Source organism: Xiphias gladius, chromosome 20 (assembly GCF_016859285.1).
Source record: "Xiphias gladius isolate SHS-SW01 ecotype Sanya breed wild chromosome 20, ASM1685928v1, whole genome shotgun sequence".
Lineage (NCBI taxonomy): Eukaryota > Metazoa > Chordata > Actinopteri > Istiophoriformes > Xiphiidae > Xiphias > Xiphias gladius.
In genome coordinates this window covers 10,024,492-10,168,670 of record NC_053419.1, presented here as the reverse complement: position 1 = coordinate 10,168,670, position 144,179 = coordinate 10,024,492, and the positions used below count along the sequence as shown (strand labels likewise).

General features: G+C 39.5%; 5 protein-coding genes across 11 annotated transcripts in view; 3 read left to right on the top strand and 2 right to left on the bottom strand.

Annotated features, from left to right (window-relative positions):
* ulk1b (unc-51 like autophagy activating kinase 1) overlaps positions 1-18,235 on the top strand; it is a 25,068-nt gene extending 6,833 nt beyond the window's left edge. For 2 of the 5 annotated variants that reach the window (XM_040157107.1, XM_040157110.1), the window contains exons 5-27: positions 145-181; positions 1,879-2,052; positions 3,924-3,997; positions 4,489-4,590; positions 5,302-5,360; positions 6,149-6,231; positions 6,632-6,682; positions 7,190-7,281; positions 7,491-7,653; positions 7,988-8,042; positions 8,242-8,328; positions 8,756-8,899; positions 9,035-9,183; positions 9,917-10,176; positions 10,314-10,516; positions 11,080-11,201; positions 11,316-11,441; positions 11,996-12,180; positions 12,592-12,776; positions 13,459-13,577; positions 13,738-13,895; positions 14,355-14,490; positions 14,752-18,235. In XM_040157107.1, the coding sequence (XP_040013041.1) occupies positions 145-181; positions 1,879-2,052; positions 3,924-3,997; positions 4,489-4,590; positions 5,302-5,360; positions 6,149-6,231; positions 6,632-6,682; positions 7,190-7,281; positions 7,491-7,653; positions 7,988-8,042; positions 8,242-8,328; positions 8,756-8,899; positions 9,035-9,183; positions 9,917-10,176; positions 10,314-10,516; positions 11,080-11,201; positions 11,316-11,441; positions 11,996-12,180; positions 12,592-12,776; positions 13,459-13,577; positions 13,738-13,895; positions 14,355-14,490; positions 14,752-14,807 (2,820 nt within the window). In that variant the 3' untranslated portion in view covers positions 14,808-18,235. Of the gene's footprint in view, positions 1-144; positions 182-1,570; positions 1,625-1,878; positions 2,053-3,923; positions 3,998-4,488; positions 4,591-5,301; positions 5,361-6,148; positions 6,232-6,631; positions 6,683-7,189; positions 7,282-7,490; positions 7,654-7,987; positions 8,043-8,241; positions 8,329-8,755; positions 8,900-9,034; positions 9,184-9,916; positions 10,177-10,313; positions 10,517-11,079; positions 11,202-11,315; positions 11,442-11,995; positions 12,181-12,591; positions 12,777-13,458; positions 13,578-13,737; positions 13,896-14,354; positions 14,491-14,751 lie in introns of those variants that run through there. The other 3 variants (XM_040157108.1, XM_040157109.1, XM_040157111.1) reach the window with 3 other exon arrangements.
* Positions 18,236-18,902: 667 nt separating this feature from the next.
* Positions 18,903-22,911, top strand: si:ch211-222n4.2 (uncharacterized protein LOC101885505 homolog). Of its 2 annotated transcripts, none has more exons than XM_040157327.1 (7): positions 18,903-19,522; positions 20,505-20,552; positions 20,916-21,033; positions 22,083-22,176; positions 22,282-22,382; positions 22,491-22,550; positions 22,704-22,911. In XM_040157327.1, exons 1-7 carry the CDS (start codon positions 19,231-19,233, stop codon positions 22,828-22,830), a joined length of 840 nt encoding a protein of 279 aa, XP_040013261.1. In that variant the 5' UTR covers positions 18,903-19,230; the 3' UTR covers positions 22,831-22,911. The 2 variants fall into 2 exon arrangements, with proteins under 2 accessions (XP_040013261.1, XP_040013260.1); XM_040157326.1 differs by having other exon boundaries at positions 21,981-22,176.
* A 5,772-nt stretch (positions 22,912-28,683) lies between these two features.
* crkl (v-crk avian sarcoma virus CT10 oncogene homolog-like) lies at positions 28,684-40,732 on the top strand. The gene is made up of 4 exons (XM_040157328.1): positions 28,684-29,260; positions 29,654-29,966; positions 30,680-31,154; positions 38,306-40,732. Exons 2-4 carry the CDS (start codon positions 29,656-29,658, stop codon positions 38,438-38,440), a joined length of 921 nt encoding a protein of 306 aa, XP_040013262.1. The 5' UTR covers positions 28,684-29,260; positions 29,654-29,655; the 3' UTR covers positions 38,441-40,732.
* Positions 40,733-45,899: 5,167 nt separating this feature from the next.
* Positions 45,900-49,364, bottom strand: LOC120806763 (T-box-containing protein TBX6L-like). Its single transcript, XM_040158179.1, has 9 exons — positions 49,349-49,364; positions 48,761-48,908; positions 48,406-48,508; positions 47,561-47,725; positions 47,309-47,455; positions 47,029-47,105; positions 46,696-46,769; positions 46,314-46,537; positions 45,900-46,100 (listed from the first exon to the last, which is right to left on the bottom strand). Exons 1-9 carry the CDS (start codon positions 49,362-49,364, stop codon positions 45,900-45,902), a joined length of 1,155 nt encoding a protein of 384 aa, XP_040014113.1.
* A 10,826-nt stretch (positions 49,365-60,190) lies between these two features.
* mmp17a (matrix metallopeptidase 17a) lies at positions 60,191-120,552 on the bottom strand. Of its 2 annotated transcripts, XM_040156653.1 has the most exons (11): positions 120,471-120,552; positions 120,133-120,366; positions 97,425-97,557; positions 97,078-97,213; positions 84,644-84,930; positions 72,565-72,741; positions 71,236-71,338; positions 69,531-69,613; positions 68,839-68,991; positions 67,947-68,204; positions 60,191-61,418 (listed from the first exon to the last, which is right to left on the bottom strand). In XM_040156653.1, the coding sequence occupies exons 2-11, from the start codon at positions 120,250-120,252 to the stop codon at positions 61,093-61,095; spliced, it is 1,776 nt and encodes a 591-aa protein (XP_040012587.1). In that variant the 5' UTR covers positions 120,253-120,366; positions 120,471-120,552; the 3' UTR covers positions 60,191-61,092. The 2 variants fall into 2 exon arrangements, with proteins under 2 accessions (XP_040012587.1, XP_040012586.1); XM_040156652.1 differs by having other exon boundaries at positions 120,133-120,552.
* Positions 120,553-144,179: the final 23,627 nt, after the last annotated feature.

Below are 144,179 nucleotides of genomic sequence, written 5' to 3'. Positions count from 1 at the left end.
TTCAGAGACTGGGTGATGTCAAACACTTATTCACCATGGTTACACATCAGCTCTTGTTGTTACCTGTGTCTCCTAATGTTATTCCTTTTCATCTCCCTATTTCTCTGTTTCTTTTGCTCTCTCTTTTCTCTTTTCTAATCTCAGTACTGCAATGGGGGTGACCTTGCTGACTACTTACACTGTAAGTGCAACAATTCATCTACTAAAAGCTCCAGGGGCTTCTCAGTAGAAAAGTCAGTGGAATTGATGGAGAAATGTAATCTTTATTGCTTGATGACAAGGGTGTGAGAGTCCATTCTCTATAAAAATAATGCATGAATTCCTCTCTCTGTTGTCTAAAAACCAAGATTAATTACATGTTTTCATGCAAACCAGGTGAACGTGAGACTTTTGAAATACTGTTCTTTCAAGTATGAGTGTTTGTTTAGGAAGGGAACCATTTAGGCTACAAGATCCAAATTTGGCATGGCAGTACTGTTTATTATGATTTTTAGACCAGAGAAGAGTCAGTCTCAATAAGGTGACAGTTCTCACTATGTGCACTTTGCTATTGGCTTTCAAAGTCAGAAATGCAACATAGTATCTAACATCTCTACGCTGAGGTTCTTGTACTTTAAAAGGCAAGTTTGAGAGCAATTTACAATGAATTCCCGATGTCCAGCAATATAATACCTCTAATTAGATACTTAAAATGCTAAAAACAACTAGTAACGACATCTAAGTCACAAAAGCAACGCGCAAAAATGTTATCAAATCTTATTGAGTCCTAGAATAATGATCTTTGGTAGGGAACAGCTAGTTAAAACATCAAGTAGTAGAAAAGGAAGAATCGTTTTTCAGTTCTCTTCCACGGCCACGAAGATTTAAAGAGTATACACAGTAAAGTGTACGTCCCAAGGCAGCCATTGAGGTCACAGCTCTGATTTTTTTTAGGCTTTCTGTGCCCTGAAGACAGAAACAGATTTGGTGTTTCAGTAACAGCTTCAGGAACTTTGGAGTACCTGAGGCTTAAAATAGACTTTGGAACCCAGTGTAATAAAACCACAGAGAACACAGTGGACACCACCTCCTTCAAATTTGCTTTTGAGTCAACACTAAGTTAACAAACTGGGAAAATCATATAATCCACAACTTTGCCCAGGTTTGCCACTATCTCCTAAATTACAGGGCTCTGAATAGCCAGTACACTCCACTAGTCTGACGTGGGCCTTTGTGTGTCTGTGTGGACAGGGTGGGAAATGAGACATTAGTCACTAGCCGTTCGCTGACAAATTATGGCTAAATTTGTCTGCCAGGTACCCAGACTCTAAATAGAAGTCCTGTTCCAATAATAGTCATTGCTGTCCTAGTTTAAAAAAAAAAAAAAGTTTCACAAGTGGTTTTGGATTCACTACTACTGTCGTCAATGAACTTGAGTTTTTCCTGGCTTACGTCAACCCTGGACATGGCTTTAAAAATCTGTTGGAAGGGAGGTGGTGTCAGAGAGAAATTCAAGACAAGGGAGGGGCTCTCACATAGAACCATACTGCACCACTGTGAGATGAGGCAGACGATTGGAGGGAAAAAGAGACAAGAAGCAGGAGGTGACAGTGGCGTGATGTCAGAGGACACAGATATTTTAGAGGTAAAATGAGGTGGTCCGCTTTGTGAAACATGAGCAGGCTTCAAGATTTGTTAGGAAAACTAGTGTGATTTGCATGGATTTGAGAATCTAAGAAAAAGGGTCATTCAGTCCATGTCTGCTGTTCCTCCAACTTGTGTCCTACCTAATTTCACATGCATTGTAGTGTATGAGAACCTCACTGTATACCTAGTATACCAAAGTTGTTTTTATTTGTGTTATTTGCGTAAATTTCTTTACCTCTTGTTTTTCTGCAGCCAAAGGCACACTGAGTGAGGATACTATTCGGGTTTTCCTGCAGCAGATTGCAGGGGCCATGAGGGTCCTACAGACCAAAGGCATAATCCACAGGGACCTCAAACCCCAGAACATTCTGCTGTCCTACCCACCAGGACGCAAGTCGCACTCCAACAACACCTGCATCAAGATAGGTAGGTTTGATGGTGTGAGAAGGTGCAAGCCTGTACACGTGTGTGACAGCATGTGAACGTTTGTAAACCTGGTATATGTAGATGTGCATCGCATGTGTAATACCAGTTTTCTGATGTTATCTTTTAACAAAATGGGGTTGTCACAAAGTGCTACTGCGTGAAAAGGATTGGCAACAATTGTATTCTGTAATGACTTTGTAGGAGGTAATGCATATGGTTGAACAACATCAGTAAAAGCAAAACTACTTCGATGAAAATAAATATTCAATGATCTTTTTGAGTTAGCCAACAAGAGACATATACCATAAATAAACAGGTAAACAAATGCAGTTATTTTAACTCCTAGAGGTTTTTTAACATTAAACAGATTTTAAAACCTAGCCCTGCTCGCTCTAAACCTGTAGTGTCAGCTGATTAATATGGGTGAAATGTATATATTCAGAAATAAAAAGAGCAAAAAGATTTTAACATTTCAGATATGAGACCACAGCTTGTGGGTGTATATTAGGATTTAATAGGAAAGCATTACAAGAGCAAAAACTAATTGAATCTCATGAAGCTCCATATAGAAATCCCTACAGCATAATATAGCTCTTTACAGACGTTTTATTGCAACAGGACCTAATAATGATTTCCCCAATGTAACTGATTCCACTAAGATTGTAAGACTCAACTTGTTAGAGGAAATTAATTAGATTATATAAAGAATTTTTCCAATTTTCCTCAGCAGTGTTTGTAGTCTTCCCCTGATAAAGCACAACATTGAGAAAAATACCAAGAAAGGGAAAACATTCACAGATACAGGATGTATGTGTCTCATCAATTTTGAGTTGGACTGATTTGACCCAAAAAATATGGTGTCGGTGTAACAACAATGAATCACCATAATGAAAAGTGTCATGACCAAGCACAGGGAGCGAGTGTGTGTTGTTCAGCTGTTTGGAAACTCGGCTAATCCTTAAGCCTATTAATTCTTTTTCCTCTGGAGAGAATCGGTTACCCAGTGGGAGTGAAGTCTGCGGCTTGTGTCAGTCCCAGTCACAGCAGAATTTTGTAATCCTCCTGACTCTGGGAAAACCAGCTCAGTCACACACACACACTGTTCACACACACATACACACATTGTATCTACATAGATGCAGGTACAGACACACAAACTAATGCACATCAATGGTGATGCAGGAATTACTGAAAATGATTTGTTGACTTGTTTAATAGGCAGTGTACTGGTGCTTAAGGACATTAGGTAACCTTTAGAGTTTGCCTTTGAATTTAATATAATGAGTAATATAATTGGTTTTATTCAGCCAAATATTTTGTCTGAGCAATACATTTTCTGATTGTGCTTATAATTCCCATTTAAAAAAAAACTGAGCTACAAATCCATTGTTTTGATTACTTTTTTTCTTATAACTGATGAGGTTCTACTGCTGAGAAAAGTTGTCCAGAAGTACTTGTGGGCTGGCTAGTATGTTACTAAGTCATAACACCCAAGTGGGTGAGCTCAAGTGTGATAATGCTGCATTATCATTATACCAGTAATCACAGTAAAGATCTCCATCTCAGCCATTACTGCTAGAGTATTATTGTGAATGGTTTTCATTGGTTTCCATTTAGCTTGGAACCTTTAGCAGAAAGGAATTACTTTTTTTGGAGCACTATTGATTTTTTTTCTTTTATTATTTGCAGCCATCTGCAGTTTTTCTTTGGAAAGTTATTTTCTATTTGTCTCGAATTTAATCGGTTTGGAATTGTCCTCAGGATCTGCACATTGTCTGTATGAAGGTAAAGCTGCATTCACTTTCTTTTACCTTTTTATCGTTCTTTATCCCCCACTTCCTTCCACCCCCCCTCACTTTCTCTCTCTTCAGCGGACTTTGGCTTTGCCAGGTACCTTCAGAACAACATGATGGCGGCAACACTCTGTGGGTCCCCTATGTACATGGTAAGCACATTTTGTAGGTCTTTTATATACTGTTATTGTTAGGGAAAATAATTGTCAGCATACTAAGTGTTGCAGCTGGTTGATAAACCCAAGCAAATTCAGATTTAATGACTTCTGTGTACTCACTCATACCAAAGCTTAACATGGTCCATTATGGACAGGGGAGGTTTCTTAATTTCTAGTTTAAAAATGAATGTGTTATTTAATTTCTGAGAAGGAGTTGTTTAGAAAACACTTTTTTTTTTGATCATCAGCATTAGTCCACCCCTGCTTGATGATGGTTCAACAGCTTCTGTCATTATTCCTCATGTGAAACAGCAGAGCTCTAGTTCTTTACATTTTAGAATGGTGGTTGAACCCAATCTCTGAAACAATACAGCACAATACAGCAATACAGCTCCTACAGCAGTAATATGAGAACATTTAAGTTCATTGAGGAGTTGCAAAGAAGTATCACTCTGAAAATGATCCCTGTCTTTTTTCCTCGCCAGGCTCCTGAGGTCATTATGTCGCAAAACTATGATGCCAAGGCTGACCTTTGGAGTATAGGAACCATAGTGTTTCAGTGCCTGACTGGAAAGGCTCCTTTTCAGGTAAACACATTGCTTTCATCATTTGTATGCTGGTTTTTTTCTCTAGACGTCATTGCAGATTATGCAGGTTTTTCAAAATATGACACTGTCAAGCAGGGATGCACCAGTATCATAAACTTCACAGTAAGATCAACATTAGTATCAACATTTGTTCTTAATAGGTATTAGTTGTTATCATTGGCTTTAAAGAAGTCAGTTATAAGCTACATGTAAGTAATGTGTGCAATAATTTAAAAATAATAACAAAATGAAGTGCATTAACACAAGACCTTCCTAAATGTTCCTCTAACATGTTGTCATCCTTGTCGAGAAACGGCAGCTCAGCCCGTTGGTTGAAAGTAATCAAACAGGCTGTCTCCTCTGTCCAGATCATGTGAGAGATGAACAGGAACCTGAAAACCAGGCAGTTTTTGTCCCAGCTGACTGACTGAAAAAGATGAAAAAGGGAACAAATAACTTCTTACAGAGCCATCTTATCTAAACCGACCCAGCAGCATTTCTGAAACTTCCTGAGTAGCTTCATTCTTTGCTTCACTGACAGGCATTTTAAAACATGTTTACTGGCATCTGTGTGATGGCAACATACTGTACCATAGAATATATGCAACTATAGTATGAAATGATGCTATTGCTATGTGTGTACATGCACACACCTACATTGCAGACAATTACAAGGTTTCAGCTATCTCTCTTACTTTTTGTCATATTTAGGCTAGCAGTCCCCAGGACCTCCGGCTCTTCTATGAAAAAAACAAGAATCTAAGCCCCAAGTAAGGAGTTACAGTGAGATGACAGCATGTATTTTTTATGTGATCGAATGTGACAAATGTTATGGTAAGAGACTGAAATACAGCGAAGTTCATAATTTCTCTCTATAGTTGTTTTATAGATTTTGCTTATAAGAAATGAAAATTAGTAACTTTGCTGTGATACATCTTCAGAGTAGAATAATCAATGAAAAGTGAAGATCTGGCCAAACGTCTTCAGAAAAAGACACAATTGTCTGTGAGAATGTGTTTGTGTCACTACAGGACTATGAAAATCTGATATTTAGATCAGTCACCAATAGGGCAGTTTGTAAATCTCCCCTCTAGAGAGATGCTACCAACCATAGCCATGCCAGCTGGGCTGTTTTAACAGCCGAACAGTTAGAAAACAACATTATCAGAGATGACAAGCCCCAAATAATCCAGGAACAAGCCACTCTTTTACAGCGCAATGTCTGTAAAAGTTTTTACGTTTCCATTAATCACAGCTACCAAATGAAAGCCTGTCTGAGAGTCTTGTTTTCAGAAATGTTGACAGCCACACTAATGGGGAGAGAGATAGTATATTTAAAAATCATTATGACTGTCATTAATTAAGTTTCTGTAGGTAAAAACAGATGACCTCGGAAATGGTTCTGGTAAAAACGAGGAGTAAATTAAGTGCAGCTAAAAGTGTAGCTTTATCTGTAGTAACAGGTCTCTATTGTGTTATGTGACCTTCAGAAATTCCCTCGAGATGGTTTTTTTTCTGCACAGCAGCAAACATTGATTGTGTTATTATTTGTTTGCAGCATCCCAAGAGAGACTTCAAGTCATTTGAGGCACCTGCTGCTGGGTCTGCTGCAGCGCAGCCACAAGGACCGCATGGACTTTGGTTAGTGAACATTACATTAAGATGTTGTTACAGTAAAATCATATATATATAATATATAATATATGGTGTTGATACAGGTTTACACTGATAACTTTTATAGTGGATTCTGCCATAAATGCTCTGATATAGTATTTGTACATAGTTATCTAGTTACATTACCATGGCAACAGATGTGAAAAATATTCCTTTGAATGTGGTATTTCCATTGAATAATGAAGTGTTAGATTATGAAATAACCTCCATGAAGAAAAAGACTTTGCATGTGTGTGTTTATGTACTGCAACAGCACAAAAGTTCACTGTATTTGTATCTTGTGCTGTTGCATACATTCTGCATGTGGGAAATGACACTCCTTTCCACTACCTACCACTGTTTACATTTCTTCTTTTGTCGTTGGTAGATGAGTTTTTTTGTCATCCTTTCCTGGAGGCTAGCTCATCAATGAAAAAGAGTAAGTAAGGATAAGTAATACACTTCCCAACAGAACTTGTTTGGATAATTGTCACTACTACATGAGTTCAGGACTTTCTATATAGTACACTTTTTGAGCACTTCTTGATGCATGAATCTATATTGTCTTGCACACTCATCTGGAGTGGACACCATAAGTACGTAATACTTAAGTAAATAAACAGTAAGTACAAAACTTCAAAGTTCTTCCAAAACACAATGCAACCCTCAAAATAGTGCAAGATTTATTTAATGTCAAGATTGAATTTTTCATCCAAATGATACACTTATTCCATTTCAGGACTGGATGTAGTTGTGAGGAAGACATATAGTGATGAAGCTGATTAAAAGCTAGTATGTTTTTGTTAGCAAAAAAACATGGATTTATGGCATGGTGGGTGCCCTGGACCTACTATGTTTACATTTAGTTTTTCTCACCAAAATGTATTGTGTGTATCCTTGAATTTGCTAAAAAAAGAAAATATTTTGCGTGCATTTTTTGTTACAGCAACTCCTACTGTGACCATGACCTGCTTCCCAAGCTCTGCATCAGCCAGCTCTTGTAGCAGCTCTTCCACCTCTCATCTCGCCTCACCACCGGTCTGTGTTTATTATTTCTGTATTATTTCCCTGTTTCTCTTTGTTTCTTCGTCTGTACCTGTTCAATGAGGCTGTGTTTTTATGTGAGCTCAAGGAAGCCAACCAAGTCAATACCTGTTTGGCCTTCCCTCAATGTTTCCCCTTTTATTCTTTCTTTTGTGCTTCCTTTCTTTGTTTATCTGCTACTTTCTGTCTTTGTGTCCCTGCAGCAGTCTCTCGGTGAGGTTCAGCATTTGCGTGCCAAAGCTCTGGCCTCCCCAACCCAAGAAGCCACTGGTTTTCTCCTCAAGGACTCGTCTGGAGGGGGCAGCAGCAGCAAGAACTCCTCCTGTGACACAGATGACTTTGTCATGGTCCCTGCTCACTTTACCAGTAAGAAAACTTTTTTTTTTTTTTTTTTTTTTGTTTCCACAGGATCCCTACCTAAATGTAAAATACAGCTTTGGATAGTCCTAGCTTTGGCTCCAGCTCTGTAGAATGACTGTTGAAGTATTTGGAGTTATCTTTCATCTTTTGGCTTTTATGTGACATTTACATTTCATAAGCTTGAGTTCTTGAGTTCTATCTAGACATCCACTCTCTGTTATTCATCTCAGACTTTGTTCTAAATGTTTCTTATTAATATAACAGAATGTACAATACCTGGGTAATTCCCTTTTCACTCTTCTTTGATTTTGCTGTTGTTTTGATTTTTCTGCTTTTCCAGCAGTTGAGCTGACATGTGAGAGTAAAGTGCTGCAGGACAGCCTAATGAACAGTGGGTAAGAAGCAAAGATTGTCCATCACCTGTATAGTGATACTCTGTATACAGTGTTACAGAATACAGCGGATAAAAACACTTGCAGTAACTAAATTTACATAAAAAGTGAGAACGTATTCTGTATTCCTTAGGAAAAAAAATGGCCCCTTAATAAAGTCATGATGATGTGTTTCCTGTTTCTTTTTTCCCACTTTAATTAGCTCTCTTCTGGCTTCTGCTGGTCTGTGTAGCCAAACCAAAACACCACCACACTCACCTTCCTACAGTGGTTCTCCAAGTCCTGTCAGGTAACAGCACAAACCTGAATGTTAGGTTGTGGTCTTTCATGTGGTGCTGTGTAGCTCAGAGGTCAGAATAGATATGGAAATGGTTAATCGTAGAATGGAGTAGATTAAATTCCCTGATATTTAGTAAATTTTTTAATTTCATGAAGTCAAGTCGACTAAAGCAGTGTAACTAAAGGCAAAATATTACATTGAAATATAAATGATCCAAAATGACTTATATAAATGGGCTATGTTTGTGTGAATTGTGTTACTCTTTGTAGTTTTTTGAGTGGAAGTGTATGTTGAGAATAGCCCCAGTGTTCAAGTAAGATTAGATCTCAGTGTTTCATCTGGATAAACATATTATGTATTACATATACTGACAGCTGAAATTTTTGCAGAAACTGTTTCCCTCTGCACACTCTGTTTTTCTCACTGTTGTTGGCAGGCCCACTGAGTTCTTGGGAAGTAACTATGGTGGTAACTATGGAAACCACGGTCACTCATTGCCTATCCCAGTCCCCACTCAGGTCCAGAACTACCAGCGCATGGAGCAGAACCTCCACTCTACCAAACAGGATGGCTCACCACGGTCTGTATCCACAAACACACACGCACACCACAGGGAAAAATACACTTACACAAGTCCCACTCTTGCAAAAATATGAAATTAGTGTTAGCATTTACATGTTTTAAACAGACTGCAATGTTTCATGAACATTATTAGGCTGTCGACGCCGGTGCGTCGTTGCAGCAGTGGAAGCTCATTGGGCTTTGCTCGGACCGGGCCTTCGCCACCCTACGTGCAGGGAGCAGTTACCACCACCCGCAGGCTCTCCCTGGGAGGTGGCAGAACTTTCCAGCTCTCGCCTCAAGGTAGCTCAGAGGCTTGTCTTCACTTTGTAAACCACTTTCAAAGATGCAGATCACAGCTTTGCCCACACGTTTTCTAAATATTTAATTAAAATTGGGACTATTCACTAATTTGGAGCTAACTGGTTAGTTGGCTTTATTGAAGTGGAGCGGTGGGAAAGGTGTAGAATTGAAACAAGTAGTCAACTAATTGATTGGATCAGCAGTTTCCAACTTTTTTGGCTTGTGACCCCTTAAAATGAAAAAGAGTCTGACATGAGTTGTCTGCTCTTCAGCCAGGGAGGGATTTTTCTGTCAGATATTTCATTTGAAGGATTTTAGAGGCCCGAAAAGTTGAAATTATTTAGTATTTTACAAGGAAAAGGAAAAAAAACCCATCAAAATCAGGAAAAAAAACTTAAAATTCTATTCTAAATTGGGCGTCCGGACTAGTCAGTAGTTTTGAAAGTTATTGGTTGAGAAAATTAACCAACCATCCAAATACACAGGCTCTCTACTTCTCACCACCAGCTGCTCTCATCTCCTCAGTACCTCATGCTGGCACCACAGTTCCTTGGCTGTCTGGACATGCATGCTAGCACAGCTGTGGGGGGAATTAGGCAGGACTTGTCTATCTCTGCTTTCTCTTGGTAGATTTGTCTTTGTTTTGTCCTGTCTGACATTGAATTTTGTAATTCCACCTGCTTTCTAAAAGCAGAAAGCTTCTGACCTCCTTCTGTCCCACTTTCCTCTGCAGCTCCTCAGCACACTGATCCCCGGCCGACTTCTCAGCAACACCCACAGACGACTGGACTGGGTACACGGCTCCACAGTGCCCCCTGTCTGTTGGAGGGTGTCAGTGGTGGAGGCAGGCAGAAGATCAGGAAGCAGCACTCGGACCCGGTGGTTGCCCCCTCGTCAGGCCTGATGACTGTCCGCCCCTTACATTCCTCCCCGAGACTGAGTGAGCTCATGCAGCGCAGCCCCCTTCCCACCATCTTGGGCTCCCCTTCCAGGGTTAGTGAGCTGTGTGAGAGAGAGAGAAGAATCTGTGTGCGTTTAATTCTCTTGAGACTCACAGCACACGAAACGACTACCGGTCAGTTTAAACTAACCTCTGGCCCCTCTCTGCTCTCTCTCGCCTGTCCCCTCAGACCATCCCTCCGTTTGAATTCCCTAAGCCTCCCAGCTCTCCGAACCTTGTGACCTTCCTTACGCAGCAGGGTCTGGTCATCGGCTCTCCTTGCAGCAGGACTGCCACAGCAGAGCCCCGAGAGCCAGGACAACAAGCACCAACACAGGTTGCCCAGCCTGCGCACTGCATCCACAGACTGAATGACACCAAGAGCTTTGGAAGGTTAGATTTTTTTTATTTCTGTTTTTTTTCTATTTCTCATGCTTACCCTGTTTATACTGTATAACCAGTAGTAATTGTTTATCGACGGATACAGGGTACACAGGTGGGCTTATGCAATTACAAACATTAACGGTTGTAAACAAACTGTTTTTGAGTTGGAAATGTATCATCTTCTTTGTTAAACCATACGTTGCTGGGTTTAAATTTGTGTTTTATTTTTTAATTCCTTGAACATTTATCACATATCATATTCCATTTTGTTAAATGTGAAGCCTTTTTACCATAAATGAATCATAAGACTTTATAGAAGCTGGAGATCTGTAGCATTGTTATTGCCCCTTTCATTCATTCTTTTCATGTATGGAGAGAAAAAATCAAGTCAGGGATATGGAACCTAAGGCTGTTTTAAATATATCTAGCAGAAAAAAAGGAAATAAACACATGAATGAAAGAGGAAGTAGTAAAAAATAGACTCAACAGTTATGTTTGTCTAATTGTTATCACTTTCTTTCTCTTTCCTTCTCTGTCTTTCTGCCTCTTTTTTCCCGGTCTCTTTGTTGCAGGTCTCAGAGTGCCGGTCTTCTGTCTGACATGCTGCTGATGGCTGCGTTTGGACCAGGTGGACCTGTGGGTGAACGAGGCAGCACAGAGAACCTGACCTCTGAAAAAGCCATAGAAATAACTGGTAGGCATGTCTACCATATCTTCAGAAAATCTATAACTATGAGATAATGGTCAATAACACATTAGCTTCAGCCGCTCCACCACCTTTTAATCACCGCTCTTCTCTGTCCTTTAGTGCCCCCCAGTGGTGGGGTAGGCCTCGCACCTGGATCCAGCAGCCCAGCACAGGTGGTTTTCACTGTGGGCTCGCCTCCCAGTGGCAGCACCCCACCTCATACCTCCAGACAGAGGAAATACTCAGGTAGCACATGCACATTCAAATCCCCTCTGAAGCAGGTGGGAATCAGATTCCTTTTGAGCAGCAGCATTAGTATTATGCTCTGCACAGCGTACAACATAAGGCACTGGGAAGCTGCTATTTTCCTTTTTCCATGACATGGAAACTTAATTAAATGTGATAGAGGAAAGCATAAAAGGTAGATTTTCAACTGGCCAAGATTTAAATTAAGCCAAACTGTGGAGAGATTGAATCGCATTTAGTGAGCAATAACCCAAATGACTGCTTTTCCTACACACAATTTTCCAATTGGTAATTTTCTCTTAGATTATTTAGGAAAATAAAAATTCATGTAGCCGCTTGATCATTAATTGGAACGAATCTCTACTTAGGAGCATGAATGCTAGAAACAACAAGCAGCATAGTTGTAGTCCACACACTGTTTGTAGGAGTCTATTTATCAATAGTTGTTAATGTTGATTTTGTTGTTTATTGTAAATCAATGAAAATTCATGGCATTTGATGAAAAAATATTGTCTGTGTCATACTTTGTCCTTCTCTTTTTCTAACTCCCGCAGGCTCATTCACTTCAGTCAGCCCTGCAAGCTCCTTCACCAGCCGGTACCCCCAGACAGGCACCTATCTGGATGGCTTTGAGGCTCCTTCTAGTCCTCGTTACAGTTTCGCCGATCCTATCACAGCCAACATGGGAGGTGCTGTAACCTTCGAGGCTCCTGAGCTGCCCGAGGAGACACTGATGGAGGTGAGAGGCTGGTTTCCCGCACAGCTCTGGAAAGTAGTGACGAAGGAGTCATCACTTTGATTGTGTATATTCTATGTGTACATCAGTAAGAGGTTCATCCCCTTGAAATGAAGATTATTTAGCATTCCTTTAGTGAGTGTGAACTTGGAGAAAATAGAAAACGAGAACATAGTGTAGTTGAAGTGTCTTTAGCTAAGTCATTGTGGCAAAATAGCCTAAGGTGTAATCCAAATACGGAACAATGAAATGCACCAAATGACCTGGCTCCTGTTAAAGCTTTTGTTCTTCCCACCAATGTAGACTGAATGCAAAATCAAATTGTGGTGTCCTCTGATTCAAATTCCACCATGAAACCTTCTCCCTCTCCTTCTTTCTCGGTCTGTCTTTCTTCCCGCCTCTGTCGGAGTGCAGCAGGAGCATACAGACACTGTGCAAAGCCTGCGTTTCACATTGGATTTTGCCCGTTGTCTGATGGAGGTGGCTGGAGCCCGTGGTGCTGCGGTGGTGGAGGATCAGGGCGACATTTCTCATCCCTCTCTCCTTCAGCAGCAGAGCCTGGTAGCAGATCAGATAAGCTCACTGAGCCGAGAGTGGAGGTAAGGCCATATCAAGTATGACTGTGAGTCTTCGTTGATGGCAATGATACTGTTTATCCACTTTGGATAGAAAATCATTTCAAGTTGGATCTCCAGTCTTTGCACCATGTAAAACAGCTTTGGGGACAAAACTGTTTTGTATTTGGGCAAATCAGCAAAAAGACCTGTCAGGTGATATTTTCAGCAAGCAGTAAGCAGATTTGTAGAGTCTACTAAGGAGTATTGATTGAAGTATGTCAAAGTTTATTTTGCTTCAAGGTGTGTTTGAATGCAGTTTTGCACTAGAACAAACAAACACACCAACCGAAATGCAATCAATTAAGGCTTTTCTGTACTGAGGAGTGGATTGTAGGGTTAGAATGTAAAAATAGAAAGATAAGGATGAGATTCCTTTTGAATATTAGATCAGTGGTCTCAAATCTGGTCTTCAGGACAGCTGGTCAGAGATTGTGTCTGCACCTTACATTCTAAAACCCAGGAGCCGCTAGCCTGTGTTTTCATTCATGTTTGTTTGGGACTGTTTTTCAAATATATCTATATATATATATATATATATATATATATGTCTTTGATGATTGAACTCCAGCATTGTATTGTTTGTATTTCATGTGACATTTCTCAGTTCGTAATCGAGTAATGCGTGTGTGTGCGTGTGTGTGTGTGTGTATACTTGTGATCTCAGTCATGCAGAACAACTGGTTCTCTACCTTAAGACTTCAGAACTCTTGTCCACTGCCTTACACACAGCCATGGAGCGAGTTAAACAGGGCAAACTCTACCCTTCCGCAACAGTCAAACAAGGTATGACCCATTTCATCTAGTAAGAGAAAGTGGGTGTTGTGACAGTGTTTAAAATTTATATTAAACAAAATTATAAACAAATTTGAATTAAAACAGAGTGCACAGCCCATGTTTTCGCAGCATATTAAATGAAATTTTCAAATGTTCTGTCCATATACAGTGGTGAAGAGGCTGAATGAGCTATACAAATCCAGTGTGGCATCCTGTCGCTCACTCAGCACTCGTCTGGAGCGCTTTTTTTCCAGGAAGCACCGTCTAATGGACCAAATCACCTCCATCACAGCAGAGCGGCTGCTGTTCAGCCACACTGTGCAGATGGTAAGCCTGAGGAAAAATTAGACAGTTTGAATCATTCATATACTGTCTCTGTGGACATCCAGTTAATATTTAGCCCCAGCAGTTGTTACAACTGAAGTGCATGAACAATGAACATATCCCTCCTATCTCTTTTCATTTCTCTTTTTAAACTAAGGCTCCAAGAATTTGCTCTCAAATTATTCCTCTATGATAATAGGAATATTATAAAGCCTCTAAAGTAATTGGATGCTAATTAGCCTGCTTATTTAAATGGCTAAGAGGTAACGTTATATATATGTTTGTATTTGTTAATTCGCTCAGGAAATAGTAACACACAAAGCAAGGAAAATAAAAGTTGTTAAATTACAGTATTACTCACAGAGTTGAGGCCCATTGCATATCCCAGGAGCACTATACTGATATTTTAATCAAGACTAAAATAAAACGGATATTAACTCGAACATCCCGCTGTCATGTCAGGTTCAGGCTGCTGCGCTGGACGAGATGTTCCACCAGGGGGAAGCATCTGTCATGCGCTACCATAAAGCTCTGCTGCTGATGGAGGGCTTGTCTCTGCTGCTCACTGAACAGGATGACATCCTCAGTGTTAGCAAATGTAAGTGTGTCTGTCAACTCATCTCAGACAAAGTGGGGATGTCTCCACTCAGCACCAGTACCTACCATGCAATATTCCTGCAGCTAAAAATCATTTTGTATGATTATATTTTAAAAACAATTTACTATTTTAACTTTCAAAATGTTCCATCAATACAGTGATGTTCAATTTCAGGCTGCCAGGTTGCCAGTTTATCACAGCTAACCTGCATGTCACTGACTTTTTTTCTGGTTTTGTTTCCCTTTCTCTTTGCGTCTGCAGGTAAGGAGTGCATTGAACGGCGCCTCACAGCTTTGCAGTCAGGACTCTGTGTTTGAGAGTCCTACACTGCTTCTTGGAGTGTGGATATGATGTCAGTCATTTGCACTCTGCGCATTACCAACGAACCAAATTTCCACCCACATTACATGGTTTTCAGTTAGAGATGCTTTAGTTTTAGAAAATTACAAGATTTCACTTTTCACTGAACCTCCAGTTTGTGCTGTTTGAATGATATGCCATTCATGCTGGGTTTTGGACAGTGGCAGTGACTTCTACAACACTAAACTTGGACCAATGTTGGACATGAAGAACTTGCATCGTAAAAGAATGTCTGCACTCTTGTCTATGTGAGAGGACTTTGCTCCTGGCACCGAAAAAGTTAGTTTTTGCTAAGCAGAGAGTTCCCCCTCACTAGGTGTAACACATGCAGGAGCAATTATTGCCAAGTAGTCACATACCCACATACAGTACTTACCTAAAAATAAGTGCATAGCATTGTAAGATGGACAAATATACATGCTCCAAATTTGCAATAGGCAAATCTATAGACATGACGTCATCTTTTACCGAGATCAGTAGCTGGAGGGAAAGTACAGTATCTTCTGTACACCTACAGAAGAACATTTGCTGATGAAGACCGGGAATGGCCAAGTATCATTCTCATCAAATGTATGTTTGTCTTATACCCTTTGTTTGCTATGCTGGGTTTATTTTTCTGGTTTTCATCTAATTGTTAGTTGCTTGCTGAAGGGAAGTATAGTATTGATACAGTTGGTGGCCGGAAGCACATTCAAGCACTAGTACAAAACTGCTGCCAAAATGACCTTAAAAAAAATGTAATTTTGTTTTTGTGTTATGTTTGATCTTAGATTCATTGTGTGTAACTATGTTGGTTTTGAGATAAATCCCTTTACTGATTCTATACTTGCTCAATGTCAAAGACCAAGTCCCCTCAATGAAACAATAGTCCCTTCTATACAGCCAACCTTTATTCCACCTCGCTGTTTTGTATAAATGGTACGAACGGGGGAAGGGTGGGGGGGGGGGGGGGTTGTTGTTCCGGCATTAAGCTAGCAGTAGGGGTAGTCACAGAGCCAGATCAATGTCTGTGTGAAAGGGAGAGCCGGGTGGTGGGACAGACACCGACCACGTTGTGTAACACGTCACGTGTCAGGAACACCGACACGCTATCTAAAATCGCAGACTGGGGTGGCATTATGCTGGCTATGTTTGGTTCAGTGTTTATTCCTAACGTTAATATATAAGCTAATGATATAGTAATGATTTTATTTTTTAAATAATGGCAGGTATTAAAGCGACAGATAGACAATAGGTCCAGAAGACACTCATTACCCCACTGCTACATGCAAAATCTAGCTTTTAATTCAAGAGGGGCTGAACTGGTCTGTTAGCATCCCTAATCACAATCACGTTATAGATGCTGAAAAAAACTGGGATATATTCTTCTGGTATACAGAAGCTTAGGTGCTGCTGTTACTAGTCATCTCTTCACAAGATTCCACATCCTGTCTTTTTATGTTTTACCTGTCAATAATGGTGGAGTTTAGCAAGTATAATCAAAGTTGAATGTAGGGCTGACAGGAGAGAGACACCATAAATATTAGCCAAATGTTAGATAACTAACATTTAGACAGATCATGGGGCAAAAGTCTGAAAGTTTTTGCACTGTTGAAGTACTGTATAGAAGGATCTTGGGTGGAACATGCTAAACATGTCCAGTTTTTGTAGATACCTAGACTTGTTTAGAGATTTCTACTTCCATACTTTTAGTGCAGTTTTAGTTTACTATTATAGTTACTGTCAAAAGGTAATGTATCTTAGATGTGTGAATGTTGACAAAGAGATGGTATAAGCTATGAAACCTTAGAAAGATTTCTGTAGGAAAAAAAGGAAAAGAAAAATTGCTTTACACTGGACAAAAAAAAATTCAGAGTAGTCAGCGGGTGCCGATGTGTTGATTTGGAGTGCTATTTGAAAATGTGTATTTTACCTGAAATATTTGTGCATTGTTGATATTGACCTCAGCCATACATCCCAACGGGATCCCCTTAACTCACCTAAGCTGTGGGCCAACAGAAAAGGTCAACTTCTACTTAGGTTGCTTTCAAAGAGAAGTTTATGTGCATGCATGCATGTGTGAAGTGGTGTTATTTGAGGTATTAATGGAAAGTGGGATTTGTTCAGTACAGAACCAGTGACATTGCTCTATAACAAGATGTGAATGATTTGATTTAGACTCCAGCTGACTGCATGGATGTGGTTGACTCTGGGTTGGATCCCACTTTTACATATGAAACAAAATCCACTGAAAATCAAGTTGTCCCATTGTGTAACCCATCGGTAGGCCCAGAACTACTTTCTTTTCCCTGAGTTGCATTTTCCTTTGTCTTTTTAAGTTAATTGAGATTGTGAAAACGTTCATATTTTAGAATATGGCAGTGCTGTGTGGTCAGGGCTGAAGATAGTTTACGCTCAGATCATGAAGCCAGTATGGAGGAAAGGTTTTTCTTAGTGTAGGTTTCTCTAAATATACATGATGTGTATTGGATTTGTGGCCTTTTGTCTTTTGTCAGAGAACACTGTCTGAGGTTTTCTTTGACATTACTCTACCGAGGAGATATAACGTTTGTTTGAGTGTACATTCCTAATATCAGCTCATCCACAGACTCTGTCTCTACACATGCTGTTCTGCTCAGTCAGTGGCAACGTCTCAAGGAGGACACAGGTAGCAGAAAGTGATGACCTCTTAGCTTTTATAAAACTGATGCATGTGTCACTTTTTATTGTTCCCTACAATCATTGCTATCAGCCATCCTAACTGGTTATCTTGGGTAGGAGCCAAAAGCATCATAAAGATCATTTGTGCAGCATTTGAAATAACTAAACAGTACAGTGTTAGAGAACAGCAAGTTGTTATAGAAAGTTCAGAGGCAGTGCCCTATGACAAGCACCTATCCACACAGCTGAAGTGTCCTTGAGCAAGATACTGACTCCCTACCAGCTCTAGGGTTTGCTGTTCAAAGTATCAGGTGAAGTTAAAATGAAATGTAACCATCTTGGAAGATTTAGTTGTTGCTATGTGCACTCCTACAGTAGATCTGTCATTGCTTTGGATTGGATTGCTCTTTTTGTATGTTTGCTAAGAACATACCTGAATGTTCTCATTTTGCATTTTCACTTTACTAATTCTGTATTACCTGTAAATATTGTAAATTAAGTTATTGTTGTTATTGTATATATGACGCTGCAGGCATGGAGAGAACAGAACCATACATACAGCACCTATACATTTCCAAAGAATAGGCCTTCTGCTGATCTTCCATATTGTCTCCTACTGTCACAAAACCATTTAAATGTTGTCATATCTATGACAGACACACTATCTCAGCGTCCCTGTGTGTTATGTAACCTTTACTGTTTGAGAGTTGCAACATGAATAAAGTGGTCATTTGTCTTAAAATGATTTGAGATTCCTCTGCTGTTGTGTCAGCTCATTTATGAAGATTTTTATGTTTTGCTTGACCTGAAGCTTCACACGCTCTTACAGAAATCCTTATATTCTTTAGAACTGTTACAGATGTATTGATCCCATACAAAAGTTGAACTTACTCATAAACCTCACCATCCTCATTTTGGCCTTGGAGTAATTCATATTACTATTTCACAACTACAAGTGCTTTTTTTTTCCCTCAGTAGTCCCCATAGCTATGGGTTATTGTTCAAGAGAGGTTGGCAAAGCAAGTAGAGCCTCTATCCTGCTGCTGAACTATTAAACCTACTGCAAATTAAAGTTGATATCAGGTACTTTAGATTAAGTGAGTAATTGTTGTGGCCTCTTAACACCTGTGGCAATTGGGGCCTTGTACCTTATAACCTTTTACTGATGTATGTGATGTTTATTTCATTTTATTTTTCAAGTGTAAAACATATATATTCTTAAAAATTGTGAAACAAACCATTTGCCGGCACTCCAATTAATCCAAATTTATATTGCTTGAAGTGGGAATGTCAGGCACCGCTTCCGGGGCAGGGTACCACCCCTAACTAGCTTCACCAATCAAAGAGTTATGTTTAAATGCCTAGGCACTTTTGGTTGGAGGTTGGGTCTGCCAATCCTAAACGAGGAGGCGGGACTTATTGGTAGCTTGCCTAACAGCCTCAACTCAGGGCATGAAATAGGCCAGTGGTTGTCAGGGCAACGTTGTGTGTGAGTGGAACGTATGAGTGCAAAAGTAATTCAGGACATTTGAGGTGTTTACAAGCGACAGTCTTTAGTTAACTTGTTAGCTGGCTGTTATCGGATAACAATGTCGATTAGCCTGCCCTGACTGGAATATAATGGTAATAGACAACACAGTTAGCTAATTGCGCTAGTTTGGTTGCTAAAAATTGTTGCTGTTGGAAAGCAGTCGTCCCCTAGAAGGCCAGAATGGTTGCTTAGTCGGGTGAGCCGAAGCGATGTCAAGCAATAACCTCCCCCCGGTGTGCCATTTGCCGCACTGGACCCGAGTCGGGGGTCTCGGGAAACCTTGCTCTCCACGACGTTTACCGGCGAACCGACCGCAGCCGCTGCCTGCGGTCCCGTCAGCGACCGGGGCATCGCAGAGAGCAGCCGAGCTGCCCTGTGATAGCGACATGGGCCCCCGCGTCGCATCACTGCAGAGGAATATCCAGTTCCTGCAGCAACAACACAAGGAAACTCTTGAGAGGCTCCATGCAGAGATAGAGTATCTCAGACGGGAGAATAAAGGTGAACAAAACAGTCCTGGGGAAGAAAAATAATATTACGTCCTTTCTCTCCAGTAATGAATACTTGAACCTTCTAATTGAAGGAGCTCACTTGAATATATAATCTAATAATTATGGTCTAATTATCATAAAGGATTCATATTTGTTGACAATTAAGTCAGAGGCCAGTAAATGTTTCTGCTGCTTTTGGTGGGTTGGCCACAGAAATATGCTATGCCTTGCTGATATCAAGAGCAAGTCAGTAAAATTTAATTGTATAGCACTTTTCAAGAAGAAAACAAAAATGAAGGAGAATTTATGAAAACAAAAATACGGTATATAAAGTTATGAGATTGCAAAAAAAACCCAAAGAAGTTAGGTGAGTTTGAAGATGCTTTTCAATAATGTGCTCAGATTTGGCCTCTGAGACTTTTCCGTGTCATAATTTGATAGACAGGTACAGTACTGTTATATTCCCGACTGGAAATTTCAGTGTTGAGGCGTTCATCAGGGAACTGGCGACTTTATGGACAACTGACACCGGGCCCGAAAGGACACCCAACTGATACTAAGAATCCATATCATTATTTTCCATATTTACAAGGGATGAACTCAGTAACCTGTTTTGGTGTCCGCACTCCTTATGTGATGAATTCAAGTTGATGACAAAGACCCGACTGTCTCCTGAAAAGGTGCAGACAAGAGAGACATTCAATCTAGGTACGGTGGTCGCATAGCAACGCCAGGGTTTTGGTGGTTTCTCAGTGGGAGGTGAACACAGATCCAGTGTCACGTTATTGAACAGGCCACATGCTGTTCCATATAACTTCATCTCACCACCCAACAGGAGACTCCCCAGTCATCCGTCTTCGTGCCATCTCAACAGACAGACCCCCATGGATATACATGGGCCGTTTGCTGGGACTGTGTTAGAAGATTGTGCCCCTTATGCACCTCCAGGCAGTATATCATACACTAAAATTCTCTTATTGTGGATGTTGCAGAGTTGCAGTATAAGCTGATAATGGAGCCTCCTAAGTCAAGCAGAAAAGGTAAGATATAATTCTAATTTACTTTTCACCTGCTATGCACAGCTAATTGCCTTACAGGACTGGGATAAATTTAAAGAAGACATGGATTATACAGATAAAATATTTTTAAATACAACCAAAGTTATTAAAGGGATAGCTACCTTGGTTTAAAAAGAATGGAAAAAATTTCTGTCAGTTGTCAGATTTCTGTTATCACACACAGTGTACATCGTCATGTCGCCCAGCCCAACTTCAAATGCACCCCAAGAATAAAAAGTCTAGGTTCCTGTTGTTGGTATCTGAAATTCAGAATGCCTAATAACATTTAGACCACAGCACTTAAAAATATCTGACTGTCTTCATCTTGGGTCATCGTTCTTCTAGGACCAACACACAGTCGACGGGGCGTTAGACCACCCACTCAGGGAAGTGAAGCTCATACTGGACTCTACCTGGAGAAGCAGCTGCAGGACACGCGACCCTCACAGGACCAGGCACTAAGGTGAATTTCCATCCAGCTACATCGGGTCCTTATTCAATACTGCAACTGCCATGCTATCTCAATACTGATAAAGTGCAATTATATTTTAGGAGTATTTTCTTCAGGAGATATTCGCACAAAAGAAAAATCTGAGACAAAATTCTTTAGTAACTTGGATATGAAGATGAAACAGGTAGAGTCATTCGTTGTTAATGTCACTCAGCTAAGACAGTCAGATAAGCTCAGACATTTGTGTGAGTCAACTGGAATGTAGCCATTAAGACCAGGAAAACATTAGTTTAAGCTGTATGATGATTTTATTTAAAAAAAAACAAAACAAAAAAAACAACTTTCAGACAATAACTCATCTGACAATACTATTGTCCAGCTCTGGACATATTGTCCAGCTCTGGACATATTGTCCAGCTCTAAATTATGTTATAGCAAAACACTGATAAGAAATCAGTTGGCTAAGTGGTTAATAGATACATATGTAAATACTGACAGTATGTGCTTGAGATGAGGCAAAATTAAGAAAAATTAAGCTCATTTTAAGTGAAATGTACTATCCAATAAAAATAGTACAATATATCGTAGCACATAAAGAAAATTAGATATTTATGTAAAACAGCTTTAACAACATTATTCACTCTGACAGATTTTTACCTTTTTAAATCAAGTAAATGGCCACTATGTGTTTAATTCTTTGTCAGCTCAGTCTGCAGTCCAATCTTTTATCTCCTGTGATTATCTGCTATGGTTTTCATTTTACACTCACAAAAGCTCTGTATACAGAAAGGGCTATAAACATACTGTTTGTTATTTTTTGAATGTTTAGTCAGCTCACAAAGTTACATTTGTTTAAATATTAGCTGTATATGGAGCAACTAGGTGTTTAGAACCAAAACTGCCTGTAACAGTTTGTATGTTACTTTTAATTGATATTATCTCACTGTACTGGGGAGAAGCATTAGAGAGGGTAGCGAAATTCTGGGATCTGCCAGGCAAAACCATGACCCGGAGGCGAAGGGAGGCCTCATCACTTCATTACAGCCTCTACGAATTCACAGCAGTCCCTCCCATCCACCGCGTGCTCCCACGCTACAGGAGTGTGAGGTTATCATCCGGCAGCTCTACAATGCTAACAGCTTACAGTCTCAGGAAGTAAGTACCCATCATCAAACATAGCTTTCCAGTGTTGTGCAATTTAAACATAAGGTATTTCTGTGGAAATATTTCACGACTTTATGACAACTCTGTATCACTTAGATTATACGTGTGAAGGCATTGCTGAGAGATATTGTTTTGAGCAAGAAAATCACCACAGAAAACTACATTCTGACCAAAGCCTACCTTGATGATAGTACTCGGTAAAGTGATAGAGAGCATAATCATTTTCATCATCACCAACATAGAGTATCCCTTGCAAAAACTAGCAAAGTTGTTATTGGAGTTTATCTTTTTTTTTAACTTTTCAGCAAATTTTCTGAAGGGAATAAATTTCCAAAACTTGGTCTTCAGACATATCCAGAAAAAACGTACGTACATCTCTCTCTCCCTATGATGCTTAGTGAATGCTCAAACCTCCATAATACTGCTTTTACTGCCAGTATAGAGGCTTTTCGAGAAGCAATTCATGTCAAAAAGCCATCTCGTAATTAAATTCACATGCAGAATGTTTCCTCTCCCAGGTCTGGACCTTCTCAGTCTGGCGTGGTCCTTCCAGCCCTCAAGCAGAGTCTCAGCTCAACCGTTGCAGAAAGACAGAGGAGGACCCGTGCCGTGCAGAGAGACCGTTTCAAAAGGATGGTGAAGTGACAGGAACAACACTACTACAGCGTCAGCTACATCCCCATCAGGACTGGAGCTTTCATGATTCTTCTAAAAAAAAAAAAAAAACGTAGTCACAAAAAACGAATGTATTCTAGGGAATAAATTCTCAGTAATCAGAATTTTAATTTATGTCCAATGATTTGATTTGATGTTTTTTAAAAGATGACTACAATGGGTCCAGAAATGTACTCATGAATGTAGTCATGAAGGACAGGTAATATGACAACATAAAACAAAACAAATGAAGGTCTGTAGACGTAGAAAGCTTTTAATTCTACACACAAAAAGAAGAGAAAAGAATGTATCAAATCAAGTTTTGTACTGGAAATGATAAATGTATTTATCTATTCATTTTTACCAAACATTGCATTGTAGGATATTTGAACTATTAAAGGGCAACATCTCTGACTTAACAGTGGCTGCTCATTTTAACCCCTTGGCCATAAACTGACTCAGATGTTAGTAAGGTTTAGTTGGGTTTTAACTGCACGTTTGTTGGAATTCTGTCAAAATGATGGCAGAATTGTTGTATTCCATATAACTATATAGAACTGATTTACATGTCACTTTTAAAACAACTAAGTATTAAAAGCTTTTGTCAGTGCAGCCAACCAAAGTAAAGCCTCTAAAAGCATGTGCAATTAATGAGACACGAGAAACTACCAGGCTTATTTCTCAGGCACGTTTTGTATGGGTCATCACTGTATTTGGCAGTGTCAAGCCTTGACTGGCCAAGTGTTACCAGTTGTGCACCTACAGCACAACTGAGCAAGATTAACAAAAAACACAGAATATATTTCTAGCAAGCAAATAATTATTAGTTTGGGTTTTCTTGCATTAAGAAATTTTAGGTGTTCATAGTTTTGATTTGACACAAACCTGTTTGTTAAATTAAGAACAGGTTTTATATATATATATATATATATGTATGTGTGTATATATATATATAAATGTATGTGTGTGTGTATATATATATATGTATGTATGTGTGTGTATATATGTATGTATATATATATATATATGTATATATAAATGTATATATATATGTATGTATATGTATGTATGTATGTATATGTATGTGTATGTATGTATATGTATGTATATATATATATGTATATGTATATATGTGTGTATATATGTATGTATATATATGTATGTATATGTATTTGTATATATTTGTGTGTATATATGTATATATGTACATATATGTATATATGTATATGCATATATATGTGTATATATATATATGTATATATATACGTATATATGCGTGTCTGTATATGTATAAATATATATGTGTATATATATATATATTTGTGTCTATTTTATGTATATATGTGTGTGTATATATGTGTGTATGTGTGTATATATATATATATATACACACACACACACACACACACACACACACACACACACACACAGTATGTAGTACAAATAAATTATGCATTAAATTTAATGGTGGCTTAACTGAACACCACAAAACAACCACACTGACTTACAATATTGTCAATTTGACTACTGTAGGTCTTAATCGAGCCTCCAATAGCAGTGCATGTGAAAATAAGTTAATTAGTGACAAAATTTAAATATTATATATATATAAGTGGAACATTAGCCTGGTTCGACATATCTGAATGCACATGTGCTGGAGAGGACCGGCAGTTTAAACTTGTGTAGAGTTTTAGCTAAAACTATGAGGAAGTGGTTATATAAGAACTCTAATCACAAGACCCAACAAATTGAGCTATGAGGAAGGAGTGAAATTGGTGCTTGCTTTAGTCTGTGTCTCATTTTTTTAACTCTACTCTCGTAAGTACCATAAATATTATTATAATTGGTTATGATTTCCTAGGATAAGCTTACAATTCAAATTTCACACAACTTTGTTTATGTATTTATCGTGGGTTATCTGCAAAAAACAATGAAATGATCAAAATATCAAAATAATCATGTTCCAGAGGTTTTGAGTAATTTGTTTGCCTCATAAACAAAAAATGATTAAATAAATTACCTATCATTCTATGGTGTACTGGAGAATTTCCTCAGCAATGAAAGTATAGTCTGCAGTTTTAGCAATCATGCAAACAATTATCAGCTAGATGATGCACAGACATGTGAATGTCAACAAATTTAAAAGCACCTGGCCCAAATTTCATAACATGAATCGAAACTTAGTTCGTAGTTGTGCAACAGCAGAGGGCAGGTTAAGAACTGTATGCAGCCAGGCGGGGCAGACAGTTCCTGGAATGAACCTGGTTTAGCATACTTCACCACTACAATCTTTAAGAAGAAATATCTATTCATAACGTAGTAAAATGGTTATACAGTAATCTGGTGTGTTCATCTTGGAATATGTAGTACATTGGATCTGATATAACTGGCTCTTGTGCTGGATAGTCAAGGCAAATAGAATGACTGAGATGGAAGTAAAATCATAAAATTCCAAACTGCACTTCTCAGTGCCGCCTTTCATGTACTCATCTGCACAAGGCCTGCACTGCTCTGACATGACATCTACACTTTTCCAACAACATCTCCCGCAATAACTGTAATTTTACCATCAGTCTCAGCAACAATACATTAAGGGGATGGCTCAGGCAGCAGGCTTAAAATGACCAGTCAGCACTAAGTTCAAAGCTCAACTTCAATTTCGATTTAAATTCATAACTCTAACGGAGGATTAGCCACAGTATTTTGTGCTCACATGACCTCAGCAGAACCCTGTAGAAGGGAGGGGACATCTGCCTTTTCTTATATTCATGGCCACTCATATTCCCTCTGAAATATATAAGATCATTTCTGACAAACGCTTATCGTCAAGGACTTCGTCAATATTGTTGGGTTTTAACAGGTTTGTAAAACAGTGTAAAACTAAATGTATTACTAACAGTTAAAAATGCAAATTGAGCAATCTTTTAACATTGCTGTGTAATATTGCAACCAAGAAAATGCTATTTTGCATAGATAAATCCATCATTGCATTTCCTGAGTGGTTATGTCTTGTCTGTTGCTGATTTGAACCTATCACAATGCAGATCCCTCGTATAGCCCAGCACGTAAGGCACATTCTTAGTACAGCAGTGACGGCAAGGGGGTACTGGTCAGAAAAGCAACCCTGTGCCTGAAGGGCAATGATGTTTCCTAGAAGTGTCTTTTAATTCATTCATGGAGTCAGCAAGATACCCTTATGCCCATTGGTAGGAAATGTCAAGGTATCCTTGAATGCATTTGTGCTCATGCAGATGAGCACAAGGCCACAGTTGTGCTTGACAGCTCCTGTGTCTGTCAGTCTGTGTAAAATTTAATCTAACTGCAACAGTCTAAACAATCTAAAAGAAAGGTAAAAAAAAAATGTCAGTGTTATGTTAAATAAGACAGACTATTGCCTCTTGCATGTACCCACTAGATGGAGGTGTTTCTTATGAAACATCCATTCAATCAAAGCTTCCAAAAGTTCGTCAGCAGGTCACACACAGGTATGCCATAATTTACCTTAACCTCATTTCCAAAACCTCACCATGGATTTTTTTTTGCATTTGGTATAGTGACAAAAACGAAATTATCTATATGTCCCAATTATGACCTCCCATAAAAACCCCTCTCAATGAATGGTTTAAACCAAAGGATTAAACCAATTGTATGGTTAAGTTGTCTCCTGTGAAAATGCACTGGAATGAGTAAAACAGTATGTGTCCCTAAATATCAGTATTTTTTACTCATACTTCTGGGGAGGAAGGAGCCCTCTTAGTTTTTTCTTCTCAATTTGTTGCATCACTGCGTCTTTGTGAAAATGTGGGAATTGGCAGGCATTAGCCAGTAAGACCCAGTGGGTGCAAATCCATTAAAATTCAGACAGTGTTGCTGCTCTGTGCCAGCTGCAGCCTCATAAGGCAGGATCACTGAAAACTTCAATAACCAGAGGAACAGAACTACCTCTTCATATATTTTACTGTAATTAACGAGCAAAAGTTGTCTCGCCACATTGGACAGCTTGTCGCGGCAGTCAGTGTCTTCAACACATTCTTTTGTTTGTGTTACTCTTTATTAGGGCGTCTTTGGAGGCACTGTCCCCTGCATTTAAATTCACCCTCTCCCTTTCAGCATATTGTGTTGTGGGTTGGGTAGGCTGGTCAGCTTCAAATCGATGTGTCACAGTTCTGTGCCAGATAATACTTATTATGAGATTGAATGGAGGGGAAGTTGGAGTGCAACAGGAAATGAAAATAAGGAAATATGTAAAAACCTTTTACTGGTGGCATCGAATAGCGGTTGACTTAGCAACTACAGACATACAGTATAATAGAGGAAAATCATGTCAGATTCACATTACAACATGTTCCTCTTTAATCTGTGTCCTAAGGGAACCCATCTGATATGATTTGAGTTATCAGATTTGACTGGGTGTAAAACTGTCATCAACTAGAGACCATCTTGCGATAGGATCGCACCAGCCGCGTCACCGGTCGACATGTTGCCGTTCTGACCCATGAGTACTCAGTAGTCATTTCTACATTATTGACAGTCGTTGCGGCTGTTGGGATCCCATTGCAAGACGGTCTGTAGTTTTACCAAATGTCTTAGAGTGGACAGGAATGATTGAAAGTGGGATACAGTGATTCCTGACTTAAAACTAATCTGGACCAGTGGTGTAAAGTGGGGGGGGGGACAATGATCCCTTTCTTACTTCCAACTCCCCCTACTTCCAGCGCCCTGGCCCGAACAACACCCATCTCCAAACAAGGTCTTCATTTTGATCTCAACTACACACCTGTAAAGTTTTTGGGACTGTTTCTTGCATGGTTGTGACGCTATCATGGTGACAAAATCTGTCCACAGACAGACAGACAGACAGACATATAAGCATCTGCCAAATTACTTAAAGCTGCTTCTGTGATAGTTCTCGCTACAGTAGGTGTATCCAGGACCACATTTTGCCATGATGACACACACACACACACAGCAGACTCACAAAGTGAGAACAATACCAGCCCCGCTGTCTTGGCTGGCAATTATAACAATCAAGTCTGCAATCACTCATTCATCATCATACAGCAAATACAGTGAAATTAAACACTGGCTTATGCTTCGGAACCATTACCCCAATAGTCTTGATTGTATGATCATTACATCTCAAATGGCACCTGCTTAAATCCATTTCGAAAGCAAGTATTGTACCTACTACTCCTCTACATTATGACAGCTCTAGTTACGGTTTTATTTTATTTTATTACATTTTTCTAGATTTACAGAATAAAGTAGGCTGGTTAAAATTACCTCCACCCCGACCAACGGTAAAATGCCACTTACACATGACGCCTCACAATTAACAATCTAATAATATAATATAATATAATATAATATATTATAATATAATATAATATACAGTATTTTAATACAACACTCTCGGGCCCGTTTTTCTGGATAACTAGTACTTTTACTTGTCATACTTGATAGACATTATTTGTTTTGCTGATAATACTAATGTGTTTTTACTTAAGAGAGATTTTGGTATAAGGTCTGTCATAATAATGGTATTATACAAGAAGTAAATCAAATCAATTATATGTGTCGTACTTTTTAAAATTGCAGTTAGACATTGCTTCGGAATACGACAAAGAAAAAGAGGAGTGCTCAGAACACGAGAGCATGAAAAAAGAAAGCATCAACATATGTTATAAATCGGCCTGTAATGTATTGTGACTATACAAAACGTTCTCTAGCTGTGTCATGGAAACATGATTGACACCTCGCTCTCTACAGTGGGGGTGGGAGGCCTTACGAGTTCTCGTCACCCGCCCACCCCCACCACCACCCGGGCGTCAGTGACGTGCAGATAGAAAGCGGGACCTGCCCTCCCGTCGCCATTTTTCGGTCTCGTACTCGCACTTCTGGTGGCTCGGGTGAGGGGGGGACGAGCAGAAATAAGGGAAAGTATAAAATATAGGATCGCGAAGCGAGGATCCCTCGTGAGCAGTCGGGAATGCACGCGAGAGCTACAGCGTAACGTTCTAGCTCCTGAGATGCACGCGCTGGACATAAGCCGCTGCTGTGAAATAATTTTTTGTGTGAAGACGTGTTGCGGGCCGCCATTTTTTTTGCTGTGCTGCCTCAAAAGTCTGCTCTGACTCGAGAAAGGGATTCAAAAACGCATTTCCATGACGTGTGCCTTACCGCAAGATAGAGAAGATAGTAAGAAATCATTTCGTTTTCGACCCCCGGCTACTGGCAACCTTTTGCAGACATGAGGACACATCAGAAGAAAAACTGAGGCCACCTTTTCCGTTTCTCATAACTGACACTGAGTGGAGGAGATAAATTATTAGAAGAGAAGCCTGGTGTTTTCTCGGAAGGCGGAACGAAAAGGGGAAGCTTCATTGATCATTTGTTGCTTCGGCCTCCGTCGATGTTTGTCGTAAGTTTTGTTTTTTGTTTTTTTGTTTTTCTATTTTGGCCGCTCAAACAATCACTCAGCCTCTGACTGCTGAACGCAGCAACCACATTATGCTCCAAAGTTGGATCAAGCCAGTCGCAGCCTGTCTCTGAAAACGTCAGGTTGTTTTTGTTTGTTTTTTTGTTTTTGTTTTTTGTTTTTTAAATAAGAGGTCTCCGGAGCCTGCGGCGTTTGTGCAGAAATCACTCGAAACCCTCATAGGGCGACGAATGCCCTGCCCTGCATCTTCCAAATCCTCCAGTTTGCTGTGATTGGCCAATTCCATCACGCATACACGTTTTAACTTATTGTCTAGTCTATTTTGTAATTTTCTTTTTCTTATTTGTAGACTCATACTAACTTATTTTTGAACAGAAATGTCAACCGCTCGGTTTGATTCGTCTGATCGGTCCGCCTGGTATTTTGGACCCGTGTCACGACAAGAGGCACAGAATAGGTTACAAGGACAGAGACATGGCATGTTTCTTGTTCGAGACTCGTCGACCTGCCCCGGTGACTACGTGCTGTCAGTGTCTGAAAACTCCAAAGTGTCTCACTATATCATCAACTCCTTGCCCAGCAAGAGGTTTAAGATAGGCGACCAAGAATTTGAACACCTCCCTGCTCTCCTGGAGTTCTACAAAATCCACTACCTGGATACGACCACTCTGATAGAGCCGGCACCCAGGTAGGGAAGTCACCCAGTACACCTCCACTAACCAGCACGGTTGTAGTAGACAGAAGATATAAACCATAGATAAAATATCAAAACTCCTGAGTTTCATTGATGTGAGTTACTATTAAAGACTATGTGATCCAGGTTATCTGAACTAACCCACTTCCAGTGAAACTTCGGTACCCTGCAATTATTCCGTCAAGCTTTCAGTTTGCTAAATTTGAAACTGGTGGACACACCAGCACCATCACACTTCCAGTTTGCTGTTTTCATTTCAATCACCAGCCAAGTCGCTGGTGAAGTCTGGTATGTAAGTTTATGTACCCTTTAGCAATGTTTGCTTATATACAACCATAACTTTAACCAGATATTACGTGTCCACCTCCAGAGCTGATTGTGTATTTTATGAAGTGTGTTTATATCATTGTGTATGTGGCATTTTTTCATATCTTGCTTAAAGACATTGGGTATTAATGATGGATATCAAGATGGCCCTTGTATACACTACATTAGTAAACATTCATACGCAAGTGTTCTTGGAGAGGTGCATGTAGGTCACAATTGCTCAAGTAAAAAATGGGCCCTTTCACCTAACATCAGCTTTTATTGAACACCATTCAACAAAAAATATGTGATGTTTAAGGGAAACCTATCACTGATTACATAAGACCCACTGTAACCACATTATATCTCATTCCCTTGCCTCATTATTGTGATCATCCAAGGTACCCAAACACAGTGAGTGGTCCCATCCAGCCCATGGGTGGGCCAGAGGAGAACCTGGAGTATGTGCGGACTCTGTATGACTTCACTGGCAGCGATGCAGAGGACCTTCCTTTCAAGAAGGGGGAGATCCTAATCATCCTGGAGAAGCCAGAGGAGCAGTGGTGGAGTGCCAAAAGTAAAGAAGGGCGTGTCGGGATGATCCCTGTGCCCTACGTGGAGAAAGTGGTACGACCTTCACCCCACTCTGGCCAGCCTTCCCATGGATCTCGCAACTCCAACAGCTATGGGATCCCCGAGCCTTCCCACGCACTCGTCCATGCCTACGCTCAGCCCCAGACACCGTCACCATTGCCCCCTGGCACACCTGGAGCAGTTATCAGCCCTCTACCGTCCATGCAGAACGGCCCTGTGATGGCAAAGGCCATTCAGAGACGAGTGCCATGCGCCTATGATAAAACAGCTCTTGCTCTAGAGGTATTGTAAAATGGATTTTCTATTCATGCCCACTGTTTTATCTAAAAATGTGCCATTTGTCAGTTCTCTGTATCTCTCCTCTCTTCATCCTTGCCTTTCTAGGGGACAACATTGTCTTCACCTGCTGTTCAAAATGTTGCTTTTGTTAGAGATGAGGTGTTTTAGTCAACATTGAATCATTTGGTTGTTATTGCTCAAATATTTGTGAATTCTGGGGTCAGGTTAATTTAGGACTTTCAACTCATTTACTTTTGGTTCAAAATTTGTAACATTGCCAAGAACAAATATCCTTAACATTTTCTGAGTCCAGGTCATGTTAGAAATTGAGCTTATTTTTTGCCACATAACCTGTGTACAGGTTATTACACATAACCCTCTTATTTTTGTTCAGCAGTATTTATGTGTAGTGCCTGAGAGACAACTTGTCGTAGTCTACTCATCTTAAAGCTACACTGCCTTGTTACATCTCTTGAGTCAAGATTCCTACCAAAATGCTCAAAATCAAGATGTGTCCAGTTGCGTTGATCAACAAAAGATGCTTGGGGTCCAGCTCAGCTTTGCGTACACAATTAATGATGAACACTGATCAGCCACAACTTTAAAATCAGTAAATGGTTTTAATTTTGTCACTGATCGATGTATAATTATAATAATCATTTTTTCAGGTTTCATTTTTTAAGTTAAAAAACTGCAGAATTTTGTAATGTAGAAGTATTTCATTTTTAGTAAGAACATCTGCTACAGGTGATAATAGCTCAGAAGTTGACAGAAATTTTTTCGCTCCTTAAATCATCACAACCTGGCAAAGATCTCTAGTAGGAGAAGCTGTAAGATTCCCAGCTTAAGCATGTAAATCATGTTGACAGTCTTAAGCAGTATGTTTTTGAATGTAAAGCTATTCAATCACAAGAGATAATGGGGGAAAAATAATTATTTTATAATTCTTTATATTGACTCCATGTTATTTATTTTTTTGGAAATGCCTCTAATTCCGGCAGCCCTCAAAGAACTGATCAATAATTCATTAGTTAAAAGAAGTGATAGATGGAAATAGTCAATTTCACACCTATAGCAGAATATTTTTAGCACAGCACCATTTCTTGTAATGTTTAACTGTACTCTGTATTGAAATTGCAGTAGTCAGTAGCTAGTAATGACGGTAGGGGAAAACACCAGTGCTGCCTAAAGAGTAACTACAGCAGTCTCGCTGGTTCTGTGTGTGTGAAAGTGTCTTAAGAGAACTTGTGGTACTTCTCCAATCCTCTAATATTTAAGGGTGTGCTCGTTCTACAGCAGCAGCTCTGGTGCCTTGCTGGCCTTCTGTTGTCAGGGGGTGGGGTGTGAAGCGGTGCGTCAGCTAGTCCAGCTATACCCAGCTATTTTCCACATCATTGCTTTTAATTCTTCAATTACCAAATGTACCTAATGTATTTAAATGTATAGTGAGATTTTTATGTTTTTGCGAGAAAACATACCTTTACTGCAGGTGATTCATGTTAATTTGCTTCTAGTTGACCTCTGGTCAACTTCAATTTGTTGCTCTGAGCGCTGGCATTGTACTACATGCCAGCAATGACTGCAGGACACATTTATTGTTTGTTGTGAGACAGTTAGACACTGATTCTCTGGCTTCTGATTGGACAAGAAGTTATGGTCGGGTGAGGGAGCAGGTGTTGGAGATTTGTGTAGTATGTCTAATTGAAACCGTGAATTTTTTTTCCTTTTTTTTTTTTTTCTTGGAATGATAAATTGAACACAAGATACCCTTTGGCAGCTGTAAATTGAGGGTTGGTGGGAGTCCGTGGTGAGACTAACCTCACTATTGTGGCCTAATTTCCACTGATGGGCAATTTGAGCCCCAATTCTACCAGTTGTGTCTAGTTCACAGTGGCTCAGGCTCAATCTTCTTGCTAGTCAGCTAGCTGCTAAACGGGCAGCAGCATTGTTGCATTTCTCAGCAGTGTAATCTGGCTAATAGAAATCTGCTTTGACTGTGGTAACATGTTGAAGCATGTTATGTAATGCTCAATGTGCACCTCACATATATGTAGTGGGGCTCCAAAAAGCTTTACTCCGATAGCAGACTGAGCTGTAGTGATGCCCTGAGGGGATAGATGAAAATGAAAGGTATCTCAGCCTAGCTCTCATTCACTGACATCAGGGTGTGTCTCTGGATGTAGGAAGTAATCTAGGCCGCTCCAGTTGGGTACAGTGATAACTTGTCCCTGTGACTGTTGTACAGAAATGAGGGTGTAAATTTGGACCATGAGCAAACCTGGTGAATGGTATTCTAGCTAAAGGTTAGGCAGCTCCCTCTAACAACATTAGTTCTGTCTTCTCTGCTCTCTCCCTTGTGTTCCTTTTTTAACAATTGACAACCGATAACAGCAATTAACTCAGGAGATGCCTAATACCTCATTCAGGCTTACAACTGTGATGCGAGTTAAATGGGTCGATAAGACATGTCAGATGGCCAGTGTATGCACCCTCTGTTGCCCGTCACCGCCCATCTTTTGTCAACAGCTGCACTGTGTAAAGATGGAACCTATCATTTAATAAAAATGATAACTAATTGTTCATTTAACCAACTCCACAAAGAGAGACCGAGAGAGGGTAATAGGGGAAGAGTCACAGTCTAGCAAAGTGAGCACGTGAGAACAGAAACTGACATTTAACTTGATTTGCCACTTACGTTATGCTATTCTTTGTGATCATACAGTATAGCAGTGAAGTGTATGGAGCTACAGTTGCCAAGTGGAGACTACGGTCTCATACTGGATGAATGGTTCAGAGACAAGTTAAATGTGTGTTGAGTAGACCCACGTCATACATGTGTGTCTCTTTAAAAAAAAAAAAAAAAAATTTGATTAATCCTGATGGTTTTGATTAATCCTGACAAGAGCTGCACCAAGCTGTGGAACATGTGAGCAAAATGCAGAATCGAAATGAAGATGTCCATCCTGATAATGAGCAGGAGTGACCAGATCTGCTGTGAGATTATAAGTGAGTCACATTGCCTCTTTCTCAGCAGCATTTTCAGACCTACATTACAACACCTCAAATGTACCGCTGTTGTGAAAACTGTATCTGAACTTCCATATTCTGCTTTTCCTGCGGACAAAAAGAGGCCATTCAAATGCGTGCTACTCTGTCCATAGACACAAAACATGACAGTAGGAAGAATCAAAAGGAAAAGTATGTATATATGGAAATTCAGTGTGAACATACCGGTAGGGCTGATTTAAGATAGTTGTCTAGATGTTGCTTTCTCTTTGTTTTTCTCTCACCTCATACTTATCAGCCCATCTAGCTGTCGGGGCTTCGGGTTCAACTTTGTATATTTTAATGATAGTGTTGGGCGTAGTGCTAATTTCGGCACCTGATTTTAGTCTAGTCTTGATCTTTTGATGAAAATGCATATTCGTTTTATTCAAATTTAGTCATTTGATTTTTGTGAGTTTAGTCTGGTTTTAGTCCCTGACATGTTTGCCATATCTTTGTCATGCATTTTTAATTGTAATGTCTTCTAAGCATTTTGAGGCTACCACTATTGCCATCTTTCTGTACAGTTACCATGGTTACAGGTGTCTATAGCGAGGTGTCCATGTCACTGCTCTGCAATAGTACACAGACTGACTCACCTCGGTCAATCTAGTTAGCATTTCCAAACTCTGCCTGTTTGAACAGAATCGTTCTCTCTAATCCAATCTAGTACAGTCGTTGCTGCTAACCTAGCATTAGTGCGGCTACCTCTGCTGTTCACTGCAGAGCAGTGAGTCATTCAGAAGCTGGATTCACTCGCTTGTTCTCCAAAATACTGGTCATTGCCTGGGTTTAGTTTGAGAGGAGACGCTATATCATCCGATAAAATCAACTATGATATTTCTTTAGGGAACATCTAGAGGGAGGTTTAAATGGTAACCACTGAAATTAACCTTGGTATTGAATAATTCCTTTTGATAGCAACACTAAAGACAGCAGACTGAAAGTAATGGTAACGTTAATTCATCCACAGCACCTGATAGTTAAAATATCTTACGTCTTTGTAAATGTAGGCGTGCAGCTGCCTGCATGTTTGTCACATCTGTTTTTTTGCCGCTTCTTGTGTAATTCTCAGTTGATTTGTAGATGAATTTAGTTCATAACTCCGTTTCTTCCAAGAACAGGTAATGTCAGATAACATTACTGACAACGACATCATTTTGGAAGGTGTCTCTTGTTACCTCTGCCGAGGAAGTTATGTTTTCACCCCTGTCTGTTTGTTGGCTTGTATATTTGTCAGAAAGGATTGCACAAAAAGTACTGAACCGATTTGTACCAAACTTAATGGAGGGATTGGGTATGGCCCAGGGAAGAACTCGTTAAATTTTGGTGCGGATCCAGGATTTTTTTTTTTCCTTAACATTGCAAAGTGCGGCATTTTTTGCCTTGGCGGAGGTACAATTCAAGTTATCTGTGCTGCAACGGGTCAAGCGGCTAAATCATCTTGAAAATGAGATATTTTGGGTAGTGGAGGGAACGGTATTGCTAATCAGGAGCTACAGTTTATTGTTCTGCAGATGCATGCTGGTTGTTGAATAAGATTTTTCATTAAAACGTCCTTGTGTCGGCCTTTCACATTATCATTTAGTTTTTATTAATTGACAAATCACTTCGTCATAGTTCTCGTTTTCAAAGGTTACTTTTCATTTAGTTTGAGTCATATTTTTGCCTCTCCAGCAAGAGCAGTGCAAGCTCTGATACTTTGTGTGCAGCTCAAACATGGACAGAACAGAAGCTCAATACTGCAGAAGACTAATTTAGATTAATGAATTGTTTAGAGTGAATTTATTTTTTGCTACAATGAAGAAATAAAGATGCTGTTGTCATTGCATGTGGACTGTGTTTATGGTCCCCTGAATGCTACCAAATGGATAACACAGACATCTGTAGGGTTTTTCTGTAGTGTAGTGTAGTGCAGGTACATTTGCTACTCTTCTGGAATGCCTTTGGGGCTCACTTCCCTGGTCTAAAACAGGAGTACTGAGAAAAACACTTACTCAGTCACATCTGTTCTGCTGTACTCTAAGTCCATTTTTGTCTGCAGCAATTGTACATGTTAATAGGCAATTTATTTATTTATCTAAATAATTTTTTATTTATTTATTTATTTATTTTTTTAAGAAAATGTTGACTAATCTTACAGTGTCTTGGCACTTATCTTTCAATATTATGTGTTATTAAAACTTTGAAAGTTTTGTTAAAAAAGATGAGGCCTAGGTAGATTGTTCCCAGACTAAGCACAAAATCCAGAATTTTTAGGAACTGCACAACTATAGTACTGAGTGTAATCAGTGTTGCAATTACTTGAACTTAGAGAAGAAAGCCACCAGAAACCCTAGAAACCAATCACTGGGGAAAAACTAGCTGAAATCTAGTATTTCCTGTGGTATTTTTGGTTTACTATTCAAAAACTTGCCTTGCACAGAAAACATACCTTACCACGTCTCATCTTGTCTCTTCTATCTGTGTCTGTCTTTGGCTCATAATGGATTATGGCTTACAGCAAAAACCCTTGAGTTTTGTACTGTTGCTATTTTGGAGCCTGTGAGGTTCAAGAAGCAGAAGCTCTGAGTCATTATTTATTTACTTCAGGGATAGGCAGTCCTCAACAAATGAAATCAGGTTATGAGTTTGATAGTTAGGTAGTTTTTGTTCATTTTTATTGCATAGTATTAGCATATTCTGCTTTTTCATTCTTGCTATTATAATAGATATGATTCTTTAAAATACTATTTAGACTTATAGAACATACTTAAGAATTTTAAATAAAGTCTGCATTCATTACAACAAACCTTTGCTGAATGAAGATTTGTCTTTTAACGCTTCAAATATAATGAGTAAAAATTAAGCACTTCAAAACTGAAACTTAAATTGAAATTCGAAGGTGAAAACTTGCAAGGGCCAGCTGTTTAATGTAAGTAGCCTTTCAGAACAGGCTGATACAATAGAAGTTTTTTTTTTTTTTTTTTTTAAGAATTCTTTGAAAGACAGATTTCACAGAAGCTTTTACGACAAGAAGCATTCTTGTCATTCCAGAGTGGCGTAAAGGATTATTGTTAAAGATGATGTCTAGGACTGGATGTCCTTGAAGCCTCATTCTGAAGTTAAAGCTACAAATAGTGCTCTCACATTCCCCTTTCAATCATGATGGAGACTTTCCCTTCTAATCCTGATAAAGAACATATGGCTTTGTGCAGTGCAACTAACAGATTGGGGTCACATTCAGTGTTTCTAAGCTATCTGAGCAACTGCTCTGAGGTCGTCTGTCATCAGTTTAAACCACGGTGTAATTTGCTTGTGGAGAAATTTTATTTTAAAAAAGCGTGTATTGATAAATCAGTTGTACTGGATGTTGTGGAAGCTCATACGTGCATTTTTAATTTTGTTAGAAGCAGGTTTTAAAATAAACACTGGCCGTGTGCAAAATGCATTTTGTTTTTTCCCCAGGCTATGAAAAATGTTGACTCTTAACAATAGAGTCTGGTGGAGCAGTTAATCACCAGCTTAAAATTCAAATTGACTCTTCTCTTATCTGCAGATACGTTATGTGAAAATTACACTTACAAACTATGGTCCACTGTTGAGTCATTATGAACTTTTGACTTATTTGGTTATTGTGTTCTAATCTATGTAAAATGTTCAAGTGTCCGTGTTTTCAGGGTGTTTTTAGTGAGTTGTAGTGTTACAGAACTTAAACTGTGATAAATGGGCTGGTTGAGTGACATCCACATCATGGCCACTTAAACAAAATGTGTATGCACTCATACAATGTAAGGTGCTTCGGTTAAATGCTCTTAAATGTTCTGATGCCAAGGTGGTATATGAAAAACCTGCATTTTTTAAAATGTCTTCTCGAGCAGTATATCTTGTAAACACACCATGGAAGTTTGAAATATCTTAATAATTAGTTATTGTTTACATATGTGTCTAACATGCAAACAAAATACCTCCAAGCTTATTGGATTTATTTATTATTAATATTTTTACAGAGTACAGTAATACAACTGTAAGCAAAGTATGGAATATATGTTAATCAGAAACTCACTTTGATTTACTGCAAACAAGTTCTGCTCCTCGTATAACTCAGCCCACTGTCCGCTCCTCCTCAGGTTGGTGACATCGTCAAGGTTACACGGATGAACATCAGTGGTCAGTGGGAAGGAGAGGTGAACGGACGGCGGGGTCTCTTCCCATTCACCCATGTCAAAATCATAGACCCCCAGAATCCAGATGAGAGTGACTGATCTTCGACTTGAGCCTCTCGCCAGTATCAACGTGTACCCGAATCTGCTGGCTGTCTTCACCTTTCCTGCCAGTGTCACCGCGGTTACGTGCTTGCCTGCTTGGGGCTGTAACATGATAGCGACCCCTCTGTTGTTGCCAACCATTGCAAGGCTTTCTGACTGTTTACAGCTTTGGACATTGGATCCAAACTAAAACCTGACCCCACTTGTCTCGGTTCCCTTTCCCATGTCATGGTTCCAGGCTGGGCAGTGTTTTTGCATTAGTGTCCTTTTCATTTCCAGATCACTGGGCATCTCTGTGTGTGTGTGTGTGTGTGTGTGAGTGTGAGTGTGAGTGTGAGTGTGAGTGTGAGTGTGTGTGTGTATAAGTGCATGTGTGTGGGGGTGTGCTCACAATAGATATTTACCACATTACATCACAACATGTCTGTTATTTTAATTTGATTTCTCTGAACATTTGTTATGTATGAAGTCTTGGGGACTTTAGAAAGTGTTGGTGTGCATTTGTTTTGTTGATGTGAGGATATTTGTACGAAGTAGGGAAAAGCAATGTCCCTATGGACTTGGGAGAGCACTGAGGCTATGAGGAGTTAACCAGCCAGTCAAAATGTATTTCTCCAAACAATACAGGTCACTGTTGTACCTTAACCATCACACAAGCACACACATGAACACACACTTATTGGCCATGAGGTATTCAGGTTGATGGTTCTGTGATGTGTATGTGATGTGTGACTGGAGTCAGGAGGAAGCAGAGGAGGTGGGTTTCTGAAAGATGATCTTTGTAAATTGACATTATAGATCCCATGATCCCATCCAACCTGGCACAAGACTGGCTGACGAGACTTATTTATCTGTTGTCAATAAGACATGACACAGCCATATGTGATTTATCTTTTTCTTATTTGTGCCACATGATCAACAATAGTGTTCTGTTTATTTGTTGTTTTGTTTTTTGTTTTGTTTTTTTTGTGACATGGAGAAGATGTATGGTAGAGGGGAAATTCTGCATGTCCACTTGGTACCTCTCTTTACTGTCATTCTCATTCTTTTGAACTAAAAGGACATTGCTTAGAGATTAGCAGGTTTTTAGTGCCAACAACACCAAGCACTAGAAGATATATTTCAACTTTTTGCATAGGAGTGCCAAGCTTTGAACAGGTTTCCAAAAGTCAAATAGCAACGGCAGTAGCCCTGGCCAGCACTTCCCACGAGCATCTGACTACAAGGCTAGCGAAAAACGCAGCGCGGGCACTTGGACTTTCCACTGAGGTCAGAAGCTCCACTTTCAGTGGCGTAGGTCAGAGAAGGAGGGGAATGTCTCAGCGAGCCAATGAGATCCCATTAATGCCTTTTTCAGAGAGTAAGATAAATGCATCTTTTAGTGCATGCAATCCCCTCTCTAACCTTATGTTTTTAATGTGACGTTCCTCCTGTCAATTTAGGATTTCAACCTGCTTTATTCCTTTAATATTCCGTCTGTGCACAATTTTTGACTCTTTTTATGCAAACAGACTCTGTCAGAGTAGTGGTGTGCTGCAACCAATTCTGTTTGATCAGTAGGAGCCGAGGATTAAACAGTTGTGCAAACAGTGCCGAACCCTAGATTTCTGCTGTAAAAATGAACTATTTCGCTAACTTGTTTCCCCGCCTAGTGCTCTCTGTTCAAATCATTGCTCAGCCGTTCACTCAGAGTAATATTGTGCAGCTTTTAGTTGTATCCCAGTTTTGTTCTTGTTTTTTGTTTTGTCAATTTTGTAGTTGGCTATTAAATCAAGCATTTTTGTTAAAATGAGTGATGTTATTAAACAAAAGTACCTAAGGTGACATTTACAAAAGGGAAAAATGCCTGCTGGTTGCCTCTGTGCATGACCTCTTGGCTGGGGAGATGATTCTACCCAGCCAAATGCTGCTTAATGTCATTTATTTCCTTATTAAATAAAGGTTTCTCTTAGTTTAATGCCTCTTGGTCTGGCAAACAAACCAGTGTGGGTTTTCCTCATCAAACATAATGACATCTACTAATTAAGCAATACACCCTGATTAGTTCCATTCTTGAGGTGAACTCGCTTTTGTCATGCTTCTGAGTTGTTTTGTAATGGCATTAACAGTATTACTGTGCTCTCTTCTCATATTCTAGGAAAGCCCGTCTTTTACTTAAGAATTGAAAATTGTGCCTTTTATTTTCTTATACCATTTACATGTGTTAATATTTCCCATGGTTAACACCTGTGCTGGTATTGACCCTTTATGTACAGAACAAGTAAATAAAATTTACGTCTACTTCTTTAAGTTGCTCTGGTGTCCTCTATGTGCTTGTTGCCTTTTTAAAACAGATGGGTGGGAGTGGACCTGTTTGCAGCAGCTTGGCGTCACAGCTTGTGTATCTGGAGCACGGGACAGTTGCTCTTGCTCTAATTTTTTGACAGTTCCACTTTTGATTCTGGCTGCGCTCAGGGGAGAAGAAGCAATTATTGAATTTTAATGAAGTGCTAATAAAAGAAAGTCAGCTGACCTGGAGATGAGGAATGTGAAACTTTTCAAGGGCAATGTTTCAGATGGGCATGGTCCGCGGCTGTTTGTTCAGCACTTTTCAAACCAGATACAAATAACACAAGTATGAGCCAATGGGTAATGTAATAATGCTAATACAATCTTATGTGTCTTACACAGCAATTGTAAGTGATGTGTAACACTAAGGTATCTGTTCATACTGAAAGTAAGGATCAGATGCTTCTGGTAATGGAAAGGTGACACACATATGCAGGTGCTTACGGAAAACTGGGTTTAGCTGAATGTAAGAGGATTCTGGCCATTAACAGGGACCCTCCACTGGGGCCTCACTGAAAAGCAGATACGAATATGATGGGTCATGCAAGTCTTCCCATGTACACTACACATGGACATACATGCATCTACCTGTAGCAGATGTGTCATAGCTGTAGGATGCTACCATTCTACACAGATACCAATGGTCGTTATGCCATAATACATGTCTTCATACAAAACAGTCAGTCACACGCTGCTGCTGTACTGGCCTAGAAACACTTGCTCATCCATCCATCATATATCATAATAACCCACAAGATGTATTGTCATACTGGCTTCTATGAGGTTGTGGGGGAACATATAAATTATGGATAAAGTATTTGAAGTCACAGGTATGACTTCGTCAAGTTTAACTCACAACTAATGCTCAAGATCCTGAGGTACAAATGTAGATTTTGATGAAATACATCCAGATCTACCTCTGCATTTTGAAAATTAAACAAAGAAGTAAATACACATCAAACCGAAAAAATTCAACCGACTGGTTTATGTGACGTCTAAAATAGTGTTCCTCTTCATAGCTGTGACTTCCTAAATCTGTGGAGGATGCATGTGCTCTTGTAATTACTGCCATAAACATTGGTTTTTCAACATCAGCAATCATCTGCATGCGTTCAAGTATTACATTTATTATTGTATATCTGATTTAAGCATCTCTTTAGTAAGTTGTGTTTGAGGAAAAAACATTCTACTCGACTAAGTTGGTTTGTTGTTCCTTATGCTAGTTCATCTATCAACCCTGACATCCATGACCTCACTGACTCATTATCAAAAGACTGAAAAGATTCAGATAATGTTGAAGTGGTAGGAGTTGCGTGTGAGTCAGTTGTTTTAGGTACCACAGGTTTTCAAATTATGCCTTTTACAGGTACTTTGTCATGATAAGAACTGTGTATATTGTGCAGCTTCTCACAAAATACTCTGCCCCTTCTGCCTTGGACCCTTGTAGTTGTGTATGTGCCAGGTTAAATTTTCATTAAAGCCAATCGACGTATTCCTCTGGACTGTGATAGGTGGTGGCTGCAGTGAGAATGACCATAATGAATCAAACTTAGCCCAGTCCGACCTTTCCTCAGGGCACAGTGTATACATCAGTCAGTGTGTGTAAATGGCTGTGTGGCTCGGTCGATGAAGGCCTTCCTACAGTCCATTACCACCACTGCCCTCAAGCCAGCTGCGATGGCAGCTGCCGCACCGTAGAGTATTCGGCCCACAGAGGTGAATGCGCAGTGAATCTTTGCTGTTTGAAAACATGAGGATGCTGTAAATGATCAACACACATCGACACATGTAAAAAAAAAAAAATGAATACAGAATATGAATCCCCGAGTCTCTTTCTCTCAAGCCTGCTTCAAGATCTGCTGAGCTGTCAGCGATGTTAGAGCTGCATCAGCTCTCACACAGACAATAAAGAAATTTAAAGCTCGGATGACACTATTAGGTTACTCATAATGCTCATCAAAATTATAAAAATCAATGTGAAGCCTATTATCACTCGACATTAGTTTGCATGCTGCTACTTTTAATTTTACACCAGTCGACCAGTGGGAATGTGTTTTATCCATCATTTGTTAGCAACATGGACACAGTTTAAGAAAATGGGACCCTGGGCACTGATAGAAGCCTCTTTCGGGCGGTTTTGCATCTCTTTCTGGTCATTTTGTGTGTTTTAACTGAGCTCTCTGGCTTTCAAACAACAACTATACTAATTTATGGAAAACTATCTAGAGAGCCTATAAAGATGCAGAAAGAGTAAATATATTTTATGTGTAAAAAGTGACACACTTACATAAATGTGAATCAAAGGTGAACGCTTCGGTTAAAGGATCAATGTCAGCACAAGTTGTGTTAAATAAATTCCTCCTCTTGGCCACATTTTTTGTCAGTGTGCAGGCGGTTTTTCTATGAATGGCACTGTTGATTTTGGCCTCACACACTTCCCACTATTTTTTGCCTGGATTCAAGAGTGCAAATCCTGTAACAATTCTTGACTAAACAAGACATATTAACAACCACTTCAAACAGAGGCTCTGGCACAGCGGTCACGTTATCTCTCTGGCTCCTGGGCCGTTCAGTAATCCATCCGTGGTTTGACGGTAGCCGTGATGGACAAGATGTAAACCCATGAATTAATCAGCATCGTAATAGTCCCAGTCAGGCTTAGATTTAGTGTGTCATCCACACACCTTATCGCAGCTCTAGATATTCACCCCATCCTGCAGACAATAGGATTAATTGTTTCATTTATTCCTGAAATTACATCACCCAAAACAAGTAATTCACTTTTAATAACAATCAGAAAATCTTACATTAATACAGTTTGATCATGTCAAAGATTTCTCAGTGACATATTTTGCATATTGGATTTTTCTTAAGGTGTTGTCTAGGTATAGAACGGACCTTACAACATTGGTTCACTCTGGTTAAAGCTTTGACTAAATGCTTACATGCCCTTTGGTGCTGGAATTATAACCCGACCACACTAATTGACCCCATCTGTGCTCTATTATTCATTTCATAGCGAGGTGAGAGGAATCCAGAATGAGCTATGTGGGTCACCCAGATGACCCAGGCAACCCCAGGAAGACCGGGAGGTGAAAATGGCCATCCTGTAATCAGAATGTCACAGTTTCAACCTTCCTTATAGCCAGCATGTCTAATGTTAACGAAGTGTTCTTCACTGACTGACTCCAGGTTTGGTGCCATTCGTGACTTTGCCTCTCAAGTGAAAGGCACACGTCTATGCATTTTTTATACAGATGTTTAAAAAGTGTATTACCCAAAAACATGTCAGTAGATGTGCTCTAGAAAATTCCTTTGCAGCCTCTGCTCCCTGAAGTTTTTTAGATGTCCCAGATATGGCTTCCCTCTCTCTCGCTCTCTCTCTCTCTCGTAAAACATTTGCAGCACAGACGCCCCTGCCTTCTGCTGGGGAAACTATGCCAGACTATGATGGTAATTCCACACTAGCTGACTGTCGTGACTTTATCAGGTCAGACTCACTGCTCTAGGACAGTCTCTCTCTGCTCCATCATTCTCGCTCTTTCTCAACCCTAAGCGTGCTACTGTTGTGTAATGCCTCTGCTCAGATTACAATACAGCTACCGAAGACATATTGGTTATTCCTGTGACATTTAATAGCTAAACTCTCAGTTAGCCGTAGTACAGCAGTGGATTACTTGAACAGCACAGTCATGATACCAGTCATAGAGTGCTGTCTTTTGGACATGTTATTATTATTATTTTGTCACATAGCCTTGCTGGGAGTTATCTGCAAGTTTGTTAAAGAATAGTGTCAATGTTTATGTGTTGTTGGTGGTAACTGGAACTATGGTTGCACCTTTGTCAGTCAATATGAATCGATTATGTAGATTTTTAGCCACGCAAGTGGATTTTGACTCGTTTGCAATACAATTCATGGACCCCAAAGGATGAAGCCTTTTGACTTTGTTCATCCCCTGAGTTTTCATCTAGCTCCACCAGCAGGTCAAGATCTGTGGTTTTGAGTCACATATCTCAACAACTATTGGATGGGTTGCCATGAAATTTGGCACAGACATTCATGCAATAATGTTGGTGATCCCTTAGCTTTTCAAATAACGCAACCATCGGATCAAATTTATGATTATGTCCAGTATCTTGGTTACTGAAAAAATATCTGCAACTAATGACATTCCCAGCAGCCTCTAACATACTTTGTGTTCAGTGCTGATTGGCAGATGTTAGCATGCTAAGATGATGAACATAGTAAACATAATGCCTGTTCATTTAGAGCATGTTAGCATGCTGACGTCAGCATTTAGCCCAAAGCACTGCTCCTGTCCCTAAATAAAGCCTCAGAGAGGCTCTATCGTGGCTGCTAACTGTTACGTGCTTATGGATTTGTGGTTGACATTCACATGTATTCAGCACAGCCCATCCCATTATGAATAACATAGCTGTGTGTCCTTAATTCTAATCAAAATACCTGAAAACATACCTGAATGTCGTCCATCTCCATTTAATGTGCCATTTATTTCCTTAGCAGCTATACAGCAATATACAATCTTGTCACTTTTTGATGCATATACTGAATCTCACACAATCTGATTTATCTGATGTTTTTCACACAATTTGATGTTAAATAAACGTTAAGTTTCTGTTATTCATTAAATTTAGTCATTTTTATACTATATTGTTTTTAGCAATTCCAAATGTTGACATTTCAATTAAAAAAAACAAAAAAAACTTTGATACCTCAATGTGGTACCTTAACAACTTTATTAAAGATCTGTTACAGTACAGATGGGTACCTTTTCATCATACGTCTGACTGTATCTATTTAGAACAGACAACTGGTAAAGCTGAAGCTGAACTCGCATGTTTGTGACCAGGAATAGAAAATATGGGAAAACATAAATCTCCACTTTAGAGGAATAGGATTTTTGTCCAGGTTACACACCTCATACATTATAAGGTCCTGGAAATACATGAAACTTTGTACACATTTATACACTTTTAACACAAACTAAAGGAGTGACCCATCAGTTAGTCGCTGCCCTAACTACTAATAACAGCATTTCTTAGTTTTTTCAAGGCTTTAGTGATTTTATCCTCCATCAATGAGGTGGCCACTGAAAAGGGACAAAGTTCACCAACAGGAGTACGAGAAGAGCGGGTACTGGCTCCAGTCTGCTGCATTGCCGTGGTGGTGGTGCTGATGATGGTGGTAGGCGTGTTGTTGGACGCCATGTTCCGCTGTGGCAGGTGGGTGAGGTTGAGGGTGGACGAGGGTGTGCACTGCATCTACATCACTGGTAGGGAATGGAAATCTGGAGTACTCCACGGATCTGGAGAAAAGAAAGTGATGTATGGGTTAATTTTCATGCATCATCACACGTTCAGTCTATTTATCTTCAAGTAAGTCAGACTCCAAGTGTATAAATGAGTGAAGAACGTTCTGATTTTTCCCATGTTATTGCTTCATTTATTTCATTTACATCTCAGTTCACAATTTATTTTTCTGCCCTAAGTCTCATTGGGTTTTATCTCATCCTATGTGTCTTAAATCAGACCTGTAGGGCTGGTATGCCACGGATGCAGGCACCATCTGTTCTTCACAGCTGTAGTCATACTCATGCAGCTCCAGGGGCTCAGCATGTAGACTCTCAGATGGGTCCTGCTCCAGAGCCCAGGCTGAAAGGGGCCCCCCCTTCGGTGGCTGCTGTGTGGAGGCCGGATTCTTCTCCGCCTGCACTGACTGAGAGGTGGAGGGCATCCTCTGCAGGTCTGAGAGGGAAATACAACGTATAGTAGGCGCTCGCATGAGTGTCAAATACATTAGCACACTGATTTAAAGGAATACTTTTTCACAACACCAATATTTTTAAGATTTATATCTGTTGACATAGTATGATTTCCTACAAGCTCTATGTGTAAAAACTTACCTGGAGGACTGCTACAAAGAGCTTTCCTGTCCAGTGTGGCTCTCTTTGCAGGAGGGCTTCTATTTGAACGACACCTATGAGAAAATAAAAAATGTAAGGCCTTTTTTTTTTATTTTGACACTTTTCTACCCATTCAGATTCAGTTTGTTTACATGGACAAAGGTCATTGTGTATTAACAAAGATAACATTAATGTGTACAGTCTAACAACTAAAAGTGTTTAGCACAAAAACTATACTTCCTTTGTTTTATTCAGTGTAGCAGGCAAAGTAGCTCAGAACTGCTAGAGACTACCATGTAACAAATTAATGACTTATTAAAAATGAATTCCTACCTTTTGCTGTGGGAATGGGTGCCTCCCTCCCTGAATCCCTTAGCAAAAGGGTTGTGGTCAATCTTCAATTTAGTGATCTTAAAAAAGGCAAGAAAAGATACTTGTCAAAGGTTTGCTAATGCAGCATTTTGTTTAATCAAAGACGAATATCAACATGTCCGTATTAAGTTACTGTTCCTTCATAAAATGGTGGTACATTAAAGAGGTGGCGGTGTGGCTGATTGGACAAAGAGATTAGCTGCCAGGTGAACTTTGGGGTGTTTTTTCCCTACGTTTGTACCTTTGGGTTTTGGTAAGCGGTCACTGCGGTGAAGGCTGTCTCTGGGAAGGAGAAGGTCTGAAAGGGGCCCCAGCGGACAGTGTAAGGGCTGTCTGCTTGTATCACATGAAACCTCGGGTAGTAGCGATGCATGGAGTGCAAGATGATCTGATGGGGAAAAAAGAGCAGAGCGAACACAATGCATATATGAGTAAAGTGAAAAATAAACACAGCACAGTATGATTGTTTCCAGATAGTAGGATGGTGTCTTACATGACCGTGCTGATCCAAAGTGTTGTTGGTGAGCTTCACCTTGAGGAAAGACAACGACTGCTTCATCCAGTGACTTCCCGTGGCAGGGGAGTCTGGGTGCATGTATGTCCGACATGGGGGCTGGGGCTCTGCCTTCCCAGTTACCTCCCACTGTTCCTTTTTCCACTAGGGGGGAGGGAGTGATGCAAGGTGAGACCTCAGGACATGTCTGATTATTCAGAACTCTTCGTGAAGCATGAAATTCATTTTCCTTTTCTCATGGGGCAATGCAAGAGAGATGTGGTGCATGAAAACTTTATATTTTGATTAATTGCAGGGATATTCTTCACACAGTGTTACAGTGTACAGGGGGCTTCTGTTTTTCTGGTCACTTATGCTGATAGGATTTTTTTCTTTCTCTTCTCTTTCTTTTTCACATCCACCTCCACCGAAAAACACATCTAAATCTCTCAAAGCTCTTTTACAGTACTTCATTGTTTTCAAGGGTATGCTAAAAGTGATATCTGACCAAATGGGCCAGACCAGTTGATGTAAGAGCCGTTGAATGCATGGACGGCCGACCGCTCCTCATTCACTGATTGTGAATGAGGAGGGATGCTAATTGATTGGGCCTCCAGCCGAGAGTGCACAAACAGGAAGCAATGAAAGGCTTTGATATGCAGTGGTATGGCTCAGAGTGGGCAGGCCTATGTCTGGCTGCAGACTGCTGCATTTTACATACTGCTATCTGTTGCTTTTAATCCCCAACAAAACAAAATGCAGAAGACAATGAAGATGGAGGAATAGAAAAGCCTCATACTTAAAGAACCCAAAGGTGTGCGACGAGGCATAAACTGCTCAGTTACCTTGTATTTGAAGCCGTCTACAGGAACCATATCCATCATGATGACATAATTGGCAAAAGGTTGGAGCCCAGATAGACCGACACTGCAGTGTGGAAACATTCTCCTGAAACAAATACACAAAGTCAGTGAATTTTTTGATTTTCTTTGTAAATTGAATCAAATGTCACGTCCCTTGAAACAAAACCTGTGCAGTATGTGCAGTCAAAGTCTCTGCTCTGCAACATTAACATGGGTTACTTCTTATAGGTTTTGGTCTATGTGATAAAAGACACAAAGCACAACTGGAATTTTCAGAAAGCACGAAATACCCTTAATTTTTAATTTAGAAGTCAAGCAATTATGTCAGTGCTGTTACCGTCCATGCTTTGTAATAATCATCTCTGTTCCAATGCTGTGGAAGGACTTCCAGAGATCAGCGTTCTCCAGGGTCATCCTGATGCAGCCCTGCTGGTATGAGTCAGCTGCTGGAGGGGACCTGGGCATGTTTAGATTTGATTTGGAGTCTGTGGAGACAATAAAAATAAACATGTAAACAGTTCTGCAGCTGTATTTATAGAACACGTGACTGCTTTATTGCAGTATGGAGTTTCCAGAGCTTGAGACAGCATATCTCTTTGCACACAGCTGTTCTACTTAAAAGGTCAGAAGAGCTTTGCACATCCTCAGTTTAATCTCCATATCTCTTCCTCCAAATCAGAAAAATAATTAGATTGCCCATTTTTTTTAATGCAAAGAAAGAATGTGCATTTTGTAGTTGAAAATAATCTGGAAAAAATTAATTAAACATTTTAATACTTATGGCCAAATGCATCCTGAAATAGTGATTATTTACCTACAGCTCAAAATCGGTCTCCATCTTGAACGTCAGTGAGTCCTGTGTCACGTTGAACGTGCATGCTCATTCAACACAGTCATAATGAGTAATAATGAGACATAAACTTACCAGAGAAGTGATGCATGTTACTATGTCCGTCTGTTATCACCAACAACAGCACCCAGGGGATCCTTGAAGTTTTGAGACGAAGTGCTGCTTTCAGATGTTCTAACTCTGAAGTCAAATTCATCAGGGGTCTCTATCCCTCAGATGTCTGGGCCTTGAACTTGATTGGTTATTACAGAAAGGGTGGAGTCTAAACAGCCGGGGGGGGGGGGCAGAGCAGCCTGAGGGGGGCAGGTGAGAATATTACCTGATGTTGAGGTCTTTGTTGTGAATTCACACGCTCAGTCACCATACTGTGGGACTGTGGGTAGATGTTGGTGTCTCTATTGTTCAACTAAATGTAGAGGGATTTTTAAAATTCGGCCACATGTTGTCATGAAAGTCATTATGTATGCACATACAACTGCAAACTTATTCATTCTTGGTATTTTGTATTTTCTGATCACAGAGAGAGTGAAATTATTTAAAACGATATGAATGATGATCCATTTAATGAGAAAATGAATATCTTATACCTTAGTGTGTCCATCCCTGATTTGTTCTACTTACATTTCTTTTTTTCCTGGACTTTGTTATGCATTACCTTTGAATAGACTTTTAGGGGCTCAAAAATAATCACAACAATAGCTGCTATGATTCCGTAGATACCCAAAGACATGAATCCAGTGGCAGTACTACGTACTAGGCCTGAAATGCATAAAAGATTCACTCCCCATTCTCCTCCTGCCATCCAAGTTGAAGGACAGTGAGCAGAATTTCAAAGTGCCTGGGGGGGATGGAAGCGCAGACAAACGGGTCCCTTCCCAGCAGCTTTGGTTGTGTATTGAGAACAAGTTGGGAGATTACAGAAGTGACTGGAGCTTGGGGCCTAGCCTTGACAATGGCGAACAATGCTACTAATCCTATGAGGCCATTTGGCCCTGCGCCCCCCCCACACTACCTTAAGTGCCCTGAGAGGAGAGGGAGCTCTCCGATGGAGCCAGCAGTTAGCAGCTCGTTCACATGAAAGAATGATTGGAGGATGGGAAGACCAGCAGTGCAGGCTATGGAGGACAACGTTCAGAGTTACAGCCCAGTCAATTTAGTCCTACATGAATTTCATCCAGGAAAAATTCTTGATCTCAACAACTAATTTTAACTTCAGTCAGTATGGCCTTTGTTGAAACCAACAGAACTTGGGTTTAGACTCAGGTGAATGTCTCAAAGTTTCGTTGATACCACCCATGTCGGTCAGCATTTAGGGTAAATGTATAAAAATGATGCACAAGGCATCCTGAATATTTTCGTTTGGTGGAATGTTGAAGCCATAAAAAACATGCGGGTTAGGGATTTGAAAACTTTCATCAGTGTAAAGATCATAAAGCTTTAATGAAGAGTTGGAGCAAGCCGATACAGAATATATATGATGCTGTAAGACAGAGTGGAATTTTACAACCTTAAAGCTACTGAAGGGGAGAAAGGGCCAAAAACTACATGCAGGGTTAAAACTCTACCATTCTTCACATAAATGGAAGTATCTGCAAGAGGGTTATGATTGTTCACTTACTTAAAAAAAATGAAGGAAATGCATCACAAAAACCATAAAAGAGTTCATTTAGCTTACTTTAATCAGTCAACATTCTTTCCCACCTCTGTATCAAAGTGATACAGAGGTGGGAAAATGTTAACTCAACTAAAGCCAGAACAGATATTTTTACTTAAAAAAAAAAAGGCCAAATGAGGTCCATTGAGGAGTAAGATCTTGACTCTCAGTTTCAAACCTTATGGGTTAAAAGTTTCAAGTGTGGTCATTGATGTCAGCGGTGCATGGCACCAGTGGCATGCACAGACTCCCTCAGGGGTCAGTGCAAAAAAAGGTGTTCATTTTTGCCCTATGGTTACAACAGAGTGACAATTGAGCCGACTAGAGTAGCGCTTAGGACGAACAGAACGGCCAAGATGTCCCTCTGGTCAAATAGAGGCAACAAGAAGTTTGACTGAGAGCCCTCATGTGTTTGCAAAGTTTTCAGCGGCGTGGCCCTGAGGCCTCACAGATTTACCATGAGCATGCGACAAAATGTGTTTAACAGACTTTAAGATATGACATTGACCCTTTAAGAAGTCAGGAGGCCTAGATTTGGGAGGAGATCCAGACTAGCTAATACTTGTGTTTGCCCTTTGCTGCTCTGTGATGAACTCTGTCGAGAGCAACGACAACACGCTTGATTTAAATCCTCTCAGCCATCAGAATAACCAGGAAACTGACAGAGATTAATTATTTGAAATATTATATATTTGTTTTTGTTGTTTTTCTGACCTTTTACTGTTTACAAGTGCAGTATAGAGCTTCCTTTAAAGTTCAGGTTACTGGGTGTGGGGCTTGCTGTCTTAAAACAGACAGGAAACCCTGACAGGATATTGAACCTTTGTTTCAAAAGCTCTGTACCATAAACCCAGTGTTGCAGTGTTTGATTGTGTATATTGGGAAAGCTGTGTCTCAGGATGCACATACTGTACAGTCTTATTTACCTGAGCAGAATGATTCACTCTCTGGATTTTACAGTACTCTTAGAAAGAGTAAAAGAGAGGCTCAATGTCTCTACAATGCCTTTCCGCTCACACTGTAGGCATGTTGAGACATTTCTCCTCTGCTTAAATCAACTTCGGGCTTGAAGATGGAATTCAGTGTGTTCCTGCCTGTGGCATGTGTCACCTCTGCAGCTATGCTACAGAGGTCAAGTTCATGTAGGACAGATTTTATTCAAATCTACTTCTGCAAATTTTATTTTACCAGGATGGGTTGTGCTCTCGTGGGTATGTCAACATTTTTAGATTTGGTTTAAGATAATTTGCTCACTGTTTTATCTGCAATGAATCCACAGTATAGCACAATGCAGATCTCCAATGATACTGCAAAGCTGAAATGCACAGTGCTGTATGTCATCAGATGCTGTCAGCAGCATTTCTCCTGCATCACATTTGTTTTGTGTCTTTTTTCTCTCGTGTGCATCAGCGCTGCTGTGGTAATAATATGTTATGGCACAGGAAACTCTGTGGTTTGACTGGTTTCAATAAGTTAGTCTAAGCTGCAGCTGGAGGATGCAGTGCACAAGCCCAGTGTTGGTGGTTCAGAGATGAGGCTCAGTGATCTGTTCACCGCATGGATGATGTGGGACGCTGAGAAACTGAGTGGGTGGGATGAATTGACCTTTCTCCTCCTTAACAAACTGCTGTAAATGCTAAGGTACCCCAAAGAAGGCATTTCATTTCCAGGGAAAGGGAGGTGCTTGTATGTGTGGGAAGGTTGAATTCGTAACATTTTCCCTCTTTCATGTACAACCTCCTCCAGGATCTTGCAATAAGCGCCCATAACTGCAGTGTCAACCTAAGATACAGAACTGATAACTGATCTAATTAGGTCAGAGATTAGGAGTGAATCATGAAGCCACATGGTAACATTAAAGTGAAAGTGTTTCAGTTCTTTAATGTAATACAAGTAATAAGGATTTTTAAGATAGATACATAAGATTTACTAGCTTTTACTATAGCTTAACAATAAATTTACACACAGCTATGGTACATTAATGTTCACCATTGTCCCATAACTGTAGAGGTATGTACAAATGTTTATAAACCACAATCAAGTTTCACTAAAGCTCTTATTTGCCAATATCGCCACCTACTGGATCACCCCTTATAAAACTGAAATTGCTGTGAACTAATGATTTATTTCAACCTTACTCACAATTTTTTACATCACATTATATACATTTCAGTTAGTTTAATCCAGTTGTTCCCAATCCTGGGGTCAGTCAGGTCACAAGATAAATCTGAAGGGCTGTGACATGATTAAGGGGTGAGGAAAGAAAAGAAAAAAAAGCAAAGTTCTGATACACAAATCTGCTTTCATTTTTGAACTTTTCTCAAATCTTTTCTTTTTTTTTGGTGAAATATTTGATAATATTACCTTGTTGAGCCTCAAACAGTCTGAGGGGAAATCTCTCTTTAGTTCAGAGGCTAACAACTCATCTGAAAAGGGACAATGGGCCCCAACACTGCTTTCTTTTGCAAGGGGTCACAAGCCAAACATGTTGGGGGCCATTGGTATAGTCTTTAAACAAGGCATTTTATTTTATTTGGCATTTTTGATTATATCTGAAAATTAACTAGTAAAGAAGCAAAAAGTACAAGGAGTAGAAGAATAAAGTGCCATCAAATGGAAATACTCAAGTAAAGTACAAGTACCTCAAAATGTACTTAAGTACAGTACTACAGTAAGTAGTTGACTAAATGTAGAGTAGAGTAAATGTAGTTAGTTACTTTCCACCACCGGTAATCAACAATACCCAGAATGCCATTCAGCCTCAACAGTTATTCATTAAAAGTATCCTGAATTATATTTTATTAAGATAAGATACATAAGAACAGGTAACAAAAACATCAGAGTTAGACGGCTACATATAGACAATTACTTTACCCTAAACAAGTGTGTATATACCAGTAGTGTAGTTGTCTGCGAATCCAGATCAACGTGGCACAGTCAATGCAGTATATCTGCAATGAATGTTTATGTATACACCAGCAGTCATATAATAATTAGTTTGAATGATTAGTAATAATAATAATAATAATATGAAAAATGCGTGGATAAAGATAACAAAATGTAAATGTATAAATACATAATATACATGTATAAAATTAAACAGTAGCAGTTACATGAAAGTAACAGTCGTAATACTAATATAAGGATGGGCTTAAATTCAAGACCAACTTTTCAGCCATTACTTACATCATTTTGAACAAATTCATAAGAAAATATAGGGATTTTCTAAGATGCCCCTGGGAGAAGCAGCACTTTCTACACACCGTAATTCCCTGCTCTACGTTTCCTGAGTGAGCTTTAACAACATATAATGCTGTTTTACCGGCGCAAAAACAAAGTTAGGAGGCAGATAATGCAATTGCCAAAGAAGCGCTCAGTTATTATAAAGGATAAAGAAGTATTTACATTTTTTTTCAGTTTTCACTCACTATTATTTTAGTATTGAGTGGTGTTTTGTCAGAGGCTTGATGACTGACATTTATCCCAGCACTGATCATCGTCATGATACTGTTTATTCTTACTCTTGGAGTTAAATGTTATGTTTGGGTTCACTGAGAATGTCTAAATGCCATTTTCTAGGTTCTATTCCGGGCTAAATTTGATGTCTCTAAATACAAATCTATAGACAAAGTGACAACATCAGCTCCATATAGTAGTTTCAGAGGATATCCCCTGTGTTGTATCAGTAATACTGTATTGTAGACTGTTGTGTTTAGTTGTGTTTACCCTCAGTCTTATAAGGGTTTTTGGTTGAAGATGATGTCAGCAGACAAGAGAGGAGTGAGGACAGGAGAAAGAAAATTAAGATTCAGAAAGAAGACATCATATTATTTTAAAATAGAAATATAAATTGCAAGGAAAATAAATATCCTGTTAGTGCTGTAAGTGTCTGATTAAGGACGTCTTAACACTCAAAGGGGGAGGGAAAGATTTTTATAACAAGGGAATAATGACTTTTTGACTTTTAGCGTGAAAGGCATGACAAATGAAAGGAAATTGAAAAGGAATTGATGGAAAGAGAGAAATTAATGACATGATTAAACTGAAACATTAGAGGAGGAAGAAAGGTAAGTAGGCAAGACAAAGAGAAGCGCAAGAGAGAGTGAAGAGGGAAGAGAAAGGGATGAAAGATGAAGAAAAAGCCCTAGGGAGTGAGTAAGAGCAGAAGAAAACTTCTTGAAACCAGAAGTGGCAGCTAAAGATTAAAAAGTAGAAAGAAACTGAGAGAACATTTCTTCATCTGAGAAAAAGAGTGACAATAAAAAGAAAGGGAGAGTACGGATACAGACTTTAGAGCTGTATATGGTGATTAGTTTATATCAGACGTTCTAAAGTAGAATATATTTATAATAACAAAACTTTTTGAATGGGCAGCAACTGAAGTGGCTGTAGACCTAATAAAAACAGACAGACAGAGGGTCTAAAGAAGACCCAGTGGGGGGACAGACGTTAGTCAATGCCTCTGAACAGAAGCCCACAGAAATATTTAACGAGATGCCCGAGGAGATCAGAGCTGAGACCCCTGCAGATACTTCTGCTACCAGCACTGCTTTCACTTGGCTCAGAAGCAATCTGAACCTTATGTGAGAGTCATTTAAAGGGCTTCAACCCACTTGAACCCAAAGCAATCTTTTGCCTTTGTCTATGATAAAATCATTACATGTGGAATATGACTCTGAAATTACTTAATGTTGTGGATAACAACATTGGTATACATCTAGGGGCTCTATGCAGATTTGTTTCTTATCAGTAGTTGGAGAGGGCTAAGTTGAGCTAATTCTAACAATGTGTTTTCATTTTTTTTCTTTTCTATTGACTAATTGAGTTTTGAGCAATACGACTGCTAAAAATTACAGTACACAATGTATTTCTTCCTTTATGTGAGTAAGCTGGTGGCATGGCATGGTCAAAAGCTCATGTCTTATCCCCAGCAGAGGGCAGCATAGGACCAACAAATAGTACCCATGTATGCTACAGCAGGTTTCACTTTTCTGCATATTTATGTTTAGACCACTGGATCGGGTAAACGACAACCAAATGAGGTGCTGATTTAGAAAAATCCAGTCGAGTCAAGTCGCATTGGACACAAGTGAAATTATGTCGCCACATGATTATATTATTCAGTGGTTTTAAAACCCAGCATCTACATTTATATGCATTTTTTCATTATGAGTTAATAATGACAGTAAAAACTGAGCCTTACTGCTTCTACTCATGATGTGGTTGCATACATACTATGGTCAATTAAGAGTCTGCATTTCAGCTGATCACAAGCCCCAGCATGTGTATGGACTGAGTGCAGCAGCTGAGGAAACCCACACCAACACCCAGACTGAAAGGACCAAAGCCGTGATTCAAACCCGGGTCCCTCTTGCTGTGAGCAATTAAAATGTCCTTCTTTATTTTACACTATCTTAATAAGTCACAAGGTATTTAGTTTGCTGAAAAATCCTGACACGTGTGTAGAAAGCAGTGCTAGGCCTTGTGCCACCACAAAAGGTGGTGCATCGCACACAGTTAAAATCCCACCACATCCTCTAAAATCCATCCCGCCACACGTTCTGAATTTCCCGGGAAAGGGCTCCGGCAGTGAATATTTCAGCACCAGTTTGGTTCACTTCAGACTGATTGATTGGCTTTGCCCAGCCAACAGGAACTCTGCCACTGGTAATAGGTGCGCAGGCCTTCGGGTGTCATTTCCGGTGAAAGAGAGGGCTCCATGGCCGGCAAGCAGTGCCATATCATATATCATATATTTAAATAAATTTACATATTTGTAATGCGCTTGTAGGTAACATGACTAAACTCACTCATGTCTGACTGGGTTTAGTCATGCCTGCAGAGGGTGTGAGAGAGTTAGACAGCAAGATTCAAAACTCATGAATTTTCCATGTGTGTTAATACCTGGATCTTATGTTCTGAATCCATTTAAAATCCAAACAGGATTTTCCATCCTTTGCAACTTGCTGTCTTTCCTACAGTTGGGCAGTTGCCAGTTCATGTGACAAGAGTTTTTTTCTGGGATTTTCTGTCCCCTGTCAGGTATTTAGAGGATCTGTGTTGCGTATTCTGCACCTGTGCCGGCTTCAGGGGTCCTGCTCCGGGCTCTTTGATGTGTGCGTGAGGACAGGCGAAATGCAAAATGGACAGCTGCTCTTCTCTCCCATGACCACCGCCTACTGGTCTATAGAGGGCTATCCTGAAAGCCCAAAACCTACACACAGAACACACAGACACACACAGAAATGCAAGTGTCTGCTTGGGGTTAGGGAGCAGTACAAAGCGAGTGTAAGAGTGTTTGACAGGGAGCATAGGTCAGACTTCATATTGGTGCAGAGCATTAACCTTCCCTGTCTGAGGCAAACTCATATGCAGAGGTAACCGATTTCGCAATGCCCTTTTCTGCTGGTAGCATGTTGTCATAGGTCTGACAACTAGCAAGTGTTTGAACATGAAGACCTTTGGTTTTGATATAGCACTCTCTGCCAGGCTTCTATTCAGAGACTGCGATGTTAAAGCATCATTCCAGTTTATTACAACTTGGATCTAGTTTTTATAGTTTTAAAAATAATTTCTGATACTCATTATGTTTGCTGAGATCTGTGTTAACATCACAGCAAAAAAAAAAAAAAAAAGTTAGAAACATCAGCAGTCAGATGATTAAATTTGGATTCAGAGGAGAAAAAAGACAAATGGTAAAATTCTTACCCAAAATGTCCATTGTAAACATATACCACAGTCACCATAGTCACCAACTTCCTGCGTCAACTTTGACCTACAAGGTTGACGTAGGTGTGCGCACACACAGTTTTCTTGTTAAATGAGGGATTACTATCAACATTTTGGGTGCACTCACATCAGGTTTCACCTCCAAATAAAATGATTTAGACAATCTGGCTAAACATCTTGTTTATAACCTCTATGATCGAGAGATGATGACCAAAACAACGAAAACTAGAAAATGTGCTCAGTAGAGCGCAGACGTCCGCCAAGGCCAGTGTCAAATAACATACACCAGACTTCAGAGGAAAAAAATTCAAATTCACAGTAAATGATCCAGATCCGCCCCAAAAATGTAATGGGTTCTTCTCTGGCCCATGCCACATCCCTCCACCGAGTTCGGTACCTTTTGCTTCATCCTGCTGACAAAATAAACAAACAAACCAAACGACATACAAACAAACAAACCAACAGAGGTGGTTACATAACCACCTTGGTGGAGGTAATAAGGCCAAGTTGTAATAAACAGAATCGTCCTTTAACAGTCTGTATGAACAGCTACTGCATGTGGAAGCTGTGTCCAATCTCGTCTGTGGATTATGTACTTACTGCTAAATTGCTTTCCTGTCTTTGCCACTGTCTCTCTTGAAATGACATTTCATTTTTTTCTATCTCTACATCTGTTTGTCATTCCGTTGGTTCTGTTCAGTGGCTGCCACTTCTTCTATTTTCAGTTTGTCTGTTTTTAAACCTATCTATCTGTCTACTACAGTAATCTGGCCATTTGTTTGTCCTCTTACTGTATGAGCTCTTCCTATAAACTGTCCCACTGCAAGTTCTCAGCTTTGCAAGCAGTTCCTCCAGTCGTTAATATTTTAGTTACACAGTGATTGATTGGTTCTGCCTGGCCCATCTGGAGGCTCAAGCAGTGAGAGTGCCATGTGCCAGCTATTGAAGAAGCTCCGTGAATGATAGCATTTTCAGTTAGCTTGTATCTTTGAAATCATAATTTCTCTATTTTTCCAAACATCCAATGATACTAAACTAAACACATGTAATTGGCCTGTTAATGATATCTTACAAACTAGGACGCACAGCTGGAAAGTGACCCATCCCGGTTGCATTTGCCTTTGGGAGCAGGTGCTCTTTTGCTGGCTGCTGAGCCAAACCAGTTAATTACCAGCGCTCGAGTGTGTCAAGAGGAGAGAGGGAAAACTGCTACTGTTGGCAGAAATAGCGATTGAGTGACTTTTTAAACTTTTAAACTTAATTTTACCTCAAAACAGAATGAAGTTTTGGGTCTGCATTATTTTAGTGGGTGTTCATCCGCAGCCTTTGGGTAGAATACACAAACAGCCGCACAAACACAAACGCCTTCATAGACATGCACACATTTGTGCCCGTGCACGGTTGTGACATTACTGTGTGTGTTTGTGTGTGTGAATCAAGCAAAACTTGACTGGCCTGACATCCTGCTAACTTTGATCTCTGAATTAGTCCTATCTGATCCATTACTTCTCTGATTCTCTTCCCTTAAGAAACCTGGGCATACGGTATAATCCTCTGCCAACAAACTTGTTCATGAAACCACTCAAGTGTGTGTGCGTGTGTGTGTGTGTGTGTGGTGTGTGATTGACGAGATGTGGTTTGCATTCCTGATGAACAGCAGTGACCATAACAAGAGAAAACAAGAATAAGAACATCAGAGAGATGGAGAGCATCTCCCAGTTGGTGTCTGCAAGCTGTCATGTTACCTTCATCTGCCTTCAAGCTTGGGCTCCCTTGCTGTCACTAAATAATTACAGACTGTGCGCACACAGCCGAAAGACTGAGTACTCAAAATAATCTGTCCCGATACAAGTTCATGTGACCACACTGAACCAATAGTCATTAAGATTTTTATTTTTAATTTTTCTACAAAAATATTTTACATTAGAAAACACAGATTAAAATATACACAGTCCACTTGGTTATGCAATAACTGCATAATCTTTCAACTCAAATATATCAGTCTATAGGTAAATATATCTTTACAGCAAGAATAAAACCAGGGGCCACGTCGTGACTCTTGTCTTCAGAAGGAGCATGGTGTGCGAAAGAAACTGTCTCACAGTCAGACATAGGCTTTATGAACTCTATAACCTGATCAAAGCAATGTGAAATAAACAGGAATATTATCTCATCTGAATCTGATATAAAAAAAAAAACACCTAAACCAAGAGCAGGGAATGCTTCCGACCCAGAGATGAAAATAATGAACGCACTAAAATATATTCATGAGCAGCAGTTTCCTCACTTTGGAGTAGAGTTGAGGGTTTCGGCAAGGAAACGTGTGCTGAGTCCATCCACCTACTCATCCATGCATCTGTGTACGCACGCAATAAGAAGTTTTCACACTGTCTGGAAGAGTCGGAGCCAAGACATTCATGCTTCTCACAAGCACTTAAGCCGAGCTAGTTCAGAGCGATGTGTGGATTCTGGGGTTTGTTGACAGGTCAGTTTCCCAATTTACAAAAAAAAAAAAACAAAAAACAAACAAACAAACAAAAAAATAAATCTCATCATTTTCTCACTTTCCTGTGGTGGTATCCTGCAATGCACATAGTTGGGGTTTATTTTCCCAGTTTCTGAGACATTGAGAACAAAGGAGGTTAATGGAAATTCTTTGTGGTGCACGCAATGAAAAATTACGTTCAATAAAATCAACAGCATTGTCAAATTGTTTTCACTGGAACTACTTTTTAACATAAAAATAGTCCCTATGACTTCTATGGATTCTCACGAGTAACACTGATATTGTTTTCGCAAAGACACACTACCATTAAGTTTTTCAAATGTTATTTTTCAATGTCTTGCACAGCACAAAACGAAATTCTATCCACCTTCATTGTATTAGGTTGGAGGCAGAAACTATTACATAAAAAAGGAACCATCTGCATGGCTAGATACAACTAGAGGTAAGTGTGAAAAAGTGTTTTTTGGTACATTTAAACTAATTTTGTGCTAATTTTGGTGGAACGACCCTGTACTAAAGCCTCTGCTGTAATTTCATAAAACAGGCAACAGTGTGTTTGTTGGCATGATGTTAAACCTTTGCACCTCCCTACAAGCCAGGATGCCTTTCAGCTGTCTGTGTGCTAGGCACTGCTGCTGTAAACTTGCTGCTCATGAGGAGAAATAATCACCTACCATTTTCCTTGCAGAGATGAGGCAGTTTGACCATTCATTAAAAACTCTGAAAAGCATTGTGAGTGGGTTGATGCCTATAAGGACTACTTTAGTTAGAAGTGCCCACCAAATGACGTTGTAAAATAAATAGCAGCAAAATTAGCAGAAAGATACCAAATTATATATAATAAGACAAAAATATTCTAGTTGTTGGTTTGACTGCGGGTCCACTGGCCCTCCACCAATCAGCTCAGGAACTTTTTCCCATGCTACGGCATCATAGCAGTTCAAAGCGGAGGGCCAGCGAGAGCGTCCAGAGTGGTGCCAGCAGCCAGATCGGAGATGGGGAGGGCCGGGCGCCCAAAGGCGAGGCGGTGTCAGAGGTGCAGGAGCACACCTCGTATCCATTCTCTGCGTGGTCTGGGTGAAGGTGCACGTTGACTCTCGTCTCCTTGCTTTTGGGCTCTGTGTCTGGAGAGTCCGACTGCATCTCGGTGCACAGCAGCCAGTCCTTAGCGACGAGGCGGGGGTACCCTGCCTCCGCCTCCATGTCACTGCCCGGCACTCGCCAGTACTCCTTCCCCTTGAAGAAATAGGACGAGCCTTTAGAAAGAGAGGGCAGAGGGTCGGTGTTAGTGTCTATGTGCAACAGAGAACAAGACTATTTACTTTCACAGAAAGGTACATAATTGACTTTGCTCTCGTCTGAAATACACAAAAAGGGCCTTCATTTCGTGAACCAGTCACCCAGAGTGGAAAGTGTTGACTGTGTGTTTAGTACTTTCACACTGTATTACCTTACCCCATCTGTTTGAGACAGCGTGAGAATAATTTGATACAGGGTGGGATTACAGAAGATACCTATCAGTGGGTGTGTATAAGCACATCCATCATGGAAAATCATATAATTTCATTCAATATACTGTATCAGTTGCATTTCCCACTAGTAAGTTTTGGACAGGAGGGGCCACATCAGTTCGTAGACCAGCATGGATTTTTTTTTTTTTCTCAAAGCGTAACACTTTTAAATTTTGGATAGAGAATAGATTTTCCCTCCCAAACCCATATTAATTTACTGTTCTCAAAGGCAAGAAAGAATTTTCAAATCAGCCCCTGCTCGCAAAGGTAAGCTAACCATGAAATGGTGTTGTAAATTTGGCAAAAAGAAAAAAATACATAATGTTCGTACTGACTCTGTAGAAAAAAGTATGACCAGTTCAGTGTTGTTTCCTATAGAAGTTATATTTTCACCTGTGTAACCTCCAGCGACACTCTCCTCACTGAAAAAGAATACGCTGTATCTCAGGAAAATACCGTTTCACAGGCTCAAACCTGCACTTTGCTCATTACGCTCACATAAAACTGCACAAAATTAGTCTTGTAAAACTAAAACAAACGACAACCTGATAGGCGGTTGGCGTTCTTGCTGTGTGGTTGGTAGGTTACATTCTCTCCATATGAAAATAATAGCTAAGCTGGCACTTGTCAGTTTTACTAGACCTTGTTTTTTATTTTGCGGTTGCTTCTGGGTGTTGTGGGACTGCGATGATGCAACCAGGGACTCAGACAGATGATGTGAACCAAATTTAAGGTGGCAGACGTAACCTGCATAAACTTTAATGTTGTACAAAAAAGCTGGGCTGTAGCCAATAACTTTACTAGTGATAGCTGCAAGCTTGAGCAACCACGTTGAAAGACACTGAATAATTGAGCAGCAGCAGCAGCAGCAGCAGCAGCAGCAACAGCAGCAACAGCAGCATGCACAAATAGTCCTTAAAATAGCCTCTCTGGATAGAAAGTGTATTTTGTTTTGCTGATTAGAGAAATTTATTTGGTTAAAATTGAATTATATGTTTAATGTGCACTTACACACATGTTCTATTTGAAGAATGAAAAAGTAAAACATACATAAGAGGTTTTATACATAAATCAAGGTTAATGTGATTTTGTAGGATCTCTGTGGGTGTGTTGGACAGCGCAGATCACAGCAACGCCTTAAGGGCATTCTTGACACCATAATTGCATCGTGCCAATTGATCGTTACTGACACCCCCCCCCCTCCCACTGTGCTTGTCCTTTCACTTTAGGATACTTCAGTTAATTAGAATCACCAAAATACCAAATCGGCACTGGCAGGATGAAAGAAAAAACGACATGCTATAAGCTTCTGATGAAAATACCACTTTGTAGGAACAAAGCTAATTTCAAGCAGAATTCATCGCGTGTCATTGTGAAAAATAGGTTCAGTGTTCATTAGATGTGAAAACGTGATAATAACAGTCTTCTTTGTTTTTAAATGCTCGTCCCACAAAATCTATAGAAATGAACAGAATCTTATTTCGTCATATCGTAGGGGGATGAGCCTTACATTCATCCAAGTGTTAAGGGAGTAAGACAAGCGAGGAAATAAGAATGAAAGACGGAGAAGGATCAGAGCATTCAGTTTTCTTCTGAGCGTCTTCTTTCAGTCGAGGAACTGCACCCTGAGTGGAATATTTACCAAAGAATATTTGTGAGCACTATGTTTGAGCATCACTTTCTAAATAAAATAAATAATTCAGCAATGATTTTGTAGTAATGTATTGCCTTAAGGGCTCTTTAAACTATATAGAAGGGTGCAGACTGCTTTATGGAGGCAACTCTTCACTCTATATTTCTTTATTCGAGCTTTGGCCTTGATAATGAATGCCAAAAATAAGATAGACATAATCTCTTCTGAATGAGGTCTTCAAATAAATGTTTTTTTTTTTTTGTTTTTTAAAAATTGTTGCTCCTTTGGTGTTCTCCTTATCCATTCATCACTATTATTGGAAGACCAAGCCCACAGGGCTGAATGCCACTATGTCTTCTTCAGCTTCTTTCTTCTCCTCAGAGACCACAAGTCCTACAGCTGTGAGAGAAATCTGACCCTTTACTGGCCAATAACCCTTGAATCTGTTTGAGAATACAGTTGTTCTTAAATTCTTTGACTGAAGGTAAATCATGGCCATGCTGAACAAATGAAGTTGACAAACACTGGGCCCCTCCTGTTTCTGATTCTTAGCATTTGAAGTTATATAAGCTTTTTACAGGTCGTAATTTTTATTATTACATAAAGTGTGTACCTTTTGTGTAATAATTTCAGGAGCCATAACCAAAAACCTTTCCAACATTCTCAGCCTCAAGCCCACTGGTTCCTACTTAAACATGTAAGACTTTAAAAATCAGGGACAAATATGTAGTTTTATTTCCAGGAAAAAATTCAGTAATTTCCTACAACAGCAGACCACTGTAGTTTTTAGAAAATGGCAATCAAACAGGAGTAAATAGTGCATTTATTGGGGAGTATTTTCAGCTTGATTAATACATGCTAGTTGGTATTTTGCGGTACAGTGCATATGGGATTGACCCATAATAATCTGGAGTTCCCAGGTTTATGGAAATGAAGGAACATGTGACTGAGTGCAATAGTGTGGCTCAGTGATGTGTTTTTAACAGTGTTTTGGACAACAATGGAGATGTATGGCAGAAAAGAATAAGCTATGTCAGGCTTTGGCTACACAGGCAATTCTTGGTAGTATGCATTGTTGGTTATGGTCTTTTCAGGGGATTTACTGACAATAAAATGACTATAGATATCATCAGCCTTATCCTTGAAGGGAAAACTATGAACTGTAGCTACAGAAAAAAATCAGTCTCAGCCTTTTTACTCAATGGTGTCTTGTCTTTCTTCCAAACATTGTTAGTGTAAAAACAATTGGGGGACCGCTTCAGTTCATGTTACTTCGAACAGAGGCACTTCAAAATAGCTACAATTTTTAAAACCTTTCTAAAAAGAACACTTCTCCACTTTATGGTTAACAGAGGTTGTAACTTCGACTCTCCAGATGTGACACTACTACTGTTATGGTTGCTGACTGATTTATGTGAACTTCCTCTACAAGTTAAAGCTAATATTCAAGCCTAATAAATTTCCTTTTCCTCCTCATGACTAATAGGCTAAACTATTCCTGGATGCCATACCATTGTCAGCAGCTATGATTATTATCAACATTACAGCTACATAAATAACCTTTATGCCTCTTTTTTGTCTCCACAGCAACCGCTCTCTGGTTTTATTGCCTTTCCCTGTCTCTCTGTGATTTCTCTATCTGTCCCCTGAGTCAAGACATATGTCTTTCTAACATCGCTTCCTTTTCTTTTGTTGTCTTTACTATCTTTGTCCTCAGGCGTCCCCATATCTCCTCGTGTCTGGATTCAACTTCCCATCCTCTTTTCTCACATCCCTCCCAGTCTTTCTTTTCTATTTTCATAATGAGGTGTCACCAAATCTCCTCTCTCCTTCTTGCTGTCATATCACTCTTTTCTCTCCCCCTGTCTGTTACTGTCTCTTTTCTCTATCTATTCATCCCGAGCTGGTGAAACAAACAGAAAAGGCTTTGATGTGGCTCCAGTTCCCAGGCCCCATGGTCTTTCTATGTGTACTGTGCATGTAGGTTTCCAAGTTTACCCTTCCAGGCTTTGTGATTATGATGGCCATGGGTGAAGCAGAGTCGGGACTGTGCGATTGGCCTCTTCTCTCTCTCTCAAACTCTCTCTCTCTCTCTCTCTCAAACACACACACACACACACACACACACACACACACACACACACACACGCGCGCACACACACACACACACACACACACACACACACGTATGTGCGTACACACATCAAAGAGCTTGGAACAAGACCTTTGAGTCTACAAGCTCAGAAGACAGAACACAGACTACTAAACACCTGACAGGGAAAGAGTTTCCTTGTATTCACATGCTGCAGGGGGGATTAGGGACATCCTGGCTCCCACTGACAGGGGTATCAAATTTCAGGTCTCAGTGGGGGTTATTTTTTTTTAAATCTAGCACAAACCAGAACCTAATAGATGCACTCAGCAGCCTAAAAAAAAAGAAGTGTTGCACAAGTTTCCACTCAAATGGCGTTAGATAATTTTATGCCTCTCATTAACATGCATACGTGATCAGATGACTGTAGCTATGATGCTTTGATGGAAGCAGGCATTGTGACCTTGACACTCAGCTGCTACAGTGGGAGCTGCTCACTGCGATTACACTGGGTTAGCTCCAAGGTCTGAATGTGTTTGACTGTGTGAATGTGAAGCACAGTGTTGGCAGAAAAGACCCTGTGTGCTACGTAAAAATAACAGATAAAGGTTAAAAAAAAATACTTTTACACATGAAAAAAAAAAAGACAAACAATCAAATGCAAATGTGCCTGTAATCGGCATACTGCAGCTATGCCAACAAAATCTGTGCATGGATGCAATGAGGGACCGCTAAAATAAAATAAACTCAAATTAAATAAAATGTTATAACAGAATGTACTGCAGGAATTATGATGAATACTGAAATATGGAATATATTTTTTCAGGGGGAATGTCTTATCTATGAGCGACAGAAGTTAGTTTAAACTAATAAGTAATACAATTTGAATTCAAGCAATTTTTTACATGTAGTAAATGAATAAAAAAAACACAAATGTTTATGCTGATTTATATTTTGTTGCTGCCGTTGTTTTTCAGGTCTAAGAGTCTACAGCCAAGCTAGCGGTTCTGTGAGGATGTAGTTTGAGATAATGCTGACACCGGCATGCAACATACTCACAGTGATAATACTACCATACTAATGTTTGTAATATGTAATATTACAGTTCATCCTGAGGGGAACATGAACATCTGAACCAAATTTTATGGGATCACCAAAAAAAGTGTGTACAAAATGTCACTGAAGTTCATCCAATTAGTGTAGAGATACTTCAGTCGGGACCAAGGTGGTGGACTCACATTACCATCCCTAGAGTTATCCCACTAGCATGGCTTAAAACTACAATGTTTCACTACTCCTTGGACATTGCTCAGAATAATAACCTGAGCCTGTAAAACTTCATTGAAGATATGAAGGTACACGTTGGCTAACTCGCATAACTGTTCCATCCTTGTCTCATATTTCTCTCTTGGTTCATTCCTCTTTGAGGATTTCGAATATTGCATGGTCTTGCCTTAGGCACCAGAAATACCAGGGCTACCAGTGGTCTGATGCTCTGGTGGAGTGTTTCATCTCTATTTTTCTCTGAGAATTGTAATAATTTATTGCTTGAAGAAACAGACAGTGGTGATTCATCATTTCCACATTGAATGTAATCGATTATAATGTCTTTATAATCAATTTTTAATCAAGACAGAGGAGGTCAAAATATCTCACTGGCTTCCTTCTACACATCTTGTCACTCTGGGTGATGGATCACTTTTGGTGGTACAGTTTTTATCTTTTTTTGTGGAATATTGAAATATAGAAATACAGCTTTGACATCACACACATTAATTTGTAAGAAATTCTTTTAGGAAGCCTCCGTGTTTTTGAAACATATAAAGACGGAGGGAGACAACTACAACTGCTTTTGTGTCATTCTATAATCTTACCATCATCACATATTGTGTGTGTATTTTACATCTGACTTTTGTCTTTTATTGTAAAACACTTGTCGGCTTGTGCTATAGAAATGTGTTATATAAGACATTTACTTACTTACTTTGTTTTTAGCTCAAGAAAGAACATCTTAGGTTCTAATTCAGGAAAGGCCTCAGTATGCGTCAAACGACCTAGGTCATATGACTCATCGTCCAACCCCCACTACAGGCTAAAGTGTCAAACCCTGCCTAGTTTCACACCTCCGTTCACATCACCAATTGCAACATGATTGTCAGATTGTCTGTTTCGGAAAGTAAGAAAAAAAAAAAAAAGCTTTGAGTGACTGGCTTTACTTCATGTGTCAGTAGCTCAAAGGACCTAGAAGTCAACACTGATTCTCTTTTGAGTTGTCTCTTGCACAACAGGTAGAGCCAATACACACTAAAAAAGACTACATCTCCCAACAGGCCTGGGAGTACCTGGAGATTTCCTTGGAAGAGCTGGAGGAAGTTTGTGGGGTAAAGGAAGCAACAACGTCTTCATTATGTGGCTAGAAAATGGACGGATGTGTCAATATCATCTTTCTTTTCGTGTCAAGCATTACTGTGGATGATGACGAAATCTCTTCTCTGCATATTTTATGAACAAAAGAAAGTACACAATGTTACTTTTTAAGGCTACTCACCATCAGACCACCTCATGGCGTCATCTAATTGTGACGGCAGCCCCTTCCAAAGCGTGCTGTCTTTAGGGTAGCCCAGGTCCATGCTCCTCAGGTGGTCATCGTAACGCCAGTAGTGGTTGTCCTTGAAGAAGTAGGTTTTGTCGTTGTGTAGCCAAACAAAGGCTGCGTCTACGCCTTCCACGGGCAGGCCAAAGTCACTGATCGGACGAGGGTAACCCTCTTCCACGATATTGTCTTTAAAAACCCAGTACTTTAGACCTGAAGAGGGTGGACGCAGAGAATCAATTTAACAATCTACAGTTTTAAATATCACACATAGCAGGCACAGTTTATCCACTTGAGATGATACGTTTTAAAAGATGATAGACCTGTAAGATATGTAAAAGACACTCTCTTGAAATAAATGAAAAAGATTCATACATGTATTTGATAAGCAGCCAGGGACGAACATTCTCTGCATAGAAAGCTGTTATATAAATTTTATATCCAATTGTGCCCTTGTTTCTGCACCTCTGCTTTTTTAATAAAATGTATAACTCTTCTGCCTAATCTCACATAGAGAAAAAAAAGAGCCACAGTTTCTTTCACAGTCCCAGCTAAGTTGTAAGGAAGGTGTGGACTCTTTTTTCATACAGTGGATGAACCATTTAAAAAAGTCAGTGGGTGAGCAGCAGTTTTTTACAAAACGTTCTTGTTGCGCTCTCACTTAAAATACAGCATGTACTAAACTATCCTTATTTGCACTATCACGATTATTTTTTGCTTGTGACAGAAAGAGAGAGGGAAAAAAATCCTGTGATTTCAGATACTCACTGACGCTCTTGAACTAGACTAACTAATCATTCCAAGATATGAATACATATTTAAAAAAACATTTTTTTGGGTACTGTACCTTTGAAAAAGACTATTTTGTGGTCTCCAGGTCTCTCATACACAGCATCCACACTGTCCAGATTTGTTGGGAGGCCCCTCCAGAAGCGATGGATCTGAGCAGGACGCAGTGACACAAGGTGCTTCTCTCGCGTTAGTCGCCAGAAGTACTTCCCTGTGAAGGAAAAGGACAGGGTTGAGTTAAGGGGACCAGCACTATTCAGGATGCTAACAACAAGTAATAATGGCTCTCCTGGCCATTACTACTTCTTATTTTGTATGCATTCCCTAAGGGAAAACTTACAACAGTTCAAATGTAAATGAATGCCTCAAGAAATTGTAACAGTGATTTATAAACTTTTAATGTCATTTTTTTGTGCATTATATAAAAGGTTCAACACACTTTGTTGCTGTTGAAGGTATTTAAGTCTGCTTCTTGTTTTTGTTATCATTGGGAGGCTTGGGGTCATCCCCCCAGAGGGGCAAGCATGAAAGCCTGATGTAATTTTTGGACTGCAGTCTCTCAGCAGGGCTCAAGTGGCTCAGTCGGGTGTATACAGCTACCCCCCTGTCTCTCATCCTCCTCCTTTTCTCTCCCCTTCCTTAATTTGCTCTCCCTCCTCTTACTTCCGCTCATTTAGCTCATTTCTTTTTTATTTTTCCCACGTAGCTCTGTAGCGCTCTGACTGTCTTTCTCCCTTTGCGCTGCTGTACCTTTGAAAAAGAAGGCCTCCCCTCGTATCTGGGCCACCGCATCAAAGTGACTGGAGCATCTGTCTGGGGCATCTCGCGCCAGCCTGAGAGACATGTGAAGAAAGTAGGAGGAGAGAAGATTATAAAAAGAGGGAAAAGAGCCTCTTGTGTAAAACTGGACATCTATAACACTTTCAATTTTTAAAAACCACAAACAATGTTGTTTCTAACTCTGATGGGTTACCTTTCATCTAAAATGACTTATTACATAAAGTATGTATAAAAATGAAACAAATTTTATTAGATATAAAATGTCAAATAGAGACCAGGCTGAACAACTGAGGAGATGCTATAATTTAAACATGGTGAGGTTGCCCTGTGCTTTTATCCCTGAGGCTTATAAGTGATTTAAAGCACTGATGTGGCTGCTAGGCCTTATATTACCAACAAAGGGTTCTATTCAGAGCTCTATTAACACTACACCACTGATACTAGTGGTCAGTATCGGTGCCTTTTTCAGGCCTAATCCAGCTTTTTCATGTGTCATGACCTGATGGAGTCAGTGGGAAATGACTTATGAAGCCAGTGGAAGTCTGAAACTGGGGAGCAAAAGATTGTTAAATATCCCACCACTGCCTGTTTAGCTAAGACATCCTTCCCAGTGCTACCTCATTGTTTCCTTATTAGCGTGTGGATGCATGTATTTGTGTTTTCTGAAACTAATTTAAATTGCAGCTCTTCAGAATGAAAACATTTTTGAGAAGTCTTTTTGATTGGACCTCTTGAGGACTACCTTAAGGTTAGTGCTTGGTGGTTTGATTGTGTGGGTGCAAGCATGTTTATGTACATTCAAAATACCTAAATTGACAAAATTAAGTCAAATTATCCTTGATAATCTAAAAAAAACTACAGGCAGGGAATTACTTAATTAGATGGGCAGGCTCCCAAACTCACTCGCTGCCTCTTAGCTAATTGGCTTTGTTGGCACCTCATTATTTCATATCAAGGTCCAAAAAACTCTTTTTACAATAAACGTAGAGTATTCCTGCATGCATTCATTACATTGTTTCTCAGTAGAAGAGGGAAAAAGGTAAGAAAATTAAAAAACAATCACGATATAATTATGCTGATGTACAGGGAACCATCGCAAAATAGAAATCTCTCTATAATAAGATCCAATACAGTTACCCTCCAACAAATACCACCTGCGTGAGACCTATTAAGAGTTTAGTGCTCCTATTGATATAGCTGAACTTCTCTTATTGCCTTAACTTCTGTATACCCACATTTTTTATGAATGTGTAAACATGCCTAGTTAAGGAATTTATGTAAGCTTGAAACAGGAGAGGAAGTTTATGCGCATGAGCACCTTTGCCACCTGTAGCCATAAGACAAATCAAAGAGCAGCACTTGTCCTAATAACGATGCTTGCTCTGGAGCAAGCGTCGTTCTTAGTACCAAAATTCTACTGTGCCATTCGATTTTTATTGACACTCCTCTCTGCGGCATACCTCTGGCCATTACAGCACCGGCAGCGTCATGTTGGAAACGAAGGCTGGAAAACATTACACCATTGGTGCCGCAGGGTCGCTGCATTTTATCTAGCCTTGAGTTAGAGCCTGCGGGATTGTTGAAGGGGCTGAAATGGAATTTTTTAATGCAGTATAGCACTAGAAATTTTTGTTGCCTGTGAAAGACACTGGTTGTCTTTGAATCTTTTACTTACAGGACAGTGGATCTGTTTTCAGGAAGGTCGAGCAGGACAGGAGGCTCAGCCGTCTGGGAGGGGTTGCCTGGTCGGTTTGTGTGGGACACTGAGTCTCTGACACCTAGAATGAGATCAAATGCCAACTCAAACGAATTTACAAAATATGTGATAACATTCTGCTGATTCCTTATTATAATTTTCTTGATTCCTGTTCTTTTGCAAAGCTGTAATTTTCCTATTTTGTTCCATAGTATGACATGGCACATACTGTGTGCAATTCTCTTTCTTTTTGTCCATTATATCTCTTTGTTCACTTACATACTGTACTTCACTCCACTTCAGTTTGATTCAATTCATGTGCCCTGACCATTTATTCCTGCACTTTATTCTCCTCTTCATGTTTATCACTCTCTTCTCTCACACTTCTATTTCCTGTATCAGGGATTGGTTTGATAAGGTCATATGCCATAACGAAGTCCAATTAACTCCATCCATGTTTTCATTAGATCAATACGTTTGCTCTACAGAACTCATCAACTGCTTCCTGCATGAGGAGGTCTCTGTATCTTCAGTTAGCTGAGCTGTCACCAGCAAACGACTGTACCGACCACTGCAAACATACATAATTACAGCAGAGGCTCATGAGTCATGGTCAATGGAGTGGAGGAATATTCTGTGAACACAGATATGGGTAGAGTATGTCTTCACAATGTTTAAACACACACACACACACACACACACACACACACACACACACACACACACACACACACACACACACACACACTCTCTCTCTCTCTCTCTCAGAGACTTCCCAGGGTTGATCAGAGAAGCAGACATCTTAGAGTCTCGCTTGCTTTTATGATTCATCAAAGGAGGAGCCAATTTAGCCAGTATGTACTGTACATTTCATGTTCATAATGAGATTATACTGTAAATAATGATGGAAAAGTACATGTCCAGTTGCCAATGACATAGGCTTAGAGAGTTTTAGAAAAAAAAGAGATCTGTGTTTCCAAGTATTTTGGAAATATTTGGAAAGACTGGCTGAAAGAAAAATGAAAAATTTCAACACTGACTGCTGATAAATTTCATACATGCTATTGTGTCTATTTTAAGGCACCCACTTCATAGTTACATAACCACTTTCTTTTACTTTTCGACAGCACCGTTCCCTCTACTAATCAGTTACTGAAATACAATTTTTAAAACTGTGTGTGCTTGTTCTAACACTCGAGGCAGATATATTAATGGAAATTCTGATGGAAGTGCAAATAAATTACCCCTCTCTCTCTTTTATACACAACACACACACATACAGTAAGTTGACTACATGTTCCCTCCTACCATAGAGTTGCCAGACGCGGACCTTGTCTTCATACGGTAGGTCGTATTTCAGAGGGTCCCCCACAGGACCCTGGTAGTATGGTCTCATGATAGACTCCATGGCTGAGGTGTGGACCAGACCGATGGCATGACCAAACTCATGGACTGCAACTGCGAACAGGTCCATCCCATGGGAGTCTGAAGGAGACAGAGAGAGAGATAGTTAAACAAAACATGTCAACAGACAATGTCATGGTGGGAAACAGTAAAACAAAATGACGACATAACTTCATACAAACACAATCAAAAGGTCACAGTTGATTTCACAGTGCTGTTTCAATTTGAATTTTCTTTTAAAATACAGAATACTTACTGGGCGAAAATAGTTAGTAAATACTCAATCTGACTTTTGAAGTTGATAATACAACAAATCCCCACTGAACAGTACTGATTATTTATGGCCCCCACATAATAAAACATCAAATAAGGAAAAAATGTTGCTGGGTCCACAAACCTGCTCCTAACCTGGTTTTAACATGGACTCTTCTCAGCATTGGTGTGAACATGAGTTACTACAGTTGTTTTGGTATTAATACAAAGATAATATATTGGTTATTACACCCATCATTTAGTAGCTAAAAGTGGCTTAGGAAAAATTACTTTTTGCCTGTCGCCAATAGCCTGCTTTAAATGGTCAAATGTGTTGTTTAATATATTGTGTCATATGCAAAGTTTATGTATGAACAGGGCATGAAAGATTTTTAGTGAATGACTTTGGCAAGACACAGTGGTTACACTCAGTCACTCACCCTGTTCAGGTATTTTATCCGTTTTCAACTCATCTGCAAATTAAGAGGCATGTCAGACAGCTCAGGAGGCTTTGAGTGCTGTTAGGCGTGTGGTGTGGTGAGATAACTATGGTAATACAGCCTGAGTCCCTGGGCTGCCAATCAAAACCTGAGTGCAGAAAGACACCTAAAGAGCCTGCAGGCTATTAGAGCACATTCCCCTTGATGTTCAGCTAAAAAAAGAAAAGAAAAAGTCTCCAAAACTACTTGTCTGGCTCTGCGAAGCAAGACAAAACCTAGGGCTTGGAGATTTAGATTTGCAAAATATGGAGAGCCAGCATGTCAAGCCAAGCTAGCTTAGAGTTCCTTGGTGGATAGGCTCAAGTTTGCATTCACTTAACCTTATGTTGGCCTCAGCTTGGGACATGCACTCATGCTTACAGTACCCACCTGGGGTATTCAGAAGGCAAATGCCAGCTCTAATCTACAGGAGCACATGGTGCAGAGAGGAAAGGTGAACAAAAGGGAGGATAGAGAGAGAGAACAGGGGCTCAGAACAGAGTATGTACCATGTCATCATATTTACGGTCCATGTGAGGTGGACAGAATAGACCTAATGCCTGCGGACAAAGTAGGAGCAGAGAGAATTGGGTGGATGAACCAGATTCATTTAGAAAGGCAGAGAGAGAAAAAGCGACAGAGTGGACTTGTGTAGCTCTACAGACTATTGAATTCTTTTATATTTAGGGGTTCAATTTTAGTTCTGCTGAATTCACCAGTGAGTTGTTAAGTAGCTTTTTATCAACTGGAATGCTTTTATTGTATGACGCTGAGGATGGGAATTAAGGGCTTCATTCACTAGACCTCTAAACTTCTTGTCTTCCACTCCTCTGGTCCTCAAAAACTATGATCACAGCCCTCAGTTGCTTTGACCTTGTTTAAGGAGACCTTTGTAGGACCTTTGTAGGACCTTTGTAAGACCGCTGTTGACTTCTGTCAAGCTACCTCAAAAATTTTACACAGCCCTTTCTGGATGCCCTGAAGTTAGCCTACAGGGCCAGCATGTTTATTGGGGATGCAGTTAAAATGAGGTTGGAGTGACTTTGAAAAACACTGGGAATTTATACAAGAACTGTGTTTGTGGACCTTACATCTGCTATTCACAAATGCCTTCCTCAGTTCTTAGTAACTAGCTCATTTATAACTAGTGATTTACTAAATCAAGTTGCACCATTAAAACACAAGAAATGTCTTAGCTAGTAAAGACTGTAAACAGGAAGTCACTTTAGCATCTCAAGCTATAGCATAACTTCGGAAATTCGAAAATGTGTAAGTCCCTACCTAACACTTATGTTATTACCAGGCTAGTTTGAACTTATGAAGAGCTGCTACAACCCTCTGTGCTCACTGAATTTCCAAGTCAGGAAATGCTATGGCACAGCACAACATGACATGACATGATAAGAAGCAAAACTGAATCAATACAACTTGGCACAACACAACTCAGTGAAAAGACACATGAATCCAAATCACTGAAGTTCCTCGAAAGCACAATCTTCCTTTGAGGTTACGAATTTAACTCAGTCACCAAAAATGGTTAGCAGGAGATGCACTTAATGCAACAGCTGAGGGCATTCTGCCTATCAATGACAGCGGTGGCCCACTGCCAACATTGAGTCCACTGTGACACAAAACATTGCTCTGTGGTTTGGGCCACATTGGGATAAAGACCAGACCAAACAAATAATTGAGTAATCACAGTTCATTGCAAACAACATGCCCATTCTCCAAAATATCTGCTACTCCAGGCCCCAGCAGCTTGCATCCATCATCATTAACACCCTCTCCCATCCACATCATCTAAACTCTCCCTACCAGGAAACAACACAATTGGAGCCAAACTGGTAAACAGAATGGTACAAAGTACAGCATTATACAACAGTAGCCATTGTCCCTGTGCCTGTTACCTTCCTTCATTGTCCTAAATCAGATAACTTTGTATTTAAAGTTAAAATTCACACTACCTTACAATTTAGAATTGGACTGATTTGAATTGATTTGGTCTGATCAAGGTTTCTTCCATTTTTCAACTAATAATGTTTTCTTGGGAGTTTTCCTCACAAGTATTAGTGATGGTGGTTTTGCTTTTTACTGTACATCCCCTCAACATATTATTCTGTCTTGTGTTTATTTTGTTTACATATTAATATTTTGATTATTGATAAGATTTTTTTTCTCCCTCTCTTTGTCAAACTTATTCTAACTGCATTGAAATATACTGTATTTATACATATTTCTAGTCTGGAACCGAGTGCAGTATTGTATGTCTGTTTTTTGTCATTACTATAAGTATAAAAAACTACTCCCAGTACAACCTGAAACTGATCAAAGGCTTCAGTGGCAATTCTTCATTTCAGTTTTGGTAAAAATATCTTGCCACACAGTTTTGATTCCACCTCCCTATTCAAATGGCAAAGAAAAGATTTATTGCCCTATATGTATACATGAAAGTTGATTAGGAAATTGGCAAAATGCAAAATGAATATTGGGCCTACAATAACCTTGCAGATTACATAATTAAACAATGTTTTGGTTGTTTCATTCCTTTCCAACTCTGTCAAAATGGATTTGTCAGTGTTATACTCAGGTAAATATTCAAAATGTTGGATCCTTCGAGGCTGTAAAAAAACCCCAAAAACCATTTGGTGTATAAGAGCAAAACGTTCTTCATGTTGTACATATCTAACAAAACATTCGCTGAAATGTTGGAAATGCTGTGAACCCACTATTGTGGCAGATGTATCTATTGTGTCAGCTATCGTACAGTATGATGAAATCCCCTTGGTTTATACAGACTATCCACTTCTCCAGATAAACATAATTTGTTGTTCAATGAATACAGATCAGTCAAGGTGCACCATTTATTTTGCTACGGTGTGATGTATTTACCCTGGCCAGTACATGGGTAAACTTTAACAAGTACAGCGTGCCATAAATGGAAAGAAGCAGCCTTTAGAAGCAGCCTTTACATTTGACGTGCCCTCGTAATACAGTGGTCAACTATTACATCTTGCAGCTGAATAATTTCAAGTAGTTTTCTAGCCCTTTTTTTTTATTAGGATCATATCATATCATAAATACTAAGCTGGAGAAAATAAATCTCATCAGTTTGAGAGAACATAAATAGACAATAGCTATATTATCTTATCTCAAATTCCCAATATGAACTGTTACTTAAGAGTAATGGCATAAAAAAAGTGTTTAAGTTGTAAGATTCTACGGCCACTACGGCAACCACGCATAACCCACCAACATACAGTTCCCTCCAGAGATCCCCTGTATGCTCAGTGAGCCCTAACCGAGCTGCGTGTTTACGTGTTTATCCGCCGGAGGTACATGAACACAGCCTCGACTTATGTCATGAAAACTAAGTTGAACACGTCATGTCATATTCACTTGAGTTCACAGAAAAGGTGAAAGAAAAAAATAAGTTAGAGTACTTAGATGACAAAGTTTATTGTTGCAGAGCTCCATCATTCTGCTCTTCTTTTGCTCATACCTCTTCTACCTTTGTGGTTCGTTTAATGTCCCCGGATTCTGGTCCTGTTACTATTTTCTGGGTTTGAATTGTTTGCAGCATAATTTTCTTTAGGTCTTCTATTCTGTATGTACTTGAAAATGTTGTTATTGTCTGCTCTGTTGCCTTAGGCAGTCAGTCTAGAAAGGTAGTTGTGTGAAACCCAGGACAGAGACTGGATGTGATGTGGTACAAAGCGTGAGTTTAAAGAAAAAAAAAACCCCTTTATATTACACTTTAAAAATGCTTTATGATAGTAACATGGAACAGCATGATGTAACCTAGAGAGTGTAAGTCAACCTTTCTCCCCATATAGCAATGATTCTGCCATTTTACCTGTTCTTTTAGAGGCTGTAGCTGCACCCTACTACACAACTTCCCCTCTCCTCTACTGATAAACAAGACTAGGTAAAAAACTAGGCTATGGCTGCACCGTGTACGGTAAATATGCAAAATTGAGGACGTAGTTGAAAATTGTTGTGGAACCACTTTAAACAACTACTTTCAATAGAAAGTATCTCAAGCCTGCTCTAAAAGTCACCAAATCTCGCTAGATTATGTAATACGCGTCGTATTTGCATTCTACCTAGTGTCAGCCGGTTTCAGCCCTTTATCTGTTTGCTTCTCTCCTATTCTTTGTTCTCACATATACAATATTTTAATACAGCTGAATTCCCAATAAAGCTCTTCTCATTTACATGTTTTTTCTGTTTTTGTTGTCAGACAGTGGAACAAATATGAAACAGTGACTGAAATGAAGCCGATTAAGACTACATGTTAACCAGCAGTCACTTCCGAAACATTTCCAAGCTGATGCTCTGCACTGCTAAAATCCTGATTTTAGAACCGCGACATGACAAAATCACCATGCACATGAGCTAAAGACAAGGGCTGTGCTGTGATTTCGGCTATATTTACTTGTAAAACGATCACTCAGAGAGAAAGTTAGAAGCTCATTCGCGTCTGTCTCAGCTGCCCGCCAGTCAATTGAATGAGACGCATAGAGAGGTGTGTCTGTAGAGGGAAAGCCCGACCTCACACTTGCATGGCAATACTGGTGACTCTCTTCTATGCAAAGTCGCTAAGGTTTGGATCAGGGGATCGCAGAGAGATGGACAGATCGACAAGGACAGTGAAAAAATTTTCATTTTTCTATTCTGTCAATGGCCCCATAACCTTAATTGTTCCCTGGCAAAAAATTTCACACAAGTAACTAGTAAGTGTTCACGTACCAGAAAAAACAGAAATCATGCACATTGTTTGTTGCCTGATCTCACTTTATATTGTGACAAAGTTTCAGTTGGTAGACCTTTATGATGAAGGATTCAAGATTCAAACTGAACTAGTGAACTTGCGAAAATGTCAGTGCTAAATCCCTTAAAAAAGCAACGTTTAGGTCACAGCCAAGAATGCCCAATGAAGGTCTACAACTACAGTTCACTACCTTTTTTGTTGCCAGATTGGGGATTCATAAATGTTGCCTTTCAAAAAAATCAAAACATACAGGTGTCCACATAGCATAATTTTTACCTATGTAAACATTAACATTAAACTCATATTATCTGATATAAGAAGTTTATCAGAATGATAATACAGAAACATTAAACTGACGACTCTGCCTCCCATAGCCCTCATTTGTTTCTTTTCTCTGACCGAGTAGGGCGTCCTCAGCGAGACACAAACAGTACACACAAGGCTGCATGCACACCACAGGAGCGCGTGCACAGAAAAACTGAATGTCATGAAAAATTCACCTGCTTAATGATGCTTTTGTTTTAGTCAGGGTAATCAGTTAGCAGAAGCAGATTGCGGGCAGAGTGATAATTAATAGGAGCAATCTGCTGCCTGTCAAGGCAAAAACAGCACGTCCAGACCTCCACTTATTTGATCTCACCGTGATTCCGCCCCTCATGACTCCTAATGGACACCAGGACCATCAATCACACAGCAGGGGTGAACTGGTCCCCTAAATGTGGTGCTTAATATTCCACTATTCAGCATCATCACACACATTAGGGGATGGCCTTAGCGGACCCAGATTTAGGTTCCTGCTGAGAACAATGCACCGGGAGATGGGGGAAGGGAATTAACAGAGGCAATTACTCAGCTACGGATTTGCCTGATAAGGTTCATTTTTCTAAAGATGATTACAGAGGTCTACAATCCGCTGAAGCACCAGCGTCCACTTTTTACATTCTGGGCTGACCTTACAAGTTTACACCTTCTCAAGGGATTACCATGCTTTTGAAAAATTTGCTAAGAACAACAATTTATGAATCAGAAGCTTTGTTGGAGCAGAGCTACGCCGGGCAGAATTTAACACCACCTGTCTCACAAGCAGAACTATACTATACTATCTATAGAAGCAGATACTGACATATCGGCTAAACAATGCCTTAAAGACAAGCTGATGACACTGGAGGAAGAAGTTGTGAGACAGCAGCAAGGTGAAGCTGGCAGAGTGTGACATGAAGAAATTAAGAGTTGTTTAATTAACTTTTTCCCTATGCCTCATTGCGTCAGTCGAGAAGCCTCAGAGTTGTAGAGAAGGCAAACTCGGCGGTTAAACAAAGCATCAAATTCCTGCACGCTAACACCACAGAAGAACAGAGCATTCAACCAGGTCTGTAGCTATCTTTGGGGAGCTGATTAAAGACATCTGAGGATAGTTTTTTTGTCTTCAGGAGATTTAAAAGTTAAAAATAGCACTATGTGCTTGCTTTACAGATGAAAAAGTCCGACGCACCCTTGAGGGGGTTTATCACAATAAAGGAAAAAAGCATCTTTGAATACAGGACCATCCAACAAGGTATGATGATCCACAGAATCCGTCCATACTTTTACCTTCTGCCACATCGAAGGCCACTTTACTCTAGTAATTCCATTCCTTATTCATGGCTATTTGTGGTTAGGAAAGTCAAAAGCATCTTCAAAATTAGCATTTAAAAACATATAAAGGGCAATAACTTTGCTAAAATAGCGAAAACTTTTAGTCACAAGTACAAACACTGAATCTTCAATACAATTTTTACTGCAGCTTAGTGGTTGTCAGGACCTGTGAATAACTGTATTTTGGAAAGCACTATGACAGTGGCAGACTATTATTGTCTATTATTATGTGACACACACAAATTACAGTCATATAAGACCAGGTCGCACCTCTGACCCCTTCCTATTGCACTCCCTGCTGTCATTTACCAAACCTATATCTCTGCAGCTGTTGCTGCCCCCCACTGCCACATACGCTTATTCAAACACACAAACCGGCAACAATACAGCATCGTCCTGTCCTGCCACGGCTGCGGCCTGGTGGGAGGTCTAATTGGAGCAGATTGAGCTGCTGTCCTGTGACATATGGTTCAAAGCCCTGACAGCGCAAAACAAAGGAGGGAGATCCATGCAGGTCCTGGCCCCATCACAAATTCACCAGCTGGGATAGACAGCCTCACACACACACACACACACACACACACACACACACACACACACACACACACACACACACACACACACACACACACACACACACACACACACAGTATGTACCCTCCATCCTTCAGGCTGAGGTGTACACATGAGGTCAAAATGCACTATGGAGCTCTTGATCTTTCTATACACTTGTCTTGTGTACAACAGTTAAACACAGTGGTGTCCTGGCCATCAAGCATACTGGGACAAATCCCAGTTGGCTGCCGCATCAGTGGGCCGGTGGATCGATAAAAAAAAAAGGCGATTAGGTTTTTACCGGCCCTGTCTGCCTCGTTACCATAACTCCCTGTCATTTGGGGGGCTTACTGACATAGCGGGTGTAATCAACCCTCACCGACCCAGTACGACAGAGATGCAATATCCCGTCAGCTTATTCAGTTTAGACGTTCACCCTCGTCACTCGTCAGTGATACCAGAAGACGCACTGAACTTACCCACAAAATATTTGTGCCATGGAGGTGGAAAAGCGGTCTTCTTCATTGTCAGTGGCAAGCAGGTAAATCATATAATGACAAAAGGCAGGTCTTTGATGTTATATGAAAAACCTGAGCAAAACGCAAATAAGCATGACACTAGTACCAAGATGACCACACCACACATCAAAAGCAGGAGTTTGTCATGTGTGTACAGTTATAAAAAGTAACCTAAAATGCTTATGGTGCCGAGTTCAGTACAGCACAAATATAATATTATACTCCCCATACATATTCCTATAGACAGTATTTATGAAATAATTAGTACAATGTAAATATAAATAGTACAATGTGACAAAGGAATCCACATACATGTTATATTACAAAAACCGATCATTTGCTTAGATGCTTGTTCTCAGGATTCCTCCTGACAATGGCCCACAAGAGGCACCTTCTTCGGAATGAAGCATTATCAAATAAAGTATTGGTGCGTAATGTGCATGTACTGTAATCGAGCTGTTCCGTACAGTGCATTGCACAAGATAATGTACACATAGGCCAGAAAATCACATGGTGTAAAGGCCTACTGTCATTATGTCTGCGTGGAAAAATCCCTCATAATGTCAGTGCTGCTGCTTCATGAAATGTTGTTTGCTTACAGATTTCTCCCGGTTTTGCTTCCAGGAGGAGGTATTCACGTCAGATTTTGTTAAATATTCCTCTCTCATCCAGGAATGACTCTATTTGGGATATTTGAGGGTGAGAAAGAGATGTAGTTAGAAATAGGTATAGGCTGCCAAGTCCTGCAATTTTGTTTCTCCTGGAAGGAAAAAGGTGTCACTTAGAACCAGAGGAGGAGTAATGGCAACCCCACATATCACAAACTTTTTGGCACCACTTCACTTCATCTATTGGCTTTGGGGAGTTTTCAGCAGATGGTGGTATAAACAGCATGGCAGTAACAATTACTCTTGCCCTGCTTAGGTACTATTTTCAAATGTATAGAAACAAAGACTATAATTTGCCTCAGCTCAGCAATAAGAGCTTTTATAATTCAGCCAAAATTAGCAATGTTTTGTCCTATGATAGGTATGTGTGTACATATATCACTTAAATTATTCATTGTAATTATCATTATTATCCTATTATTCAGTCTTGTAATGATTCACGAAAAAGAAAGAGAAAAAAAAACGGCTATCAGGCGGGAACAGGCTCCCATCATTCACGTGAGGGAGCCGGCTCATAGAGCTGACTCGTTTGCCACCGACACATCACTGTCCCCCACAAGCAGCACATATAATTAGAAAAATCAAAGTTAATGGAACACATGAGCCTACAACAGCAACCACATATCTGTGTGCCTGTGACTGACACCGATTCACTTTTTGTAAATCTGAAAACTTCATTCTAAACAAAATGGAGAAGACACCAGCAGATGTATCACCCAAAATGTAGTGTCCAATCTCCTCGTACAAACCATTTCAGCTTAGGGCTGGTTTGCCGATGTGATGTCAAACGGAGACTTGTAATTTACTTTAGGGGGAACTTAGTGGAAAAAAACCTGCAATAGGGCCGGTATGCTTCAAAATAAGTGCTTGTTGAAATGTCTGACAGTGTCAAAAACTTCCACACCCCACACTTTTCCAATGTGAGAATTGGGCAGGCTGTGTCCATCAATTTTTACTTCCTATAAACCAACCATTTGAAAAGCATGCCACTTCACACAGCAATTTAGATGCTAAATTAACTCACTCGGGATTACATCCTCAGGCCACTCGCCTAGCAAACCTTTGCTTTATAACCCAACCTAAAAAAGCTGATGCATGCTATCTCAGCTGCGGCTGCACTCTGTTTTGAGATAATACCATCTTTAACTTAATTTCACATCACCTATAATCTACTAATCTAATAGTTACTAGGTCAAACTATTTTAGACTTGTTAGACCTAGTTAACTGCTAGAGCTCAGCGAATTTGCCACATCCAATGACAATTTCCTAGTAAGTAGAACCTGAGTGGGGGTTGTGATTTTAAGCAAAGTCATCCGGATGAAAGGAGGAATAAAGAAAGCAAGTCCAAGAAAAGTAGAGTTAATGATTTATGCTATCATTCATGTGACCGTGCTGAGACAGCCTCTGCCTGACGATGCATTCAGCGCGACTAGATCACTCCATCCGCTCATTTCATCTGGATGAGTGGACTTATAAGGCTCCCCCGCCCTTTTCTGCTCACCACCTCCCTCCTTCCTTTTTGAAAAAAAAAAAAAAAAAAAAAAAAGCAAACGACAGTGGGGAGAAAATGAGGTTATGCTAAGTGACAAGACCGCTGAGGTTTAGAGGATGTGACCATTTGGCCAATTTTTGAAAAATGTTCCTGCTGTGCCACCAATTATTCCATTTGCACCAGAGTGAACACAGACACAGCAGAGACTCTGGAATTCACATTTATTCATAAGATAACAAGGACACACACAGTTCAGCAAAAGTGCAAAGAGGAGGCGAGTAAATGATGATTTCTGCAGAGAAGATAAATATCGTATTGTGAGAGAGTGAATGTGTGAACAAGTGAATTAATGAATCAGTGAATGTGAGTCCAAAACTCCAAAGCACTGCTTGCGTTTTCCTGAGCTGTCTACGAATGACGGATATTTCCAATATAAATTTTGTCTATTTCTGATTAGCAGAGCTGATTTAATTCCATTTAAAGCCACTGTCATCCTGTCCTCATTTCAAACTCGCAGATTTCCGTCAGCCAGTAATCAAGCTCTTTGAAAGCGGTTTGATGAAAGAAATTTGGCAAGATCACAATCAGGATCTATTAGCCCGCTCAACTCAAAGAAAATACACACTGAATAAAATGTGTTTCACTGGAAAGGGCCAAACACACCCTGTGTGCCCATAACTATGATAAAGACAGACTTAATAATGATGCAATTTAATATTTAATATGGCTCAGGTCAAATATTCATATATATATATTATATATAATTTTATAATGATAATAAAGGTTCAGTTCACCCCCCCAAAAAAAAGAAAGAAAAAGAAAATAGTTTTGGTTTATCCGACAAGCTTATGAGATTTTGCTATTTTTGATGTGTAAAAAATAATATTTTGTGTTGTGACTAATGAATATTTATTAATCTAGCATTTTATATTTTTTTCAATCAACAGTTTGGATCAATTGTTTGGTTACCGAAATGCAAAAAAAAAAAAATGTTTTCAAAACAAAAACCAAAGATATTTAATTTACAGTGATATGATTTACAGTCCCCGCGACCCTCACAGGATAAGCAGTTTAGCTAATTGATGCATGAATGGATGATTTAAAGTAAAGCAGCAAATCTTTACATTTCAGAAACTGGAACCAGGCAATGTTGGATATTTTTGACTGATGAAGAAGTTTAGGTATTTGATATTTTTTTTTGGGATTGGGATTACTTTTCTGTCATCTGATTTAATCCTTGATCTACTAAAGATTTTAGCATTACTCTAGAGCAGTTTTGCTTTAAAAAAACAATGTCCTGGTTACTCAGGGTAGTGCACACATATCACTAACAACAATTTTCACTATTTTGTAGATGCTTTATGATGTCAGCATGTACACAATTAGCTGAATCGGTCAAAGGTATAAAGAAATTAAGTTCTGCACTTTATACAGATTCACCTAAACACATAAGCATTAAGTAATAGCAAATGATGTTATATTTTAGAGTATATAGATATATTGTAAATGGAAAATAGAGTTTATTTCAGTCTGTGTTGACGGCACCAAATGGATGCTATACATTTGTACAAGCACAGACTGGTTTACTAAAGCTGACTGCAATGTGCCTCACCTGGTGATCTGAAGGTCCACGCCTCATCATCATCAAAGTGTGTATCCCCAGCTGTGAACCTCTCTCCAGGGAAAAATGCGTGTGCCACGGTGCCCCCTGGCCCGTCAAAGGGGTATCCGTCATTGTGGTCGGCCTTAGTGAAGTCGATTTGAATGTCTGCATCACTGCCGGCCACCTCGTGAAAGTTAAGTGGTGCGATGTCGCTCCAGACCTTCAAGGCGTAGTACATCAGGGCTCGAACAGTGTCCCTGCCCAGTAAGGCCGAATCCTTAGGGAAGGTCCTGACTCTGAGAGAAGGAGGGGAGAGAAGGAATATATTACATAGAATAAGGAGAGAGAAGAGGCGATGAGGGGGAGGAGAAGGACATGGAGGGGGGGGGGTCGGGAGCGGGGAAGAGGTGGGTAATGAGGGAAGTACAGGAGTCCTGACAGAAGAACAAAGTAAAAGTGAAGACAAGAGAGAAGAGCCAGGCAAAATGAGAAGAGGAAAAATGATGATGGACATGAAACAAGAGAAAAAAAAGGAAATTAAAGGAGGAAAGGGTAAGAGAGGTAAAATCTGTTGTAGGAGATGAATGAAGAGGAGTAGTATGTCAAGTACAAGGGTGACACATCAGAGATGAACATGAAGAGACAAGAGAGTTAAAAACGTAGAAAAGAGAGGGCTGAGCACAGGAGACAGAAAGAGGGAAAAAAGGAAACAGGAGGGGTTGGTACTCAGTAGATACTGGCAGGATAAGAGCAGGATGGTGAGCTCTGAATTGCATAAAAGGATAAAAGCATAAAGGTCAACTATGTCTACCACTTGGACAGACCTGCATGAAAATGAAAATTCCTGTTTCCACTCACACAGCATTTTATGTCATTCCATTGGTTGTTGTATTTCATGCTTAGTTGCTCCTGTAGCTCACATATACTAATGATAAGTTGAGAGTACAATGTGAATTGGCAGATTATTGCATCAGCTTTCAGGAACAACTCATTTGCTTTTCCATTTCTCTCCTCCTTATTTATTTTTCTTCCTTCCTCACATCATTTTAACATCATTCAAGCTATTTCTTTCTGACAGCCAAAGTAAAACAGGCCAAGAATAAACAGGGAACCACTCAGACATCATGTTAACTTTGTCTAACCCCGCTCCTTCTCTATTTTCTTGTTCTTCCTCTCTTTCACCTTCTTCTATCACCACCCATGAGTCTTTGCCTCCTCCTGCTCTGCTGTTTTTACATGACGCACTTCCCTACTTCCTCCCCACAAGAGCAGTTTGTCTAAATAGAAGAAGTGTGTTAGCCATTGCAGGCAAGGAAATTCAATCAGTGTTCATCTGTGGGAAGCCTCGAGAGAGCTGCCTCGTCTTACCACCACAACTATCTTACATTCTGCTACCAATCAGGTCAAAATGAACAGTTGGATACTGACAGAGCATCCTTTTTTATATAATAAATCTATGCTGAACAGACAGAGTAACAATACTGAATGATTTGTATAATTAATTGCTGCAAAACACTTAACACAATGAAGGTGCTCTATAGTACAGGAAATTCCCTTTTTTCAAATGACTTTCTCCCACTAACATATTGTATATAATAACATTTTGTAGGTGTTCAAGGTTGTCCTAGTAGCACATGATGCTAGGGTGCACTCTATGCACTGCACAGCGAGATTTTAATGATAATCTTGACATCTTTTTCAAGTGTCATGACTTGCATCAAACAAGACATGGATATTGATTCACATATTGATTGTCATAGACAGACTTGAGGACTAGGTTAATACTACGCGGCAAGCCGGAATTCCACAAGGACACACAGACTTTACTGGGCTCTGAATCTGAAAGGTGAACATATTGGAAGATGGAAATAAAATTCACAACACACTGTGTAACAGGTAAGCAAATATTGGAATTCTGGTGTAAGACAACCCCAGGAGACCACCGATTCTTCATGTACCCATACCAAAACAAAAAAGACCATCTGTCAGACAACCTGCATTGCTCATTTATACTGCAATGTGCATGAAAAAGGCAATGGAAACTGAGAAAAAAACTCTGTAGGGAGATTTAGAGGTGAGTGCACTCAGTAAATCCTGAATAAAATGGCATATAAATTAATTCTCTCTAACTCAAGGGACACCACTCTGTTTTTCTGTTTGGTTGGTGTTTAATCCATTTTTTAAAAATCGGAATATTTCTATATCACATATTATGTGATTTTATCTCTATAATGTCAACAGAAAATGGCCAACTTGGTCTAAATCCAATGGTTCTAAAACTGGGGGACAGGCCATTTCAGTTGAGCATAATGACCGGGGTGTAAAATGTGGAGCATACCTAAAACTGAATAAACCTGGTTCATTAAGGAACAATGTGTCTTTAAGTGATCATCCTTAAGATTTTCATGAAATCAAACCTGGTTTTTTCATACTATTTATGGTCTGCATTTTTTCCCAGCAAGTCATTCAAGCTGTTCACACTCGCCTAGCTGTTTGTAATTACCTCTAGTTATTTTCATTGTTGGTGGTGTGGTCCACCATTGCCGCGCTGGATTCAAATTACCAAATGCATGTATTGCATGTATGTAATCCAACGTTACTGTTTTTACTGTTATTCCACTGATATCAGCCTCATCATTTACAATTCCCAGAGTAGTATCAAACTCAGTGAACAGATCTTAATTAAACTATATAAAATTACAGATAGGATTAGGATTATGATTAGCCTTTATTGGCTTTATTGACATGGTAATTGTGGATATTTTTTGACAGCAAATCAGTTTTAAATTTCACTTGATGAACTGAACAAGAAGGAGCAGTCAGACTGAGCTGTTATATGAAGAGCTGAGCGTGGGTGCACAGGGTACACACCTCCAACCCCTTTTTTTGGTGCCCTGCTGATGTTTGGAAAACTTTTCATACCATTTCAAGCATGAAATCAGAACGCAGAACTCTGAGACCTGTAGTAATAAAAAAACGGCACTTGTGGTTACCACCAGTAACCATGTGTGTCACCAAATCGGCCAGGACTGATATCTTCAGGTGTAGCTGTAATGCTTGCCCCCCTCTCCCCTTTACGGTGCATTTACAAATCTCACTCCACAACGATATTATCCCAAAAACACCTTGTAATTTTTGATCAGCCCCATCCAGCCCCATCCAGCTATGGGGCTGACAAACTTAGTCCATGCCAATCATGTTAAACATTTAGGTCACAAATAAGTTCAGAGACTGAAGTTCTGTCAATACAAACAATCGTGTTCATAGAAAGAACTTTGTCATTCCCATTTTATCTCATGTTAAATCTGGCTTCTTGGAAGCCACTATTCTGTTTAACAAAACATTTGTTTGACATTTGTTTCAATTCATACTTGAATTCTTTATTATTAAGGACTTCTTGCTGAGCACTGGTGACTCCCCCCTCTGACTGGAGCGTCACCACCACAGTTTTTTTGTTTTTGCTCTTTTACCCGCCTGGGATCTGTGGTCACGGTGGTGGTACCACAGGTGGTGGTTCGTAGTGATAGTTTCAAAGGTTCATTTATCTTTGTTTTTTTTCTAACCTAATTAATGGTGAACACCTAAAGCTAGGCTTTAACCATCAGCATTGTTAAAGATTCAAAACAGATTCATCCAATATAATCTCAATTTTCTAGGGATACTGGGCTGCTCATCTCATATGCCATAATCTTCGTGCTATATATGATTTCAACGTTTACTGTCCATTTCAAGCATTTCCCAGTATAATTCAGATTTGTTTAATTTGTAATGACCGTACCAAGAGACCACAGAGTCTGAGGTGCAATCAGCCTGGTGAAAAACGAGTACACTTGGGAATGTTTGTCCGGTACTCTGATCACTAAGACTGGCTCTGTAGGACTTGTGCCAAGCCTGACAGCTTACAGCTCACAGAGGTTTGAAAGTTAATGCTAAACTTCCACAAACAACTCAAGCTGTAATTCAGGTGAGCAAGGTTGGATGGCTGTATGACACCCTCTATTTTATTTCAGAAGAACTCACTGCATGTCCAGGCGACAGAATGAGAAAACATGGAGAGAATGAACAGGATGATTTAGGCAAGAAGTAGATAACGAAGGAGGAGGAGAAAGAAAGATAAAATAAGTTGGAAAACAGAGACCTAACATGAGGGAGGGTGAGAAAAAGAGCAGCTAAAAGGCAAAAACACAGAAACTCTCATATTTCAGAAATATTTTTGACAGCTCCCTATGGCTTCATATTCCACAGTTCTAACTATAGTCAGAACTACGCCGTTTGTTCTCCATAATAATGACAAGTTCCTTAAATTTCAGCTTTTCTCCAGACTACTACACTCAGAGGGATCAGTGATCACAAAGACAGATTTCCATCTCTGACAGAGTATCTGATGTTGTCTTTTCCTTACCCGCCAAAAAATGTTCCTCATTACAGAGGCTTTTTCTAAAATGGCTTCTGCTTTTTTACTTTTCAGTCCTGAGTGGTGCCTTCAGAGCCTCCTGTCTGGCTGCATACAGACCAAACAAGCTCCCTTAAATGGGTTGGGCAGCATGTACATAGCCTGAGGGATAAAATCCGGGGCAACAAGATTTCCTTAAAGTTTTCTTCTGTTAGAACACACTAACATATGGAATATACTGTATTGCCTGGCCAGTAAGAGGGCCAAGCTTAGAAAGATTTTAGTGAGTCATTTAAAGTAGAACTATAAAACTATAAAAGTAGGGAGAACAAAACTGGAATTTGCAAAAGTGAAGCGGGCATGTCCCATGGGGGGATATATACATTTGCTTGTATTCAATATCTGTGCAAGGCAGCTTCGGTATGGCTATGGTTAGGGAAAGATGGTGGACATGGCAGATAAACTATGGCTAAGGTAATGTTGGGGTTAGGCAACTAAATAGCTTGGCTAAGGTTAGGGAATGAGCTTGGTTATGCTTAATAAAAAAGCAAATGTTAATTGCGGGTCTATGATGGGATGCCAACTCTGGTCTCCTGCATAAAAGATGGATGTGCTACATGCCCAGGCAACCTCCACACCATAACTTTCAATATCGCTGCATAGAGGGCACATCACTTCCTGCATTAGCACTGAATGAAAGAATCATCGAATATACTATAGATGTCAATTATGGGGATCCTGAGCTGGGAAATTATGGCTTTGCCTTAATTTGTCCTGAATCCAGCAGCATGGCTGGAGATACGTTCCATACTCTACTATTGACAAATGTTGAGTTAGCAAGTTTTGTGTTGGTTGATTCCTCAACAGCAGGTTTCCACACAACCTTAAATGACAAAGCTGCCATATTTGCTGTAAATCAAACATAATTTCAGGTAATGAAGCAGGCAAGAAAAGGTTATTCATTTCGGCTCTATGTGCAGTTCCATTAAAAGTCATATTTCCGGTCACTCTTTCACTTGTAATGACCAAAGGCAGAGTATAGGGATGAGCAAGAAACAGGTCTGCAATCCATCTTGCTTCCTGCACCAAAGATTAGGGAGAAGTGATTTAATAGACTTTGAAATTAGTTGGATGGACAGAAGGCTGATTAAGGTGGACTTCATCTTCTCGACCTATTTAATTCCATGGCGTGATTTCCTTCTTCATTTGACAAATGAGTAAGAGCAACCTAGGCTTATGTGTAGGTAAATGTGTGTGTGCTACATTTGTATGAACTTAAGCTGATATGGAAAAACACAAATGTTTACACACACACACACACACACACACACACACACACACACACACACACACACACACACACACACACACACACACAAACACACACATTCTCCTATTACATTTCACTTGTGTGACTTTTAAGTTCCACATACATCTTACAGACCTCTTACACATGTGGACTCTGAGCGATGATTCAGATGAAGAGAGGCAGAGAGGAGAGTAGAGGAGGATGGAGAGAGGGGAGTGAAACAGATCAAGAAAACTCTGAGACTCTTTTGCTGTCTCCCACCTTCAGCCTCTCAGCAGGCTCTTACGTCCTGTGGCTCTGCTGTTCCACAGAGACATGAGCTGACATCAAAAGTGATGCTAAAAAGTACATGAGCACGCACACATATTCACACAAACACATACACAAATGCACACACAAATAATATTCACCTCCTGTGCTCCGCTACCCTCTGTAGACATAAGCTGATTACCTTGCAAATTGAAAGCTCATATGCCGACGGTGATTCGTTTGCTCGAATGCATTTGTAGATACAAACGTGTAGCGGCACAAACACTCAAACGCGCTCACATACATGAAAACAGCTTGCTGAAAGAGACTCATGCTATGTCTTACCCCAAACTCCTCATACTTCACTTACACACAAACACAAAAGCATGCACACATGTCATGCCGTTCAGGCTAAAGATGAAAAACGCTAAATTAAAAGGCTCTGCATGAGTCTCCCCTCTCTCCACAAATCTGTTTCTCCCTTTTCCAGTCTGTGTCTCCCCTTTCCCTCATTCTCAGTCTATTCTGACTATTATAGTCACCACGCTGAGATGGTGGTGTGAAATCTGGATAAAAATAAGATGGGTCCTTATAAGATGACACTCAATAACCGCATTATAGATAATCTTAAGGTTCCCCTAAGAAATGTCAGCCTCAAATCGCAGCAGGGAGATAAACGCAGAGGACTTCAGTATCCTGGAATTATGTAGCAAGATGTCAATAAACTCTGTGTGGCAGAACTGTTTTGTGATACAGACAGACAAATGGATGGAGCTGTGATTGACAAATAATAAAGTTACCTCTAAAACAGTATATATATATATATATATATATATATATATATATATATAAGGCAAACTCAAGGCTATATGCTTGAGTTTGGGTAATAGATTTCAAGAATCTATTACCCAATATAACTGATTCAAATAGATCGAGGCAGGGATGTGTACCTGCAACTGCATGTAAACAAGAATGTTTTTCCAAAAATGGTAATTATTTCAAATACTGAAGCAAGAAATAACAGCAGTTCCTGTTTCTCGAACTATTCCTACACAATTTTTTTTCCATTAAGGGTGATGTAGCTGGACTTTCCATTATGAATAATGGAATACCAATTTAGGAGTGTTTTGTGTGCCATGAGCCTGTCCATGAGTGGAATCAACAAACCTCTTATGGGTGCATCTGTAGGAGCACAAAAGGTTGTCAACGGTAAAGATGAGTCAAAATATCTACAAGGAAGCTTACATTTTTAGTGTTTATCGTTACCAAAAAAAAAGTCCAATGAAGCATGTGCCTCATTGTTTAATTCAGTTAAAAGACAGCAGTGCACATCTTACACTGTACCTAATGTTTTCAGGATTTCTTGTCTTTTCATTAATATTTACACAAGCATTTTATAGTAGAATGATTTCTAGCAATTTCAGTTTGTCGACTGACTGGATCACTTTGGTCCAGACTGAAATATCTCAAGAATGGATTGCTATGAAATGTGGTACAGAAATTCATGATTCCTGGATAATGCATCCTGATGACTTTGGTGATCCCCTGACTTTTTCTCTGGTGCCGTCAGCAGGTTGACATTTGTGGTTTTGAGTGAAATGTCTGAACAACTCTTGGATGGATTTCCATGAAACTTGGTACTGACATTCATGTCCCCCTCAGGATGAACTCTAATAACTTTGAGGATTCTTTAACTTTTCCTCTATGCTCTATCATCAGGTCAAACTTTTAACTTGTCCAAATACTCTAGTACATATTTTATGACATTCCCATCAGTGCCATTACCTCAGCTTTACTTTGAGTTTGGTGCTAATTAGCAAATGTTAGCATGCTACCATGCCAAACTAAGATGATGAATATAGTAAACATTAGAGCTGTTAAAAATTAACATGTTACTATTGTCATTGTGATCATGTTAGCACACTGATGTTAGCATTTAGCTCAAAGCACCACTATTTCTCAGCACAGGCTCACAGAGCTACTAGCATGGCTGTAGACTCTTAGCCTTTTAGTATCAATGTATTATTTCAGTCCAGTAACTCGGGCATAGCCTATATATAGTGCTTTCTTCACTGGGTATGAGAAATGTCATTGGTTACACCTTGCCGGGCGCTACAGGAACTTCTCGATTTAAAAAGCTCAGCCCTGCCACTCTGGATTTTCTTTCCTTTAAGATCAAGGTCAAAATGTCACATTATGTGGAAATCAAATTAATTCGACTTGCTTTTCTTAGTTTGCACATAACAAAGGAATTGGTCCAAGTCAGTCACCTGATGACTACACAGCAACATATGTCCACTTCCCAGCTGTCAAAGGAATAAGAGAAAGAAAAAAAGAAACATTTAAATATTGTGGAGAGCCTGCCCAGTGCTGCTACCAGCTTTATGTTAGTACTTCTTATAGTCCCAGAGCTACTTATATCGATGGATGCAGCTGTGGCATTTCTTAACACTCACTAACTACTGTGAGCTATGGCTATCATGTGTCTCTACCCCTTTTAAATAACTCTCACTGGCTTTGGAGTGCTTAATTATGGCTACACCATACAGGTCTCAATGGCTTTGAGCTTCAGGGTATGTTACAATAATAATACACCCCTAAATGCCACTGAGGACCAGCATCCATGTGTTCTAGATACATTTTCATGATCATTAAATGCGTCTTGATGTTCCTACATTTCTCATGCTCATACTCAGTTCATTTACTTAATTAGAAAGCTTACAGTGCGAGTCTAAAGAGACAGACGCGAGTTTGTGATTTTTTAATCAGGAATAAGTTTGTAAAACTTACTTACTATATCAGGATAAAGATATTCAGAGAGAAAAGATGCAATCTTCCTCATCATGTTTGCTCCTTCTTTCTTTCTTTTTCGTTGTCATTACTGATCTTCCTTCCCATTTTTCCACTCCTCCACTCAGCTTGCTACACCAATCTGTTTGTGTTATCAGTTGGGCTGCTAATGACTGCAATAGTGTCTGCTGTGGTAATGGGCTAACAATATGAGATAATGAGGTAACAGTAGGTTGTTACACAACTCGGCTGTTAGTGTTTGTAATATACTTGGCTGAGTGCAGTGTTCTGTATCGGTGTGTGTGTAACAGAACTAGAAAAAGGTAAGCAGGAGCTAAACTGGGATTAAGGGCTCAGCCCTGGCACAAACTCTCGCAGACATCATCACAAAAATCATACTTATATTTCTATTGAGGAAAAGCACATCACTTTAATCCTAGTCCAGCCTAGCCCCTTATCTTTTTCTTCCTTCTATGAAATAGCTGAGAGTCACCATTCACCACTTACTCTGCATATTTCAGAACATAATGATGTGATTGATGTGTGTGAACAAGCAGAGGAGAGTGCAAAGCGCCAGTCAGTCAGAAACTGCCAATTATGCTGAGGTGAGCTAAATCAGGAATGAGTGGGCAAGTCTTTGCTCCTTAATGTAAGTTAGTACGATATTCTAATCAAACAATCTATACATAATGGTGCAGACCTTTGCTAGATCAGAGGCTCCAATAACAAGTCAAATTATAAATGCTGCAGATACTGAAAGTCTCTGCCTCTGTGAATACCCAAATGAAAGTCCTAATTCTATTCGAGTATTTACATGCCTGCAGTGACTTTGAGTGGTATGATCTCAAGCGGAACACCTGGAAAGACATACAGTATTGTAGTCTGCAGTGGAAACAGAGGGACTTTGTGCTCATTGCTTACCACAGTGATGTCTTTATGATGCAGCGAAGGGCTTACTTACTTACTCACAAAATAGCACCTGCACATGTTTGCAGTTTGCTACCTCTTCCAGAGCTGTACTTGACATTATTTTTCTAATATGTTTTTACTTTTACTTCTCTGTGGCACGGGAACAGATTTAAAAAGACGAAAACAACCAGAAAGTGCGATATGACAAGAGTAAGGCTGATGAGTAACTGAGCTCTGTAAACTAAGTAACTCTTACAGTAATTGCAATCTTAATGTGACTAACATAGCCCTTATGTTCTTAACATGACAGTTTCCTTATTATGAATCTAATTAATATCAATTTAGTGTATCATTCACTGATCATACACTCAGTTATGAACAAACTGTGGATTCCAATAACATAAAAAAACATAAACATAAACATGCCAATAGAGGACTACAGCAATTGTGGTTTGAACTTGATATCAATATATAAAACCAAGCTATTTTTATGCATCCTTTCAATATTTCATCCTCTGTGTGGGTAGCATGATGTTTTAAAAGATTCAAAAAAGGAACTTGTTCTGAGTAACTACCTACATTTGAGTAATAAAACATCAATAAACTCTTTTGTTTTTATATATTACTTTCCTGGCTTTACAATGAAATAATTAACATTGATATATTAAAGGAATATGTACAGTATGTTTCAGCGATAAAAATAGTTAGATTTTTCTTTAATCTGACTGATGCGATGGATCAGCATACTAACATTTAATATGCCTGTCAGATTGCATCTGACTCATTAGCTGCTTTGCGCATTATCTCCATTCTGTCAGCCCTGTTATTCACCCATATAATCTAATGAAGCAGAGATACCATGAAATATTAGATGATAGAAATAATTTTCTAAACCAAGCAATGAGGGAATGACTGTGCAAGAGGTACAACATCAACTGAAAACAGAGGCAGAGAGAACACCCAGAGAATTACAGTGGAGGCCAATCTGTGCAGAATATAAGTGATTTGTTACGGTGCTTTACAGGAAATCTGCTCCGTATGGAAATCTCTCTGGATCTGAAGTTAGCACATAATCCACAACTATCCCTGTGCACTGTTCTACAAATCTGAGTGCTTTGAACACAAAGGTGCTTCACTGGACAGAAGACAAGTCTGTCTTATTTCAGAGTGGGGAGAGCTGACAGGAGCACGGTGTATGACTGGCAGCAGTACAAACAAGAGAATGAAAGTTAAAGCCCAGCAGGAGAGAGACAATACACATACACCTGTGTGTATGTGCACACATGTATATACTTTATGTGTGTGTGTGTGTGTGTGTGTGTGTGTGTCTTTGTGTGTGTGTGTGTGTGTGTGTGTGTGTGTGTGTGTATTGGCTTTCCTTATTTCTCAATCCATATGTGTATTCATATTCTGCACGCACACACGAACACACACACGAACACACACACACCAGCTTATGGCAGCTCATTGCTGAATCAGGACTGATGGCGTGTGTGAATCAGCACAGACCATTCATATGTTTCTCTGCCTCCTCTACAGTTGTCTAACAATATGCTGTGGTTTCTCAGATGGACATATCATTTGATCATGGGAAAACATCCCTCCCCAAAGCCTTTGCTCTTTAGGAATCGCACATATGACTTTCTGAACCATTAAAGGAATAGTCCACCATAAATCTAGCTCTTAACAAATACTCAGGCTTGAAACGTGGTTCTAAAAAGTTTGTATCATGCGTCTTTCAGAGGACGGCAGCTTTTGTCAGCTTGGATTCCCAGCAGTTTAAAACTGATTGCCAGAGTCATGGCAAAATGTATCAAAACATCCACAGAAACTTCTCAAAGCGCTCCTCCTGCAATATCCATTTCTCTGCTGTTGATCTTCGCGCTCAGTGAATTGTTTCTGTGAAATGTGGAGGCAATGACGTGAGAAGGAAGTGATGCATTGAGCTATAGTGTGGGGAAACTAAGAGAGCTTAGAGAATTGGGTTACTGTATGTTGCAGGAGTGCTTTGAGAAGTTTGCATGGGTTTTACTAAGTTTTTATCCTTTAATTACAATAAAATTGCAAGGACTTAAATTACATAATGTCCTGTTAGTAGATCTAATTAATATATATACAAATCTTTCTGTACCTTAATGTAATACTATGGGAATTTTGAGAAGTAACCAACTTCTAATCATTAAAACAACATTTTATTTTGTATGTTTAATTAAGTATCTATGTCCCGAGGAATCTCTGTACATCCTATGAGAGAACTGATGTGTTTGTTGTTCATTAAAGGTCTCTCTAATGATCTTGCCACTTTTACAAAATGCCCTTCCTTTGAGCCAGAATTGATCAGATGAGCACAAGATTCCTGGCTGGAGGAAAAGTCCTCTAATCTAATCTATCAAAGGATGCACAGATGGAGGGAACATGATGGGATTTCTGACTTATAGGTAGATGCACTGCGCTGATGTGACGTACTGGACTGAATCTGACTGTGCAGACCTGCATTAAGCTCAGATGAACTGATCTCATTTGAAACAAATAAACAAAGCTGAAACACAAATTATACTAAACAAACTTTCATGGCAACTGGACAATTCTTCTTCAGACAGTCATTACTTCACTTATTACTTAGTATGTAATTTATGTAACTATTAATCCAAACTTTGGCCAGATGCTAACTTAACCACAAACTGAGTAACAACCTAGAGTGGCCCATCTGTTTTCTTATTTGTAGATTACAGAATTAAAGTGGATTCAACATATTGTCTAGTAGACCTTACAGTATGTCTCATTGTTCCCTACCTCCAGGATAGATGCCTCTTATTCCATTTGTTCTGAGGAGTGAGGCCTCGTTTCCTGCGGCCCGTTGTCCCCTCAGCCTCAGACACATCTGGCAGAGAACATCTGGGTGTTTTCATTAGACCCAGTGTGGCTTGGTCTAAAGAAGAGAGGAGAGAAGAGGAGTGGCTAATCCTGTCAGTGAAGTGCTGATTCAAAACTATGTAAGATTCTAAGGTTATAGTTGTTGGTTTTCTTGATTGGAATGAATGTATTAATTAATTAGTTCTTCCATATATTTTGCCTTCATCCAGCAAAAGTACCAACTCTCCCACATGACCCCCCCCCCCCAAACAAATACAGCCACATACCCAAGACTCCGGTCTCCTTCAGCCCTCCAAACTTCTGCATGGCTTTGATGGCCTTGGTCAGCGCCTCCTTGGTCTGAAGCTGACCAGTCACTGGGTCAGGGGGCGGGAGGTAGCCAAACCTGCTCAGCCAGTCCTGGAGGGGAAACAGTAGACACAGAGTTCAAGAGTCATCCCAGGCATTTCAAGGACTCCAAGCATCCCAAAGCGGCTGGGAGGGTCTGACACCTGTTCATGTTTACTGTCTGTGGATTCTGTGTGTCTTTACACATATGTGCAATTAAGCTCTGTGTTCCCTAAGGTTAATCACTGTACCGAAGGTGTTATAACACAGTTGTGTCTGTGAGTGTATGTATATGTCTGTGCAAACAACCAACACAAAGATGATTAAAAAAAAACAAAAAACAGAGATAGATAGTACATAGTGTCTGATTAAAAATAAACTGATCCTCTTTCTTAGTTACCACAATCATTCAAATACACATTTGTGCTATAAAAAAAACGTCCTGTGACGGAGTGCTGTCAAAAATGTGTGGGAACCACTGCCTTAGACCGCTAGGCCACGAGGACGCACCTCTTCTCATTTCTTTTTATACCTCATGCACTTGCTCTTTTCATCGTTTTCCTTTGCAGTTATGCTAGAACTGCATATGGTGAGGGACATTTAAGTTGCTATCTGCGAGGCTGGGTTGCTGATTTATCAGAAACACAGATGATCAACTGAAAGACATAGACAAGTGTTTAATGTTTGTTTTTTTCATTACCAGGTCATGATCTAAATTTGACACAACTGTCATATAAATATTAGTCAGGCCTATAATGATGATAATATAGATTTTTGATGTATATGAGATCAATTCAAAGAATAATATGAGTAAGGATACACAGTCCAGCAAAAACAAAATCCATGAGTATGTAAAGGGTAGTACCGCACCTCCATTTCCATTTGAGACCATTGAAGTTGCTGCCAATCAAAGCAGCCCAGCTGAGTGCATTGATTGCTTTTGGACCGTACAAGATCTGACTGATGGAAACATCTGAGCTGCAACCTGAGCACTGCTCTTTTCCTCTTTCTTTCTGTCTGGCCTTTTCTCCCCTGAGGTCTTTCTTTGTCTTTTTTCTCTCTTTCGCTCCTACCTTCATCTGTCTAAGCTCCACCAAGGCCTCCTCCTCCCTCATGATCTGACAGCTAATAAGAGATGGCGGATTTTAAATCGGTTTTTGATCAGCACTCATCAGAGGTAAGTGACAGCGATCGATAGCAAGGCATCCCTCCTGTATTGACAACACTGACAAAATCCCATTAACTGAATGACTAAGCTTTAGTGAAGCTCTCAGCTGGCTGTTATTTGCCTCCTCATGGTTGGCTTTGCAATCCGTGCAGAGGGCTTGGGAAAAGTGTACAGGGGAATTAAACTGACCCTTGGCAACAGCACGGAGGATGAGAAACAACAATTTATTGAAACAGTTTTAAACTGTAATGCCAGGGGTAAGTGGGAGACATCAAAGAATTTAAAAAGGTAGCAGGGAAGTTAAATTGACTCTATGAATCAACAAAGACAGCAAGCAATGACACTGTTTTCCAATGAATTTCTTAAAGAGAACTGATCACTAGAATAATTCAGTGAAATTCAAAAATGCAGTAAGGGGTCATTTTAGATAAATATCTTATTTTTGTTTCTTCACTCTTATCAGTAGTAACATTGTACTCACCAACACTGCTAAAAAGAAGCCAGATGGGGTAAGAAACATGAGCATAGACAAGTATACAAGTTTGAACCCCCAGCTTCGCCAAACTTATTTGAAAGAGAGAACGAAAGTGAATAGTGAGGGTGTTTTTTTTATTCCAAATAACTTGTTTGTTGTATACATCCATCACTGTTTACAGTCTGTGTGCTCCAAATCCATACTGCAAACTAATTCTAAGCAGATTTTGAGTATGTAATGTGTTCAGACTGGACGAGTGATAAAATTCAATATGCTAGTCGACAAATTTACAGTATCTATAGTAAATGCAGTTGATTTTTGAGTGTGCCGTTGATGGACACTATTTCCCTACAATACAATGCACAAAGGAAATGCAGGAGGAATTAATTGTGAATGGGACTGAGACAGCTGCAGAAAAAAAAAAAAAAAAATTTAACAAAGTGCGTGGATGCACATCTGTGTGGAGTGTGTGAATGTGCCTGCATCCATACAGACAAAAGGAGACTTAAGTTCATCATCTCTGTAAGCAAGGTGTGTCAGTGATGGATTACCCCTGTGCTGTCTACAAAACTGCAAACCCCTGTTTTCACACACTGCCCATAAAGTAACTACATCAAACTCTTTTGTGGAGCCAGCAGCTAATTTAGTCCGTGACATTGTAGCTCACTGCGAAAAAAAACCCCACTGTAAAACCTGCCAACGAGTTCAGCAACATGCTGAACACTGCTTAATTACAGTGGCAAGAAAACGTATAAGTGAACCCTTTGCAATTACCTGCAGTTATGTATAAATTTGTCCTAAAATATGGTCAGATCTTCATTTATGTCACAATTATGAACACACAAAACACATTTTACATCCATTTTAACTAATAACAAACAAATCATTGTATTGTTCATGTCCATATTGAATACATCATTCAAACATTCACAGAGTAGGTTAGAAAAACTATGCGAATCCCTGGGCTAATGACATCAACAAAAGCTAATTGGAGTAAGGAGTTAGTGAAACTGAAGTCAAGTCAAGGAAACTACATTTGAGGTGGGGGTTAGTGCTACTTTGATTTATAACAAGCACTCAAACATTTTGAGTTTGCTATTCACGAGAGTTATCTGCTGATGTGAACCATGCCTTAGAAAAAAAGAGCTCTCAGAAGACTTATGATCAAGAATCGTTGATTTGCATCATGCTGGAAAGGGTAGCAAACTAATCTCAAACGGGTTAGGATATATTTATCGTTAGATATTTATATAGTCTATAAATGGAAATGATTTAGCAATGTGGCTACTCTCCCTAGAAGTGAGCGCGCAGCCACCATGGTTTCCCAAGGCACAACGCAGAATGCTCAGTGATGTAAAAAGAAGCCTGGAGCGAATAGCTAAAGGCTTAAAGGAATCATTTGAGCTGGTTAAAGTCTCTGTTCATTAGTCTACTATACAAAAATCATGGTGCACCTGTGTGTGGAGCATGGTGTCTGTGGCAGGACATCATGGAGGAAGCCGCTGCTAACCAAACAAGCCTGAAGTTTGTCAAAGAGCACCAGCCCCCCCCTCCGATGCTACAGGAAAAATGTTTTGTGGACTGATTAAACTAAGGTTGAATTGTTTGGGAAGAATATGCAGCATTACTTCTGGCATAAAAGGGCACTGCATACCAACATGAACATCCTCCCAACAGCGTAGTACGGTGGAGGGGGTGTCAAGATTTGGAGCTGCTTTGTTGCCTCTGGGACTAAACAGCCTGCCATCATTGAGGGGAAAATGAATTCTGAGGGTTTATCAAGGTATCTTACAGGATAACGTGAGGGTGGATGTCCGCCAGCTGCAGCTCAGTTGAAGTTGTGTGATGGAGCGGGACCATGACCCTAAACATGGTGGTAAATCTACTACGGAATGACATCAAACAAAGAAGATCCACCTTTTGGAGGGGCTAAGTAAGAGCCCAGACCTTAAAACAATAGAGATGCTGTTGAATCACCTAAAGAGAGCCATTAGGTCTGATCCACAGCTACCGGAAGCTGTTGTTTGAGGTTGTTGCTGCCAAAGGAGGTTCGACTACTGATTAAAGGGTTTGCTTACTTTTTCCACCAGTGATTTGTTAAGTAAAGCAACGAAAGATTATAATTATGTGAATTAGCTTAAGCACATTGTCTTTGTCTATACTTGTGACTTAGATGAAGATCAGATAAGATTTAATGAACAATTAACACAGAAAACTAGGTTATTCCAATGGGTTCACATACTTTTTCTTCCCACTGTATAGATCCTGTGTTTACGTGAGATTGCGTGTATGTTTAAAAGGATGCTCACAAGTTCTGGGGTTCTGGGTTTAAACAGAGAAACAATGTAAGAATAAGAGATTACTTAATAAGGAGAACAATAAACTCAAGTCCACTTACAGTAAAACAGCAACATTTCACTCTCTAACAGACAAAGGATTCTGACTGCATCTCAGATTTAAATAGCCAAAAAATGGGGGTTTTCCCCCTTTGAAATAAAGATGAGAGAAGTAACAGAAATAAATGAGTACAGTGTGGGAAAAAGAATAAAACTGGCCTGTCTGGCCTGTGCAACACATTCAAATCTCTGATTAACAATAAGAGGTTTGACTCTTATTTAATCACTCATTAAGATACATGGTTAAGCAAAGACACATACACACACATAAAGTGTGTGTGTTTGTGTACACATATATATATATACACATATATACATACATACACACATATATATATACACACACATATATACATATATAACCATACATATACCAGCCCTGAAGCTGGTATTGAGAGACTTTTGCAGGGCAAATGCTTGCCGACGTGGGGGGTCGACCCAAGGCCCAGGGGTCCTCACCACTTAGCTTACTACTACTCAAATGACCTGACCAATCCTGGTATATTAACATTCAGTGTGTTCAAGCATTCTCAAAAGAAAAATGTTTGGATAAAACTTAGTAAAACTGCTTTGAAGAAGTCATGCGTGTTGTGTGAAGCAATATTGTATATGAGGGAATCCAGTGGAAATACTCAAACTTTTTAAAGTTTTTACAGTTATGTCAAGGAAACGCAAAGAATTTGATTACATAAATATTTCAACATTTAGATTACAGGTTAAGGTTGGTGAAGAATTGGTCTGTGTTAAACACTGAAAAAGACAACACAGATTTGAAGAATGCGAGTCAGACCTGAGTGGTGACAACTGCTCTCATCATTTTAATTGTAATGTAATTTATCAATAGTGTCCTAAAATTCATTGAACATATAAACATTGTGTAGCCCACTGTTCCATCTTACTTTTGATTACCGTAATCTTGTTAACACCACGTATCAAAGAAATTACTGGTGCAAGTTTCCTGAGTGAAAACCATGACACCATGTGAAATGTGGTGAAGTGTTTAATTCCAAGCAAACTTTTGGTGTTAAAGGAAAGGCTCAACATTTTTGGCGAAATACACATACTCCTTTATTTGCCAAGGGTTAGATGAGAAGATCAATACAACTCTCATTCTTCTATGGTAAATACGCCAGCCGGCTAACTTAGCTTAACAAAAAAAAAAACTGGACATGGGGGAAACAGCTAGCATGCCTCTGTCCTAAGGAAACAAAATCCATCTAAATCTCAGTAATTAACACCTTGTAATAAAAAAAGAGAAAAAAACAAAAACAAATTGCAGTTTTACGGGTGGTCATGTACCAGACTATTTCTTAGTTAGCACGGATCAGTTCCTCCATTCTTCACTGGTTGCCAGGCAACCGGTCTTGAAATGTCAAACTTTTCCTTAACGGATTTTGAATGATGAAGTTTACCATACAGCATTTTTGGTACCAATAGACAACACATCAATGGAACCTATAAGGCTTCACACATTTCTCCCTTAAAGGCCTTTTTTTCTCAATCACCTTCTTAAAACCAACACTGGGGTCCAGCTTGAACACTTTATGCCAGTGTTGGGCTGATTTTCACATGACAGATTTCTGTACTTGTCAATCTGATCAAACCACCCCCGCACAGTTTTGATGAAGCAGATTAGCTTTAGAGACATTTTGAGTGATAAACCATCAATAAATAATACTAAATAGTATTGTTTCTAAACTTTAACTTTAATTATTGCTTATTTAGTCTATAATATTTAATGTTACAGAGAATTACTTAAAATTCCAAGTTAAGTTTTGAGGGGTTTTGAGTCACCTGCAAAGCCCCATCAGTTTTTTTTTCAAAATTACTCCATCAATTCTTTTGCAGTCATGTTTGTGAAAAATGTCATTAGTGGTGCAGAGTCCCTCCACTGCATGGTTTTCTTTCCTCTTTAAGCTGTATTATTTGAATTCTGGCAGCTGTGCAGCATTTAATCAATCTGAACAACACTTCACTTCATCACTGTCAATAAGCTGCCATTTATCATTCGGGGTATACTTTGTGGGAGACAGGGCTGCACTGATGTACTTCTCTGTGGTACAATTAGACAGCCTCCTAAACCAAACTTGTCTATTGATGTACCACCTACAGCAACAGCAGTCAATTTCACTGTAGCCCTGATGGATTTGGCTCTCTGTCTCATGGCATCCTTTCTAACAAATCTCCAACTTCAATATGTGCTTTCTTTCTTGCTTTTTCGTTGTTTTGGACACCTCGAGTTTCTTAATGGGTGTCATGATGATATTTACTGTGAGACAATAGAAATCAGAAGTACGCTGTCAGAGATTTTACTGTTTATACTGTTGTGATCCTTTCTTTGATATCTCTTGTCGAATGTTGGAAATCAGTGAGCAGAGGACTATTTAATCAAATTTTCCACATGAGATCATTTTATTTCCCATTCATTTAGACATGTTTCCCCAAAACAAATGCAATATTTGTGACCCATGAATGAGCATGGAAGGGTCAAATAATAGTTGCTTGAAATTTGTGAGCAACAATTATTTGGGAAGTGTGAATGCTGCCACCATTTGTGACCAATGCTCACAACTCCCTTTTGTGAAATAAGCCCCAGGTGTTTTTGGGTTGGATTGGATTTACAGGATTGTTGCATGTGATGAAGTGCTGTAATCTCAGGTATTTACTTCACCTGGTTATTTGATTTAAAAACAGTTTCTCAATCGAATTTCCAAGAAATATGCTATATCACAATATCACTGGTTTCAAACTCGAATGCAAACAAACACTTGTCAAGTGAATCTTCAAGTTCCTGTTTACATTTAGTGTTTTTGAAACAAAATGCATTGCATGAGGTCTAAAAACATGTTGAATGCATTTCCTTCCTGATAAAACATTTGTCTGATTTTCCTTAAAAGCCCATGCATTGTGTACATCCCTGTACATACTTGTTTACTGTACTTAGCTGACAGTATTCTTCTTCACAGCCTTTGTTGTATCTCTTGCTCCTAAGTGGTTTGAAGGAACTTATTGTCAGTCGCTATGGACAAAAGCATCTGCCAAATGAATGTAATGTCATGTAATGTTGTGGAATTGCTTAATTTCTTGGTGCATTACCACCACCTGTAGATCAGTGGAATAGTATGAAACCACTGGCAGGTGTGTGCATCACGCCACCGTGTTTATGTACACGTGCAGACTTGTGTGCGAGACATGTCTCCATAGCGCTACTAGTAGTCATAACTCCACAGGACACCTTTAATTAAAATGTGATTTGAGACCCATAAAAGTTGGGCTGTCACCTTGGAAACCTTTTTTTAAAATTACATATATTGTGATAGAGGATTCTGTTCATAATGCACACACCGACTCTCTTCCCATAATAAAACCCTAAATTATATTGACATGACATATGGAAAGAGTGTGTACTACATGGTACCTCAGGAAACAACTCTACAAACACAGGTTTGCACAGAGATATGCACACATCCAGTGTTGTGTTGTGGTTGTAAGGCATGTGCAGTAGTATATTTAAGATCATTGATTATCTATTTCTACTCCACTACGGTACCTTCTTCTAAAAGATTCAGCTTATTAACACAAATATTCAAACACACACACACACACACACACACACACACACACACTCAGGTACTGATCCCAAGAGCTCACGCATGCACATGCTATAACCACACATTCAAATCTTTTATTTATGTCCACACTGGACCATTAATTCACCAAGGACATAACACGCACGGCACATACACACTCTGCCTTTCCCTTTCTCACACATACAGACATAACTGAGGTGTGGAGTGGGTATTATAGGGTCTGAGTTATTCCCAGTCTCTGCTACAGTATCCCGGTGTGAAGGATAATTTATCTCTCACTGTAACCTGGTCCCTGTAATCCTTTAATACAGTAAGATCTTGAGTAAAAAAGAAGCTACAAATTCATAAAAAATACAGACAGAAAGAGAGTAGGGACTATAAATAGTCCTTACAAAGCATTTAGTATTGAGATCAAGTAGGCCTACATCTTATCTCTCCTCATTAAAGTTTATGATATTTATAGTATGGTATGGTACAGTATATTATAGTGTGATATATTAATAGTATTATATAATAATAATAAGTATAGAGCTTGTTGGAGATGGGCGGCATTGCTGACATAGAAAGTGACCTACACTTACCCTCACTAAACAATCTTTTAAATGACTTGTTTCTCTATGACAACCGTTAGCTTTGGACAGAGCAAACTAAGTGAGAGAACCACTCACTGCCTCTCTGCAACAGAGCTGCTTATTCAAACTAAGGCAAAAATCGTTTTGAAGTGGAAAGCCAAACTTGCTGTGTATGAGACACTGATTAATGTGTAGTGTTACTGAATTGCCGATGCCTCAGTTATCAGTGTAGCATTTGAAACAGGAGGGTTGAAATGGAGAGGCACTGTGTGTGTGGGTGAGTGAGCTGGAGGAAGGATAGGAAAGTGTTTTGTTATATGTGAATTGATCAGTTTTGCTTATATGTACTTTGTTGATGATAAGACACTGAAATCTGTCTTTATTGATTTTACACTCACCCCAAAAAAAGATAGAGGGGCCTGAGTCCTGCAGTCTAATGATATATTCGTACAGTGAATCACGAGACTCTGGTTTTGTCCAAAATAAGCCAGTTAAATTTAAAAACGCATATTTTTTGCTTTCTGTTTTGACCTTTCTCTACCTTAAGCTGCCATTTTTCTCACCCAGAACTGAAACTTTTCCAAAACTGTCTGCTGAGTGGATTATATTTGATTGCTGTCTTGGCGTTTCATTTTCTGACAACAGAAGAGGAAAAAAATGTAAATGTAGCTAACTAAATAACAAGTTTGACATGCAGAGTGCAGAAGGTGACAAAATAGACATATAATGTGCTGAGATCTTTGAAGTACAAGCTGTCTGTCCATCCTTACCAATTGTTGGCTCTGACGCACAGTTTTGTTGTGTGCCAACAGAAAAGAGGACAGTGAAAAATTAATGTAGCCATTCAGTGGAATTTCAGTGTGGACAAAGAACTTTATGAAAATGAACCGGAAATGCTGCTGTGGTCACAAATCATTTTAATGTGTCAACTGCATTAAAAAAAAATTAACCCAGTTAATGTCGACACTGTGCAATGTTAAAGGTCAAAGTTTGTGATACATTATCTTCCTACCAACTTTACTGTAACTTTTCTTAAGCTAGGACTTGCAGGTCAAAGGTCACATGTGTTTAGCTTTTGGCGTTCCATCACCCAGATCTGTACAATTTTACACTACCGGATGACAAATTCGTAACCTGTAACATCACATCCTTTCTGAAAGCTGGCACAGTAACACACAAACGCACACGATGAGTTCCGTGACTATGGTGTCACCACAGCAACATTTCACAAAACAGAGCATGACAAAAAACATGCGACCTCCTCTGTCTCACAATACCTCCCTGTTTAGCCCTGATGAACAGCTGCGGAGTCCCTTCATCTTCAGCCTCACTGACAGGAAATGAGTCACTGGGAGACATTTCACCCTTTGACCTCAGTGACTCTAAAAGGGTCATGAAGTAGCACAGTCCATTATAGTGTTTACATTGTTCCTTGCTACCTCATGAATGAGGTCAGATCTGTGGCCGACCTCGAGGACCTTTAGAAGAATGTGAGGCAGCAGTAGAAGTGAAAGAAAGTTTCAAGAGTGAAAACGTGACTGCTGCGCCATTAAAAGTTTTAAGATGCCGTCATGTAAGTCCATCAATTAATGCCAATTAAGGATGAAGCTTTCCCTTGCCTCCCGGGTGCTTTTAGCTGACAACAGGAAGACTTTTGTTTTCACTCAGGCACAAAAGACAGGAGCCTTTAAGAGCTGAAAATGTTACATTTCATACACACAATACAACAGACATAAAGACAACTAAAAGGCGTGGAGCTTCTGAGGTAAAAATGTAATCAAATCCGAAACCCACTGCAAAATCAGAAAACATCACCAAACGCAGAACTGTTGCGAGTTGCACAGAACACAGAAATAAGCTAACAAAGTTGTTTTTAGTTTTAACATTCTGATGGATTGTGTACCATTATCTGAATTTATTGGCACGCAATCAACAAAATGCTAACACTAGATTCACAGCAAACATCTGCATTAATATCCGAATCATGAAATCAGAATGGTTAAAACTAAAGAACTTCGTCATTTGTTACCACTGAGTAGTAGTCGACTTCATGAGCCACAAACCATTAACCGTGGCAGGTGTGTCCAAGCAAGTTCATCACTTTTAGTGTCCCTCAGAAACTTATGTCATTTTCTGATGTGTTCTGTGCAACTTGCAGCATTTCTGTGTCAGGTTGATTTTTCTCACTTTGCATTTTTTTTTTCTGTACATGACTGGCAAAGTCACATACTTTGTATTTACAGCTGCTAAGTTTTTTTGCTTTCTCTGCTAAAACTAAAATTTTTCTACAGGTTGCTGTAGAGCCACAAAACATGTTCTAAAAGTTCAAGTCTACACAACAAGAAAAAAATATTCTGATGTCCCTGTCTTTAGCTCTGTATTTCCTTTTTCACAAGATGATGTACATCGAGGGTCTAATAATGGAAGGTGTCTTAAGCTGTACAGATTGTAAAGCCCCTTGAGATAAATTTCCAGTTTTCTGATATTGGCCTATATAAATAAAATTGACTTAACGCGGTTTTACTTGACATTTCCAGCTTCACTACTGACCAAGAGAAACTACTTACTATCATGGTTTGGGGGGTACAATCGCTAAATGCAGATAGAAGATCAGACAAAAATCAAACAAGAAGGCTCCACAATGAATTTTTGCCTGATTAAGAAACAGCTTTGAAAACACAGAGAACAAAGATTTTTTTTCTTTTCAGTTCTGTTAAAGGAAATCATCTAAATGACATATAAACCATAAACACATATCACACAGATGTAAATGTCTCATATCAAGCAATACTCTGCTTCTTACGTTGCTCTGCACTAAGGAGATTTCTCTCAAAGGAATTCTATCAAAACATCCATGGGTTCTTGCAGTCGGTGCAAAGATGTTATCATTATTCAAAGCAATTGTAGCAGCAATGGTTTAAGTATTACACTGGGATGATGTCGGATCCAGGGAAAGAAAGCTCGCATAAGTGTGTTTGAAGCTCCTAAAACCATTCCAATGGCATATCCTGAGTATAAACACAATTTACTGAAGAAATGAAGGATTTAGTCTCATTTGTGCAAACAGATAAGATCAAAGAGGGAGAATATAGGGGAATAGAAAGAGAGGGAAATTGAGGGTGACATGCAGCCCGAATGACACGTCTAATCGAACAGAAAATTGAGGCTGGATTGCCATGCAAGCAGTAAAGTGAGAATTAATCCATGCCAAGAAACCATCTGTCTACTCTGATGCAATTCCCTCACCTTTCCTGTCACTGCTTTAAACTGAGCATGACCTCTCTCTGTCTCCTGGTGTATAATGTCTCCATGCATGTGTGTGTTCACGGTTTACAGCTTGTTTGAAATCCTCCAAGTTTTGGATTAATTAAAGTTCAAGATTAATGAAAATAAATGTTATCTTAAAATAGCCTGGGATTACTAAATTAGACTAAGCAAAAGGTTTAGGGACCTCCAATGTTAAATAAATATGTATCAGTTTTGATTTGTCATTTGTGTCAATGAATATTTAAAAAATGCCCAAATTGTGGATTGTTTTACTCAGTGATAGAGTGTAAGTAGAGAACTGCCATGAGTCAAGAACAGAACGTTTACAACGCACAGTTGAAAAGCAGCAACCAACAGAAGCAGAGAACCACGCGTACCAAGAGCTGCACTCAGGTCAACAGGCAAGACCGCTGAAATCGAATCAGAGCCAGTCATGAGTACACCATTGAGCAGTTTTGTGTGTTGTTTGGGTGACCATGACCAAAACCTCACCTCAGAAGGGAGAACCATCATGCTCAACTCTAAAACTTAAGTTATTTGATGCCGACTCAAAACAAATACAAATATAGAGAAAAGTTTGAACTCACATACTTCGCACGTAGACCTAATCTTATACCCCACAGCAGGAGCGATCTATTTTCAGTTATCTGATTACCATCCATGGATGAGAAAAAAGTTTAAAATCTCACCCTGGAGAAACACATTCCAGACGCGTTACTTGACAAGACCAAAGACGGCGCTTAAGTTTCCAACCACCCGTTTGCATGTGCATTTTTAATTTGCAAATAAAAAAGTGGAAAAGCCAGACATTCAAAAATAAGTCAAAATATTGCAAAAAATTTTTTACTCTATCCTTACATGAAAAAGTTGGTCTACTAATAAAATTAAAATGCAACATCCAAAATTGAACAGATAAAACGTGGAGAAACGAGAAGACTGTAACATTCCTCAAATTAATACATGAAATAAACCTGATTGCCACATTTCCATCATGCTTCCAATTAAATTCTCCAATGTGTGAGGTTTGACTGGCACTCTTTTAAATCACTTCATCTCATTGCACCCTTTTCTTCTGAAGTTGTTGGCACCTGACTAGAGAAATAGTGCCACCAGCCGTTTTATGCGTCCAACTCCTCATAGTCGCGTAATGGTAACGGATGGAAAGGCAGAGTTTTGCCAATTTTCTGCTGATTTGGTTAAAAATTTGGACTACATTTTGATGGAAACTTGGCTAGTGATTACCCTCTATTTAAAGTAGTCAAAGAGTGTTGCTAAAGTAAACCTCTCAACTCTGTTCCTAATGTTACTTTTATGCTTAGAAATTCAGATATCAATTTCCCGCTTCCCCTCTGAACAATAACTCAGGTGTAGTCAGGAGATAAAACTTTGAAGTTTTCAAGTCAAGCTATGTAACTATTAGTTTTGCCATGAGATTTACAAAATGTTGGCAGGTCATTACTTCATATAGCAGATCATGTTTAAAATGTGATGGGTACCAGCTCTGTCCCTGTTTTCATTTTGTTTAACGAAAATACTACATAGTCCGTAGATTTGTTGATAACGTTATCAACCAGGTAGATAGTTTTGGCAGCAGCAATCTTGCATGGCCACTGCCTCAATCACTTATTTAAATCATATGTCATGATTTTCGAGTAACTTTCTTTCTAAAAGAAACATCTGCTATTTGAAATGAAGAATTTATCTATTTTTAATAATAGAGAGAGGTAGTTTTTATGATAGTTAAATAGTTGTCAGTGACATTTATGTGTGTTATAAATAGTCAACTGGCAATCGGACCAAACTGTATTTTATCAGAACAGAACGACATGCAGAGTGGATGTAGTTCATAAGCTTGTTTGTTTTCTCCAAATTTCTCCCGTCACTTTCTATTGCCAGAGGCATATTTTTTGCAAGAGGACTTCTTTAACTGTAATCAGCAGGGATCAATGTCTTAACGCAGAAGGAAAGAACTTTTGGATGCATGGAAGCATAAATTCCAACTGAGGCCAGTTTAAACCACTCACTTCTTTTCTGGGTATTATTCAGTGAAAATCATAAAAACCTGGAACAATGAGCCTTATGTTACTGAATGGACATAAATCCACACCACTTATACACTAAATTATCTGGCCCAGTTAATATATTTAGCAGTATTTGTGGATGTATTATATAATATTTCCAATGTATCCGCAATGGACTTGGCTAATGGTGTTGCCTCTGCTTAACAAATATGCGACAAAGCCCTAACAAGTAGGCGTCAGAAAGAGTACAGCATAAGCTCTTATATTCCTTTGAGTGGACACCAAACAACAAATCATCAACAGAATAGAAGGGAAGAAAGACCTCTTTTTATGCTTTCTGTTGACCAAAATGGTCTGTGTTCTTTTCATTTATTGCAAAAGTGCCACAAGCCTCATCTCCAACCAGCTACCACTTCATCGATACCTTTTTAATGAGGCAAAAAACAGTAAAGGAGTATACTGGTGTCAGCTAGTTTCAGCCCTTTTCTTTGCAGGGGTTCTGATGCAAAATATCTCAACCTAAAATCTCGAAATGATGCCAAATGATGACTGTATTTTGAGCTCTTCATATATAAAAGAGGTGTCCTCTCAAATATTCAAGCTTTACAGTCCAAATCCAAACTGGAAACTGAAAATCCTCATATTGTATGCAGTGAACAGGAAAGCCAGATGATGGAAAAAAGCATGGCATATAATAAAAGTCATCAACTGGATTCCAGCCCACTACTTTAGAAGCAGATGGCACACACGCCACCCTGCTGAAACACTCAATCACTTCACTTCAGGAAGTACATTGCTCTGCTGTGGATACAATGTGAATATAATGGGACATCAGTCTGACTTGATGAAAGGATACAGTACATTCTGATGGATGTGCTCATTCTGACACCCAGTTTCCATTCAGGTCGAGGTGTAAATGTCATTTCCTAAACACTTGGGAGGAAAATCTGTCCTAATTTGCATGTTTGTGTGTGTGTGTGAGAGAGTGTGACAACGAGGATTAAAATTTGACTGTAAGTGAATCATTTAATCCTTGGTCCAGGAACAGATGGTTGTACAGAGAGCTGTGACTGAACTCCTGTCTGCTCCTGGAGGCAGCAAGGAAGGAAGGTGGAGAGGCAGAGCTGTTAAGAGAAAAAGTGGTAGAGAAACAGGAAAGAGAAGAGAATACAAAGAGGAAATAACAGAGAGAAGGGGAGTAGAGAGAAACAGAAACAGTGGGCAATGAAAGAAGCGAGAGAGACGAAAAACAGTAAATTCTCCTCGGAAAAATGTAATGCAGAACATCAGAAATAGACAGAAAGAATAGAAAAAAGTTAAGGAGAGAAATCAGGTTGAAGTTGGACTTTGCGGAACATATTTTCATGCACCGCAATAGGCAAGGGCCTCGTTAATCAAGCATATTAAGTGCAGGTTTTTGTGTAAACTCTGCAAGCTCACATTTCCACATCAAACCTGATTTATCTGTTTCTTCTTGTGTGTTAGACATTGTGTGTTTAGAATTACACCCAGCACGGTTTTCACAGAAGAATTGGATGCACAAAAGGTCATTTTAACCTGAATCAGCAAATATGCAAATATTACTGATGCTAATAATTCTTTAGGATTCATAAGTTAAATAATAAAAGGCACACCTACAAAATGTTTGGAATGATGCGGATAATGGCTGACTTTTCCTTCCTCGATCTGAAAAATGTTTTATTTTTAAAGAACTATATTAAGCACTTTGCTGAAACCGCTAATCATTGGTTCATCAGTTAACAAGATAACCTGTGCATCACTGCAGCAGGCAAGGGATATGTCCTGGCTAAATGATGAGTCAATGCCACAGAAGCAAAACTTAAACTGAGTGCATGACTGCACAAAAGGCATACACGTTCATACAACCATGTGCGTACTGTATGTGAACAAACTATTTTTTTTCCCACGTCCAAAATTCATCCAAAAAGTGTTATCAAACCTTTTATATGCTATGTCAGGACATAAATCATTGATGGATGGGTGGCTGGATGGATTGCAGTTGTTGTGTCGGAATACAAAAGAGGACTTTAAGAAATGTCGGCAAGAGATTAAAAATAAACAAACTGATGGAGCCAATTAGAGCAAACCCCTGTAACTGGGGCTTAGTTTAACAGGCATAAGTTTCAGTGGCTCCACTGAGGGAAAAAGCCCCCAAACCTTCTTTGAAGTTCCCCTCTCCGCGGGCAGTAGTGCGGCATGGCACCCAGCCAAAGCCCACAGACACAAGTATTGAATAAAGCTTTTCCAGTGTCTCTTGATAGTGTGGATAAAGGAGAAGGCTGTCAAGTTACACATGAATATACTGTATATTCAGACATACACACACGTGAAAGCTCTCAACTATCACAAAGTCAATCTTTATTTGTTAGTTTACAATCTATGTGTGTTTAGAATCAACGTTCTACTAGATCTGAGTACCATTTTTGTGTGACCAAACGTGTATTATATTACTATTAACCCAGTCACAGTTTAGGAAAGGTTTGAAGAGGGTTTTTTTTTTTTTTTTTTGGCAGTATGCTGATGGTGAGTTGGAAATGTGGAGATTTACAACTCTGAATGCAACGTGTCTTATTGCCCTTTTTAATGCATCATCTTCGAGAGATCACAACAAAAGGTCATTCATAATTATATGTTTTTCTGATAAAAACCCAGTTAATCAATATCACACGAAGATTGTTTTTAATCTCTGTGACCTTTAAGGGTATGCAAAATGTCACTCAAATCTACCCTACAGAAACCAGGGACAATATATATCATAAAATGGTATTATATCATTCGATTAATGTGTATGTTGCCTTAATAAGAATAATAACTATAACAATAGTTATTGTAGTAGTAATGTAAATAATAGTTAATACTACTACTAATAACAACAATGGTCTGCAGCTCAGACTACAAATTTTATTTTACAAGGGTATTAGAGATGGTATCTATCTTTGGAAGGAATACATACTGGACATGAGCATGTATATATAGATTGTCCTTGTATGGAGCTCATAAAAGTCCACACGAAAATGTGCTACTATAGTGATCCTTACAAAGAAGACAATGTCTCTGTAGTATTAGCTGATGAATGCTGGCAACTGGCATGTCTACAGTAAGTAGGCAAAGGCAAAAATACACACACATGCATGTATAGACTTGCATGTGTTTGACTCTATTTTTAAACTAAAACCTAGAAGAGCATGCCCTTATTCTTAACATTAACCCAACTGCAAGATTAAGCCTAGTCTGGATTGCAGTTCAAACAATCATATAAACTGCAAATCACACAATCATGACTTCCACTTGAAATTCTATAGACCGTCACTGGCTCATTATATTCACTCGATAAGAAGTTGAGTATCAGCACTGGACCAAAAAAAAAAAAGAAAAGAAAAAAAAAAGAAAAGAAAAAAATGTGGGTCTAATTGCCAGTGATAGTTGGATGGCGTAGCTTATCTCTGCCACCCACTCAATCTCTCTTGGACTTCCTCCCCCTCCAGTCTAATTCTCTTCATTTCACTTGGACCTTCAGAGAAATGGGATCATGAGCACACAACGGTCTTGAGGTTGACTGCAAAGATGATAAGCAATCATCCTGGCCATCGTCCGCTCCGCTCTGACTTGTTAAGAAATGACAAATGCTAATGAGATACAAACTATGAGATCACCAGTGTGACAGAGACGCACACACACACACATGCAATCATGCATAAACACATTTTATAGTGACACACGAACAAAAAGAAACTGACTTGCACACACACAAACCACATTTATTATAATTCTGCCAATTTCTGCAAACAATTTCAGCACAGCTTTGTTGTTGCTTTCGGGTTTTCTTGATCATGTTATTAAAGCCATGTATCGGCATCTCAGTTGGCAGAGCTATAGATTATTTTAGGCTTCAGTATGTGAGCCAGCACAACACCACAAAACCACTGTAATTAAGAGATTTAGTTGGTCCTTTGAATAGCAATGGGAAGCAAAACCTTGATCTGGTTGAAGACAAGGAGGAGGGGCGGGGCTCCTCGGGTTAAAATAGAAATGTCCACATGGAGTTGATTTGAGGTTTTCTATATGGGGAGCCCTGGAGTGGGTCTGCAAAAGTAATGAAATCGGTTCAAGCAAATGGAAAAATACTATCATGTGCGGCTCTGTTGTGGAAAACAGCACTCACTTGCCCACGATATTTAATCCATCACTGATATAAAATAAAAACAAAATAGATGGGGTATAACTACTGTGTTGTGACTACAAATGGCCTTTTCGACTTCCAAACTTTTCTCTTGAAATGAAAAGTAAATAAACTGATAATCATGCAGAGTTCTTGAAACATAGTGGTACTGTTCCACAAATCAGTCACAAATCATTTTACTATTACATAAAGTTACACGGCCGAGAAAGAATGAATTAGTTTATTCTGAAATGCACATGCCGTTCATGAACAAATTTTCCCAGAGAAGCAGTTTAGCCAGATTCAGTGGACCAGTACCAGACAGGGATTCACCACTTGATCATAGAGAAGACCAGAAACAGACGCAGTTGTAAATCCATGACATGCTACTTAAAATGTTCTTATTAACCACAAAGCTTTCCTGTCTGTAATATCAACTTTAAGTCAAGCATTCATCCAAATTGACATGGTGTTGTCACTGACTGAGAACCTCATGCTTAAGTGCTGCAGCTGCCACACATCAGTCCCACACAGCCGTGCTACATTGGCAGCCAATAAAGTGTCTTGGCCCTTAAGATCCTTGTTGAGTTAGCCTGTAAGGATATTATAAACTCTGACAATCTACTCAGAGACTTGCAAGTCCCTGGAGAACTTTTACACTTTGCAAAGCTGTGATGACAGATTTGATAGGAGAGGATTGAAGGACGTGTTAGTTTCCGTAGTATCTCCTTCTTCCTGAGAAGCTGAGAATGTGCTATACTGTGTATTATGTGCTGAAATGTCTCTTGTGCCCTATGTCAATCATTACACAATGATATATTCCATCCTACTGTGTAGTCGTCTTCCACTTGACACCGCTGGAATAAAGTGTCCTTGCCCTGGATATACAGTATGCCCAGCGATACAGTGCCACAGACAGAAAGGTCACACAGCTTAAATGGAAGTGAGACAGCGGTGCTAGATGTACCTGAATAGTCCAGTATGACAGTGCAGTGAGTAAAAATATTTGTTAATTTGTGTTCTTGTGCACTCTGCTTTTACAGCTGCTGAGGACAATTAAGCAAAAACTATCTTAAAGGTAGGACATCCAAAAGCGAAATGTCTCCCTGAACCATTATGCTGATACATTTGAGAAGAACTGTTCTAAAGTATCCTCTTCTTTTTCATTCCGCATTTTGTTCTTTTCTTGACCCTGTCTGGCTCATTACTTACAGTATTTCAGTGCAACAATCCCTCCATCATACTTTCGCTCCACTTTCTCTGCTTCCAGTTTTCTGTTAGAGCCCCCTCTATCCCTGAGCCTCTGGGTGCAATCAGAAGAAACATGATGCACTGGTAGAAGAAAGCCTGCCATCTGAACTGGAAGAGGAAAATTGAAGGAAGGAGACTGAAAGACTGAGGGGACAGAATAAAACACTGGTAAAATGTGCACTCATGACAGGCAAGAGGGAGCTAATGACGGGTGGTGGTAGCGGAGCTGGGCAGGCTAGTTACATGAGAACTCAGTATTATGAGGTCTAGCAAGGAGGGGGAGTGGTGGAAGTAGGTGGAGGAGGGTGGCGTCTACCAGGCATTTTTTTTTCTCTTCTATTCAGTGAACACAAGACCAGATGGTATTTTCATTGAAGAAATTATAAAGTAAAATTAGAATTAGAAGCAGACTGGCAGGGTGTGATTGTCCCATTAGGCATACACTACTCACTCATTTGGTTTTATTCCTTACAAGATGTAAAACATGACAAATTTAATTTTCCACACTGAAAAAGATTAAATCCTACATAGACATTCTTCAAGGTCACTTTCTACAAGATTAAATAGTAATTAAGGTACTTTTACCAGATCTGGACACCTAACTCTATCTTACAACAGCTGCTAAAGCAAGTACAGTACTGCTTCGCAGGGCAGATAGTCCCATGAGGGGCTCAGTCGTTCTGTACTAACGCAGAAAACAGCCACCAGGAATAAAATGATACAATGAGCACAAAACAAAGTGCAGATTACGCTGTAGCTGTTACATAGCAGTTCCCGCAAATGCTTCAATTGCGAACTGGTGGGCTAGATAACAGCAAAGCTGAAAACTGGATGCCTCAGAGCTGTGCATAAGTTTGTGGTTCAGTTAATTACAGTCACAGTGTACAGTAGTTACAAAACAGACAGATGCATTCAGAGCTCGAGCTTGACTAAAAGCCAAGTGATGCAGCACAGTGGCTCTGAAGTGTAATGGACTGAGGAGCAGCAGAGCTGGAGATCAGGACACGGTTCTGTGGGTAGATGGCTGTTTTTGTGTATCAAGTCCCAAATGTAAAGTAGTTATGAACACAACTGGGCTGAGATGGGAGAACCCTCTAAAACCCTCAATAAACCAATTATTCACCTGCTATCAACAGCTGAGAGCAATGTCATCAATGCAAGAGAAGTCTTATTTGAAAGTCAATCAGCCAAACACAGGGGAGGAGGGTGCTCCTCTGTCTGTCTGCCTGTCCACCTTCCTCTGTCATCCTTATGTATACCGCTTCCACACCAAACCAACATCCTGATTATCATTATAATTATCACCATTAGTTGCAGCCCTGCTTCTAACCATCGAATTCCATTCTTCTCAACTGCAAAGATGCTGAGACAAAATCGGCCCCGATTAGTAGGTCAAAAGATAGGCAGATATTAAGGTTAAAACCAGGCTAAATTTAACTGAAACGTATTTAAAATAAACCCAGATAGCATTTACAAATTTGTAATTTTTCTACGTCAAACCAAGAATAAAAATCTGCTACATTTAAACCCACATTAAACAATAATTTGGAGTCAACCTTTGGATTAACACAGGATCAAATGATTTCCAGTAAGAAAGGTTTACTTGTGCTGCCAATCCCACTGAGAATAAGGATTCAGCTCTCTGCAGTTTTAAGCCGCTTTCAGCCTATTGTTTTGGTTTTGGTTTGTAGGTTCATGAAAAAAAAAAAAAAACTGTGGGAAGCTGCTCCCAATACAGGAGCTCATACAAACCAGTTGTACAGCAAGAAATGGTGGAGAATTGAAGTAAACACATAGCTGATGAGGAGAGTCGAATGTCTAGCAAGCAATGAACCCAGATAGTTTTCTCAATAGTTGTTGATCCGAACCAGAAATAAAACACCAATGGATTTTGCACTTGAGATTGGATAGGTGGTGAGAAACAGAACTCCACTGATGCCCACATTGCTCTGTTTCTGCTGCATTTGTAAGATGCCAAGTGTTTGCTCACACACTCAAACAGAGCTTGATGAGGGATGATATAGTATCAAGGCAGCTTTAAGGATTGCCAGACCAAACACTAGATCATCCCCATCTATCCACCCAACAAGATGAATCAATGTAAAAACAAGATTAAAACAACCAATTTTAATGATGAGAAAATGCAACAACCACATTTAGCAGTGGTGTATAAAGATCTATAGCTGTGGATCTGTGTCTGAATGATGATAACCTTGTATTTTAACAGTAATATAATAATCCTTTTACTAAGACAATTAATCTGTGGCACCATCTCCCCAGAGATGTGTCCTTCCACCTTGTCTTCTTCTACACATGTATGTCTGCACATCCTAACCACTACCTGGTGACTTTTGTAGATGACTCAGTGCTCCTCTCTTTGCACCCAAAAGCCCTGCACAGTACCATGTAACTGTCCTCAATGAATTGAGGGACAATCCATTACTGCAGCTAAGACCAAGGAGATGAGTAGTTGTCTCAAGACAGCACACATCGACGCGCAGACAAAGGAGCTGGACCAGCAATAGAAATACCTCAGCAATGTCTTTGGTAACAGAGTTAATCTTCATGCCTAAGTATCAAAAAAATAAAGAAAAGGCAGCAAATTACAAACAGAGAGAGAGATGCAAGGACACAGAAGTATGAAGAGCAGCAGTGTAGCATGAATCTATTAATGCTTTGAAGAGTGAATGTCACAGATGCACCTAGATAATAATTGTGAAGAAAAACTGCAAGCAAATGAGGAATTTATGTTGACACCATAGCCATTAATGTAAACAGTCAATCAGTCTCTAGAGTTACTAATTAGCAGCTTCTTATTTTATCTGCAGATGCTCTGCTCATTAAAGCCGAAGTATATACTGGGTCTAACCTATTGATGAAATTATATAATAGCCTCAGTTTGCTCAGATGCAGTTCATTGGGTGGGTTAGGGTGATTCTAGCTTGTTTAAAACTACCATAAAGCATCCTCACACAACACAAATTAGGTGAATACTCAATTCAACTTATTAATTTGCTCCCTATTTTGAGAATTAAAAACTAACAAATTCGCAGCTCTCACCCTCTATGTGCTCAGATCTAGTCATTCTAAATGTCCGAAATTGCCTGTTTAATTGTTTCATCGGGATGTGCTGCTACACCACATCTGATTTTAAAGCAACCTTAGTTTAAACCCAGTTATTGTTTAAACTTGTGAACAGAGGACATATTGGAGCAGTCTTTTACAGGCATGACTGAGAAAAGGAAATAGCCAATAAGGGCTTATGGCTTGGTTTGGCACTGTGCTGGAAGTGAGCCTCGTTTGCCATTCATCAGTGCAGCATACTGTATAGTCCATGTCAGCATGCTGTGGAGGGGGGTCGATATTCCGCTTACATTTATTTATTGCAAGCCAGTACAGGCATCCTGATTCCTGCCTTGGAGAACACCCCCCCTCTTTTTTTTAATTTTCCATCACATACAGTCTGCAGGCAACGCCAAGCTTACCCGTGCACTGGACTGCTGCGAGGTGTTAAAATTCAAGTCAAGTATGGATGAGGACAGCGTTTGCCTCCTACGTTCAAAAGTAGGGTAAACTGCGCGTGCTGATAGAGGGGGTATGGTCCAGAAAGACATCAATATGTCCAGTTGTAATATCAAGTGGAAAAACTTTCCACCCACCAAGTTCAAAAGTGATATTAAGTAGCAAAACGCCCCCCCTTCCCATTTAGAAACGGTAGAAAACTTACCACCCCAGTGTCCAGCTGCTCGGTAGACAGCGAAGGAGCCGCTCCAGTCACAGGTAAAAGCCACGACGTCGGCACCAGCAGCAGCAGCAGCAGCAGCATCTCCGGAGAAATATTCCTCATCCACTCGCGAAGAACTCGAGAAATCCTGATGCCCTATGACAGGCTGGTCCTGCAGGGCTCAGACGCCGACCCCGACGGCCGCATCCACGGGGTAAATCACACACGCCGACGCGCCTGTAAAATGTGCCCGAGTAAGTCTACCTCACTGTTGAGCGCAAACACATAAAACACATTAAAACCGGTGGCGGAAGGGACGAATTCACAAGTTTGTCTCCCACTTGTAACTATCGCCTGAGTGGTCATAGGTATCAAGTCCATCAGAGGTGGTGTCCCTGCAGCAAGCGGCGCGAGCTCCCCTCCTGATTGAGCACTGGCGAATGAAAGCAGCTGCGTGTGGTTTTGTCCCGAGCAGCAGCAGAGACCGCGCGACGACGCACACACACTGTGAGAGTGGATGAGTATTTGGCCCGAAGGATTCAGGAAAGGGAGGGAGGACGGACGGACGGAGGGAGGGAGGAGGGGAGTTCAGCGCCATTGTCAGCCCACTTGGACACTTTTGAATTCATGACGCGCGTCGTGCGTAATTTGCGAGTCTCTGGGGTTAAGACCAAAGACATAAAGTATAATTCGACAGCGTTGCTCTGTTATCGTTATGTGAGAAATAAGTCAGCGTTAAGTGGGCATGACTTGGGGGGGATCCAGTTTTCAACTAGTAGCCTTTATAAAAAGAGGAGTAACAAGAATTAATCTGAATCACTGAATCTTTGTCTAAAACTGCTCGGTGCAGGCTAGTTGTTTGCCTCTGTTTTGTGTAGACGTAAATCTAACAGTTAACCTGATCATAACCCTGATGCTGATTATCATTATCATCCTCACTTCCGCCTCTCTTGTTTTGGTGGTTCTGGTACTAGTGGGGTCCAAATATGTGAGCCAATTATTATTTGCCAGATTATACACTTAGGGGCCCTGGGGCAAAAATGGGCTGATGGCCCACGACCTTCTCTTTGTGCATTGTAAATGCATTCTTTGGCTTTCAAGTAAACAAAGAAATTAAGGATTATGCATCATGTGAGCAAAATATAAACACAATAGCCAAATGAAGGTAGTACGATGGCTGGTCCACCACTTTGGTCCACACTGAAATATCTCAACAACTACCAGATGGATTCCCATGAAATTTTGTAAAGACATTAAATCATACTAACTTTGGAATCCCCAGACTTTTCCTCTTACTCCACCATGAGGTTGACACGACTTGTGGTTTGGACAGATTGCAATAAGATCTGGTGCACACATCTGTTAAACACTCAGCATGAACTGTAGAGACTTTGGTAATCCTCTGACTTTTCATGTAGCACCATCAGCAGTTTGTTCAATACTTTGGCTTATGACCACATGCCAGCAAAACTCAGAACATTCTCTCAGCTGTTCTTTGTATCTTGTGCTACATGGCAAATGTTGGCTGTAAGCATGTTAACATGCTAAACTATGCTGGTGAACATAGAGAACATTATACCTGCTTAACATTAGCATGTTAACTTTGGCTGTGTGAGCATAGGGTGGCTGTGGCTCAGGAGGTAGACTTCCGCTAATCACAGGGTTGGTGCTTCAATCCCCAGCTCCTCCTGTCCAGATGCCAAAAGTTTCCTTGGTCTGGATGCTGAAACCCAAATTTCTCCCGATGGTCAAGACAACACCTTGCTGCCATTGGTGTGTTTGTGTGAATGGGTGAACGAGAGGCAAGTTGTAACGTTCTTCAGATAAAAGGTTTAAGTAAATGCAGCCATATGCCATTATGTTAGCGTGATCACATGAGCTTTTGAGTCCATGCACCACTTTGCCTAAGTGCATCCTCACAGTTCCACTAGTCTGGCTGTGGACACTTAGTCTAGTTGACACTGGGCTCTTCTACAAGACCTCAAGATTAGGTAATAATATAGGATCCAGGTTAAAAGGCCTTTTTCATCACAAATTTAAAATTATTCAAATTACCACTAGTCATATACACAGTACACTTGGGACTTTTGAGGAGCCCTCTGTGTCCCGAGTCCTGGGACAATTGCCTGTTTTGACAGGTCGGTATGCTTAAATTTCACAGTGTTTTTTCATATTCTCAGTGTTCCCTATTATTCATTGTAATTTGCCCACACGACGCTTCTGCAAAATGCAGCTGCGACGAAGCTCTAATATCAAAGAGGGTATTCAATCTAAAACCACAATCATGTAAAATCTTCACATTGCCGTTGGTATGAACTGAAATTAAAGTAAATGAATCAACCTTGAGGTTTAAGTGGCCCTTATTCAGAGACATATTCAATTCTACTGGCATTATTTTTATACTGCAGAACGCCGCCACCACAAATATGTATAGCAAAAGTCGTTAATTATTACATTTTCCTGTATGTGATTTTTAAACAGAGCATTCTTACTACACCATTTAGGCACTACATTACAACCAGAAACTGGTTTTAATGTTGGGGCTTGTCGGTGTATGTGAGGAAGTGTGTCTTTAATAATTGTCTGATAAGGTTTATATTTTGCCCGGGTCCAAGCTGAGACAGAGTGTTAAGAGTAACAGCTAGAAAGGACAGAGAAATAGCAATGGGAAGGGATGAAGAAAGAAGGAGTAAGTCATTTTTCAGCCTTGAAACTCTGAATGCAGGCTCCAGTGAACTGACAGTCTCGGCTGCTCTTTCACTGCATCGCCAGCGAGAAATCTCAAACTAAATCGCAACAAAAGGTCATTCAATTATTTTCCTCCAAACCTCATGCAGTTAATCAACGTCATGTATCCTTTATCATCTTTGGGCCCTTTAGGAACATGTAAAGATGTCATTCAAAACCATTTTAAGGAAAGCAGTGACATATATTGCTACTACTACTAATTATACTATACTAATAATACAAACTTTCAACTAAAATATGGGCAGTGAGGATTTAAAGTTAAATTTCACTCAATTATATATACAAATCAGCAGAAGCTAGGTCACTGAACTAAAGAAACTGCATATGTCTCTGAAATGCAAAGATGTTTTATTTTGTACTCATTACACTTCTATTTTCACCATATTTGAGAAAACATCAGAGGAAAGCACAAAACTATTTGCTGAGCTGCAGAGATAATTATGACATGAAACAGTGGTATCATCCCGCTCCTTATGAGAAAAGACTAATGTACTTATTTATTTCCTTTGGGCTGCACAATATTGAAATCCACCTGGTAACGACAGAAGAGACTGTAATGACTAACAATCACTAAGAGCTGAATGTCCCTGTAGCATATTAACCGTTCAATAGATTGACTCGTCGTTGATGAGACAATAAAAGAAAGATTTTGAATACATTTAAATAAAAATCTGAACTGAATGAACTGTTTGTCTTGAATTCCCTATGCTCTCCTTCTCGATGAAAATGGAAACACATGCACAAATAGACATACTTCCATTTCTTAGTAGGATTCATTACAGCAGTCGTTCATCGCTGGTCCAGAGGGGAAAGACATCAGAAATATGTTTTTTGCTCTGCAGCATTAAGTCCTGCTGTCTTAGTGCTGAAGGTTTAAATCTTCTCAGCTTTACTTCTTCCAGAAGTTGGACTTGTCGTAGCCACAACATGACTATAATGGTAGCAGTTGAATATTGTGTCTCACAGCATGTTTTCTGGCAAAATGAAGCTTCAGTCATTCAGTTTTAATATTAACAGAAGGTTAAAACACCCATTTAGTCATCTCAGTCTGCTGTGCACATTTTACCTGACGTGTTTTAACATCTTCACTCTATTTCTCAAAGAAATTTAGCTCATTTTCTTTGTTCTGATCGTAGCATTATAAGAAAAGCCATTGCCCAGTGGACTAAAGTTTCACTGGGCAATGGTGAAAGACGTGGACTGAATTGAGTTTGTCGGTTGCTATTGCAATACATGCAGTTTAATATTTGTTGTAGTATATGATGCCAAGTTGGCTACGGATCTCTTTCATTGCTGAGGATAAAATCCTGAGGATAAATGAATCTAATTGAATCTTGTTGAATATCTTTCTATACCATCGAATCATGTCATGAAGTATCACAGAGGAGTGATGTGAAAGTTTTTGTGTTGGTTAGTGGGATGTTGTTTGAAATGGAGACAGTGTTTTATAATTGCTAATAACAGAATGCCTGATGCATTCTTATGTCAAAACAACCTCTTTCCCCTTTATTCATGGTGCTTTAGGTTATTGTGTGTGCTTGTGTTTATTCTGAATACTGAAGAACACCCTGTAAAATATGAATGCAGCCTCTGAATAGGGATGTCTGAACACATCGTCATAGTAAAGTTAATAGGCAAACAGATAAAGCTCCATATTATATGTGCTCTGCACTTTGAGGATGAGTGTAAGATTAATGTGGAAGGTTTCTGCATTCAAAATGCATTCCCATGAACAACATACTGTATATACAGCAAATACACTCTCTAAGGTCTTGCAGCATTTGCACAGCCTGTAGCAAAACATTTATTTATTAGAAATACAGTATGCAAAACCAACATACAGTATGTAATTTGCTACAGTACATTATTATAAATAATAATCTACATGGCAGACCATCTCTCTACATAACTATAATCCACCTGATTATGTTGGAAATCCTGTTTGACCAAGAGAGACATGGAAATTGGCATCTGTCTACATTTACTTCCACATGCTCGCCATTTTATTGAAAAAAGATGAAAATCCACAATGTTTTTTTTCATAGCAGAGAATGTAGTGTCTGTTTAAAGTGCCAGATCCAAAACCAATTTATACTCTGAAATCTTAAATCCATCTAAGTACTGTCCATTTGTCACATTATTGTTCTCATTCTGAGCAGCTTCTGCTGGTCTGTTCATGTCCAGTCTGTTGAAGCAGTGATGAGCAAAAAGAAAGATAATGCCCTTTTTCTGACTCTTGAACTCTTGTGAAATTTAGTATACCATTTTATTTCCCCTTACAACACCATGCTTAAATAGTATACAAACCTAAGTTGGTTAAATGCAAATACTCACCCATGGGAAGTTTGAATTCAGTAAACTGTATTTAGCATGCCTGAGCAAGAGTTTGAGCTTCACTGTAAAAAATGTTTCCACTAACATTTTTTCAGTTTTGAGGACTTTATCAATATTGTCAATATCATTCTGGACAGTAAAATCAATCATGGTAATGGATGAGTTGTAATTATTCAATCTTACATGGTTTATGTGTGTGTGTCACGGCTCAAATGCATCCTTCCCCTTCCACATCTCTCTCTCCTTCCCCTCAAAGGTTCCTTTTGCTCAATCTTACTGTCACAGACTCACAGACTTTGATGTACAGTTCTCGTAAGTCACGAGAGCTCGGGGCCGCCCCGCCATAAAATCTGTTGTGGAAACGCATGCCGGCTCTCCCGCAGACTTTCTCGGGCCTTTGCGCACACACTTTCTGTGGGTAAACTTTGCTTGAGGACATCATCCATAATTCATGCGATTGTTTTTTTTTAAAATTGGGATGGCAGAAGAAGCCCAAAAACAAATAAACTTAAAGAAAACAGACAGAGGGTGCAAGAAGTTTAGGCCTGCGTGTAAACATATCGACGACATATGTCGTTTGCCAGCGGTTAGTTGTTAGTCCTGTGTGATGACATTTGTAGCCACGCTAGTGGTGGCCCAGGCAGAAATATCCATGAAAATTTTGCCATGAAATTTTATACAGATATCCATGATCCTAAGATAACGAACCCTACTCACTTTCATTTACTGTCTTCATCAGCACAAGATTCTAATTTTTCCAATACTTCGACCAAAACCAAATATCTGCATAAATTCCCATCAGCCTCAGCTATGCTTTGTGCAAATGCTAGTATGTTAACACATTAAACTAAAATGGTGAACATGGTAAACATTATAGCTGCTAAACACCAACATGTTAACCATGTCATTGTGAGCATGTTAGCATGCTGATATTAGCATTTAGCTCAGAGAAGCACTGTGCCCTAAGCACAGCCTCATAGATCCACTAGCATGTCTTTTTAAATTCCAAGTATATTTTCGTATGATCCACCAACGTCATACTTTGTTTGTCAAGAAAGACAAAACAAATGCTAAAATTATTGGCGCTATATATGAAATATTGTCCCCAGATCTTATAAAGTTCATTTCTGGTCAACATAAAAGTGACATCAGGTTTCAGTTCTTCTGGTTCTCACATTTGGGGACACATTTGTGAAAATAATTAGATTTTCTTATGTCTCAGAAAACAGAGAACAGTGTATTGTTTAATTCACCCCAAAGTCCATTTGTTCTCTTCTCTTCAGTCTTCAGCAGTCTGTGAAAACTTCTGCTTGAATTCTTTTTGAATATGCTCTAAAACATCTCTTTTCCATTTGGCCAGTGTTTGGCTTGTTTTTTTCTATATAAATGAATAGTGGCTGATTCTGACTGTTGTGTGTTTGCCACTCAGGAGGGCGACTACCCTCTAAACTGATCCCTGCTCACAAGCACTTCTCTACAGTTACACCCACAGCTGTGGGAGCCACTCCTCTTTGAAGGGGAGGGGTATAAATAGACAACCTGTGGGACACACACACTCCACCATAAACAGGAAACAGTCATCATGCATGTTGATAGACTTCCTGCTGTGTCTTACTATGTGTTGCATGTAAGCCAAGTGAATTTAGTTTTAATTTTAATATTTTAAGTTTTAAAAGTTTTAACTTCACTGCCGCCATGAAAAAAATACAATGCACTGAATCAAAGGTTCATGTCATGACCAAAATAATGGCTGACAATGGGTAAGATGGAGTTTAAATTCATAGCATGTTTCCTCCTTTTGCCTGCACATTCCCTTTAATTCAGGTTGCAAGTCAGGACCAGTGCACACTCACTGTCCTAGGGTTTAATAGTTTGCTTCCACTCGCTACAATTTCCACAAGGACCCTGGCTTTTCCATGCATTTGAGCATTTCAGTAGTGTACAGTAACTAAATACAGTTACTCAAGTACAGTTTTTAAGTGACTGTATTTTACTGGAAAATTGAAATAATGTACTTGAATTCTTTTTTGGGTAATTTTAATCCTTTTTTTTTTTTTTTTTTTTACCATTCCTGCTAACTCTTCTGTTTTTCCAAAGTTATGAGAACGAGATTCGTCATAGTAATTTGAAATAAAGGTTTTGGTTGTGGTCGTGGGCTCACTGCCACTTGACACTTGTTATCAAGAGGACGGTGATGATACTGAACTTAAGACAGGCTCTTATAATATTACTTTAGTTTTGCTAAATGCAGAGGCTTTATGTTTTTTTTCCCCCACCTTTGCCGTATACTTGCTGCATCTCCAATCCTCCTGATCTCTGTGCTCTCTGCACTAATCCTGTTTTCTACTCAGTGTGTGTCACAGCCAGTGGTCGAAGAAGCACTCATATCACAAGTAAAAGCAGCACTAACACTAACTACTTTTACTTACCAGTATAAGTCTGGCATTCAAAATTTTACTTAAGTATGAGTAAAAAAGTTTCATCAGCAAAGTTTACCTTAAGTATCAACAGTAAAAGTACTCATTGGGCAAAATTCCCCCTTTCAGGGGATTATATTATTATATAATGTATACTGTATGTTATTACTAATGAATTAGTACATAAGCAACAATTTAATGTCTGGTTAAGGTGCAGCGAAGTAAAACTTTATAAATGTTGGGCAGTTTAATCTATAACATTTTATCATATTTGAGCTTATAAGATGATAGTGTTTTTTATATAAAGTCTAAATATGAAAAGTAACCAGTAACTCCAGCTGTCAAATAAATGCAGTGGAGTGAAATTTATAACATTTCAATCTGAACTGTAGCGGAGTATAAGTACAAAGCAGTTTAAAATTGAAATATTCTAGCTGAAGAACCTCACCACTGTACTACTTGAGTAAATGTACTCAGTTACTTTCTATTACTGGTGACAGTAGGGAATTGATCAGTATTTTTTTTTTCGCAAGGAGGATTGTTGTCAGCAGTGTGAGAGATGATACAACTGTCACGAAACGCTGATTTAAATGCTAAGAAATACTTTTACTATCATAATGTAATTTTATTCTAATGTGATTTTGACTTCATTTTTGATAAAACACACTTTGAAAAAATATTCATAAGCAGTGCTTTACAGCTATACCGGAAGAGCTGATTGTTTGCAGCCTGTTAGACCGTTCTGCTCTGCACTGTTATCTGATAGATGATTAATGAGGTGTGGTAGAGTAAGGGCAGGGGGATAAAAGCTGGGCCTGGACAGTTTCTGTCACTCGGTGACCTCACTTTAGTTATGAGAAAGACCCCAAGAATGTATCATTCATTAAACAAAACCCACATCCTCTTCAATTTCACAGTGATGTGTTCAAAACCCGTTATATAACCGTTGTTGTCTGCAGTCATAAAAATTGCTCTGTTCAGACATTAAAAGGCAGAGACGACATAAAACCGATGGCTTAAACAAACGAGTGCTTCACTGCAAAGAACAACAGAGGGAGGAAGCAGAGCTAGAGAAGTGCCACTTCAATGCGTGGAGTACTGTAATCTTCTTACCATAAAAGCAAAAAGCATTTACGGTTTGTTTCACAGAGAGATTATGCGAATTTAACTCTCCCTCTCTCTCTCTCTCTCTCTCTCTCTCTCTCTATCTATCTATCTCTGCCATTACATAAATTTCATTCCTCACTTACATCAATCTTAAAAACACTGACTCTCCATCCCCTGCTATTTTCCACATTTTCATTTAAAGCTAAACTCATCAATCATATGATAGCCAGATATTACTGTGTGCTGCTCTGTGCTCAGTCCCATGATATCGCTACCTTGCATTCTAATTTGATGTGAAAGGTTTATGAGTGACCTAAAATCATGCGGTAGCTGAACAAAAAAGAAGTTCACATTCGTGACCTTGGTGTTCCCTCAATCATCCTCCCCTTAATTAACAAATTAATCCAATTTAGGGTCCAAAGTGGATTCATAGTGTTATAATAAATTATTCATTACAGGTTATATTTGATGTAAAAGAACAGGGGACGTTTCAGTTGTACCACTGTGATAGTCATGTTTAATTCATTGATCTCTCCAGCTGCTTGATTTCAAACAAGATGCAACACACTCCACTCATTGTATTCTCCTTTGAGGGTCTGCATGTTTGAAACTCATATTGATCTCAAGATGTATTTGTGATTAGTGGCAATAGTACTATTAGACCCTTGATTAAATCTGTAACAGCCCAGCTGCAGCGCTGCATAATGAAATCTGATATGGGGCTGCATGCAGACAAGCAACATTAATGCTGTAAAAAAAAAGATGAATGTCTGGAGGGTCAGCATCTACCCTCTCCTTCTTCTTTGTTGCCCCTAGTGTAAAAAAAATGAACAGATATTTGATAGTGAAATTAGAGAGGCCAAGAGGTTGTGCAGGCAATAGATATGCACCTTTCTTTCATCCATGTTAATCAGACTGGAAAGAAATGCCAATGGTTCCTCCTGCCCACAGGCTCTGTGAGAGTTGTGTTGTAGATTGGAAGTGGTTCTCTGAAACTATGCCTGGGGCCTGTCTACACCTGCCCAGAGGTAATCTTTTTTCTTCTCAGCCTCCATGACCCTCACAATGGTAGTACACAAAGAGTGAAAAAACAACTAGTTGATACCTTGCTACAAATGAACAACTGTTTTTGTCTGTGGGTCAGGACATGGTTCTGATTTCTATGGTGAACTGTAAAAGAAGTGCCACTCTATACTTATTTATCTGTAGCACATGAGTCTAGCATTGCTTTCCTCTCTGCCTACTGTATACAGTAAATGTAGATGCAGGGTGTGCTACTTGGCTTCATTTCTCCAATGTTAATAAGTGTCAGCACAGAAAGGGCTGGTTAGTATTGCCTGCTCTCCCGCTGTTCAATTGTTCTGTGACCCTGACAGATAATAAAGAGCTGCACCATAAGGAATGCAGCCAAATAATGCATCATGGAAAAAATGTTGTAGTCATACTGCTGTCCTCCTTTTTCCTCCTCACTCCACCTTACATGTCCTCCTCACATCACATATCCCGCCAGGACATCACCTGTCAGGCTGTTAATCTAAATTTGTTACCTCACTAAGTAGCCTATGGATAGGGATTTTTGTCTTTGACCACCAAGGCAATAAAAAAACACAAAGAAAAATATACATATAGGTTTACATACAAAAAGAAAAACAAAACTATTTATATACCAAAACTGTTTTTAAATATGTTCTTTAAACAAACAAAAAAACCAAACCAAAACCGGTTTTTAATAATTTTATACAGTTACACTTTACACTATTACAGTTAAAGGCTGGTTGTGTTGCAAAGGTTATTTTTAAAATGTGACTTTGATGAATGTCTATATTATTCATTTGTGATTGATTGGCTTGTTATTAATATGCAAAGTTCCCACATCATTAATTCCCAGATTTTCATGTGATAAATGAAACTTGAAAACAATGAGCCCAGGAATCAGCAGTGACAGTTGTTGAGATTTACAGGGTTGTTAATACTGTTCAACAGGCAAAGGATTTTGCAGTCTTACAGACTACAACAGAAAGACAACAGTTTCTATTACCACGTCTTTTGAGGCTAAATTAAAGCCACAGTCACCCAATGGACAGGGTCATTAAAAATTATGAGGAATTCATCATTTTTACATTGACGACATGCAAAAACTCTTGTCAAAAAGACTTTTCTAAGTACAATTTCAGTAAGTAGAAAGCATCTTTTGTATGAAAAAGAAAGCACTCTTTGTGCATAATTATTACCAAATGGAGAGTTTGAAATAGCTGTCCCTTAAAACACTCACTGCTTGTTCATCTTGGTAGTTTGATATATATCTTCCCACACCAAAATGCTTCTTGTCACACAGACAGAACTAGGCCATGGAGGCATGCTAAGAAGCACAATTAGACAGTCTGATCAGCCATGTAAATGGAAAAAATAAATTATAAAAAAAAAACCTCACCAGATCTCACCTTTTTATGAACCCTTTGAAATTGCCAGAGCCCAGTTTCGGGTGGGTCCACTTTGGGGGTCGGACAGGAGGTCGGTGACATAAGCTGGACCACTCTGGAGGTCAGCAACGAGGCTGGAGGTCAGGAACAGGCTCAGGAACAGGCTCAGGAACTGACGAGAGATCTGCTGGGACCCCGGACTCAGGAACAGACTCAGGAACAGAAAGGACGTCAGCTGGGACACCTGACGCAGGAACAGACGGGACATCGGCCTGGACTCCCAACAGAAGAACAGTCAGAATGTTGGCTGGGACCCCAACTTAGGAATAGGAAGGACGTTAGCTGGGACCCCCAAGCCAGGAATAGTCCCAAGGAAAGGGGACTGCTGAAGGTCTTCAGGGTCAGAATCAGGTTCCTAGGTTCCTCAGCAGCAAGCCAGGAGGCATTCTATGGCATATGCCACCTCCTTTAGCTCCTCGAGAGAAAATGTTGTCTTCTCGGTCCATTCTGGTCAGATCGTACTGTCACAGTGGGTGTTCAGAGTACTGAAGATGCAAGTGCAAAAATGCAGGTGGGTAGATGCAGTGAAGTAACTTTAATTAGTAAACTGCAGAAAATCAAGCTTACAGCTAGATGAATGAACAAGCAGGCAGGCAGACAGGTACAGAGAACAGGTAACTACAAGCAGGATGCAAGCAGATGGGAAAACACACAGCTACATAAGCAGACAAACCGACGATAACTGGGGACAAAGGACTGGTACAAGTACTGGCTGGGATAACAAGGAACTCGGAATAGGTGTGTTAGTGGTTGGGGAAGCTCAAGTGATTGAGAAAATGGAGAGCAGGTGAACAAATGGATATGGAGACAGGAAGAAAGTCATTTGTGGGTGAATGGAGTATGACTGGTGACTATACTGGAGGGAAACAAGGTAGAAGGGGATAGCAGGTCAAAGTGAAGGGAAATAGAGAACCCAGGGAAGAATCACGACAGACAGGATGAGAGGGATTGTAATGATGTAAAACAATATCCAAAAACTACAACACATTCAAAATTTTCTCAAATGGAAAGCGTTTAAGTTTCTAGCCTACTTTGACCTTTCCCTTAAGAGAAGCTAGTCAGAAAGATAAATGTGGTCCCCGCCATTAATAATATCCAGTACATTAACCCTGATGAATTACTGTTACTGGAAGGCATTTAAGTCCTGAACGTTTGCCAAGGTTAAGAATCAACCTTTGCCCCTCTCTTTCTTTTTTTTTGCATGGTTATTATTATAATTTTAGTGTATATTTTCAATTGTGTCTGTAAATCAAAAAGATTGTGAATTAAAAAACACATTCAAAAAAGCTAACTTATCACATTTGTCCTGCTCTGAGAAACCTGCAGTATTTTCAGCATTGAACTGAGCTTCATAACAACAAGTACTAACATCACAGTGAAATAAAACTTAGCAAGATGCTAATAATCTACGTAATACCATTCTTATCCAGGAGATTAGTCTTTGTAGCTTGGGATTTCATGCTTGCATTAATCTTCTTTAAAACCCATCATGGCCGTTCTATTCAAGTCTTTGTCTAAGATGCTGACCAAGTAATTACAGGAAGACCTGGCTGTAAAGAGCTCTGTTCTCAAAACAAATTTCAGTTACTTGGGTCTGGAGTCAAACACAATAGACTTAGTGTGCCCTAAATTTAGTGAAAGTCTGTTGTCATTAAGCTACTCTCTGATAATAGTGAGCTCACTCTCAAGTGTTGCCTACAGACATTTCGTGTCCCTCAGCATAACAGTAATGGTTGAATAAGCATAAAAAAGACCTTATGTTGGCAGTTCTTATGTCAGTGATATAAAGCAAATAAAATCCTACACCCATAATCGTATGCAGTCTTTGCTCTGACATATGTCACTCCCAAAGGCCTGAATTTGAGGAACAGTAGTTAACCACAAATAGTTGTGCCTGTGCACTGTAACTGCCTTGATTATTTATTACCACAGATCACATTGTGCATCGATGGACCCATCAGCCAATCAAGGATGAGCTCGCTGAAAATGCAAAGACAAGTCAACAGGTGGTTAGAGGGCTCCAGTACCTGAAACCTAAAAAAAGTTTACAAGGTTACAGAGAAGGGAATTTTCTATCATTCTTGATTCCCTCTTTAATGGGGCTATTTATGGTTAGCCAAAAAAGCCTAACTAGTAGCCCTTACAGTAACATTGACACAAAGCCTATTCACTAGAAATCATTGGGTTAAAAACTGTTAAAAGTTTGGGTCAATATAGCACTGATGTAATACCAGTTTAACTTTGCTCAATACCAAAGAGTTGTTTTGACCCAGTGTTATTTTTTAAAACACTGTTGGAATATTTATCCAAACAAAAATATGGTTAGACACAAGCTCAAGTTTTACCTTGAACAAAATAAATAAATACATTTTTAATTTATTAATTGTTAAAAAAACATTCAGTACTTAATAATGAAGTAAGTTTAAAAAGAATTAGAGTAGATTATAACAGTTGCCATAACCATGCCATATCTTAGTTTGAAAAATAATGTAAATGTCAAAAATAATGTAAAAAATAACACTAACACTGGATCAAAACAGTCCCTTGTCTGGTGGTTTTCACCCAAAGGTACTGGGTAAAGTGAACCTAATACTGTGTTGGTGCTGCAGTATACTGTTTTGACCCAAATTGGATCCTTTTTGACCCTGTGATTTTAATGTGTAAGAATGATTGTATGACTCTGCATGGTCATGATGGCACCTGTGTCAACTGAATTATTGTTGTCTTGTCCAAGACCGGTGTCTTTCAGTTTCTCATGCCTTTGGTCTCTCCAGCACCTCAGGGTTCACATGAGGACAGAGACAAAGCAGTGCTCTCAGACATGTTATTTTTGCAAAAACAGCTAAGGTGAGGGTGTCAGCCTTGGTATTATTTAGGCCCAGACTGTGAAGTGCTCTGAGGGAGTGGAGGTGACTGCATCCGATGTCCTAAAACCTTCAACTCTGACCTTCAACTTTAGGAGTGGGGGCTGCATACAGAACCATCTGTTGGCCACCTCTGTCTGCATCCTTACCTTGTGTTGCAAGGCCACGGCTCACAGTTTCAGTTGGTCGTGATTCTCCTCTGAGGCACCCATTTGACCCCCTGTTCAATATGTCCCCAGAGTCCCCAGAGGGTGAAGTAGCCTCTTGGGGATCCTGCAGCAATAAAGCAGATTAGGCTCTTGTTTATTGGTAGGGAAATGGTTACCAGGTGGTGTTTTGGGACCAGCATCACAATGCCTTATTTTGCCTAGGAGCAACTGAGACAAAAAAGTAAAAGTCTCCAAGTATATGATAGTGAAATCATCCTCTTACTGGAACAGTTCCAACAGGCTATTCACAGTAGCTACAGTGTATAGAATAGCCAGAATCCAGTCAAGCATGGGTTTTATTTTGCCATTTTTTTCTTTAAGAAGGAATACCTAGATTAAGAATCTCTGTCTGTATTGTGAGGGGAGCTACAGAAATAGCATCTTTTGTGCAGTAGTTCTTCAATGTCATGAATGAAGGCTGTTGACATTTTTGGCTTGAGGATGATTGAAGACAAAAGGTTGCGGTGTCAACTCAACAATTAGGCTTCACCTTCTGACGACCCCGAACATCCATATCATCCATTACACCAATGTGGACAGCAACTATTAAGCTATTTTGTGTTGGAAGGACTGACAGGCCAATCAAGTGACATCGCTGAAATGAGGTCCTAACAGGAGAAAAACATTAGATCAAAAAATACAACCATTTCTCAACTCACCGAAGGAAAAAAAATCATAAAACATTTAAATCCTGTATAGAGTATCTAACCCAGATAATAACAAGGCACACTTTCCACATAGAAACTATGGCAAAGACACATTATGGATTAGAGGTGGAAGCATGTGCTGACCTGCACCTACATGAATAACAACAACAAATGAAAGGCAGCTGGTGACTCATTCTGTGGTAATTATAAGATGACAGTTTCAGCTGGCTCTTGGCCTATAGCAGATAACAAGCTATTAGAAATGATGAAAGGCCCAAGAGATTGTTAGAAGAACTCATGCCTGCACACTGAGAGTCCACATCCAACAGCCAGAGTTGAGCTGAGACATTAATTGGGTGTAAAAGTCAGGAACTGGAATAGTAAGAGACAACATTAAAATTATTATCACAGGTGTGTAGCTTCTATGAAAATGTAATACTTCTAATTAATGAGACTACAGGCTCTCTATATTATTCCATAAATTTATTGTGAAATAACATTACAGTCATTTGCATCTGTGAAGATACAGATACAAGGTTTGAGTGAGCAGCAGTAGGTTCAGCCTCCTCTGAATGAAAAATCTCAGATTTTCACATCTGACGCACAAGATTCATAGTAGGACTCATAGACTCTGAGCCTTATTTCTTCTTGCTTAATCATATACTCTACGTTCGGCATTCGTTTAATATCATTCAATTGCTACAGGTATGTATTTTTAACAACAGTGCGTCTAATTTGCTCAGAGTGGCTCTTTTTGGTACAATTAAGTACGCAGGATAAGAACCTCGTCCTGTTAATTTATTAATAACTGGTCTTAACCTTTTTCTTTATTACATATTCATAGGAACATAGTTCAGATGAATGTGCTCTGCTTTGAGCGTTCAGAATATTCCATTTCCCCCTTTGATTCCTCTGTTAAATTAACATTAATGGAATCATCAGAGTGCAAGTAAACAAACTTCACAGCATTTCTGTGCTGCTTGAGAGGAGTCGGCAGAGTTCTTGCTTCTTCTCCTTTTTATCTCTCAGTGTCCAGATTGTTGCTGAATGAATTCCTTTAGTTTTTTAAGAAATTAGAATTTTTTTAAGACTGACCGGCCTTCAACTCTGCTCCTCATTTTAGCATTCAGTTTGGTAAAAAAAAAAAGAAACCCCACCAAAACAAAAAACAAAACAAAACAATATTAGATTTCAGTCCATCATACCGAGACATTATTTTGCATAGAGTAAAACTTTCTGCGACAAAAACATTTGTGAACTGATACAGTTAATACAGAAAGGATTTCGGAATTGTTCTTGTTCAAGTAAAATGGGACATTTTGCTGTTTTGCTTAAAAGAGAATAACAGTTTTGTTGAAAATTAACATTTCTTACTAAAGTCAGAGGGAATATGGTCAGGCACCAGGTGCTTCAAACAACTCCCAAAATTGGTCACTTGTGGGTAGAGCCAGTATCTTGTCAGTCGAGTTTCTTGCTTGCCTCTGTGGTTCTGTTCTGGTTCACAAGTGAATCCTATTCTCTGATCTGCACAGAGTGGCTAAATTATTGGAAGCATTTATTTCCAATAAACACACAATGGATCTTGTGTGTGACTGGTCACTGCAGCACAATTTTACACCCGTTTGAGGATCTGTGAGCAGTAAACTTATGAGCTTGCTTTTTGCACGGCCCGCTTGCCTCTCATCGCCTGTGTTGTGGAAGATTTTCTACTCTTTTCGACTCTGAACACAATTAAACACACAAAACACTGATAGGGTTGAAGTGAACTATATTGTAAGTTACAGTATAGGAGACAAACAAACTTTATCATAACAAGTCAAAGGAGAGTCTTTCACTAGAAAGAGTCTTATAAACATCCTTTATAGTGTTTCTTGAGACAAAGAACTTAGTCCCAATTGGTTATCTTTACTTCAACCCAAACACATCTTCCAATAAGCTATTAACATATATAATGTTCACGCACCGCCCATGCGCTGGCCATAAATTAAACCTTAGACAGGCATAGCTTGGCTCATTTCCATTTATGGTAAGTCGACAGGCTGCTCCATAGGTTGGCCCCACTGGACTCATAAAACATCTGTCTAAGGCCCCTGGGAGAGACCTTGAAACTTCTGTAGGAGCATCACCAAGAGCAAAGAAATGATACACCAGCTTTTCTTTCGCACCTGTAGTGCTGCTGCAAGGGATTCAACACTACTCGTAGAAAATCAATGGGAGGCAGGGGCTGACTTTAACCTCAGGTACATTGTTAAAAGGTAAAGAAAAAACCTCGCTGCATTTCTATATGTATTGTATGAAAAGTGGCCCATGCTACAAAGCAAATGATTGGGAGACCACCATCTCAAAATGCATTGTTGTGGAAGGTTAACAATCTAAGAGTCCCTTTCAATAGGAACAAGAAAAAATCAGGATACCTTCCCCTGGTACCAGCATATGACCACTTGATCAGGTTTGTGACTAGACCTTGTCCATGTTACACACAATGGCCCCTCTTGTCTGCCCCCTTGTTTGATCTATGAATTGAAAATCAGGTTTTGCATTCTTCTATTTGGTCATCTCTTCCTCCACCCACAACCATGGTGGAAGCCAGAGGTTTAATGCTTTTGCCACCTGTTTCCTTTAGACTCTGCCACAGCAGTAGCACTTGCATTCATCTTTGGAGCAGAGGAGAGAACCCCTCAGGTATTCCTCCAAACCAATTCTGTGTTCATCCTTTTTTAGTCATGTCGCTTCATCCTATACTGCTACTTTCTTTCATGCCAGTGCCTGAACTCTCAGTATCAGGTCTGCGCTACCACTTAAGCAGACAGCCTCAGGAAGTTTTTTTCAAATTTTCACGTACAGTTCTGGTAATTTTTTTAAAACAGCTTTTGACTTTTATACAAAATTCATAATTGTATCTTGGATTCATAGAAATGCTACAGTATTTCTTATCCTCAAACACTGGGTCCATGAAATGTATTCATATTTGACAGAAATAAGGCCAACACCCATTATTCAGCTGTAGCTGTTAACCTTCTCTCTTTTACAGTCCTACTGTTAATTTAATTTCTAACCACAATTTGTTTTTTTTAGTGTCATTCCTTGTACAGAATTACCTGCCAACAATTAGAGCTGCTCATGAATGAGCCCTGTGGCACACAATCCTGTTTCTGTGCTTCACTGTTCATAAGGTGCTGACAAATCAAAGAAGAAATCTCATAAACATTGTTAATCTAGACTCTCTCTCTCTCTCTCTGTGTGTGTGTGTGTGTGTGTGTGTGTGTGTGTGTGTGTGTGTGTGTGTGTGTGTGTGTGTGTGTGTGTTTTGGCAAACAGAACCCAAGGTTTGGAATTAGCAAATACTGTATGTTTTGCAATGGAAAAATCATTATGCCTTTCTTAAAATTATACTGATGGCTATAACTTTTTCATTGTGAACATATTTCATTTGTTTCCCCTTCACGCTCTGCTCCTGGCAGCTGAAGTACAATGTGTTTCTTATGATCATTTTTAGGCAACTCTTTGCACTTGGTGAAGGTTAAAGAAACACCATGCTTTGGTTAAATATTTACAAAGTCAATACTGACTTGATGAACTTTTTCAGTATTTTTAAACAAAACCCCATCTTTCCTTCACCCTCACCAGGTGCTTTAGTAGCCTAAACCTAATAACACATGCTACACGGGACAAACTTGTTTTGTAGGAGATAGGGTTAGGGGTTTCATCCAAGTTAAGTCTAGTGGTGTGCATATTGTCAGTGACATTATGCTGAGTGCCATCAACTGCAGGAACATTTATTATACAGAGGTATTAAGGATTGGAAACTTCCCCAGGAAGTGGTGAATCTAATTTGGAAGCACTGTGACTAACTGAAGGTATTTACGCAGTGTTGGAGATACGGACAATGTGCAGGGACCTCTCACTCCGAGGATGGATACACAGGGGATAAGTTGTTTGGGTCATTTCTCTTGGTTGCTGCAAGACTGAACAGAATTCTACATAAACTTATTGACCAGGGGACTAGCTTGGGGACCTTTTCAACCTTTTGCAATCAGACTCTGTGCGCGAGGCTGCTGTCTGGGGCACAAATAGAAATAGTTCAGGTTCAGCCCGAAGGACTGTCTCTGCGGATTTGGCCCATCAGTGAGCAGGTTCTGTGCAAAGTCCTCACATTGTTACTGATAGCATTCAGAGCTCTAAATCCTTACCCCCAAAATTTCTCAGGTGTTAAAGGTAATATCTGCCTTGTGCTGTAACAATCATTGTAATTTGAAGAGGATTTACTTGCATGGATAAAGCCCTCAGTATATGTAACTTTAATTTTAGCCTTTTTTTAGTCATTTATTTTAAGCAACACTTTCCTTGCATTCCCACACAATACTTTTTGTATCCTATCTGATTAATGTTTTAGTCAATTACATTCCCTTACAGCACCCACCAAAACACCATACTTATGCTACTTCTTGAATTTACTTATCATTTTGAAGTTGGCTGGAACTACACTGACATAACAGAAAATGTTTAAAGCAAAAGCTATGTCAGTAGATTAAAATGTTTTGGGAGTCAACATTGGAAGTGATGTGAAGCAAGAAAAAGAGAACTGAAATTAAATTCATGGACTTTAAAAGTATTGCAAGGAATACAAATGTAGCCCAGAAAAGATCTTCCCACCATGGCCTTACAGAGGCCCCACAATTTACAACATGACATTTATTTAAAACATTTTATGCCATTTATGTCTTAGTTGAAGTGTACAAATGGACTTGTGCTCGCTACCTCTTGATATTGGGAGGAATAACTTATTGTATCAATTCTTTACTAACCCACCTATAGATGGGTCACTAGTTAGAAGGAAGATTGATTCTGATTTGGGTTTGGGTTGATATTGTAAGTTCTCATAGATAATATTCTAACCTTTGTTTGAGTTGGAAAAATGTGCTTCTGGGCAATGCTGTTAATATTGTGCATGCGTGTGAATGTACTGTATGTGCTGTATGTGAGTGTCTTCTAGAAAAAAAAAAATCAATTGTTAGTTCCAGCAGATTTCATCCAGTAACCACAGATGTCCTGTTTAGGGCCATTTTTGTTCATATGCCGACTTTGGTGGTCATATTATTCAACATTTAAAAAGTTGTCTGACAAGGAATATTGGATACCTTTAGTTTCTATCATATTGTATTATTGTGGATGTTGTTTAGTATGATAAAATATAAGAGCCCTCCAAACACAAGGCAAATATGTACAATATTAATAATAAACCAACTTAGGTCCAATTTGACCATTACTTGCCAAAAAAAAAAAGAAACCTCTCAATCCTTTGTGAATGCCTAATTTGCAAATATTTAAAGGGAGATTAGCTTCCTTTTCTTGATTCCCCTTGAGATTAGCCCTGAGTTTTAGATGAGTTAATGGGCAAACAGCACAGAGACACTGAGCGGGTTTAGGAAGTTTGTGTGCTTTGTGTGAATAGCTGATGTTGCAGTGACGCCAGCTGACATTTTCTCATGGTTCACCAATAACAAACTGATGTAGAGCTTTGGGAGACATGGGAGTTTGTTGCTGTTTGCTGATTTTGTGGAAATGCTGATTGAGATGCATGATTTATTCACACCAGCCAGGAGGATGTTTGAATGAGGAGCTCCCTCCACACTAACAGCCCCTGAAGGATGCTACTCAACACGAAACACAAATCACTGACTGCTGTCAATTAAAGAGAGTGCCTTTATTTAGTGAGAATGTGTGTGCGCTGCACTATTGAATGTAATACTGTGCACACTCATTTTGTAAATGTATCTCGATTCAACTAAATGTACAAAGCGTCTCTGCAAAATAATAATTTTCTGAGTGGAAAAAGTGCTGAAAGTAAGGACAAAATTGCATGATGTGAACATTTTATTTACTGAGGAAATAAATAAACAAAAATAAAAATAATCAGTTAAGATAATTAAATGTTTTACTGGATTCTATTTTATACACATGGGCCAACAATCATTATTTCTAGGAGGTACACTTTTAAAGGTATCGAACTAAGCTTTAGGACCCCAGTAATTGCAAAGGACGTAAAAGACTTTTTCAACCACTCGGAGACAGCCCCGCGTACTGTAAAAATAACACTGACATATTATCATCTTATAAAGTTGCTTAACCTGTTAGCTAACACTTGTTTAGTTACACATCCGCAGACATGGAGCAACATTAGCGTTCATTTGGAGTCAGCCAACTTGTGGTTTTAACCCAATATTCACTGTCTTTTTAGCTCTGTTTTAGTATTCACCAACTCCTGAGAAAAAAATATCTGGTTCTAAGAGGCTAGATGTTCCAGGTTCTTAACCGGCTAACTACTAAATTTGTCTGCTGTGTGGTGTTTGGCAGGTGGCATACAATGCATTCATCAGAGCTTTTTTCACTGAAATCAGCTTCCCACTGGGGCTGGAAACCATGCTGACAAGACCAGTGACAATGAATCAAAACAGTAAAGGTGTGGCCCATTAAATCGAAACTATGGCATGGAAGATGCTAAAATGGTCCATTTAGCTGAGGGAAAGTTTTAATCCTTTTTGTGGGTTCATCACTACACCACACTATACTTAGTAATTGTATCCATTCTTAATCTAAAAAAATTAATGAGAGCAGCTTTAAGTATTTTGTTTTATAAAATGGTCATATATTGTAGCATCAATAAAAACCCACACACAGTTACTAAAATAGATGGACATGACCTTAGTTTATATCTACTTAAGCGCAGGGGTACCTTTGGCGTCTTTATGTTGCAGTGTATATAAAAGCAGATGGAATCTCCAGCTTTGAAGTCACTGGAGGACAGTGGATAGAGGGACGTAATGAGAGCTGAGTGATCACAGCAGCGGGAAGCAGGGTGAGTCAGAGTAATGCCAGCCAAACTCAAGGCCAGAGAAGACGATAAAGGCGGCTGAGTTCCTCGGAGCCTGTGGGCAAAACAGTGTAAAGGAATGTAGGAACACTTCATTCAAAGAGGAAATTAGAGATCTAAAGATGGTTCATACGTCATGAATGTCTCATAAGTCATAAGTCTCTCAAAAAAGGCATGGCATGTGCGATACATCTTATTTAAACAATATGTAGTGGATTATGATCCTTACATACTGTACAGTATGTATGTGAATGCAACTGTATGTGGCAGCATCCCCTTAACTGCACTTTCATCCCTTATAGATTCCACTGAATGCTGCCACTGATGCCTGATTTCTAGGTATGTAGTGTAGAGTTAACACGTAAATACTGTTAAAACCACCTCTACTGTTTGTATTTATTGCAATTTTTCATTTTGTCTTCAGCTGGAACATCGCATGAACACGAAGCAGCCATCAACCCACCTACTCATGCAAGACAGAGATAAAAACAAAAACTCCTTCTGCACTGAGGCCAGCAGTGAAGCAAAAACGCGAACTTGTTACGAATAATCTGGGCAGGCCGATAAGACAGAGGTAAGTACCATAGACAGGGTGGACATCTATCAGGCTCCATCAAAAAAGAATCTGAATAAAAGACCGAGAAGTGAGTAGCTATTTTTGCAGCTGAAGTTTTTCTAATCCATTACCTTTTTTCTCAAAATTCAAACAGAGTGGTCCAAACATTCTATTAAACAGTCTATTATATATTATATTATATATTCATTGAAGACCACATATCCACTCAGAGATAAATGCTAAGTCATCCACTTCCTGAGGAAATTTACATTTATTCTGCCAATACCACATCTACGACCACCAAAGACCAAGAGGAATAACATGGATTCACTGTGAAGAATCTAGTGAATGGTGATGAACGTTTTTCTTTCTTCTCTGCACCTGATTCAGTCTAAGGGCCGACGAAACCTACAGAATGATGAGTGGTAGAAGCACCGGCCCATCACATCTATAATTCAGAAAAGCATGTGTGAGCAGCTGTTTCCGGGCTCATTAGACAGAGATCATATGAAGACTGATGATACAATGATTGATGTGATCACACCCTTACATGCTCTCTGTGAGGATCGATGCAGTTTGCAATAGCTTGACAGGATATAATGGAGACAAAGAATTGTTAATTAAAATTAAAGACAGGTATTTGATGTAGCCGGTTACATTTTATGCTACAGTGTTGTTTTATGGACATGTCTTGTGGGGACAAAGGGTGGCAGGTCCTGCCTATTTCTAGTTGATGTTGGCCGCATTGGTTTCCCGGCACAGTCTGTGTGGAAGATGCTTGTAGCTCTGGGAATAGCGGGAAGAGACAGGAAGACAGCTGCTTGCAGGTTGGGGCAGGCAACCAAAAGAGTCACTTGTAGGCTCTGGAACAGGCAGGAGGACTTGAGCTGGAAGCCATGGGAAGACAGGCAGTGAATGGCCATCACATGCCGACTATTTCTCCTAGCCAAAAGCTTCAGTCATAAGATAGTGACTTAAGGTGTTAACATCTAGATGTAGAGTATTTAATAGTAGTAGTAAAAATAATTTGTCTATAGAAAATAAAAGTTAAGTATTAAAGTGTTTGATAAAATAGGTTTACAAGTCCACAAAAAATAATGACGTATACTTGGCTGCATTCGCCACTGCAGTAGTTCATGGATAGATGCAGAGAAGATATGCATTATAGGAAATTTTCTTGAAGCTGTCTTTGTGAATTCTAAAGAGGGAGGAAGATGTGAGCTTCACTGCACCATTCTCCTTTGCATCTTCTCTTGATATAAGTGTTAGCAGAGGATTAACAGAGGGGATAACCCCAACACCCTACAACTAGTCAATCTCATAATGCCACTCACTCTGATCTAGTTGCTAATTAAGGTAGTGCTATGACAGGGTTACCCAGTTCACCCACAGGACACATAAATCAAATTCATTTCCTTTGTAGCTGAAGAATCCCCACAGCAACTGATCAAGTAAATGCTTTCAGATCTGTGGATGGCTGCTTACAGTCAGTACACATGTGTGGGCCTTAGAGTGTGTGCCTGTGCGTTGTGTTCAGTTGTGCTTCATTGTGTACAGTATGTTTCTTTTGAGTGTGTCCTCTATGTGCACATGCATGGAAATGAGTACCACACTTCACTGTGTTCCTGTTTCTGTTGAAGCACATCTTAGTGGGCCTCGTTCTGCTCAGCTGCACAAGGGCTAGATGCATTAACCAGATTAATTTGGGAGAATGGATGAAGATGGAAGGATGGGTGATGGTGAAAGAGGCAGCATAGAGGAGAAGAAATACATGAAAACTTAAGAAAGGGAAAGGAAAGAGAAAAGAGTGGATAAGG

Coding starts and splice junctions, on each gene's coding strand:
- LOC120806763 (XM_040158179.1), bottom strand. Junction 48,509..48,760: donor ATTATTACAAAGCATGGACG/GTAACAGCACTG, acceptor TATTTGTTTCAG/GAGAATGTTTCCACACTGCA. Junction 47,456..47,560: donor CTTTGGATCAGCACGGTCAT/GTAAGACACCAT, acceptor TTTCCCCATCAG/ATCATCTTGCACTCCATGCA.
- mmp17a (XM_040156652.1), bottom strand. CDS start 120,252: ATGAGGAATATTTCTCCGGAGATGCTGCTGCTGCTGCTGCTGCTGGTG. Junction 97,558..120,132: donor AGCAGCTGGACACTGGGGTG/GTAAGTTTTCTA, acceptor TTTCCCCTCCAG/GACTGGCTGAGCAGGTTTGG. Junction 68,992..69,530: donor GGAGGCCTTCTTTTTCAAAG/GTACAGCAGCGC, acceptor TTTCCTTCACAG/GGAAGTACTTCTGGCGACTA.
- crkl (XM_040157328.1), top strand. CDS start 29,656: ATGTCAACCGCTCGGTTTGATTCGTCTGATCGGTCCGCCTGGTATTTT. Junction 29,967..30,679: donor CTGATAGAGCCGGCACCCAG/GTAGGGAAGTCA, acceptor TGATCATCCAAG/GTACCCAAACACAGTGAGTG. Junction 31,155..38,305: donor AAACAGCTCTTGCTCTAGAG/GTATTGTAAAAT, acceptor GCTCCTCCTCAG/GTTGGTGACATCGTCAAGGT.
- si:ch211-222n4.2 (XM_040157326.1), top strand. CDS start 19,231: ATGTCAAGCAATAACCTCCCCCCGGTGTGCCATTTGCCGCACTGGACC. Junction 20,553..20,915: donor TCCTAAGTCAAGCAGAAAAG/GTAAGATATAAT, acceptor TCGTTCTTCTAG/GACCAACACACAGTCGACGG. Junction 22,383..22,490: donor TACCTTGATGATAGTACTCG/GTAAAGTGATAG, acceptor TTAACTTTTCAG/CAAATTTTCTGAAGGGAATA.